Here is a 144,179-nt window from a genome sequence, read left to right on the forward strand (position 1 = left end):
AATTCCTTGTCTCAATTAAAGGTGTTGAAAACTCCATTTGTTCAACTTTTAAAGAAGCTCAAGTGCATTAAGAAAGTCTACTATGAGCTTTGATTTCTTTCATTGCAGTTATATTAAAATAGAACAGCAGAGAATGATATGCTTTTCTTTAGGTTCCTCTACTTTTATTCAGTGTAGATAATCATCTGGGATTTATAAGTAATCATCTCCATAAAAGACAACTTTGTATTTCAGTTTTCAAATGTTACCGTGGCTCTGTTTTGTGGTCTTTGAAAAAACAGCATAAATGTAATGTGCACTTAGGGCTTTCAACCACGAGATGGCAGCTAATTACCCCTAATGAAAGAAAAGTTGCTGCTGGAGTCCTGCATTGTAACACAATCAAAAAAATCTTGGCACAGTCAAATGAACTTTCATAATGTATCAGCTAATATGAGAACTGAATGTTCTGGAAGACACGATAGCACATGGAGAACCAAAATAATGACTGCCAACCACCGAAAGAGATTTCCAAGCGTCATATCCTGTACAACCAACCTGATTATTTTCTGTGACAGGATTATTGGCTGTAAGGACAAAGGGAAGGCAACAGTTGTTATTTGTCTTAAGTCTAGCAAGGTGTCTGATGTGGTATCCCTTAGCATCCTTAAAGTCAAACTGGTGATTTAAGTGCTAATTGAGCTAATTTAGGTGGAAAATTGGCTGGCATGCAGGTGGTACCAAAGCCAAGCTGATGGCGAGTTACTAGTGAACTCTCAGGGATGATACTGAAGCTCATATTGTTTAGTGCCTTTGAAAGTTAATTTAATTATGGGACAGAGCACGCTGTGACTCTGATGGTATCAAACTGGAGGGGGGTGATGTACCAAAGAGCATGGCTGCTGGACAGGCTTGAGAATAGATTTAGAGAAACCTCAAGAAATTCAACATAAGCAAATACTAAGTCCTGCAAGGATGGAATGATCATGTATGACAGTACATGTTAGTGGCCAGCTTGCTATATGCCAGGTTTACAGAGAAGGACTTGCCTTGAACGTGAGCCAATAATGCACCTTGCAGCAAAGGTGCCACAGGCTGGGTTGAAACAGCCAACAGGTTGATAGAGCAAGTTTGGCAGTGTGTCATGACCAGGATACGGGAGTATATGATATATGAGAAGATGTTGAGAGAACTGGCTTTGTTCTGCACTAGGAAAAAAGGAGTAAGGGAGATTGTATTCCCGTCTACCTTTAAAGGCAGAGTGCAGACACAGCTGGGCTTTTAATGAACATGCAAGGTAATATGAGTCAACAAGATGTAAGCTGAAATAGAGGAAATTCCAGTTAGATGTATGAGAATGGTCTTCATGTTGGATGGTCAGATACCACTGGAGAAATTGTAAAATCTCCATCCTTGGATCTATTCAAAACTCAACTGCATGCTTGTCTCGGCTACCCCTCTCTAATTGTACTTTTGTTGTGTAGGAGACTGGATTATATACAAATATCCTAATGTTTTTTTGTTTGTTTGTTTGTTTCTTTAAGGTAGCTGCTATGACCTTACATCATTTTATGAAAATCTCTACTTTCTTAGGTTCTTCTTTGAGAGATGTTTTTCTTGGGATAACTTCTCTTGATGCAAGTTCAGACTGTTGGGCTGATTTTTTTACATTAGAAATCACACGCAAAATAAAATAATTCTTCAGTAATCTCAAATATATCCAGGAATCAATTCACTGTGTAATATTTAGTAACATCTTTAATATTAAGAGAGACCATAAAGAGTTTAGAGAATGAATGTTTAATTTTACACAAAGTGCATTTCTTTTAGATCTTTCTCTTTCAAATATGTCTATGTATCTATCAATATATAAATCTGATTTGACTGTAGTAGATGAGGAAAATTGCAAAGAAATTCAGGTAATGCAAGGAAAATGGCTTTTATTCGTGAAAATGTTATCAATAAGGAGGCTGTTGAACGATTGTAAATGTGATTCACACTGATATCAGTAGGGGGAAAAATATTTAGAAGCGTTTTAAGCCTGAAATAGCTGTTAGAAAAAAAAAAAAAAAAAAAAAAAAAGAAAGGGCCTTCTTGTTTCTCATATTGGATGATTATCTTGTTTTGCTTGGAATTTTCACGACATCAGATTTGGATTCTGTCACTGAAGTGGAAAAAATTGAAGTGATTTTGAGAAGAAAAAAGCCAATATTCATTGCTGAAGAAAAATATTTTCATTAAGCACCCACTGTGCAACTGAAAAATAATTGAGACTGAGTGTGCTTGTATAAAAACTATGAATAAAGATTTGGTAGTTTAGTAGTCTGTAGGTAATAGCTATTTGAAAGCTGCTTGACTGCTGTTGCTATATATTTAAACAATCGCCTGTGACAAGGAAACAGAGATGTCTGTTGACATGAGGATTACTTAAGAAGCCTAAACACAAATCAGATATTGACTTTTGCAAATGGTTATGTTGCCCTTGAGCATGATGAATTGTATTAAGTGGTGTTTATATACAAACAATATCACCTTAACAACGCTAGGTTGGTAGCAGTGGTTTTCAACTGCAGATCCGCAGGCAGTATATTCTCTAGTTTCTCAGTTCAGTCTTTTAAATGCATGTTAGAACTAAATTGAGGGGAAAAAAAAGAAAGATGCAGTGCTAATCTTAGTAATTGTTAACCTTTTAGGTCTACTGTATTTTCTAGGTGTTTTTTGGTGTTCCTACAGAACAGGAATGAAAGAAATATGAACAAAAGGCTGGGGGGAGAGTGCAAAATGATGAATGAAGAATCTTGTATCATAGTTTAAGGCTTATGTTGAAAATAGATGTTTATATCAGATAGTACAATGTTTAGAGCTGGAAGAAAGCAACTTTGGAAGCAGAGCATTGGCAGAGTTATAAAGGTAAGGAAAACAGAACTGTGGATTAGGTCCAGACTAGTAACCATGCAGCTTGAGTAAATGCTTAAATTGGGGTAGAAGGTCTGTTTTAATGTCTGTTTTAAAATAGTGTAAGTGGATGGTATTAATTTCATAAAACACTCTAATTAGACTTTGTTTTTTAAAGCAAGATATAGCATTTGGGATAGGTGTATGTCAAAGATAGGTGTTCTCTTGTTTGTCTAGTCTTGTAAATGGATCAGCCAGTCTGATAATTTAATTGGTAGGATATCAACCAAGGCTTAGTTGCACAGTTTGTTTGGAAAGGCAAGTTTGTGCTCAGGTATTTGTACATTGATTGCTTCAAAAGTAATGCTTGCTATTTATTTCCTTTGAAGCTACAACAGATACAGAGAGCACAATAACAGTGTTTGAAACACTGTTTGATAAAGCAAATTCTTAGCTGCAAAACCCTATTTTTCAACATAGTTACAACCGTTAGCTATGCTTTTTCATCAACCATGAACAGAAACCTGCGTGCCACACTCACAAAAATCTGCTCCAGGAGAAGTGATCCACTGTTGCTGTTGCCACTGCTGAAATGCACCACCCACAGCCTCAGTGCTCTTGCATCCATTGTTTGGCTCCATAAATGTTCATTGGCGCTACTTTTTTTGCATGGAGGAATTCAGTGACATGCCTTTGCTCCATCTGCACTTCCATGTCATATGCCATTCTGTCAGACTGTCCCTCTACTGCCGTTTGTCCTGATAACAAAATGTAATGGAATACTGGTGGGAAGGTTCAGTCTCTTCTGCCTTACCACCAATATCTGCCTCTGACATTGTGGGCCAACATCGTAATATAGTAGGCATTAATTTCAGAACACCCTTTCATGTGTTTGTAGTATTGATACCTAAATCTTGTCCTGATTGTTTCAGTGCTATAAAATCACCAGTGTTTTAGTACACTATAGTACAATAAACATTTTCTTGCTGCATTTGACAACAAAGCAAGTGTGGGCTCTGCAACCGAGGGAATTTGATGGTGAGCATCAAGATATGGAAGCATGACAGACAGACTGTGTGTTCTTGAACTGTATTGTAGAAAATTATCAGGGAAAAAAATTTATCAGGGAAAAAATGCATGTAACTAACATTAAGTAGAGAGATATCCACCAGAACAATGCAAATGCCTTACAAAAGTGGCACATGATAAGTGCAAGTTTGTCTTAGTCTATTGAGAACTGTAGCTTTACTATCTTGTTCGTAATTGCCTGTGTTCTCTAGGGAAGGTTAATTGGTCTTTTAGAGATTTATGATATATTAGAAAATTATCAGACATCATATATTGTTTAATTCTATGTGAACTCCTATATACAACAGTTAAAAGAAATGCTGTAGGACTTGGGAGACTGCAATTATAGGACTGAATTAGAAAATGTTGAAAGAACTGAAATTAATACCAAGACATGATTTTCTAGTTTGAGAAGATGCTCATGATTTTAGCTCATAAACAGCAGCTTGGAGGAGGAGTGGAGGCTGTGAGCATATGAAAGTTTATGCCTATGGGGGAACTGATAACCTGTGTATGATGAATTCTATTTGCTGCAGTGTATCTGGAACTCTGTACTGAAAACATTGCAGAGTACAAAAATTAATCTGACTGTATTTTGAGCAAAATACAAATAAGTTTTTGTGAATTAAAGAGAAACTAATTGGCTTAGTGCTTATATTTTTCCATGCTCAAGGTGCACAGCCAGTTGTGCTGAAGCTGTTGAAATAGCAAAGCTCTTGTGAACAGATTTGGCCAAAAAAGGTTGCTTTTTGTATCTAATTAGCAGAAAAATTTCATTCCTTCTCTGAGATATAGGCAAGGCCTACATCTAAAACACAGCTAAAAAAACATAAAATATGTATACAAATTAATGTACTACGCATTCTTCAGGCATATCTGTGTGAGAAATGCTATTTGTATATTTGTCATTAACCTGGAGAAACATTTCCAGTACGTTTAGTGTTTATGCAGATATCCTAGCAGTTATGAGTTTAGCAAATATCTGAAAATTCCTTCAGGAAGTAACAAAGAAATTTACTTAATGGTATAAAGTGTGCTATGCAGGTCCTATTAACTCTGCAGAAGCCTGTAGATAAGTCACTTGTGCATACTCCTTACAGTTACTAGATTTTTGACAGTCATCAAGGAAATAAAGATTGAACTTAATACCAATGGAACTTAATTCTAAATTTTTTTTGGAAAATGAAATTATATTAAATCTTGTAATCCACAAGCACAATAGTAGCAGTAACTATTCCAGAAGGCTATTTTGTCTGCAATATAATGAGGTGTCTTACATATGGGAATTCAATTTAATTAGAAGAGTAGGTATACTGCCTGAAGTATGGTATAATAGCAATAGTTAAGCACATTTATAAACACTTGAGTACCTTGAGGCTAGTTGCTTGTTCTACTTCTAATTATATTAAGAGATAATGCATGAAATCTTAGCTTCCTCCAGCAGCGTTTATCTTTGTTGGTAAACACTTATGATATCTTCCACAAGTAACAAATACGGGTCACAATCCTGTGTTGATTTGGTGGTGCTATGTCAATAGACAGAAAAGCCAAAAGCTTGAATTGTATTGAAGATGACTAGCAGGGTAATGGAGCTGTACTTATAAAATACCATTTTTTTTCCCCCCTAGAGAGGCTTTCAACAAATAAGTAATACTGTATAAAAGGCCAGTGATAAAAATGTTATGATAAATATGATAATAGAACTCAGGAAATCATATGCAAAATTGCAACAGTCTGCTTCTAAAAATTTAAGTGCCTAAAATTTTAAACCACAAGTATGGAAGATGCAATACTGTTCATTTTTAAAATAAATTCCAAGATTTTCCTTATATTTGTCTTCAAAATCGTGATTTTTGAGTAATTCAAAACACTTTGTGTTTTATAACAGCAAAAGCTGAAGGAGGAAAGGGAGGCTAAGCGTGCTCGACTGGATGACAGGCATGATTACTTACTGGATATTGTTGCCACTTGTGTGAATCTCGACAAAGCAGAAATAGAAGAAGCTATTCTTGATGGTAATCAGGTAATCTGATTAATTTGCTAAGTGAAGATCAGAGGGTGCTTTAAAATTGATGCCACCATTGAATACTTAGTGAGATAGTTGCCAGACTGTGGTTTCACAGATGCAGGAGAGTGCTGTCTGTGCTAGGCTGCATATTAATGTTGTTTTCACTAGACTGCTACCAGCATTTGTGAGACTATACTGTGAACTAGTTTAGGGAATTAAATCAGTGGAAAACTACTTGACAAAATAGGCTGGCTAGCGATCCCACTAAAGACATAAGTGTTTGTGTTGTTACTAGGTAAGTATTATATGCATTGGAGATGCATATATTTTGTGATTTGAAAATAAATCACTTTGTTTTTAAACTTAAGTTTTAAAATGTAGATATTCTCATTTCAGTATGAATATACTGAAAGATCCAGTGGAAGACTACGAAGATGGTCAGGGACATAAAGCGTGTGAAGTATGAGAAGAGCAAGAACAAGTGATTGAAGGGCTGTCAAGTGGTTGCCTGCAATTGTTTGAAGAGTAGTTACAGATGGAGCTGAACTGTTCTCAGCAGTGGCAGAACATGTAACTAGGGGCAATAGCCACAAATTGCAGGTTGTGCAACTTAGAGATCCTTCTTCACCAGGAATGTAAATTGGCATGGTAGTAGGTTACCCAAGTAGTTCTGTCCTTGGAGACTTTTGAGACTCAGCTTCGGCAAGGCTTTGGATGAGCAGAGCTATTATTGGCAAAAAACGAGCTTAACCTAATAACGTCCTTTCCAACAATTCTGTGATTCTGTATGAGACAGGATAATGAGCTGTGCTGAACACTGTCTCAAGTTAAAGCACAGAACTTGTTTCAACCTTTTGGCATTTTATCTCTGGGTGGATTTCCTGAAAAATTTTATTGCCTGAGAATAATTATCAATGAAGAAAATATTTCCAGCTATTATACTTGGAAAATATTCTTGAGTAAAGCTATTACACTTTGTTTAACAATTTTATTAGTTGTTCTGACCTTCCTGGAGGGTTCAGCCAAAATTTCCTGAACATAGAGCAATTAACTTTCTTCCAAGTCCTGTGTAGCCTATACATGAGATTCCTGGACTGCACTACCAATGTATAGCTCAAGGAAGACTGATGACAGCCTGAGGTTGATGGAGAACTGCAAAATTTGCATGATGCTTAAAGTATAAATAAACATGGGCTTTCTCTGTTGCTATGTTATGGAATGTATGCTCTCTGTTTTCAGCTGTTTAGCTGAATGATGGCAAGAATAAAATGGGGGAAGGACTTCAGTGAGTTGCTGCTGCACTTTGACAAATGGAGAAATGCCCTCTGAGAGATGGTGTGCAGTATGTGCATAAGTGGTTTCAATAAATAGGAGTGTGGCCTGACTATACTGAACCATGTTCAGCAAAGAAAAAAAAAATCAAAATACTTAAGTAGTGTGTGCTACTGAAGGAAAAAACTTGCTCCTTTTTTTTTTTTCTTCGAAAAGGCAGTAACTGATCCTGATGTAATATTAGTACTAGGCATTGGTAATGTGATATGTATTTATAAGCACTTTTTGTTAAAAATTTGATCATGTAAAATTTTTGTAGTGGATATGCCAGGCATAAATACTTTCACATCATCTCAAACAGATAGAGCGCATTGACAAATTCTTGGACCCAGGAGGTCTGCGCCATCTGATTTTCTACTATCAAGATGTGGAGGCAACTGATACGGGTAAAGCTACATAGGGTTTACTGAAACATGTTGTGTTTCTTCTGAGCAGGTGTGCAAATTAAAAAAAAAAAGCTGATGTTTTTATTTATTGGGGCTTAAAGCGAGTCAAGTTTGGTCACTCAGGAATACCTGTCCTTGCTCATGAAATAAGGACTGATGAATTACTGGAGCTTATTAGTGCACTTCTATGTGGGTCTTTAGAGCCTCGCTTGTTTACCCTGGATGTACAAGAAAAGACATAGCTGACGTTAACACTGTTGCAGGAAAAGAGTTCAGATACCTAACTGTGCCCATTCCTTGCTATGAGAAGGAAGGGTAGTTCTGGCTATACAATAACCAAACACAGAGTAATCTGGAACAGACTTCTCTCAGTGCTGGTCTGTGCTGGAGCTAGTTCTGCTTAAATTTGGCACATCTTTGGGAACAGCTATGAATGAAACCCATCTCAGGGAAAGCCCACTGTACTTCCGAAGAGTTGAGGAGAGTCAGCTTTTCCAGGGTGTGAAGTATCTATTTTTTATTTTAGAGATCTGTCTTTGAATATATGGAAGCCATCCTGATTGCTGAAGTTCTCAGTATGTCTGTGTTTGCCTGAGAAACGCACCTGATCACATTTTTGCAATGTTTTGAGTGTGACTTTTAGTTTGTGGCTCAACGGCTTCTAACACAGTTTTCAGTAACAGCGCATCTCTTCTGAAGACATCACAGATTATCTACTGTATCTTTATACATCACGGAGATGTCCTGAAAATGAATTACTGTTGATGGTCTGGCCTTTGAAATTACTGAAGTGCAAGGATTGTGAAAGTTTGTGTTAATTAACAATAAATCAAATTTGTAAAAATCTCCAAGTCAAAACTATTTAGGCGATGTACTTGCAAAGTAAAGAAGAAACTTCTTCAGGAGAAGGGAAAGAGGAAGATTATATGAACAGAAGTGAGGGGACAGATGTATGGGCATGTGATCCAAAATGGGGGATCTCTGCCACTCAGATCATATGACTGAACAAGAAAGGTGGAGTGGCACTGTTACATTTTGCCTTGGTTGACTATTTTCCTTTAATTACAGATACCAACAACTGTTTTTAAAAATCTTTTTATTATTACAGTGGTTCACTGAAAAATATATGCATGTGTGTGCACATGTGAATTTTTCTCTGAGGCAATGCTGGAAAACCATTAACAAACAAATAATGTGGTCAAAACCCAGACAATTTAAGAAAAGACACTGCTACTTCTTGGTGATTCTTTACAATTGTTACCAACAGTGTAAACCTGTGAGCAGCATATTCATGTTTGGGGAATAAGAAAGGTCAGGAAAGCCCTTTGTAGCTCCCTCATTTATTTTTTCCCCCAAGAATATTCTGTGGCATGACACTCCTTGTTTCCAGAAATGCTCCTATTTTTTTCTGCATTAGACTTAGGTCTGCATTTTCGTAAGGATAGACTGTTGATAACAGCTTATTTGAGGTAAACAATATTTGCTGATTCATTTTATTTTATTTTATTTTAAGCAATAGAGCATTATCTTCAACTACATGATAGAGAGGGATTGCTATGCAAGAGCACCTTGACCCTGAACATTTTATTAGAGTGAGCAGAAAACTAATAAATGAATAGGAAGAAAAGGCTTTTGATACGAAAATGACAAAATGAGATGAAATAATTCTAATGGTGCTCTGAGACTCTCGGTGCTGTGTGCATTCACTGGGAAGTTGTGGTGAAGCACCAAGGAACTGGGACTCATAGATACATAATTTAGAAAGTTTTTCTTTGAATAAATGATAAGTGTTTATTAAATATTTGTTTTATTTCAACCTACAGAGCATTTTAGCTTTCCAGGAATTAATTCTCACTTGACAAAGAAGAAGAAACCTAAAGTATTTGTGACAGAGGGGAAGGAAGTTGCTTTAACTGGTGTATGTGTTTTCTTCATTAGATCTAGTGTTCTGAAAGCCATCACAGCTGAGAATATCTATCAGGTGAGAGTTAGTGACTACTGTTCTTTGTATGTAATCTTGTTGAAAATTATTTTTCATCTTGGGGTATTTACTCTCAGCACATAAGTTGACAGCCTTTTACATGGTGAAATGAGCAAAAGGACAGTTTGGCTACATGAAATGCAGGGCAAAATGGAGGGGAATGGAAAAGCTGACACAGTGCAGTGGCAGCAATTTGAAGTATATCATTGTGATGAAATAATGCTATGACAATTTGTGATCATGCAAGGTGACGAAAAGTAACTGGTCACCTAAGTATCAAGTTTTTAAAGCAGTACTGGATTCTACATTAAGCAAACAAAAATGCTTTTATTTTTATGAGTGTATAAATAAGTTGTACACAAACAACTTTTTATCGGTGAGAGAGGTCTCATAAAATTATATTTTGGAAGTTTTTATGACAAACTGTGACCCTCTGCAAATCTCACAGGCCATGCTAAGAAGAATTCTTGTTATTGCATGAAATAGTAGTGCACTCACACATACTTGTAATTTTTGAGATGCTTAGGCTGTAGGACTGGGAAAAAAAAACAAAATGTTGTTTTCCATTTTAATATTTATTTTATGTCTTTTACAGGAAGTAAATTTTAATATGATGGATGTAGGCCGAGATGGCTTACTAAAAAGTGTTGAGCAGCTGATATTAGAAATCTTCGTTCCAGCCTTACGAATTACAGATTATGGCTGGGTTGGACTTGGTGAACATCAACAAAATGACAATATTAAGAAAGAGTTCCTCACTTCCATTGAATCGTTTGTTAGTGTGCTCTCAGGAACTCAGCAAAGTCTGCTGGAGAAGGTAATATATTCAAGCAGCAGCTGGGAAACAAGCTAGCTGTGAAATGTCTTGGTCTGTAGTTCTTAAATTTACTGTTTTTGTAGAATACTTGTAAAATTGCTTTTGTTAAGCTGGTGAAAAGAAACAGTGTTTCTAAATATTGCTTGTTGTCATCAACAACTTGATATACGTGGATCTGTGGCTTTAGCATCTGTGAAAGTTTATGGTTTTAACAATTCTGCAGCTGCTTCTGTTTTTTTTTTCATTCTGGTGCCAGTTCCTTTGAGCTATTCAGTTCTTTGGTGGCCTTTCTTATACCAAGACAATTAACGTAAAACAAACAGTTACTTCAACTGTTAAGTCTTTTTGAAGGAAATGACAAGGAAGCACAGCTGCTGCGTTGGTGAGTTGTTCAGATTCTGGAGTTCAGTTCTAGGCTCAAAACAGTTTGCTTTAAATTGAAGTGGGAAGATGAAACGAGATACCCCAAGTAAGAAAATCAGTCTTTGTGTAAAGTTCCTGGATTATTTGTCACAAATATTTCAGCATTTTGGAGTTCCTTAACTTGTGTTGTAGATCAGTCTGAAGAAATGTGAAACTTATGATCTGAAGAATCTGAAAGGACCTGCAGATTATCTGATGGTTGCTAACAGCACAGAAGATCTTGAGAGAATAGAAGTCTGCATGAAAGGATGGTCCAAACAGATTCAGCAGGTAAATAATACACTGGACAGAGGTGAAATATGACTGATATGCATATTAGCAGATGTTGAAGTTAATCCTTTTGGCATATAGCTACCTACCTTTCTATAAAGATAAATGTGATTGATACCTTTATCTTAAGTTATTTTTGGCGTATTTTGTGTGCTTTCTTTTCTAAATCATAATATTACAAAGAGCTTTTTCCATCCATTTTTATATGGAAAGTACAGTTTTATTTGGAGGCTTATTTCCCTGTTATTACTAATTGCTTCATCCATGCATTGATGAAACCTCTTCACATGGTTTAAAATACTGTAAGGTCAGTGTACTTTTTACAAGTGCTGATAAAATTAATTAGTAGAAGTTAGAGTTATTTGTATATACATATATAAAAGTCCTAGTTATTTTCTGATTTTTTGGGGAAAGGTAAGCCTTTTCTACAATGAGAGATATGTGCAAGCAGAGCCTTATTTATACTTAAGCTTATAATAACTTATTAATATAGACATGTTCTCATGTTGTCTTGTTTTCAAAGGGACTTGAATTTGCATTTCCTCTTACGACTGTGGCTTCATCATTTTTACAAACAAATTATTGTAAGAACTACTATTATTGAGTCAAACTAAAGGTCCTTTTAAACCAATGCCATCTCTCTGGAAATGGGAAACAGTTGATGGTGGAGAAAAGTAGAAAAGCAGAGTAATGATAGTGGTACCCACTAGATAAGGATCACAGTAATTATGCTCCTTCCTATTAATACTTCAGCATTTACTGTAATTTCCGTCTGTCCATACTGCATTAGAGAAAATATTCTGACTGTGGTTATATTATGGTTACTGAGGTTCCTCTCTACTTTGTAATATACTCTTGGAACAAATGGACTACTAGAAAGATTCACCTTAGCCAAGAAATAGGTTTTTAATTCCTAGTAGATTTAATGGTCAAAATCATACTATAAAACCAGCTTTGTAGATTATTTGCAGAAAATTTCTGTACCAGCATTCTTGAAATACTTGAAACTCAAAACTCAAAACTCAAAACAAAAGAAGGCTAGACAAAATTAAAGGCCTGAGTATATTAGGTGGTGGCTAGGCTAGGTGATTTATCACAGGAGTTAATACTGGGAATTAAATCATGAATTAAGCCACACTTACAGATACACACATACAGATAAAAGTATTAGTGTCAATCACTAATAATACTGTATGATAAAAGATTCTTGCAGAAAATGACCAGTTGAGGAAGGAAGCTGACAACCTTGGACCACGAGCAGAGCTTGATTACTGGAAAAAAAGATTGTCTAAATTCAACTACCTTATGGACCAGCTGAAGAGCTCAGATGTGAAAGCAGTGCTTGGGGTGCTCACTGCTGCTAAATCCAAGCTGCTGAAGGTTTCTGTTTTGAATTATGACAGATGTAAAGACTAGAAATTTTCTGTGTAACCTACTTCAATTTGGTAATGTATATAATATTGCTGGTGAACAAAATACTGAAGTATCTTTGACTTTTGTTTTCCTCTGTCTTACATATTCCTCACTTTAAATATACAAAGTATAGATCTAGTTTAATTTCTTGCAAACGACTGGAAAGCCCCTTTGTCTAAAGTGCAAGATCTGTGCTTTTGAACTAATTTAAAGGTTATTGACGAAAAAGGATAATCTCAAAATTTCATGGTCAAAATAGTATTTGAAATATGTCATTTAAAATTATTATTCTTCAAACTTTCTGTTCTTAGAATTGGAGAGTGCTGGACATTCGCATCACAGATGCAGTAAATGAAGCTAAAGATAATGTGAGATATCTCTATTCCCTGGAAAAACATTGTGACCCATTGTACAACATGGACCCTGTAAGCAAAACATTTAGAATCTCATCATTAATCTCTGGAGCCAACTGAAATGAACAGTCTGTCATTTATAGAATCAGTCTATAAATTGCATAGTTAGCAGTTTAGTTATGCATGTTCAGTTTGAGACTGTTCAGATATGCTGAAAGTTGGCTGAAATGATTATAAAAGATTTCAGTCTAATGGTGAAACTGGATTCTGTGCTATGGGATCAAGTAAAATATTTGACAATTAAAAAAAAAAAACAAACAACAAAACACTTTGTAGAAGATGATGGTTGTGTTTTTCTCTTTGTGTTGGTGTACAGGTTATGCTTAGGCTAACATTTATAGGGCAGTTTATGGCTTATTGGTACAGACTCACAATGCAGTCTGTTTATTTCCCATTGTGGCATAATGATAAAACTATTTTGCATTGGTGATTCCGAGTCCAGCATTGGAGGTTCACTAATGAAAGATTGGTGTGTTAAAGATACAGAACAAAGCACAAGTAGACATGCTTGCTACTGGCACTGAGCAGGGCCTGTTGAATTTTATCTCCACTGTCCTCCCCATTGCAGATTTTGTTATAAATACCAGTACTGTAAGGAAATTGTTCAGTCGTTGAGAGGCCGTGAGGCTTAATGCAATGTTGCAAATTTGAAATAGGCCCTTGTCACTATCACGTTTATCTCACTGGCTGGAGTTCTTCCAGCCAAGCTGACGTCAAAATTATTTTCCCCAAATTGGACTTGTAGAGGTGGTGAGGGTAGGACAGGATTCACTGCAGGAGAAGCCCAGGGAAACAAGAGTCAGACACATTAGAAATACTGTGTTTATAACTATCCTGGACTCTCTAAATAGATGCTGAGCTAATGTATGGTAACAGAAATATTTTGCTAAGTTCAGATACTGTGTGTGTCTTTGCAGGTGTCCATGGTGGATGCTATTCCAGGACTTATAAATGCAATTAAAATGATTCAGAGTGTCTCACTGTATTACAATACCTCTGAAAAGATCTCCTCATTGTTTGTGAAGGTAGGTGCAGACAGTGTGAAAATTGTCAATTTTTTTTTTTTTTGTTGTTGTTGTTGGTTGAATGAGAGAGAGAATACAAAGGGAAAAAGCGATTAAAGAGCTCTTCTATTGGTCAGTATAATGCTATTTTTTGAATGTAGAGAGATTTGGGAATAATGATAAACTTTCTTTGAAGTTAGAACTTATTTCACTAGGAATAATATGGAATTGTAAGAATCATCTCATGCTACTTGAAAATCAGGGCTAATATCAACCCTGACATGAGTAGATTTGAGGAACTTTTTTATTAAAATGATTTTTCCTACAACAAACAATGCTTTGCAAAAGTGCTTATGTTAACATAACCTTTATATTCCCACCTCCTTTAGATTGCTTGCAGAATAAACTAGAGTTGGAGAGACAACTTGTTATTTTCATGGTCCCATGGACCCTTGGTTTATCTTTTGTTTCAGAAATGTCAAAATCTTAAAAAGTTTTACTCTCAATGCCATTTTAAGGTTGTTACAAGGTATTCAGGTTTAGGATGGATGGATGTAGCTAACCAATGACACTGTGGAAGCGCAGTAATCTACGGGCAGAATCCTGCAAGGAAGGCATGTGGTTTGTGTTGATGGTGTTTGGCGTTGCTAATTTGCAGGTCTTAGGCCAGTGGAGTAAGAGGTGTAGAATGAGACTGAAAGAAGGGTAAGAAGAGGGTAAGAAGTGCTTTGTCTTGAAGTGATTTTTCACAAGGTTAAAACTGCTTTTAGGTCACCACTCAGATGATCACAGCATGTAAATCTTATATCACTAACAATGATACTGCCACCATCTGGAATCAACCTCCAGACAGAGTTATGGAAAAACTACGTGCAGCCATTCGGCTTAAACAGGTAGGTACGGCAGGAGAAAAGCAGAATATTGACTGAGATCTAAGTGTGCATGATTAGCAAAACTGTTAATTTTATACAAGGAAGGAATGTTATCATGAAGGAAAACGAAGCAACTGAAAAATGTCCTTTGACACTGGGTTGTTTTTGTTAGAGCTAATGGAAAAGTTAGTCCAGTATCTGATTATTTTCTGGAAACACAGATTTCCATACTTAAGCTAACTTAACTATGCTTCTTAAATGATGTCTACTTGTTTTTTTTATATCTGAGTTTCTCTAGAAAGCTTATTCTCATATATGTAATAGAAATGAAAATAGAGAGCCTCGCTGTGCTAAATGTTTTCTGAAGACAAATCAACAGGCTATATCTTTAGAAAGGATGATGTAACAAACAAAAATCTGGCTGTTTGCGTTGACTAGACTTATTGGGAATATAGGCTACACTTTTTTTTAAAAACAATTCCATGATCATTTGGGGATTTTTTTTTTTACCCTTTAGAATTTAGCTAATTCAGGTTGAAAGGGTCCTCAGCAGTTTTCTAATCTGATCTCTTACTCTAAGCCGATCTCTTACTCTAAGCCAAGGCAGAAACAAGTATGAGTTCAAATGTGGTTGTCTAGGACTTTCTTCAGTCCTGTCTTTGAAATTTTCCAAGGCTGGAATCTGCATAGCCTTTCTGGGCAACATCTTCCACTGCTTGACTCTCCTTTGAGTGAAGGATTTTCTCCTTAACAACCAGTCAGAACACCTCTTCTGCTTCAGTTTACACACTGTCTCGTGGCCACTGTCTGTACTCTACTGGAAAGAGACTAGCTTTGTCTTTTCAATAGCCTCCCTATAGGTATCAGAAGGCTCACAACAGGTTTTCTCTATTGTTACTTTTTCATTTCTTGATAATAACATGCGTTTATGAATACAAAATTTTATCCTGACACCTTTCTGAAGCAACAGGTCTTTCATAGTTATTGCAAAAATTAATATAAATTTATGATTTCTTACCATCAGAACAAACTGTAAACGTGTATATTTCTATTAAGATGTAACAGATTTTTCATCTGGGGATTAAAATATGTTGAGGGATTAGGTTTTGATAATTACCAAGTCCAAAAGCTTTCATAAAATCAATAAAAATCTGAATCCTTTGTATTAATACCTGTCAGTTGTGATTATTGATACGTATATTTCATGGAATATAATGGAGCTTGTATTTGAAGTACTACTCTTGAAAGAACCATTTCCAGCAAGTTTGTTGCCTATTTAATTTGAGAATAATTTAATTTTAACAAGTTTGGAGTTAAGTTTGTGCTCAGCTAATGAAGCACAATGGAAAATTTAAGTTGCAGTGGAATAGCATTTTAGCTTCAGAAGAGATTTATTCTGAAAAGTGATGTTGGAAATACATTTACTTAGTAAAAGTGCTGAATACACAATCATAATTTTTAGTCTCTGAAAAATGAAATCTGGTTTGTCATGTTAGATGGTCAGTAGATGCATGTCCTGTTTTAAAAGGAAGGGAAGAAAATACCACACTAAGGATGGAGTGCACAAATACATCTATGCAGTTTATTGATTTGTGTGACCCCAAAATAGTACTGTTGCAATGTTTGTTTATGGATCAAAATTCTACTTATTGTTGAATTAGAGGAGATCATATCTGTCTGCATAAATTTTATTCTACCTGATGTTTTTTACATGCTTGAAATTCTTCTTTGAACTTCTTCATTTTTAGGAGTATCAAAACTGCTTTCGTAACATGAAGAAGACTCTGGAGCAAAATTCAGCTGAAAGACAGTTTGATTTCAGTGAGGTGTATATCTTTGGAAAATTTGAAACCTTTAACCGACGTCTGGTAAAGATAATAGATATTTTCAATACTATGAAAACCTACTCAGTTCTACAAGAGTCTAAGATAGAAGGTTTGGAAGAAATGATCACAAAATATGAGGTACATAGTAACTTTTGGATATCATGTCAATCTGACTTGAAATTGAAACGTTAAATAATTTTGAAAATCAGCATTTATCAAGAGAGAAAATAATTCTGCAAGCAGTGCTAAAATTGCTAGGAAATAGTTAATATTGTAATGTGAATTACAATATTACTGGGATGTGAAAAAGGGCAGGTGGCCCTGTGAAGGAGCTGTTTTAAAATCAAAGTTGATTGAAAAATCAATGAAATAGGAAGAATTTATAAGAAGAGTAATTGGTGCCCTAGTTTTGTGTTATGGTCAGACAAAAAAGTGAGATATACAACATTTTTCTCTTTAACAGTGTTTTGTTGGCTATGAACGTGTACTGTGACCACTTCATCTCTGGCCCATTGCTCGTGGGACACCTGGTCATTGCCTGCCATAGAGGCCAGTTCTGTTACTCTGGAGGCTGTTGCTGCAGTCAGATTTTCCTTACAGCTTGAAGTGAAATGACATCCAGTCCAGTTTCAATGATGCATTCCTGCAAACAAATTTTGATTTCTTGAAATAAGTTATTTTTAACAAACAGAAAGCAAAACAACTTGGATTCTCAGATTTACTCCATTTCATTAAAGAAATAGCTTTATTTCAGCAAAGCAGATCATTAAATTTATGTAAAATTCTACTCATCTAGAGCATTGCCAATAGCTTTGTGTTTCATGAAAGAAACGAAGTGTTAAGTCATAGATTTTTTAGGGTGAGGGAGGGGAAGAAATGATATAGCTTGTTTGCTCTGGAAAGTTATCCAAGTTTAGGCTTTTTCTTTTGTAAGTTACTTATCTTATTACCCCCTTTTTTTAAAACAAAACAAAACAAAACAAAACTTTTTTCCTGGGATATTTCTTTACAGCAAAGTAATAAAATTGAGGCTCAGTTGGCTTATGGTAAAGTGGTAGAAGTCTGCTGTGCTGAACATGTGTTGAACTTTATAGTTGCTAGTAAACTACTAGCAACCTGAACAGTGATTCATTATCAGAAATCTTTAAATGTGTGTACAGCTCATGGGAGATGCTGATTAAGATGTGCTTTCATTAGAGCGAACAGCAGCTATGTGAAGGAAGGAATGATAAGACATGGGCTATTAGCATGCTGCACCTTACTGTGATTTTTAAATAGTCTGTTTTTCTATTAAATGAGTTAGAGACATAGAAAATACTATTATGAAAATAAACTGTTAATTTTGAAATAAATCTAATGATCTCCTGCATGAGAAAATGTTTAATGGGAAGCAGTGGGTAACAAATGCCTTTTATGGAGTGGAAGTCTGAATATCCTGCCAATTCTAATTGACTTAAAGCAAAAGTAAATTAAAAAAAAACTAGAATTCATATGGCTGTTGCTCTAGATTGTTTCCTGCAAGTATGTCATTTATGTCTTTTGCTTATATTGCTCATCAAATAAAGATAACTAATGACTAAGTTAAAATGTAAGTATGCACAACTCATAAACATTCATAAATATTTCGATGTGTTTCTTGGGACGATTTTATGGTGATAATTCTGTTTTTCTGTAAAACTATTTAGAATATTGTTGACATCATGAAGAAAAAGGATTACAATTTCTTGGATCAACGGAAGGCTGATTTTGACCGAGACTATGAAGAGTTTTGCAAAGAGATAAATGATCTACATGTAGGTTTTATCAATCAAAAAATTGAATTTACTAACAATTCCTGAAAAAAATAGTACCTCTGAGTTACCACAGAAAAATTATGGAAATCTGAAGATTTCTATTCTGAAATTGAGAAATAACTTGAATGCTGGTTATTATCCAGCATTTAAACCAGGGAATAGGCAAGGATTTCTTGTTATTCTATTTGAATGTAATAGTGGGAAGACTGACATAAAAATGCTTGATTTAGTTGGTTGAATGGAAATACACAGTACAAATGGCTTAGACAATTAACTTTCCCTTTGTTCTGATTTCACAAAGTGATGGAAGAAATGTGTAGGGGTTTAAGTGCAAATTTAAATGAAACACTTCACTGGCTTTGTCTGCCCAAGAGTTAAGCCAGCATTCTTTTAGGGTCCCAGTATGGTGGAACCTTTGATGGTTCAAAAGCCTTTTCTGGTTGCATAGCTACAGAGGGAACAGTGGAAGGAAATGCCTTGAAAGTTGACTGTATTTTGTTTGAAATGGATGGGAAAGAATGAAAATTGATACTCACTGAGTAACTTTCACTTAAACTTTGTTCTAATGTAATACATTATAAATCATGTAAAATCACACCTGGTATATTTGAGGTACGTGCCTTATGTCTACTATAGAATTATTTGCTCTCCTTCAGGATCAGTTAAAGACTTTTATGGACAACACCTTTGAAAATATTCTGAACACTGAAAGAGCGCTGTGTATGTTGAAGAAATTTGAAAGGTACTATGTCCTATTTACTTTGTTGGAATTCTGCCAGAAAATGGAAATGATACTTTGAGAATGGTGAGAAAGCAGGAAATAGAACAGGTATCTCCTTAAATACAAAGCAAAATCAATTTAATCTCCACTCCATCTACTGCTCAGCTCTGGTAAGGGATGTCTGTTCAGTTATGTAGATTAATAAAAAAAAAACCCATATATTTTTAGTTATCAGAAATGTAATGAATGGACTTCATGTTTTAAAACTATCATATGTATGGGAAAACTTTGTTCTGTTAGCATATTTACCTTAGTTTTCTTCTTGAATAACGAAACTAATCTGTTAGAATGCTTATGTTAGGAAATGTTAAAATTTGTCTTGATAAATTCAGATTATTTCAAAGCAGTCTCAATTTTTCTTGCACCAATTTTTTTTTTTTTTTTTTTTTTTTAACAGTATTCTGCTTAGTAGAATAGACAGCTAGTGGCAGATTGGTTACAGTTTGCACATAGTTTTAGTTCAGTGTTTGAAAACAGTGGCAAAATGGAAAATGTGTAGGCTTACTTGGGAACTTCTATCATCTGGCCTAAATCTTGGTTGCTTGGAATCACGTTGTGACAGTATTTGTTCAAGCTTTAGTGGAAAATCTGCTACTAAAGTAGTTATTTTCAAATGAATGCAAGGTTGTCTGGGAAAAAGTTCCAACAACGCATGAGAAGAATTTCTGAATTTTTCAATGATTGTTCTAATTATTATTTTTCTAATCAGATTACAAATCCCTAATCTTGGCATTAATGAAAAGTATCAGAAAATCCTTCAAAACTATGGATATGACATAGAAGCAGTCTGTAAACTCTACAGTAAGCAGAAGCAAGATCCTCCACTGGCTCGTAATCTGCCTCCAATAGCTGGTAAGATCTTGTGGGCACGCCACCTATTCCATAGGATCCAGCAGCCCATGGATTCTTTCCAGCAGCAGCCAGCTGTTCTGCAAACGCCGGATGGCAAGCGCATAATCCACAACTACAACAAAGTAGCAAGAGTTCTTATGGAATTTGAGGTGATCTATCACAGGGGATGGCTTCAGCAGGTAAAATAGCTGATCTTGATTAAAATTTTTCTCTTTAAAAATATGCTAGGTTTTTGTTGATGGTACAATCTAGGTTTGCAGACCAGACTGGATTCTGATTGTGCTAGGCATCACTAAAACACTGGGTAGCAGCAGTTCGAAGAAATCTCTGGTTAATAGTCAAGTATGCTTAGCTGGCTTTAAAAGTATGATTCTTATGTTTTAAAGTGATAATCCACATTTGCCCTCAGTGTGGGGATGTGTATAAAAAGCATCCAGTCTCAACTAATAGAGCATCTCATAGAATTAATAAGATATTAAGTATGCAAATGTATTTTGTACCAATTTGCTTCCTGTCAAACATCTGTTCAAGTAGAACACTGTAGTATAATATTCTTCAGAAAACACGGTTTGCCTTAACTTCTAAATCTCATTTGACCAATTCGATTTCTTGGTTTTTGTATGTAGAACCTCTGACTGCCTTCGTATTATCAGGTGGCTTCTTCAGACACTACTTTCTAGCTTTGAAATTTCTGCAAGTTTCTACTGTGCTATACACACGTTTTTCTCCTGCAGTTTCTCTGTTGCCTTGGCAAAATCACACTGTAGAAAAATTGGCCTCAGACTCTTAAATATCAAAAGAAAGGAATCGAAATCTCCTAAAAACTCTCTTGAAGGTTCTTGTAGCTGAACTCCATCTTCTGTAAAATATGAAGAACTCTGAGGCTGATAAATATCAGTTTTCTCAAAATTAGTCTTAGACTAGAAGATCTGAGGCCAGAAGCTTCTGCTGTCTCTTGTCCAATCTAACACCAATGCATGGGGCTTTCTCCTGAAATAGTGCTTGCCTACTCAGTAGTCTCTTTTTGAGGCTTTGAAGTACAGACTGATGTAGACATAAATATCAGAGAACACAAGGTGGAGCTCATGCTCTGCTCCTGAACAAAAGTAAAATGGGAGATGGGCAACTGTCATACGTAGAATACAAATGCAGTAGAAATAGGGCTGTGGCATACTCATTTTTATCCTTCTATTCAGTGGAAATAGGTTTAGTGGCTCTTTCTTTTTCTCTTTTTATTTTTTAACCTTTTGTGAGTACCAACCATTTTGTTTATCTGCTTCTTTTTACTGCATAAGTTTTAAAGCCATAATTTTCATACTATGCATAATTCTACTCGGACATATTAAACTAACAGAAGATGTGAAATTTACTATAGTACTATGACAGTGTAAGATTCTTGCATTTAACATACCCCTGATTTTTGATAACAGTGTGTAACATCTTAGTAGTGAGAACTGCCTAAAAAAAACCCCACATTTACAAACATAAATGGGAGAGGAAGAAAGTGAAAGTAAGATTAGTGAGTTTCCAAAGCCCAGAGAAGAATTGAGTAAGATCTGGTGATGAACATTTTGAGAAAAAAGTCAGTTGCCATTTAAGGCAGTTGTACAGAGTAACTGGCTGTCAGTGGGTAGAACATGACAACTTTGTTTACAACATTTGATGTTAACTTGAAAATTGTGTAAAATTGCATTGTAACATATGAAACTGTTGAATCAAGGAGTATTGTCAACTGTATTTTAGACATGGAAAGAGGATGCAAAGTTTCAGGGAATTACATAGAGAAGGATGAAGTGCATGGAAAAAAGCAATGGGTTCTGAAACTGTTACTTAAAAACAATCTCCAACTAAAAGTAAAGTGATGCATGGCATTTGAGAAGTGAATAATGAGCTGAAGTTATGTCAGCAAAAGGACAACTTGAAAACAGGCATAACAGGAAGAAATGACTGATGTCAGCCAAATTTTCCATGAGTGATCTTCTTAAGAATCTTCTCCCCTCTAGTTACCTGGACGGCAAATGATATTGTTGTATCCAAATGAAACAGCTAAATCTATAGTGTGACTAGATTTCCCTTTTAAGAATAAAAGAATTATGACGAATGTGAATTTTAATCTTTTTTTTTTTTTGGTCACAAATTGCCCAGAAAGTTTGATATAATTAGGGATTATAAAGCTGTTAAGATTGCAGAGTTATATAACTGTTAGATAATGGAAAAGGAGCTAAAGGAGAAACCAGGAATCAGTTATAAAAGAAGTCTAAAGAAATTATCCAAGTCTAAGTTCAATTCGTCAGGGAGGTGCGCAGCTTTCAAAATGTGCATTAAGTTTTATGAAAATGAGACTTAGGAGAACTGAAGTCAAAATCTCTATGGTTTTGAATCTAATGTTTCCTTATGGAATGGGACTTAGGATATCCAGGAACCCAACAGAAAAAATGTCTGTCAGATGATGAAAGTTCATTTCATTGTTAGGTTTTTGAGTGCATACAGATTGCATCAACAGTTTTATTTTTGATTCACCGTATCAATCTTGATTGTCAGCAATACCTGATTTTATGATCTCTTTGTACCAAATTGATATTTACCTCCAAATCGAAGTGTTTTGTTGTATTAGCTTGTCTTATCAGGAATGATGACTTTGTTTCCTGCAGATTGAATTAACTAAAACAAGACTTCAGGCAGCTCTCTTGGTAAAATCTCCAGAAACAGAAGAGTTATTTGTGAATTTTGACCCTCAAATATTAACTTTAATTAGAGAAACAGATTGCATGGCTCACATGTGCCTTGATATCCCGCCATTTGCAAGTGCTATTCAACAGAAGAGAGACTGGTATAAGAATATTGTCCACAATTTGCAGGTGGGTTCATTTTAGTTGTTTTATGTATGTATGGCATATGTTAAAATGACTTGGCTCTACACACATGAGAATTAAAAAAAAATCAATATTAAGACAATATTGACAAGTTGGGTTTTTTTCTTTTCTTTCTTAAGACATTTTTAAAATGAATTTCCAGGCTTTGCATGTTCTGTGAAGTTGCTTAAAAGTTGCACAGGTTTAGGAAAGTATTGCAGAATTTGGGAAAGAGGTGAAGAGGGGGAGGGAAAGGAACTTACAAGATGCCTCACTCCATTGCTAGCTTTCTAAATGATAATCAGTTTATCTCTCATCCAACAATGGAGTCAATTATCGTTGACTCCAAGTCAAACAATACACTTGGTTTTAAGAGGATAGTTAGCAGATGGCATGCTTTTAAAAAGTTCAAAAGATCCGGCAGACATCGTGTAACAATATAGTTCCTGCATCAGCGTTAGAGGTAAATGTCTGTAGAGGAGATTAAAATAGAGCAGCTAAAGCTTCCTCTTCTCTCATTCTGTAATTCTTTTGGGTCATTTTGTCTCCCTGTGAACAGACAAAGTTCTAGATGAGTGAAGACAAAGATTCAAAGATAAAGCATGTCTGGAAAAATAGAGTTTCAAAGGGCTTCTTGATTCTGAAATGAGATAAAAGTGTCATGTTACATCATAAAGCTATTACAAGGGTATTTTCTTCCAAAATGTGAAAATAGATCAGTGGGTTAAAGAGGCCTTTAAAACTAAACACCATATTGAAGCTCTTTTAAGACAGCTCTAATAAAACCGCTGAAAAGTTAACTTAGATGATTTTTTTCTTGGGATTTTTTTTCTCTGGGAACGTCCATTTAGGGAGTAAGATATTTACAAAAAAATCCTTCTTTATATCAGAAAAGGTGAATTTCCCTATGAATTAGTAATTCCACTATTGTAAAAAGCAGCAAACCTTGAACTTTTGCCAAAAATAATGGAAAAAATCCGAAGAATTTTATTATTTCTCACTAATTTCAGTAATGTGGAATAATTTTGTCTTAAGTCACGATGAATGTATGTATTTGAAGAGGTTTAGAACAGTGTGTATTAAAATGCTTTAATACTCTGTTTCTTTCAGATGATGCTAGCAGAGTATAAAAGAATCAAACTAAAAATAAAACACCCTGTTGAACGATTGATGATCCCTTGGTTAGCAAATATAGATGATGCTATCCAGCCAGGTCTGATGTTACTGACCTGGACATCATTGAATATTGAGAAATATATTGATACAATTTTTAGCAAGCTAGGTAAGTCATTTGCCTCGTTCAGTAATTTCTGATTGTTTCTGTACAAATGCAGATTTCATTATTAAGCCTACTGCCATTTATATGATTTTTGCTTAATTGTAATTAGAATATTCACCTGTCTCCTTTACTTCATGTAAACTCTGCTTCTAAAAAAAATCTTTATTTTTTTATTTTCTGACATCTGTTTGAAATTTTTTACTAATGTGAATGAGATGGCAGTAGGGTTTAACCAAGCATAAGGTAGTATGCAGAAGTTCCTGTATATTCTTACATCAGAGAAAGATACCTCTTTTTTTTTTTAATAATATCAAGGTTTCAGACTTTTTGTAGTCTATCCTTGTGTTTCTTCAATAAAAATTCTCAAGAAATAATATCTTCCCTGAGTTGTCACTGTTACTGCTCAATAGCTTTTCCTATTACATTTTCTTTTTTTTTTAAGTGAGTCTCTTTAACACTGATGTTGTTTCCCCAAAAGATGTGCATGCTTTAGAAAACAGATGAGCTTTTATTCTGTTAGTAAGATTGCACTGATATGTATTGTTTCTGAAGCTGCTAAATTCCTTTTGCTTAATCTCTATTATTACATCAACTTAGATTGTTTTTTAAAATGATGTAAGTCATAGCGGAAGTTTTCTTTAGTTGAAATGGCAAATTAAAATGCATTTCAGATGCTAGCCTGACATTATACTCAATTTAATTTTGAATAACATAAGTCGTTTGAGTCTGGTAGAGGCACCTTGCTGTTATTTCAATTTCAGCATTGAAAGCGAATTGGTATAAAACTGAAAATTCTAGTTATTGGTGTCCTTTAACTATTATTTGGTTTCTAACATTTTTTGAAGGATGGTCATTTTATTTATCAAAAATTTCTGTTGCTATTGGGTTCTATAAGTGGTAATTTATTCATGCTATAGGAGTAGTATTCCTGGAATGCCTCAGTTGAGTTTTGATGTCTTTATTTTTTTCCGTTTGTGTTTGAAATGCATATATTTCAAGTTAATCTTACATATTTGTGTGCAATTTTTGCCTACTGTCTTTTAGGATATGTACAGAATATACTAGATGAGCATATATTGTGCAAAACACTAGTTATGTGTCCACTGGTGAACCTTGCCATGTAAGTTTAGGTGTTTGAAATAAAATGGATAAGATGTAAAATTAATATGAAATTGAATATGTTATCTTGTTTGAGTATGAATTTAATCAGGGCTCTGCAAAACTGTTATTTCAAACTTTTAAGCTTGTTTTGAATCTTCTCTTTGCCTCAAAAGCTGAACTGGAGTTATTGCTTGATAGAGTGAATGACTTGATTGAATTTCGTATTGATGCTGTCCTTCAAGAAATGAGTAGTGTGCCGCTCTGTAAATTGCCAGAAGATGAACCACTGAGCTGTGAGGAATTTCTCCAAAAGACTAAGGTTATAGATAAGATTTTCGTAAAGAAGTGTTTAATATTTCAAATTAACATATTTTCCTTTTTTAAATGAGATATAATAATTGCAGCATTGGTGAGAAAATGGAGAAAGGACATCTGCAGTTGTTTTTTTCACTGGAACATTAAATAGGAACAAAAATACAAAATGCTATGATATCTGAGCTGAGGCATTCTTTCCTGGATTTATTAATGTCAAACCAACTTCTGCATGATATTTCGTCTATGCTTTTATGCCACTCAAGTTCTTTTCTTTTGTGATAGTATTTTTTTGGTCATTTTTGCTTGTTAGTGCCCTTACATAACAGAATTGCCTGTCTGATGCTTGAGAATAGCTCCATAATAAGTGCACTTGGTTTCCTGGGAGAGTAAATACTATGGAAATGATTGTGTACTGAATATCTTTCAAACTCTGAAGCTGTCTTGAGTTTGTATATGCAAAATATGCTCAGAAGTACCAGGGTGAAAGTATTCTGGGAAATGCCACTTCATTTGCACCATCAAAAAAAATATTTCTGAATTTTGTTAAATCTCACTTTTTTTTCCCTTCACACAGTTAATAATTTTTGTGCTTATTCCATTCATGAATTCAACCTTGGATGGATTTTATCTCCTATCTGAGTGTAAAAGGAAAATACAGTTGGCTAGTACTCCCTGTGGCACAGCCAAATATTGCAAAATAGAAATGATCAAATGAAAGGTTAATGTCTCCCATGCCTACCTTGGAAAAATAAGAAAATTAAGCAGTACTTGCTTTTGAGAGCCCTTTAACGCAGTTACATATTGTAAACATTAATTCATAATAGCAACTCTGGATTAGTTGTGTGATTTAGGAGACAAGTCACAGCAATTTTATAATACGTTTATGATGTTTTATTTGGGACAACAAAAAATCAACAACTAAATAGAAATAGGAAATAAAAATCAGAACAAACAGATTTTAAAATAACGTTGTACACTGATTGTGTTTTTCACAAATGTGAAGCCTTGAAATTTGTGTTAATAAAGGATGCTATGATTGTGAAGTAGAAATAAAACCAGGAACCATAAGAATATATGTTTGTTTTGATCTGATAAATAGGAGCTCTGTATGAAAGGTTCCCAGACTTTACATTTTAAAAGCTCACTGGTGGAAGAAGCGGCTAATGAGCTGATTAACATGTTACTGGACACGGAGGTACAGGTCAAAAAAGATGAGAAGTCAGTTGTTTCCACTGGTGAAAGAAGGGGAAAAAGCACAGGTAAGATTGTACTGCTCCTCTGTGCTTATTCTTGTGTGTGGTCGATATTGTTGGTAATGTAGAGGGGGGGGAATGCTGTATCTCAGCTGGCTGTAGTATCCATCAATATATGATGTCTAAAGACTTCTGCTTTATGGATCATCTAATGATGGATCATCTAACAATCATCTGCGAAACAGGACAGTGTTGTCAGTCTAACTTTCATGTTCAAATATTGATAAATTGGAAACAGCTACTTACAGGCCTTGATTAAGTGCTGGACTTCCTAGAGAAAGCAAGAAAGATTGTTACTCCAGTTTGAACTGAGTAGAGAAGGTAGTTAGAAATAAAAGGACCAGCACATATAGGTACAGATGACAAATGAGTATTATTTGCACTTCTGTAAGACTTACCTATGTTTCACACACCTATGGAAGTGTTGCTTTATTGTGTCTTCAGTTCTCCTACATAGATTTAACTAACTTGATTTATGATGTTTTAGCAACAGAGGAGGAAAGAAGATCAAAAAGCCTGACTTCCTCCAACAATTCAATTGAGATATGGGCTGGACTCTCTCCATCGGCAAAGAAGAAGAGACAAGATACAGAAATATTAGAGGAAGAAGCCAATGAACTACTTTCTTACTTCAATGGTTGTAATGTTGATGCCCTTCTGAAACTCACTCGAAATACTCTGGAGAACATACGGAAGCGTGTCCATGCGTCTTCCGTGATCAGCCTCCCAGGTAGCCATATTGCAGTACTTTGCCTGCTTATTTAGCCTATGGAAAGATATATGTAAATGTAGTATTGCAGAACTATATCATAAAAAGAGCCAGATAAGTAAAAGAAGGGAAGACAAGCCTAAGCGAGCTGTCTTGTTAAATCACAGTTGATAACACAGTATTTCTCCAGAGGATATTTTTTTCCCCTGTAAACACAGAAAAGTATCATTTTGATAAAGTTTCTTTTAGGACAGACCCTATGTTCTGGAACTGGTTAGTATATTTGGAGCTGGACTTGACATTTAAGTTTACCTGTTTGACCTTGACTTTTACATAAAACTATGAAAAAAAAACAAGAGAGTGTTTTGTCTTTCTCTTACTAACTGCTTTCAGATCTTTCTATAGATTATGATGATGTACTCTTTTGAAGTATTTTTTTGTTACTTATAAGAAATAAAAATAAGGGCATTTGGTTTTGGTCTCTATGGAACATAAACCAAACAATATGAAGAGTGGAGTTTTCTTGCCCAATTTAATATGCTGTCTGTGAGTACAGGCCAGGTAACAAGGTTTTCTGTTGAATTGAGCTTAACTGCAGAGAACAAGTTAACAAGGAGTTTCATGAACAAAAATAAGACGGCACTTAGTTTTTGCTTGTGCTACTATGGACTTAACCAATACATCTTGTAAACTACTCATGACTTTTTTCTTTAAGAAATTACACTCATTACTCAATATTGTGCTGTAGGAAATGGTTTATATAATCATAAACCCTAGATGGAGGTCTTGAAATAAATGTGAACAACTTTTTTTGTTGCTGTTATTTTCTTTCATTTAGAAAATCACGATGCCTCTAAGAAGAAAACAAGTGCTCATCCTATCATTAAGACTAGCATTAACCTGTCTATCCCTAATATTGTCATGAAACCTTCTTTGGATGAGGTACAGCAGACGCTTAACAAAGCTGTAGACAGTATTGTGAAAGTAATGAAAGGAGTTGGGCAGTGGAGTAAGGAGAGAATATCCAAGGTTTGTCTTTATAACTGTCCTTAATACAAAATTAAGGTTTAAAAACTACTGCAAATGGAAAATGAACTTTTATTTCTTCCACAGAAAGAACTATTAGAGAGAAAATTAGCTATGTTGCAGTGTGAGAGTGGAGACAGTGATTCTGAAGATGGAATGAAAGAGATTGGAATGAAAAACACGCATGGTAATGATAAGCTCTGATATCGCTCAATTTGAGTTTTAGGTAAATGTGATTTATACAGTATTGTAAAAGGATTTAGACCTAAAATACATCAAAAGCAAGGGAATAAAGACTTCACAGATTTTAATCCACCTTGGAGAAGAACTAGGATGCAACAATGCCAGAGCTTTTCCTACGTATAGCAATTAAGGTGGCATGAAGGTATTTTCTTGTGGGAATTTGAGTAAGGAGATTTTGTTGTAAAATTCAGAGTTGTCCTGCTTTGGATTCTACTTGGAGTGTGTGGGAAACTGTTAGTTTGCCAGCTTTGGCGGCACAGCAGAAATTTTGAGTGAATTTGGAAAACAATTGTAGTCACTGCCATTGCACAAAATCTTTTGTGATTTGCCAGTGTGGTTTGTGACTTGGCATCTCAAGATGATCTTTAAAATTGTGTTAACATTCTTTTAAGAAGGATAAATTAGACTTAAACAAAAACTGTTGTTGAGTAGAGATATCTAGATAAATCTCAGTATTGGCGGAGAGGTTTGTGTGAAGGATTGAATAGACTAAAATTGCTAAAACTAATTAATATGTTTTGGGATCAGACTTGAAATTAAGTTATCAAAGACATTCATTTAAGCAAATTTAAGATACTTTTGTCTTAGGTTTCTGTTTTTTTTTTCCTATCTGATTTTTTAGAATCAAACCAAATTAATTTTTCTACTTAGTACTTCAGGTAATTGGAAAGTATATAGAATGTTTTTAGGGTAACATCCTCCAGTATATCTAAGAAGTAGGTAAGTAATCTTTGAACTGCATGAGGAATTAAATTAGTTTTTCAAAACCAAGATTTTCTCTTGCTTGAGATGCAATATGAATTTCTGAAAACTTCAATCCTGTGGGTATTTCCTAGCTAAAGGACATTCTGCTTATCTTTTATTATATATCTGTTATTCTTTTATTTTCAGGCCTAACCCTTTCAAAATAATCTGCTAGGATTTAATGTTAATTTCTATTTAAAATGATCAATTAACCAGAGTGTTTAGAGAAAAATGAGTTAGTTTTGTTAGAAAAACGTTTTGGGTGGAAAAGAGGAAGATTACACTTGAAAAATTAGGGAGGAACTTGTTCCAAATTTCACAAAGAGCCTGGATGAAGCAAATTTACCAACAGTGGAAAAGTTTGTGAATGTGTGGTAAATACATTGGCCTCCTAGATTTCTAGTTGTCTTTTCGATTAGTAAACACAATTTTAAAATGTATGCTTATTGAAAAAGTCTTTATTTTTGCTGGTAGCAATTTGTACTAAACCTGCTTTTGTATTTGACTTTGCCTTTGGAGATGGGGCGTCAGATACAGCATCTCTCAGTTTGTCTGAATCAGTGCAGAGCAAGAACTACTTCAAGAGTGTTTCAAATAACAAAGAAATTATTAAACTGGTATCTTTACTCACCACTGCTATTAATTCTACAAAAAAGGTAAGACAATAGGGATGTTAATTTAAGTTACTGTCTAAAGCATATAAATGTACTGATTTTAATATCTTTGGGGGAAAAAGGATAGGCATTGAAAGCCCTGGTTAAGCGTATGAATGAGAAAGTGTAGAGTGGTGGATGGCAGATGTGTTGCAAATTTACAGTTCTGCTTTGAAAGTAATGTGGGGTAAGTGTTTTCAGTGTTCAAAGATGCATGAGATTTTGCATATTATTTAATGTTTAAGTCTGTCTGAAAACATATCTACAATTACTAAAACAGCATGAAATATATCTTAACTGTAGTTGGGTCTGCATATTTAATATAGTAATTGCACGAATGTGTTAAATACAGTTTTATTCATATAGAAGTTGTTAGTGACTGAAGAATCACTTTAATGTAAAATACTTTAACTGATTAGACAAATTGACTGTGGCTAGCAAACAGTGCTAAGGATTATGATTGCTAATGAGCCTACTTTAGCGTAAGTTTACCAGCAGCCTTCTGTTTTACTAGGATGAGGCAAACCTGCTCCTCTTATGAATGGATGCTTAATACACTAAGAAATTATGTGTGATGTGTGGTTTGCTAATCTTTTTGTGAACTTGTAATGTGTTTCAGGAAGTTCTTACAGCTATGGAGAGTTTTAGTTGTTACCACCATATATGGCAGAGGGACAAGGAGAAGACCATTGAAAAATTCATGATGGGAAACCCATTACTCTCTGAATTGGAATCTCAAATTCTACTTGTCAAAGACTTGGAGATGAAAGTCAGTTCTGAGCCTGAATACATCTGTGTGGGAGCTATTGCACTGTACACTGGTAAAGTTCAGCTTTCCACTTCTTTCTAGAGTATTATACTTTCTGATTCCTATAGGGAGGAGAAATGATGTTTAGTTGTGGATGAGTGAGCTAGGTTAAAGATGTGAAGCAGAAATGTGGAGTGGCTGTATTGTTTGGATGTAAATGCATACAAAAATACATTAAGCAGGGTATTGCGAGGATCATTTGATGTTTCTTCCCCTACCTGGACATTTCTGTTCACTTATGGAGTGGATAGTAGAGTTTATTCATTCTTATGTCATTGGCTTCAATAAGTATATATATTTTGAGAGGAGTATACTATGCTTATGTTGCTTTTCTCCTTGCCTGGCTGCACATGATGAGAAGATTTCAAACACTGATTTCAAATGAAAAGTTGTCTATTTAATACAGTTAATTAAGCGATGCATACATGTTGTTACTGATTCCCTTTTTTCTGTGGAAGCCCAGCATTTTCACTTTTCTCTAGCTCAGTTTCCATATCACATAAGCATTTCATATTGCTATAACATACGACAGGAACTATGATGGAATGTAAGAAATATATGCAGCTGATTTACAGTGAATGACAAATCTGAGAGAGCAAAATGGCTTCTTCATTAGGAGGAAGTATCAAACAAATGTCTTTTGTTACATGTAAAACTTGACTATTAAAACTCGATGGAGATAGGGTGAGTCTGATATTTTATAGATTGAAAATACCATCAAGTATAAGAGATAAGCATGGAAAGAGATACTGTGTAAAAAGGAGGAAGCACTAGTGAAATATGCACAGTGAATGAACATCTAGCTCTAACAGAGTTGAATTTATATCCAGCTAAAATGTTATATAGTGCTTGTACTGGTTTGGATTTTTGACTTCTCTTGAGAACAATGAGAAAGAAATCTGAACTGAAGGGCAGAGCTATAGGGAATGGGCTGGATTGCTGCAAATTGGGTAGGAACTCAGCAAGATTTCAAGTTTCTCTACATTTTGGTCCTTGGTTCCACTGATGCAATGGAATCTTTAAAAAAGTATCCATTTGGTGGATATAACGGTTTCATTAAATATCAGCTTCAGCTTCTATAGTCAGACTTTTTGATTCTACCCTGCATTCGCCCCTGATTTTTTTAAAGTTTATTTTTGAAAAGTTTTAGACATTGATAAGACTATTAATGAATTTATTAGTAGTTTTTGGGACAAAAATGTATGTAATGCTATATCAACAAAATGAGAGAAATGTGAAGTCCAGCTTCCTACTGGAAAGATGATGTATTTTGAGAAGGTTATGAGGAAAACAATCCTGAATTGCAGGTAATCCTATAAATTACTCAAAGGTGTCAAAATAATTTCATCTTCTGTTTGCATGGAAAATTAGACTGAAAAAAAAAAGCAAAAACAGAACAAGGAGTGAAAAGAATACACGTTGAAATAAGATTAAAAGTACATCTTAAAAAATATCTACAATATTGAAATAACTATAAATGTTCACTGTTTTCAGCTGATCTGAAACTAGCACTGAGAGCAGAAATCAAAGACTGGATGAGTGTTTTGTGTCATCATTGGAATAAGAAGTACAGAACAGAGATGGAAACAATTTTCACTTTTATAGAGGAAACTGACAGGAAGTTAAATCGTTGCATTGAGGATCTGGATGACATAAGAACAGCCATGTCTGCACTAAAAGACATCAGAGAATTACAGATTTCCATAGACTCTCAAGTTGGGCCCATTGAGGTAGTTAAAAAGAATGTTGCATTTCTGGGTAATGTTTCTGCACAGTATTTGTTTTCTGCGTTGGTACTTAGCGCGCATTGAAAACATATGATTTCAGGTGGGTTAATGCTGGGTTGCAGACTTGCTATGTTCTGTAAGATACTGTAGTTTGGCAAAATGCAGGATTAACTAGATATTCAGAGGAACTTTTTTTGCTAAGACACGTGATAGTTCCTGGTTACTCATATTTATATTGTGTTGATTATTATTATTATTATTTTTAATTAAAGTAGATCAACACAAAATTCTGCTTTGGAAATGCAAAACTGACATCTTGCTCCCAGACAAATTTCTCACAGCTGTTTCTTCACCTGATTTTCTCTGACCTGAGGAAATTTATGAAATGTTCTATGTGCAAAGAATTAAAAATCAGCTTAGAGCCCTTCTGTATTTCATTACAAAGAAGTAGTGAATCACTCAGCCTTGTGAAGGTCTCCATAGTTCCATGAAGGAGCAAAGTAGGGGACTAGTAGGTAAAAGGAGAAGCACATCCACAGCTAGAACTATCAATGGAATTGTTAATGGAATCTCTTGGGAGCTAACGTTTTAGAAGTTCTGAGAACTGTCGTGGTTTGCTCTTACCATGAGCCTAGGCAATGAGCTTTGGTAGTCAAGGATTCCTAAACTTCCAATTCTGCAGACAGCTTCTTGGATTCTGTAGGCACAAGAAGTCATGGGTCAGATTTTTGGAACAGTTTAACCATTTTCCACACAGAGATGGGCAGATAGTTCTGATTTCATGTTGATAATTTGTTTGCAAGTTGATCAAACTGAAAAATGTAAACATATTAAACATAAACATATAAAGAAATAATTCTTTTCAGAAAAAAATTCAAATGAAACTGCTAGCCCACAAAATTCAATTGCTGAACTAATTCATAATAAGTGAAGGGAACATTAAATAAATTTATAGTAATGAGAATTACTTTTACTGGGTCTTGTAATGCCAGGACAAGGAGCAATGGTTTTGAACTGAAAGAGACATTTGGATTGGGAATAAGGAAAAAATCTTCAGTGATAACAATGGTGAGACATTGGAACAGGTTGTCTGTAGAATTTCTGGATGCTCCATCATTTGATGTGGTTTGGACAGGGCTTTGATCAATCTGACTTAGAGAAAAATGTCTGTGCCTATGGCAGGGGGTTGGAACTAGATGATTTTTAATGCACCAATCCAACTCAAACCATTCTGTGATTCTGTGTTTCTATGAATGAAGAACAGTTTTAATGTTTGAATCTGTTGCTACATATTAGTTTTTGTAACTTTTGAAATGATTTATTGATGCTTTGTTGTTGAAAACAAAAAGTGAGGCTTCAGTATCCATATGGACAGGTGCTTGTTTTCTTTGCTAATTTGCAGGCCTCTGGTTAGTTGTTTTCTCATGGCTTACATCATGTAATAAATATCCAGATTGGGTCATGATGTACAATGGAAGACATGGATCTGAATAATATTCCTATTAAAATAAAACTAAAACCTCTAAAATTGAGAAGTACTTTAACTGGAAATTGTTTTTGGGGAGATGTAGGACACTGGAGCAAAGATAAAAAAGCAAAATCGTAGAATCACAAAATCATTAAGGTTGGAAAAGACCTCTAAGATTATCTAGTTAACCATCCACCTACCACCAATATTACCCTCTAAACTGTGTTCCTTAGTACCACATCCACGCATTTCCTGAACACCTCCAGGCACACCCTGGGCAGCCTGTTCCTATGCCTGACCACTCTTTTGAAGAAATTTTTCCTAATATCCATCCTGAACCTCCCATGATGCAACTTGAGGCTATTCCCTCTTGTCCTATTGCTAGTTACATGGGAGAAGAAGCCAACCTTCACAGAGTCTGTGGGAAGGTTAGAAGTGAAGGAGAGGTAGGTATTTTTTTTCTTTTTATATTTCTTCAAGTTGGGTATTGGCTTGCCAGATTGTGCCAATACTATAATAAAAAGAACAAATTTTCTTTCTAGCAAATATTTTTCTGTACTCTTAAGTATTTAAAATGTTAGCACTTAAATGTGTACAATTAGCATCTGCAACTGTTTTGTTTATCTTGATCCAACCTTCTGACAGGAATCCTATGCTATATTAAACAAGTATGATCTACTTGTGACTAAGGAAGAGTCAGAGAAGGTGGATACTTTGCACTATACTTGGGAAAAGCTGCTGCTCCGAGCAAATGAAGTGCAGAATGAGCTCATTGCTTTGCAGCCAAAGTTCAGAGGAGAGCTTATTAGCTCTCTGAAGACTTTTACTGAAGACTGTGCACAGTTCTATTCAGATTATGAACAGGTAAGAGTTTGCGATATTGGATTAGAGGAGCTTTTGAAGAGCAGTGGAAGCTTGGAAAGATTGTGGAGTTGACTAAATAGCATGATGATTCTCTACTATCTGAAAACTATGCTTATTCTTGCTAATGTGGTAGCTGAGTTTCAATGCAGGACAAGATTATGTTATTTTTTGTGTGTGACTGAAATTTATGCTGGTAATCAGCTCTAAAAGGTTGGAGACATATAAAGTTCCTAATACATAGCTTGTTACCATGTGCAAATATAAAAGTTGGAATTTAAGAGAAATTAAATTAGAATGTAAGAAGAGATTTCTGGCAGGGAATGTTAATACAAGTGACTTCAACTCTTATGTTCCTTCTCAGCAGAATATGTCAAGCCAAACCAGTCTTTTAACTAATATTTATTCTTGAAAAAGGAGCTACTACTGCCTACCTTTTCTAGTACTGCCTACCTTTACTAGTATTAATAAAACTTCTATATTAAAAGAAAGCAAATTGCTTTTATTTAATGAAAATAAAATGGTTGTTTTAGTAATTCTGTCATCTGTCAGATCAGTTGTTACCTGATGTAAGTATGAGGTCTTGCAACACCAAAAATGTTTGCATTTCAAATCAGCATTGTTGTTTAATTTGATGTCCTTCCCTCTCCCCCTCCTCTAAACTCGCTCTAATTTCATATATATCCATTCTTTTCAGAGTGGGCCGCTGGTGGTTGGTTTAGAGCCTCAGGAAGCCAGTGACAGGCTTACCATGTTTCAGGTACTATTAATTCTAAGATTTTTCTTATTGCTTAATGCAAATAAACTAACAACTGAAGGCTCTGAGAATGAACTGGGAATTAGTTGAACTAATTTTTGTTGGTACATAGGGTTACTGATCGGTCAAAACTATTTTAATGTAATGAAAGCTAAGGTAACATTTTTTCCATGCATTTTCAAGCTGATTAAAACTATGTTTTTAAGACCTGAGTAACAGTAACTACATACAGATGTCCGGAGCTGAGCCTATTCTCAAATTTAGTGTATTTGGTTATAAGCTGTTCTTGTGTTTATTATTGTGTCTTTTTCACATCTGCATTTTTGCCCATTTCTGTTTGTTCTTCTTCCCTTAAAACAAAATACTGTCTGGTTCTCCTGTTCAAATATTTATTTATACTGGGCTAATTTATGTTCCTGTAATGATGACTTCTAGTTGTTCTCCTTTTTCCACAATGCACCTCTAAGCATAATGCCAGATTTTGAATATTTAGATACTTAAATACATTTCATTTCTCTCTCTCTCTTTAGAATCGATTTGATAATCTCTTTCGGAAATACATTACTTACACTGATGGAGAAGATCTTTTTGGTTTGCCTGCTACACAATATCCTCAGCTACTTGAAATAAAGAAGCAACTGAATCTGTTACAGAAACTCTATAATCTATATAATAGTGTTCTTGACACAGTCAGTGGGTACTATGATATTCTTTGGTCAGAATTGGATGTTGGAAAAATTAGTGGTGAACTTACGGAATTTCAGAACAGGTGAGAAACTGGTTCTGTGAAAAGATGGCTAAACTTTTTTTTTTACTTCTTAAATGTAATAGTTAGCACTATTAATTTTAATTGAAAAAATATATTCATTACTAATTTCCTAAATTAAGGAAGCTAGAATATGCTCTAAATAATGAGGATTATTTGATTATTGCTCCTTAGCGAGCTTTGGATATATATTTTTTCTTCTCTTCATTTGAACATACGTTAAAGTTTATGCAGTTTATTCTGTTCATAAAGGAAATTTACCTTGTTTCTTTTAACATTATTAATCATGAGAGGTAGAGATTTACCTGAGATGCCTGAAGTAGCTAGAATATATTTGCTACAAAACTAGAGGAACAGAGTTTTTGCAAGAGACTAGAGCAGTCCTTATCATGAACCTCACCAAAAGATGAAATCAATATATAAAATGATTCAATTGTATCTGGTGGTTCACTTGGACCTTCAATAGAATTATGCAATACACTCCTTAGATCGAGCCTGTGAGTATTCAGTTATTGGTCAGTGAAATAATTTGGTAGCAGATTTAGTTACATACAAAATCCTTAAAATACAGGGAACCTGATATGTCATCTACTGTTAAAACAGTATGATGGTTAAGTGGGAAGTGGGGTATCTGAATATATGTGAAAAAGCTTGGATTATTTTTATGTAGATGTCATAAGCTTCCTCGTGGTGTAAAGGAGTGGCCGGCCTTTTTTGGCCTAAAGAAGACTATTGAAGACTTCTGTGAATGTTGCCCGTTGCTGGAACGCATGTCAAGTAAGGCAATGATGCCTCGGCACTGGAAGCAGATAACAGAACTCACTGAACATAACTTTGTTGTAGAAGGTGAAACACTGAGACTGAAGAATTTTATGGAGGCTCCTCTACTCAAATATAAGGAGGAAATAGAGGTATTTAGAAGGAAGAGAAATGGATGCATGAAACTAAACAGTGTGGTCAGAAAGATATCTGAGTAGCAGTATTAAGAGGGAAAACACTGCAAAGAAAGAGCATAGAAATATGCAGTCAGTAAAGTTTTCTGTGTAAAATAATGACGTATATTGTAGTGTAAACCCTGTATAAAACATGTAGTGTGGCTCACAGTTAATTCATTAATGAGGATGTTTTACAATATTAGAGGTATGAAAATAATCATTGTATCATTCTAGTAACTACACTAACTTTACCATATTGTGAATTGATACATGGATTATTAGCTATGGTGTTCTCATGTCTTTAGATCTTCCCACTTAGAATCATAGAATGGCTTGGGTTGGAAGGGGTCTCCGCTTAAATAGTTGCTCTTCAGCCTAACTAGGGTTAAAGGAAATAACAGTTGGATTCGGATGCCAAAGAACTGAATAGTTTATAACTTGTTTTGACATTCTTTTTATTTAAAAGGATATCTGCATAAGTGCTGTGAAGGAAAGAGACATTGAACAGAAGTTAAAACAAGTGATAGCTGAATGGGACAACAGAACATTTGTCTTTGCAAACTTTAAAACCCGTGGGGAACTTCTTTTAAGAGGAGACAGCATATCAGAAACAATTGCTACCATGGAGGACAGCTTGATGATTCTTGGCTCTCTCATGAGTAACAGGTAACAAGAAGAGCAGAGTCTACTTGTATGTGTGAGTTATAAATACAAGCAAGAGGCTTTATTTCACAAAGGGGAAGGAAAGTAAACATCTAGATAAAAACTAAAAGCTTTCTTGTCCTTGAGCTGTTCATGGGCTACTTCTCATTGTCGATATTCCTGCATTAAAATATTTTGAAATGATTATTCAGATTTCCTCACTAATTAGTTGAACAGTTTCCATGGATGCAAGAGTGGAAACAGACATAAAAGGGAGCACTGTCCTGTTGTGGCAGGGGTCCTGTTGGGATTACAGGCATTGCTATTTTGCCCCATTGAGGCCACCTCCTCTTTTACAAAGATTTTTTTCTGAGGGTACTGAAAATCCCTATTAAAATGATCTACATATTACCTTGTGCAGAAAGTCAAAGCCCCTTGATAAAACAAGGAACACAGATCCTGACAAAAATAAAAATGGCAAGAATATTCCTCCTTGTCATGTTTGAGGACTGTGCTGGCTTCTAAGAGACTTGTTTCCTTCTTAAATTAAAACAAATTGCTTTTGTTTATTTTAGATACAACACACCCTTCAAGACACAGATTCAGAAATGGGTGCACTATCTTTCCAACACAACAGATATCATTGAGAACTGGATAACTGTGCAGAACTTGTGGATTTATTTAGAAGCTGTTTTTGTTGGCGGTGACATAGCAAAGCAGCTTCCAAAGGTTTTCAGATCTGCATTTTTTCAGTTTGAGCTTCTATATCTTAAGAATAAAACGTAACTATGATGTCATAATGAATGAAGTAACTTATGCTTCACTGTCTTAATGGTTAGCAAAATTAGACTTAGTAAGACATTAGGTAACAAATTCCTACCAAAATATTGCCTTAGAAAGAATAATAAAAGGTCCTCAGGTTGATCTCTTTATTTCTAGACTGTTAAATTATTAACCAGTACTTGTGTAAGTGTTGTGCCTAGTACTAGTATTAGGTTAATCTAGTAATATTTGTCCCTAGCCCAGTACTACTTGCAGTTTTGCTAGGAATCTTAAACTTTTCTACATTGCTTTTTGAATTAAAATTAATGTAGTTTTTAGAAAAAGTCTTCAAATTTGGAGCGTGCATTCTCCAGAATAAGACATTTTCTGTGTTTTTCTCTAAGAATGTTTGAAAGTGGATATCAGGTTTGTCAGTGAACTATAAAATAAATTCTATTATGCAAGCAGATTTGTTTTTCTAAGCTGAAAAATCTTTGGGACTGGACTCTTGTGATTACTTGTGAGAGGATTACTGGTGCCAATTCTTCCAGAAGGTTCATTTTTCCTTTTCTTTTTTTTTTTTTTCCTTCCTCCATTTCTTCACCTCTCTATATTTAAACAGGAAGCAAAGCGTTTCTCTAACATTGATAAATCCTGGGTAAGGATCATGACTAGAGCTCATGAAGCACCTAATGTTGTTCAGTGCTGCATTGGAGATGAAATCATGGGACAGTTACTACCACATTTACTAGAACAGCTTGAAATCTGTCAGAAATCACTCACAGGGTAAGATTAATACAATACCAGTCTCAAGGGAATGTTTGTAAATTGTGTAACTAGCAAAAGATCAAGTCCCATGGACTTCATAAAGATCCTGTTTTTATTTCACTATGAATTCAGTTGAACTGAGTAAACAAGGTAGCAGTCTGATGCAAGTCTTCCAAAGATGCTGCCAGTAACTTACTGCTAAGTATTTGATTAGTGACTAAGCTGTCACTGTCTTTCTCTGATGACATCAAAGCTGTTTGTGTCTGGTTTCAATCCAGCAGGCAGTCTAAGTTTGAATATCTTTCCAGCTCCTTCACAGGTCTAGGAGAAATTCAGAATAAGACAACTAAGCAGCAAGTAACTGACCTAAATTAAAAACACTAGCTTCGTAATAATTTCTTTTCATTTTAGTAGTGTTTACATTATAGAAAGCAGCAAAGGTTTCAATGAAATTATTTCTGGTACTAAAAGAGTAGTCTTCAAGCAAGTGCTTAAAGTGGAGGTATGATGGATAAGAATTGTTATTGCTACCACAAATTAAAAAAATAAAAGCAATAATGCACAGTGAGAAATACCACATTTAAAAAGAAAAAGATGTATAAAGTAACCTAGTTCATTTTCTGTCTACTCCTTCTCCTCCTAACAAATATTTTTAAATGCAGGTACCTGGAGAAGAAGCGCCTCCTATTTCCACGATTCTTCTTTGTATCAGATCCTGCGCTATTAGAAATTCTTGGCCAGGCATCAGATTCTCACACTATACAAGCACATCTGCTGAATGTCTTTGACAACATTAAAACTGTCAAGTTCCACGAAAGGGTGTGTACTCCCCAAACCTTGAAGTTGCATTCTTTCAGATTGTTAAACAATGCATGATATCTGTTAAATAGCAAGCTGAATTGTCTTCTGTGGCTTAATATAGGCTAGAATAAGAAGCTCACCAGAGGGGATGTTTTATAAGCATATTTGTATGCTTAGATTGCCTGGAAAAATTTTGTTTGAAGAACAATTTTCTTACGCTGTATGAAAAGAATAGATTGCAACACAGGTTTTCTTTTACCTGTGTATATACGTATTTCCTTAGACATTTGCTACCTCCCCATGCATGAAATTCTTTTGGTTGTCTATGTTCCTTAACTTCCATGTTTCCATTGTTTTTTATTTTAAGTCTGCATCTTTTGTTAGGATATGCACTAATAGGGAGAGGTTTCCTTCTCTTCTTACTGGAAAATGAGTGTCTTCATTGAAATGAAGTGAAATTTGAGTGTTAGCAGTGTACTGAGGTTTGTCTCCTTTAGATGGCAATGTTTTGTTTAAAGCCTTTATTCATACTTAAAGCAATGGTTTTATTGTGTTCACATTTTGCTTAATAGATTGGTATAATTTTGTATGTATCTAAATAAATTTAATGAAATGCTAGCACGAAAACCAGTTGTAATAGACGTAATAACCAGTCTATTAATCACAAATTGTTTTTTTCTTGCTTTTATTAGATATATGATCGTATATTGTCAATTAGTTCACGAGAGGGTGAGACTGTTGAGCTGAGTAGACCTGTAATGGCTGAAGGAAATGTGGAAGTTTGGCTCAATTCTCTGTTGAAGGAGTCCCAGCTGTCACTGCACCATGTTATTCGCCAGGCAGCTATGCATATCCAGGAAACTAGTTTCCAACTGATTGAATTTCTTTCTACCTACCCAGCCCAGGTAAAATCACTGTTATATCAATGAAAAATTGCTCATATATAGATTTGTACACTGGTGGGATTTTCTTCTCTCTGAAATTAAGATTGCAACTGGATGCAAAGCTGGCATATAAATTAATCAGTGCAATCTTTTGAATTCCAATTTAGATACCTGAAAACAAAAGATTAAAACTTATGCTGAAGCTCCTGATTAAAAAAAAAAAAAAAAAAGCTGAGTACAGTAAATTAATGCAATAGAGCTAATGCTACTTCTTTTCACACTTAATAACTACTAAGGGACAAGTGGTAGGGTTGTATGATTGTTTATATATTCAGGAAAAGCTTCTTCACTTGTGATCAGGAACGTGATTAGAGAAGGAACTAAAAGTTACTGAATTACTAAAGAAATATTTTAAATTGAAACATTAATTGTTCTGATAACCTATTGGCAATTATACATTATGATGTAAATTATATTGAACAGTTGTATTACCGTTGCTTGATAGGCTGTATCTCTGAGTCTGAACTGCAGGCTTGTATAGATGTTTATAAATGGAGTTGGAACTTTTAAATGCGTGGATTCTGTGACTTCTAAAAGGAAGCATAGAAAAATAATTTTATACAAATAGAACGATTTCTTCTTATTACTATCTGTGTCTGTGAATGTTCATTTAAGAGGAAAGTGAAAAGATGAAGCATACCATTTTATATTTCCTAAGGTTGGGTTGTTGGGGATCCAAATGATTTGGACAAGAGACTCAGAAGAAGCTTTGACTAATGCCAGATATGATAAAAAAATTATGCGAAAGACAAACCAGTTTTTCCTGGATCTTCTAAACACATTGATAGATATGACAACAAAAGACCTTAACCCAGTCGAACGAATTAAATATGAGACATTGATCACTATTCACGTGCATCAGAGGGACATCTTCGATGGTCTGGTAAGCACTGAAAAATGTACTGGGTTATGAGGTGGTAGCCATGTAAAACAGTATGAAATGTCAAGTAGACAGCACAGCTGTGACAAATGAATGCCTGCCTGTTAAGCCAAATAATTTCTGTAAGGACTGTAATGATGTTGTGACTTGAGTCTTACAGAAATGTTGGAGTTTATTCAATCCGTGTCACAGCTTCTCTATAGGAAATTTTGTGTTGTGGTCTGCCCCAGCAATAGAAGAATTTTATGATGTTCTGTGTTGGCCAATCTAAGTTAGATGCTGCTGTTGTGTGGTCAGTTAAAAAAAATTTCTTGTATACTGTGTTGAAAGTAATCATTCTTTATGTGGGCTACATCGTGATTCTGAAGGAATAAACAGAATAGGTAGTGTTATAATAACAGAAGAAAGCTTGAAGTTGGTTGAAGCTGCTGTCATCTCTGTTCTAGTTTCAATAGAATATCTTATTACTTAGGGATTTATTTATTCACTTCACACCTTTTCATGCTGCCACAGGATACTAAAATTAGGAAAATGAAGGCATTTACTCCTTAAACATTCAAAATCTAGACTGGCATGCCTTTTCTCTATAAGAAGCTCTGGATTTGACTGAAATTATGTTGTCTGAGGAAGGGATTACTGATTTTTTTTACCCACTGCTGATAGGTAGGTGCCAAAATAGGATCAGTTGTTTCGACTTCAAATCATCTTAACAGCAATCTTATGAAAAGTGTCACTTTTAGTTACTTTACAGTTGGTCAATTTTGAACACCTTCCAGCTCTGTTGAATTTCTTGACTAATGTCTTCACAGTATCACATTGTCTTGAAATACCATTTTCTTCCATTTTGCATACAGAATGACTTTTGTGTTTTTACATAAAGCAGCAAGTCATATTATATTTCCTCAGATGTAAAAATAAAATGATAGAGTTGAAGATTGATTGTGTGAGTTGAACTGTAGATTTGTACATTGCTATTTCCTTTGCTTTTAGCATAGTTTCAGAGACAGCAGTAACACTTCAAGAATGTTTGTGGTAATAATCAAAGTAAGGTCTCCACAATTCTTGTGTTACTAGGATATACTTTGCCTTCCAATGTGCTTGTAGTGCTACCATTACAGTACTACTTAGATAACACAAATGCAAGAGTAAATGTTGCACCAGTCTTGTCTTTTTCCTCTTTTTCTTTTTTAAGGTTTGCATGCATATTAAGAGTCCTACAGACTTTGAGTGGCTGAAACAGTGTAGATTTTATTTTAATGAAGATGATGATAAAATGATGATTAATATCACTGATGTGGGTTTCACATACCAGAATGAATTCTTGGGCTGTACTGACAGGCTTGTCATCACACCTCTTACAGACAGGTGACAAAGACTGATTTTATTCCTTTTTTCTTTGACTCCAAATCTGGTCTTTTACATGAGCGACTCAGTCATACTTTCTGGATGCAAAATGGATATCTGCAGAGTTTATCCATCACAGTCTTACTGAAGCCAATAAATTTGCATTAATATTTTTGTTTCTGTGTTGTATAATAAGGAATATTTCTGTTTATATGTATAATAAGATTTATTTCTGCCACAAGCTTATGTTTCCCATGCATATGATGCATGAGACTATGATCCTCATGTATACTAATAAAACTATGTGTCAGATACATCCGACAGATACAATATGCAGATAGAGGACAAAGGTGTGTGTTTACAAGCAAGCTAATGGTAATAGCTAAGTAAGAATAAACAGGCAAATTAATTTCATTCAGCTGCAGTATATTGCAGGTTTTTGATCTAGAAGGATGTAGCAGTAATTGCAAGACTATTAAAGGAAAGATCCACTCATCTAACTAATAACACAAAATGATTTATAAATAAACAGTAACAAAATAAGAGATTTGAAGAAAATATTTTTAAACGACATAGCAAATTCTAGAGCTTCTATTTATATATAATTGATAGAACATGTTTTATTACTTCGCATAGGTTTTGTTTGTGAAAATGAGATGCATTGTATGATAAAATTTTAAAGATGGATAGCAAAACAAAAATAGCTCTCTTTCATTATTGTACTCCACAGTGTAACATAGTTAAGAGCTGCATCAGCTTGAGTAACCTAGGAACTAAGCTATCCAAATGGATTATGGAGATTTTCTGTAATTTTTTCTTTCATTCTGCATATTCCACTTTATATTTGAGGAGACTAATCGTAATACTACTCACATCATGGTTTTTCTTCTGATTGATTTAAATCATATTCACATGCATTTTTGCACTTCCTCATCTCCATCAACAAAGCCTTCCTCATATGACACACTTGAGTAAGAGCCTCTGGCACTGCACAGAAAACCATATGTTTCAGTCCTTTAGGTAATAATTGCTTGTTTCCTTCTAGATGTTACATCACTCTGGCTCAAGCTTTAGGCATGAATATGGGTGGAGCACCTGTGGGGCCTGCAGGAACTGGAAAAACTGAAACCATCAAAGATATGGGACGGTGCCTTGGTAAATATGTAGTTGTCTTCAACTGTTCAGATCAGATGGATTTCCGAGGACTTGGGAGGATCTTCAAAGGTAAGATGTGGACTATATGAGTTACAAATGCTCAGAGAATGGCTTTATAAATCAAGATCAACATGTAATCAGCAGTTGATTCTCTGCCTTTTAATAACTGCAAGTAATGAATACCTTGTTAATGTAAAATACCATTGCAACACTCCAAGAAATAGAAAAGTCTGAAAAGATTAGATAGCTTATGAAAGGATATATAAATATCTTTAAAATAATCAAGGAGGACTATCAATACAAAAAGAAAAAGCTGTGTACTAATAGAATGTGTTGGTTTCTTATTTCAGTTTTTTTTTCTCCTTACAAATGTCAAAGTTCTTGTCATTTGAAAGAAATGAATGAGTAGCAGTATATATGTTTAAACCAAGTCTTGGCATACCTTACTGATGGTAGATAGATACAAGAAGGCACCAGAAGGTGATCTGCAGTGATTGCAGATGACATGTTAGAGATCATGTGGAGGTCCTTGACTGTTTTCTTGTTGCGATTTTGATGATGATTCCCCCCTCCTGATAATACCCGAGGAAGAATGGAACATTGGCATAGAATGACCCTCAGCTTTTTTTCTGAATGAAACTGACTTTGCTGTTTATTTTAATCTGAAAAATAAGCTATTGATATCCTGTCATACTTTCAAAGATTTATTACAGGGATTTTCTTTGGGTACAGAGGAACAGGAAAATGTTGAAGATACTGATAGAAGAAGCAGAGATCTAATCATGTTGTGTCCAAGAAGGGCTTATAGATTTTTGAAAATTTGTATATTCTTGCTTTTCCTTTTCCCAATGTCTCAACAGAATTTTTTTTTTTTTTTCCTGAGCAGAGGAGCTCAGGAAAAAAGGATTACCAACATTCTGGACAAATACTTAGTTGCTCTTTTCTTTGAAGGTCTTGCTCAATCTGGCTCCTGGGGTTGCTTTGATGAATTCAATCGTATTGATTTACCAGTACTATCAGTAGCTGCACAGCAAATTGCAATTGTGTTGACATGCAGGAAAGAGCGTAAGAAAAGCTTTGTTTTTACTGATGGAGATAATGTGGAAATGAACCCGGAATTTGGCATCTTTCTTACTATGGTATGTATTCAGTAGGTTTGTAAACACCAGTGATAATTGTATGATTGTCTCTAAACTGGTATGTTACCTGCACTTTCTAACTCTGTCAGTCAGCTCTTTGTACTCAGTGACAATTTGAGGAGTAAGTATTACAACAAAGACGGTTTACTCAGTCTTTTCTCACTGACATCAAACATCTTCAGTTAAGAAATTGATTTGCTACAGTAGCCATTCTTATAAAGGCAAGTTATCTAAGTGTCCCATAACTTCTGAATGCTACATTTGTGTTCCCGAAATATGCATTTTATTACAAATATAGAAAAATGACCGTAGAGATTTAGTTGGAAATAGCCAGTCAAAACAGGACTTGTAAGACATGTGAAATCTAGATTTGGAGTGTTTGGGTATAACATCTTTCATACCTTGTGGATATAAAGTGACTAAAATGCTGTAGGGATATGATGGTCAATCTGCCTGATAATTCACTTTTTCCATGTAATTTAAAGCCTAAAAGTGACTTTTGTTTAATCTAAGTGTGTCCAACCCATAGCCCACTGGCTGCCTCCTGTGGCCCTGGGCAACCAGTAATGTGACCCCGCAAGATTGTAAACTTCTTCTGTGATATTTTTCATGACTTTGACAAATAAAACACAGTGGTTAGCAGTAATAATATTTCAATAACATCTACACTTGTGCAGACACGTGTTTTTTGTTGTTAAGCAGATGTGTGAGTTTTTTTATTTAATTGTTAAACTTGGGCTTCTGTCATTTCTTAATGTAATTTAATAAGTTAACACATTCACTGTGGAAGAAACATCCAGAGTACTCTTACATCTTCAAAAGCTCAGAGGAAGTATAAAATATGATTTTAAATAGTTTTGCAATGTGTATTGGATTAACATTTCTGCAAATTGTCATCAAATCTGTGAATTTCATGAAGTCCAAGGGGTTGAATCACTGCCTATTTCAGGAGATCCTTAAAAGTTTGGAAGCAGATCATGGGGACATCCTTTACTTTTCTGAAGTAAGGTGACTAAGTAAAGGTAAAAGAAAAGAAAAAAAAAAAAAAAGATTTTGTGATTTGCAAAATGAAATCAAGTCATTTATGGAATCGAAAGGAAAATTTATCCCAGAACATGAAAATCGAAGACTGTCCTTTGTACAGTAGAAAATATGTAGCTGTGCTTTCTGTTTTGGTAAACAAATATGAATAAAAAAAAAAAAATCATCAATTTTTTGGTATATTTGCAACTCCAGTTTCAGTTAACATAAATGCATTACCTTCAAATTTTCAAATGAAATGTATAAAGTTGCAATCAGACATTCAACTCAAAGAAAAATTTGATCATGTCTCTTTACCAGACTTCTGTAAGGCCTCTCTTACCAGAGAAAAATACCCCTCACTTCAATCATATCTTATTCATGTAATCACTTTTTGGCAGCACATCCATTTATGAACTGTTTTCAAAGATGAAGCACAAAAATGTTAGATCAAAAATCTCTGATGAGAACCTTGAGAATTTACTGATAATTGCAACCACTTCCATCAAACCAGACACTGATGCATTAGTTTTGCAAAAACAAGGTCAAGTATTCCACTAGTTTTATATTTTTTCTTTCCTTCTTTTAAAATAAAATGTTTTTGTAAAAATATAAAAAAATGAAATAAGTTTCATTATTTATATACATTAACTTTTATATATTTTATATGCGGACCAGGACAATTACTCTTCTCTCAATGCAGCCCAGGTAAGCCAAAATGTTGGACACCCATTGTCTAATCAGATAATACGTTCCTTTGTTGTTTCTTCAACTTGTGCAAGATGCAATTAACTTCAAAAATTGTTATTTTCTCCAGAATCCAGGATATGCTGGACGGCAAGAACTTCCTGAAAACTTGAAGATCAACTTCCGTTCAGTGGCCATGATGGTTCCTGATCGTCAAATTATAATTCGTGTCAAGTTGGCTAGTTGTGGTTTTATTGCTAATGTTGTGTTGGCAAGGAAATTCTTTACGTTGTACAAGCTCTGTGAAGAGCAGCTATCAAAGCAGGTGATTTTCATTTGAGGAAAGAATTATCTTTAGGAAAAATTATAAATAGTGACACAAATTATTAGTATTAATTTGTGTATTTACCTATTAATATGCTTTTATCTCAACCTTAAAATTTTCTCACTTTTAGCATTCCAGTTCTTTTTGACATCCCCCTAAAGGAGTGACTGTGAGGTGCTGAGAATCTGTTGTGAGTAACCCACAGCAGATGTTAGGAGACATTTGTGCTGCATGTATCACTTGTTATACCTTAAATAATAAAAAAAGAATTGTTTCATCCCTACAAACTAGGAGAAAATTTTCCCAAACTTTCTGTATCTTCTAGGTGCATTATGATTTTGGCTTACGGAATATATTGTCAGTGCTACGCACATTAGGAGCTGCAAAAAGAGCAAATCCTTCAGATACTGAATCTACCATAGTTATGCGTGTGCTGAGAGACATGAACCTGTCTAAACTGGTAAGCTCTGAGGATCTGGTAAATTAACTAGCCTGTACTTCAGAGCCATTTATTTTTGGGAAACACAGTTTAAATCTGTTCAGGTGTTCACTGGAATATTGCCTATGGCCTTTTACTCTGATGCTATCTTGGAAATGTTGCATTCCCTGTATAACTTGGCCTGTTCAGATTTTTTGTAATAAACGTATTTCCACTGCACCTACAGAAATACATTACCAAATAGGAGTGTATAAGAGCCTCTATGGAAGTTTTGGCCTAATGTTTTCTGCTTCTTGTATTTAATCATTCTTTTAAAACAATGTTATTTGTACTAATGAGTACCATTTCATCTGATTTAAATTGTTAATGAAATCTCTTTTCAATAACTTTTGATTATTGGAAGCGTCATGATCTCACTCTATTGTGTTCTGCTAGTACGTCTACCACTTGGAGGGTTACCATAAGTGGTTCCTTACATTTAGAAATATTTCTTCAACCCACAGGGGTTAAGGGTTGTCTTCCAGGATGCTTGGAAAAGTAAAATAGGTTTTAATTTTTTTTTTTTTTCTTTTGACTTTCACTAGATTGATGAAGATGAACCTTTATTCCTGAGTTTAATTGAAGATCTATTTCCAGATATCCATCTTGATAAAGAAAGCTATCCTGAACTGGAAGCTGCCATTGACAAACAGGTAATATTTCTGTTGATTTATACTTTTGTGGTGTTGCTAGCATGATGACTTGTCTAAGAACATAACTGGTTTTGAATCTATCCAGTAATAGTAAGCTTTTCTGTTAATCTTTACCATTGGCATGTGTTGTGTGAAAAGGCAAAGAAGTTTGGCAGAAAATAAACCCCCTTGCTTTCCAGCTCATCCTCAGATATCAGAGTGGCAGCTTAGTTTAGATTCTGAGCGCTGTCCAATTCAGTAGTATAAATCTGATCTAATTCAATATATGAGTTACTGCTGTTAAGGATTCACAAATAATGCACTGCCAATTATTCTAAATGGGCTCTCACAACTGCTTTTAAGGCATTTAGCCACACCAAATGAGAACTCTCCTGCTAGATTAGTTATTAGTCCAGTTTGTTAAATCACCAGATTATAAATTCTTTTGGATTGGCAATGACAAACACATTGCCTGCAAAACATGTGAGATTAACCAAGATCATGAATAATACAGCTGACTGCAATTGTGCTAAATTATTGAATAACTCTATAGAGACCTCTAAGTTTCCCACAGAAGCACTTGATGTTGCTGAGTGTGCAGATCTCATCCAGTAGAAATCCCTACGAGGGGAGAGGCCCAGCCTGTCAGCTGGTCCCAAAAATCAACTGTGGTCTTGCTGACTTATCAGTGACGGTATCTTCCCCCGAAATCCTTCTCTCTTAAGTCATCTTTATACTATTTTCTTACTTTAAGGTGGAGCTTGAGTGACTCTAGTCAAACATACCTTTGTTTTACAAAATTAACTCAGAGAACCTGTTTTTGACCAAAGGGTGGAAAACTGCTGGCTTGGGGCTGGCTGAGAGAAATAAGATAATTGGTCAGCTCCATCAGTATCATCAAGTCTCCATCCCTGCAGAATGATCACATTTGGCCACGGGACCTCCACTCTGCTTCACACTCCATGCTATTTTTTCCTTAGAGTTGGCATACCAGGCTCTCCTGGTGTTTGCTAACAGCTAAGGTCACAGGTCATGCCACTTAGGGGACTATCATGGAATGGATTTCCCAGGGCAAACTCCACCAGGACTATTTGCCTTCTCTCACTCAAGAGGTGTGGACGTTTCAATAAGCCGCATCTAATAAATATTTCTTGGCATGTAATTATTAGTCTTATTCTAACAGATGTCACTGAATTGTGATTGTGACAGCTTGTGTTTTCTGTGTGAATCATTTGTGGTGATCAGTTTGGAAAACATGTCTGTGTACATTTGCCTTTATGTGAATCTGGATTTAATGGTTGTATGAAGTCTAACAGAGAACATGAGCTTAAGGAAAATGGCATTTCTTCTATTTTGGTTTTCATTAGATCTTTTGAAACACTAATAGGATTAGCATAAGAACATCAGTGGGAATAGAAAAGGTTAATGAAGTATGAACACTTACACAATCAGATTTATTGAACATTCCTCCGGAATTTGAAGAATTCCTCAGATAATTATGTAACAGTAAAGAAGAGAAATAAAAAAACTCAAAAAAACCCCACCCAACTCTTAATAAAAGGTTACTGCTTTTTTTACTGATAACATTTTCTGAAATTGGAACATATTTGGAGCATATTTTAAACACAGAAATTATTTTTAAAATAAAATAAAATAAATTATGATTGTTATTTTGGTAATTTCAATTGTATGATATGATCGTGAGTTTTAAGAATTTTTTTTTTTACTTGGTCTAAGACATATGCAGTGGTCTGAATCCTTTAGAAATTGTTCCAATTTTTCTCTTACTCATTTCCAGCTAAGTCACTTTCACAAGTAATAGTAATGTCATTGTAGTGAGATAACTTATTTAAGCTTGTAACTAGTAAAAAATGGGAAAACATCACATCTTTTCTCAGAAGGATCATGTGAAGAAGTTTCTCAAAGGTCTCTCTGTACACTGATAAATATCTAACAAATTTTTTTGTAGAAGAACTTTTGGGTGTTGTAGACACTTAAAGAACTTTATAATTAGAAATGTCAACAATAATAAAAAAAAACCTTTCTGAGAGGTAAGTGAATGACACTAAGTAGCTATGAAAGACATTGCTAGCAAGAGCGTCTCTAAAGTTCCTGCCTTTTCTTAAAACGATAGAATAACTCTCATAGAGCTAAAAAAAAATAATACTTTATCAGAGCTTACTGTACTGAATACAGATTTGAACACCAAATAATTTCTTTTTCCAAATAGCTGTTATATATGCAAACACTTTACAGAGTCTTCTTTGATGAAATATTTATAAAATATCAAGATATCCTGTGGACTGAAATAGCGGTGTTTTGTATTTCTGATGCTATCTGTAGGTGGAGGATGCTGGACTTGTTTGTCATCCTCCTTGGAAACTGAAAGTTATCCAACTTTTTGAAACTCAGAGAGTAAGACATGGATTGATGACTTTAGGGCCCAGTGGTTCAGGAAAAACTGCTTGTATCCACACTTTGATGAAAGCCATGACAGGTATGCGAGCATTTTTACTATAAAATATTGTAACATTTTGCTTTGATTCTTTATAGAAAGCCTATATTATATCACTGTGAGGATAAGTTAATGGAAAAATTAATTTCAGTGTATTGTGAATCTAAATAGTATTGTGGTGGTATCTTTTAAAAACACCTCACTGACATTCAAAGTCATATAACATACAGATCCAGTTTTGCACGCATCAGAAATTTTTATTCTAGTGACACTGAGAGCAGTGCTGTCTGGGTAGGCAGCTGGAACAAGTGGTTGAAGTGTCTCACAGATTCAGCTGAGGTAATGCTCAAAGCTTCTCATCATCATAAGTACTTAGCCCTTTTCCTTTTTGAACACAATTAGCAAGACATTGTCTTCGTCTGCATTATAAAATAGCTGCTACTTCTATCAGTTTTTTCCAGCTACGAACTTTACCAAATAAGTACACCATTTCTTATAATGCTGAATACTTATTAAACTATCCATTTGGATGTAAAGCTTTTGAATTTTTAAAAGTTCTCTGCCTACTGAGTATAAATACCAAAACTAACTGGTGATGTGCTTGCCTAGATTGTGGACAGCCACATCGTGAAATGAGAATGAATCCTAAAGCTATAACGGCACCGCAGATGTTTGGTCGTCTTGATGTAGCAACAAATGATTGGACAGATGGAATATTTTCCTCTCTCTGGAGGAAAACATTAAGAGCCAAGAAAGGTATGACAAAAAGTGTAATTGTACTTGAAAATTCTCCATTCTAAATGCTTTATGTTCAAACTGTGGAGAGCAAATACTGTTTCGCAGAATTTGCTGATCCCTTTCTTTGACATGATAGGCTCTTTCACAAAAGAAAAGTGAAAGATCAGAATCTTCTCCCCCAGCAATGAATTGTGACAAAATTTTGGTGTTGTCAGCATTTTTACCTGGTCTCAAACTGCCGTAACAGAAGGGTGTGAATTTCCTTTGGTAGTGTCATATCTGGTAGCCCTGCACATATCATAGAACTCCCAAACATCTCATGCCTGAGAAACCTGCACTGTAGTTATGAAAAACTACAAATGCAAAGGTATTTGGCTCAGAGGTGAGGAGGTTACTTAGCCTGAACCATCTTAGTTTGTGCCTAGCAATACAGCACCTAGGCTTAGGAAGTAAGGACTCTGAGGCAGATGAGATTGGAATGATCTCTGACTGCAGAGCCATCTGGAAATGCCCAGCAGGGCTGGAAACCTAAGAGGTGGGGAGCTGGAAGCCAAGGGAGCTGCCAGGGCAAGAGTGTTGCCCAGTATTAAAGTCATGCAAGCAGGGCCTTGTTTCCTCCTAGGAGACACATGCAGATGCTGAGATACATTTCCAGTACTAAATGGAAACTTCTGAGAAACTTCGAAGAGAACAGGGTCATGTTCATAAGCATAGGTATAAAAAACAAGGATCTTGATTGACCTCCATTAGATATGAAATGAAGCATGCTACTTGAGAGAGTGGCTTTTCAAGTGTTTCTTTCATTTAATCTCACTAGCATGTTGGAAACAGATGAATGTTGGTTTAAAATAGGTCTATTGTTTCTATCTTTATGTTGCTTTCTGTAAGTTGAAATAAACTCAGTTTATTATTAAACTGAAGATTGAATCCATAAAACTGTGTTTCAGGCTATTACAGACTGATGAATTATGCTTATGATGCTTTATATACTGAGCAAAGGATAATTATTATGGTAAGGTGACAAAAATGAAGCACTTAATTGAAAGTGAGTAATGCAAATGGAAATTGTATTTAAAGATGAGATTGTGGCTGTGTTCATGAATTCAGAATTAGTGCAAAATATATTTAAAGACAGAAGAAACTTATCCTTGAAAGAAACTGAAACTTCTTTCATAGGCATTTTTGTCAATCATTTTGGACTGCAGGTGACCACATCTGGATAGTTCTTGATGGTCCAGTTGATGCTATTTGGATTGAGAACCTTAATTCTGTCCTGGATGACAACAGGACTCTAACACTTGCAAACGGAGATCGTATACCTATGGCACCAAATTGTAAAATAGTCTTTGAACCTCACAGTATTGATAATGCTTCTCCAGCAACAGTCTCAAGGAATGGGATGGTATTCATGAGCTCATCAGTTCTCAACTGGAGCCCTATCCTTGAGGTACAGTAGCAAATAATTATATTTGCTTATGTATGGAAAGCTTTATTTTTAGCATTCAGCAGTTCACTGCTGTTACTTTAGGACTTAATTTTGTGGTTAGATATGAAACAGCTTTTGTACTGTATAAATTTATATCTGAGAATTTAAAATAGCAGAGTTTATGGTTGTACAAAAGATGGATTTTTTTTTCAGAACGTAGTCAACATACTACACTTTTAAAAACTTGCACGTTTCACATCTCAACAGATTTGCAGTTCAAGGTATTCTATGCAGTTGAAGAGCAACTCCAGCGTCAAAATATCAAATTTGTAGCAGCTCCTGCTGTAATTTCAGAGCAAGGAAAAATAAAGAGCCAATAGGCTAGTTCAGGAATCTTGCAGTCCTCAATAAAATAGAGGTTCTCTTGATATTTCATAATCTTGACTGCAGTTGGCATTTAGAACCATAAACAAAGTCAACACAGGATTTACAAATTTTGATTTTTAAATATGTATTCTTACCTTTTAAATTGTCAGTTTAATATTCCTGGAAGCAAAATGTTTAAGAAAAAAAAAAAGCAAGCAGTGATTATGCTCTCTCTCTGCAGTTTTGTGTCCAATGGTACTGTTAGGAAAACAGAACATGTTACAGATGTGTTTTAGAGGGAAGAACAGTGTATAACATATTCAAATTTCAATCTGATTTATAAAGGTTTTTTCTTGTTCATGTTGTCTTCCACACGGCCAAAGCTCATAAAAAAAAAAAAAAAAGAAAAAAAATCCTCATCTTGACTGACCACTAGTAATGATATCAATATAGTGAATGACACATTTAGAGACTTGAGCATAAATGTCTTGGTTAAGATGAAATACAAGAGTTGACAAGAATCAACATAATGTTGTCCAGTAGTATATCTCAACGGAACTCATCAACCTCATTTTGACCTCATTGCAGCCTATCAATACCTGAAGGGAACCTACACCCAGGAGGGGAGTAAACTCTTCAAAAGGGCTGATAACAGCAGGACTAGGGGAAATGGATCCAAGTTGAAGGAGGGAAGATTTAGGTTGGATGTTAGGGGGAAGTTCTTTACAAGGAGAGTGGTTAGGCCCTGGAACAGGCTGCCCAGGGAGGTTGTGGATGCCCAGTCCTTGGACGTGTTTAAGGCCAGGTTGGACGGGGTCCTGGGCAACCTGATCTGAATGTGTATGTTTGGTGGCCCTGCTAGGCAGGGGGGTTGGAACTACATGATCCTTGGGGTCCCTTCCAACCCGGGTGATTCTGTGATTCTGTGATTCAACATTAAACTCCAGTTTTCTGAAATGGTGGAGACAGTAGGAGTAAAGAAAAAAAAAAGTTTTCAAGTTACTTTTATTTTTATTATAAAGCCATTTATTGTCTTAGAAATTTATCCATAAACTAAGCTTCTCAGGATTAACACTTTTTGCTTCTTTCATTAAATTAAAATAAATATTTATTTACCTTCATTTTTTGTCATATTTAGGCAGTCTTATTGATGGTATTTTTGTTGCAATAAAAAAAAATGAATTTCCCAAAATTTTAGGTGATTTGTGCTTTGATAAAACATGAAATGTTTCATGAATATCAGAAAATGAAACTTTCTTTCTTCTTTCTAAGACTAATTCCTATTCTCATAATGAGAGCTACTTAATTAGCTTCTTTTGAAAACCAAGTTAATGTACTTCTCTTCTGTATAATCCTAAATTAACATTTCTTCATCCTGGACTTTCAACTTTAATTTTAAGCTAGGAATAATGTAGTCTTCCTGTTTAAGAAAATAGAATATAATTTACTCCCTGTTTGCAGATTCAAAACAACAAACCTTAATGGGTTACTGTGAGTTCAGGGACTGAATTTTGCTATTCTCATTTTTAAGAAGTTGTTTATCACTTTTAAAATGAGTTTTACAATCTCCTTCACTCTTTTGTTTTCCAATTCAAGTAGAGAATACCTGTGGAAAATTTAACTGAGGCTCATCTAAGCAATGCTACTTAGCTGGTCAGAAACAAATACAGTTGGCTTTGTATTAATTTTCAGATATTTCAAATTTTAGAGGTCCTACTCTACATTCTCAGATTTCTTGTCCTTTTAACCCATAAAACTTCTTATGCACGTAAGTCTTACTAGCTGTCTTTGACAGGGTTCCTTGCTTATAACTTCCTGATTTGTCTGGCAATCAAGGAAAAGTTGATGTGCCCCAGGAGATTGTCTCTGGTACTGCCTGGATCAGCTGTTCTTAACATATAGAAGGTTTCAGTGCAAACAGAAACCAAGAGAGGGTGTATCTATCAGTTCAGGTCCTGAGCAGCAGACAAAGCCTGGTGCTCTTCAGGAAGTAGGAGATGGTGAAGCCCCTGGGGAAGGTGTGTCCTGAGCATGAGTCTGGTGAAGTTCTGGGAAGAGTTGAGAAGGCTTGATAATTCAGTAAGGTTCACACCAACCTGTAATACAAACTCTAGCTAAAAACTGCAAATGAATATTATAGCTAGGCAATTACAATCCTGTTCACCTAGTGAAATTCAACCAGAAGCAGAAGAAAGAATGTCTGGATCTTTTTCTTGATTTTTTTTTTTTTCCCTTGTGAGATTAGTGATGCAATCAAATATTCGTTCCTAGTTATTTTAATACATTATTTTTTTCTACCTGAGTAAAATACCTCTAGCGTTCTGACCTAAAATTTTGGGGTATTCATTTTTTTTATTGCAACAACAACAAAAAGACAGAAGAAACTGTTCTTTTGTTAGTAAAACTAAGGCGAGAGCAGATTTCTACAAAATTTTCACCATGGTTTCAGAAATATATTTGCTTTGCAGTGCTCAAAGATTGGGAACAACAGGAAATATTCATTTTTTCTGCTTTCCAGCCTGTTTATGATCTCCACCATTCTGTCTGGTAGTGTCTAGGAGCTGTTCTCCTTTCTCTTCATATGAAGTCATAAGAATCTAGCTGTTAAGTTGTTGCAACACTTGACAATCATCAATAATTTTTTTATATATATATATATATATATATATAAATATATATATTTTTTATATATATATATATATATTTATTTACCAAGGCCAAAATGTTTGCATTGTTATTGGGGAAAAAAAAAAATACTTTTTGGTAAGTTTTCTAATAATTTGACTGTTCCTCAATTTTTACCAAGGCAAACAAATGCGGAGAACACAAGTGCCTTATGTATATTACTGCAACACTGTGCTTTTTAATTGTTTTATTTTTTTTTAAATTCATATGGCTATTTGGAAAAGTGTAAGTGAAAATTATGCATCTAGGACAGGGGTTCCCGTGAGATTCCAGTTTCTCTATACTTACAACACTGCCTAAAGCGTATTGGTGTTAGGATTGCACAGCTCTGCTTCCATACATTGGTATTCTCTCCTGTTTATTTGCACACAACACTCATAGAATGTTTCAGTTTAAACTGAGCTGTGGATTCATCAGAAAATACAGCAAAAACAAAGAAAATGAGCATTATATTCTGCTTTATCAGACCTGGTTTACCTCATCATTTCAGAGTGGTACGGAAACTAAATGAAGTTGTGTTGGACTAAGTGTTGAACAAAGGAAGTTTCACTAATTCAATCTTTTGTTTCAATGGCAGCAACGAACAAAGGGAAACATGAAGCTGTTTTCTTTCTTTCTCTCTTTCTTTTTAATAAAGGATTTACTGATTTTTCCAACAGAATTAAATGGAATTTTCTTTCTTTAGTTCCTATTTTTCAGATGCAGAAGGAAACGCAGTATTGGTTGAAGAACAGAAGAACTTTGAAAATTAATTAAAAAAAAATACGGGTAGCTCAAGAAAGCATTGTATATATTTAGATTTTCTGTCATAATTTATAAATACCTAAATATAAATACATAAACAACTGCTGAAAGAGATCTAAAACATTTTACATTGGTAGTTGTACAACCAAGATGTTATAATCACAATATAATTGAGTATAATCAATAGATATCAAGATGTTATAATTGCAATATAATCAAGAGAGTAAGGTAAAGCAAACAAGGATCACAAGAGAGAATAAGTGGAAGAGCTTACCCTTGGGTTGAGCTCACCAGAAGATACCAGAAGAGGGGATCTCCAGAAGAGATCCTTTCCCTCTGGTAGCCAGCTCTTAAATAGGTCCAGGAGGGGTGGAGCCTGGCTCCATCCCTTCCGGCAGCACAGGTGAATTGCCTTCACCTGTGCTCCTCTGGCTGACTCAAGGCTCACCTCAGGTGATTAATCAGAGGTTCAGGCCGTGACTCAGCAGTTCCCATACAGTAGTCTTGTCTAATATACTTTAAAGCAGATTTTACAAATTGATCAAAGTCATCTACCTCTTCAAAAAACAATATTTTATCAGCTTTTGTGTTTTAGTATGTTCTGAGCAACTGGTCAAGTTCCAGTTACCTGTTTTAAAAAGTGCTGCTATTTAATCTTTAGTTCGTTTTCAATCTACCTGTTTCCAGAAAGCTTTTTCATGCATCTACCTATTTGTAATAAGTTATTTACTTTGGGCAGTGAAAAATTGAGTTTCAGAAAATAATGAAAGTAGACGTGTGAAAGAGAATCACAGAAGTGCATAAATAGGTGAGGTTGGAAAGGGTCACTGGAGACCATGTAGTTGAGCCTACTTCAAAAAAGATCAGCTGAAGTGGATTGCAAAGGATATCCAGCTGAGTTTTGAGAATCTCAATACGCTAAATCTCCAGAAGTGCCCTAGAACCCTGTTCCAGTGTAACACCATAGGCGCACCAAAAAAGCCATGTTGAAATAGCATTTCCTCTATTTCAATTTGTTCCAACATTTAGTATGAATTTTGGAGAAGCACCTGCAAGTGTTTTTAAAAATGTGTATTCTATGTAGGAAATAAACTGATGGGAAATAAGAAAGAATTCTACCACCCAGGTGAGGGAAGACTTCAGAGTAACTCTAAGAAGCAGGTCGTGACTTTAAGCTAAAGGCATTAAAGCACAGATACCATTCTGTGACCTTATAAAGCAGTTTTAATTATATTTTGTTTACCCACTTTAACATATATGGGGATGCACAATAAAAATACTATTAATAGTCAAGCACACAGCATAAGTTTATGGACACTCAGCAGACATCCTTCCTGAAATGCAACCTTTTTCTTTCCAACTTCCAGATGCTTCTGAGGCTCTCTCTATCACAGCTAAAAGCTAATATTGTGCAGAAAAAATGAAACTTCTGTTAAATGCATATTCTTTCTTTGCGGAGTTTAATCACAGCTGTTGTGATTTAAAAATATATATATTTGAAAGAATTATTTTTTTTGCTGTTTAAAACAGTGAATACTTTTTATGCTTCTCTATCCACATCCAGTAGGAGTTATTTATTTCCACATCCACCTTCTGCTTGCCAAACTCTGCCCAAAAGGCAGGGAATCTGAGCCCTACAACAAGAGAAATCAACTTTCCCCAAGAGATATCAATTTCCCATGTCTGTAGGACTTTTTGAATTAGTAGAGATTGACTTTATCTTGCGTTTGAAATAACATTTATTTTCTTGCTATGCAGGGGTTTTTGAAAAGGCGTTCTTTTCAAGAAGCTGAAATTCTACGTGGGCTGTACTCTTCATCATTCCCAGACTTATATCGCTTTAGCACTCAGTCTCTGCAAAGCAAGACTGAGATGCTGGAAGCCTTTGTGATTATGCAGAGCATTAATATGATGCAGGGCCTTATCCCACCTAAGGTAAAGTAGTGCAGATTTTTTATATTTTCGTAATCTAACGGAAAAAAATTTAAGTCATGGAGTTATATAGAAAGGAGATTTTTTTGGATTCTTGGAGTATTAATGAAAGTACAGGTTGTTAGGAATATTTTCTTTCATTTTAAAGCAAGAGTAAGCCTGTGCCTGCTTTTCACATTTCAATTTGGTTTTCACACAAAGCATGCATCAGCAGCTTTCCTTTGGGGTGTTTTTTATTTTCCAAAGAGATGTTACTGGATTATAAACTAGAATTTAAACAGATCAAACAGTGTAATGGGTCGTTAAAAGGGATATTTGCTGGATCGTTTTCTCTATTTTGTAGTCCACTAGATAATTATTCAGTCTATTTGTTGATGAAGACATCATTAAATTTAAACATGACTGAAGGCTTCTAACCTACTGTTTCTAGTGATTATCAAGCAGAATTTTCAGGCTATTGATAATAAAAAATTAACTTAATCCTTCAGGAGCAAGGTACGGAACTGACTGCAAAATACTTGGAAAGGCTGTATATCTTCTCTCTTATGTGGAGCATAGGAGCATTACTAGAACTGGAAGACAGATGCAAAATGGAGCACTGGCTTCGAAACTGTGCAACAGTAAAGCTTGATCTTCCCTGTATTCCAGAAGGCAGTGAAAATACCATATTTGATTATTATGTGGCATCTGATGGTTAGTTACCCACTTGAGTACTTCGGGGTAGAACTTAGAATTTCTTTTTTAAATTTTGCTTTTCAATTATTAATTTAGATATATTTTTTGTAAGTTACCTTGTTTTTTGTTTTACAGTTGCACTTTATGTTGGTGATATTGTATAAAGCTTTTTTTCTATTCCCTTTGACAAATCATAATGTGGAAATATTGCTACAGAAAGCTACATGGGCTGCGTGAATGAATTATCAAGTGAATAAATAGTCAAGCTGGAAAATCATGTTCTTGTCATAATTTTAGGAAACAGCTGGAACAGTGGATCTTGTTGCTTCTCTCAGGGGTCTGAGAGTAGTGAGACAGATAATTTGTATTTATGGAGTGAGAATATTCTACTTAGGAGGAACTGACAGAGAAATCAAATTGATAGAAAATAAGTGAAAATATCTAGTTTTTATAAACATTAACTTTAGTTCTTTCCTATTAGGTAATTGGATGCACTGGAATACACGTGTTGAAGAGTATGTATATCCTAGTAGCAGCACGCCAGAGTATAGCTCCATTCTTGTGCCAAATGTTGACAACGTGAGAATGGATTTCCTTATTGAAACCATTGCTAAACAGGGCAAGGTATTTCATCTGCATTTCACATCTAAATACTGCTAATAGTATGCATGGTGGAGTTTTTGAATCAGGAGAGAAATAGGAAATTACTGAACAGGAAGAACATCATTTTTGTGATAAAAAACCATAATCGTGATTCTGGAGCTGTATTCATGTGAATATACTTGAATTCTATTACTCTCACTGCTCTCAGCCTTTTGTAGCTTCTCACTACCCATCCCTCCAACCATCCATCCCTCCTATTCCAGAAATAATGGGAATGCAGTGTAGCCATGGTGGAACAGAAGTGGTTCAGAAGAGAGCACAGAATAGCAGAGCACCAGGCTCAATTGCTAGGAACTCTGTCCAGACGGGTCAATGACAGAATTCATAGACGTTTTTTTAAAGAATAAAACTCTTTCATTACTGAAACTGTCAAATAAGGAGGATATGGTAAATAACACCAGTGACTGAAGTGGTTCAAATAATGAGGCTCTAGACAGTACATCATTTTTTTTTAATCTCCTTCTTTGTTCTTTAAATTGTAGTGAGTGACAAGACCATTTGCTGCCAAAGGTGAACAATTGAGGCCTGCAAAGGCCTATGAAATGTTAGCTATTTTGCTTCCACATGTTCTTTGTTGAGAAGATATGTGGAATTAGTGAGGCTTTGCCAAAATACACCGCTCTTATGTGTTATCTTACTTCCTTGTTGTCTTTGTCTAGGCTGTTCTACTAATTGGTGAGCAAGGAACTGCAAAGACTGTTATCATAAAATGTTTTATGTCGAAATATAACCCCGAAAGCCACATGGCTAAGAGTTTGAATTTTTCTTCTGCAACTACTCCATTAATTTTCCAGGTATAGTAGTCATTCACTCTCCAGTAGTATGTGACTGGATTCAGAGATTAATGGAGGTATTGAGAATTTTTTGGCAAGATACTTCTGAAAGTGGTCTATTTAGCTGCAAATGAGCACAGAAACAAAAAATTACCTACTCAGATGGACAAGGCGCTTGATTTGAAAGACTTCTGTAAACCGTCTCGCTAGTTGTTGAGCTATTCTTAGACTATTACATGCCTATTATTTGCTTCACCATACTTAATGATTTTAAGTCAGATGTAGTGGTTCTCACTAATTGGGTAGAGCTGTCAGCGACTTTCCTTAGATTTCACTAAAACCCATGTGTAAAGTAAGTGCTACCCGCAACAATCTGTCATAAAGTCTGTGCTGTCTGCAATTTGAAGTAAATTACGTTACTCATTAAAAAGTAACACATGCAGCACAGCTGCTCTAAACACAGCCGTGAATACTTAAATCCTGAATTGTACTGCCTCTCCAAATTTCTGCTGAGCTACTTAGATTTATTTCAAGATTCCTTAACCTACTATCTGCATATATCTAGTGAATGTTTATTATATAGTTCTGTTTGCCTAGCTTAATCACTGTCTGTGCTGTAAGCATAAGTCCTGTCCCTGAGCCTGAGGTGTCATCTGTAAGCTGGCTTCATGGTGAGAAGCTGAAAAAAATAATGGTGGCAAGCATGCTTCTAAAAAAAATAAAATTATTTCATTAAGTCTATTCAGTTTACATGTATGAATATAATTATCACCTTATGATTTTATGTAGTGTATTGATGTCTACTGGAAAGGTCATTAAGAATCGCTTCTGTCAGACCTGACAGATTATTAGTTTGATCTTGCAATATTAACAGATATTTAATTTGTTATTCTCAGTATTTACAGATGCTAGCTAGCAGGTGGTTGAACTGACAGAGGATAGATAAAATGAATATGTATCACAATAAAAGATTCTTAAAATTCATTAAAAGTTTTATATTTTGCATTATTCAGTCGAATAAGTCAAAAAGTAGTGCTAAAATCTTTGGTGGAGCTCATACTGCCCAACTAGCATTAAAAAAACTGAATTTCATAATTGGAAGCTTTGGCATGACATCTCAAACAGATGAGCATGACTGCCCTTCTACGCTTTTCCTCTCCACTTCTCCTCCTTTGCTTTCCCCTCCATCTCAAGATGAATACTCTTCTCTTAAACCTCAAGTGGATGCAATGATTATCTAAGGTCTTCCTCAACTACATGGACTATAAAATAGTTCAGTAGAATACAAATGTAGATGAAGATATTGCATACACTTTATGATCCTCATTAGCATCACTGAAATTGAAACATCTCTCAGTGCATTTCACTGTTTGTATACACAAAATTAAGCCTCATGGATTCTCATTTATTTGCATTAGTCTCAAAGAAGTGTGTTAATTATGTGTTAAAGTACCATTCTAAAATTGAGAGGCTCAGCAAACTGACAAGTTTGAAACTGGAAAATAATTTGAGGTGGTTTCAAAATTACGAAACTGAGGCACAGTTGTCTAAACTTAATATTTGGAATATTTTATACCAACCTCATGGTATAGCATGATATTTCAGGTGTACCAGTTGGATTACTGCTATTACCAACAGCACTTAGTGCTGTCTAAATTTTCCTTTGTAAAACTCTGTGTAACAACAGTTATGCATACTATATAATTACCTGTAATGTGGTTAAATGAGTGACTCATATGAAAAAGTGTGGCTCTTTGTAATTTTTCTGATAATTGTTTCTTAACAGCACACAATAGAAAGTTACATGGACAAGCGCATGGGCACAACATATGGTCCACCTGCAGGCAAAAAGATGACAGTCTTCATTGATGATGTGAATATGCCCATAATAAATGAATGGGGAGATCAGGTTAGTTTTGTGAAAGAGAAGATAAGATGGGAAAGGCTATTTTCTTCCTTTCTTTGTTTCACTGCAAAATGCCTTTTCAGTCAGCCAATGGGGTGTAAACTAGGTACGTACACTTGATTTTTAAATGGTATTTTTAAAGAACACATGCAGCTCTATGTTTTCATAAACTAAAATAGAATAAATATACTGACTAAATAAGCAGCTAAAATAAAATGGAACGGTTCAATTGGAAGGGACCTTCAAAGATCACTTAGACCAACTGCTTGATATCATCAGGGCTCACTGAAAGTTAAAGCATATTACTGAGAGCATTATCCAAATACCTCTTGAGCACTGACAGACACCTCTCTAGGAAGCCTGTTTGAGCATTTGACCACCCTCTTGATTAAAAAAAAATGTTTCTAGTGCACAGTCTGAATCTTGTCTCTAGCAGCCCTGTGCCCTTCCCTTTTTGCCATCATTGACCAGGAGCAGAGCCTGGTACCTCCCTCTGCTTCCCCTCCTCAGGGAGCTGCAAGGAGCAGTGAGGTCACCTCTGAGCCTCCTGTCCTCCAGACTGGATAGCGTAATGTCCTCAGGGTCTCCTCACAGATGATGCCTTCAGCCTCATTACCAGCTCTGGTGTCCTCCTCTGGGCACTTTAAAGGATCTTAACATCCTGTTTATATTGTGGTGGCCACAACTACACACAATATTCAATACCATTGTCAAGGCTACACCAACAGTAAATACAGTGGGAGAATCATCTCTTCTGGCTGGCTGCTTTTGCTCTTATTTATGCACACTGGAATGCAGCTTGCCCCTTGGCTGCCAGGGCACACTGCTGGCTCATGCTGAGCTGCTGTCACCAGCACCTCCTGATTTCTTCCTGCTGAGCTGCCTTCCAGCCACTCATCTCCTGTCTGTGCCTGAATCTGGCATTACTCTGTCCCAGGTGTAAAACTTGTCATTTTCCATTATTGTAGTTCATGCTGTTGCTAGTCACCCAGTGTTCCAACCTGTCTAGGTCTCTCTGCAAGGCCTCTGGTTACCCCGGAGAGTTAATAGCACCTCCCAGTTTAATATCAGCAAATTTGTTGAGGATTTGCTCTAATCCTGCATCCAGATCACTGATAAAAACTGGAACTAGAACTGAGCCCTGGGGAGGCTTACTTAGATGGTTGGGTATTCCTTGAAATATGGCTGTATGATTTTAGAATTGTTTTTAATGATATTCATTTATTGCTCACAAAATTGAAAACCTTCAGTTCGACAAAAAAACCTCTTGGCACACAAATCGTGACTGTGTAGGTGATAATTAAAATATTGTGACACACAACCATCTGCTTTTGAAAAAAATTGAAGTAATCATTGTCTGCATTGATAAGGTACTTCTGAAGTATAATGCATTGGAAACTAATGTTAGAATTTCTAGAGAAAAATACTCCCATAGTAAACTCTCTATAGGATTAAGAAGGGGGCCTCATCTATATCTGATAAAAAGAATCTTGCATTGCTTTTTATGGAAGTAATCCAACGTTTGCAGCTTGAAAAACCATATTTGCTGTTGTTGCACATGGAAGTTTCGTCAAAATACTTGGTATCAGACACAACATGTAAAGATACATGAGGTTGAGCTTGTGAAAACTGGAAATTTTATGTTAAAAGGGAGAAGTATTGAAACTGTTTTCAATACTGTTACGTTGGAAATCATGCAGTGTTCCAGTGAGACTGAACTGAGATATGAAGGATTAATTTTAAATCAGGAATTCTTTTCTTCCACCAGGATTATTCTTCATAGGTATTATCAGTGAGAAGTACTGTCTAAATTATTTGTAGCAGTGCATTTTTCTACAGAAACAAACAAACACAAAAGTGGGAGCTTTAGAGAGAAAATAATATTTATATTCTATATTGGGACATTCAAGCACAGAAGTATGTTTTCTATTCCGTTTTTTTGTGTTCTGTTACATACTGCCTGCTTATTTTACAGGTCACTAATGAGATAGTTAGGCAGCTCATGGAACAAAATGGACTGTATAATCTGGAAAAGCCTGGAGAATTTACCAACATTGTGGACATTCAGTTTTTGGCTGCCATGATCCATCCTGGGGGAGGTCGCAATGACATTCCACAGAGACTCAAGAGACAGTTTTCTGTGTTCAACTGTACTTTGCCTTCTAATTCTTCTATTGACAAAATTTTTGGTAAAGAAAAATTAGCTTTGTATCCATATGATTTTTGAAAATATTAGTTTTTTTTTTTTTCCACTCCTCAATGTATAAACATTATTATTAACACTAAAACTTAATCCCTCTCTAATTTGCTTACCAGCACATTTTTCCTTCAGTAATCCCTCTGCACCTGCAACTTAATTATCTGTAAATTGTTAGACCTCAGAATCTATTTGTATGCCAGAGTTAAGAAGAAATGGCATGAAGGCTGCTCTTTGTTTTGGTGACAATGCTGGAGAATTGCAAAGGTGCTATTGGTGTTAAGAGCAAGGTGCTAATGACCAGACTTTCAGAAAAAGACAGGATCACAGTGCTCTCAGTGAAGTGATTCACTATACAAATGCTTTGTAAGAGCTAAATATCTGGTGTGTTTGTGGCACAAGATTCTGCAACACCAACTGAATCAAGATGAGAGAAAGAAAGGGGTTAAAAAAAAAGAAAAAGAAAAAGAAAAAAAGGAAGTAAAAAGGAACAGATATGCTTGAAAAGATCATAGCCCTTGATGCTGCGGTAATGAATTTTAGAAAACCTGTCATTTGGCAATTTTCTTTTCCAAAGGTGTAATTGGAGAAGGGCACTATTGTAGTGAGCGAGGATTTTCAGAAGATGTAAAAGAAACAGTATCCAAGCTAGTACCGCTGACCCGCAGGCTGTGGCAGGTTACCAAGCTGAAAATGCTGCCCACACCTGCCAAGTTCCATTATGTCTTCAACCTTCGAGATCTCTCAAGAATTTGGCAGGGAATGCTGAACGCTACATCAGAAGTGATCAATGAACCAAAGGTAAGTGCAGCACATCAGTGATTTTGTCATAGTTAGTGCATAATGAGGTAGTGTATAATTAGATGGCATTAAAATTACATTAGAAAAAAATTATTTTTGATTGAAAAACATTTTTCAGCTTTTTTGGAGGGAATATTTTTGTCTGGCTTTTACAGTGCCACCTAAAATGAAAACTTCATTTCCTGACTATAAGTTAAACTTTTTTGACAGAAGAGGTTTAGCTTCTGTCTGCTTGTATTGTTGCTGACTAATGCTTATTTAAAATGAATAATGCTTATTTAAAAGCAGGGAGCAAAGAAAATTATGACAAACAACTCACTTTTGTTTTAATTCATTGAAAAGGCATATATCTTCATTAAAAAAATAAACATTTATCCTCTCCCTCACTAGTATCCTATGGCTGGCAATCACTGCCTAATACTTGTCTAACAACTAGCTTCTGGCTTTCAACTTAAAAACAAGAGGAAATAACAAGTCATAGTGATTTTTTTTTTTTTTCTTCATAACTCACCTTTCCTTCAGAAAAATTAAATACTTTATGCATCATTTCTTCTTCAAGTATTTTAAGGAAAATTAATTCAGTTTTTTGAGCAGTGAAACATGAAATTCTGGAAAAGCAATAGTTATGGTAATCACTGAAAAAATGTTTTATATCTGGGCTATACGGTCCCTTAATATTTAGTGTAATTTCCTAGTTGTTGAATAAGCAAGCTCCTGCCTCCTACTGTATCTACAATTTGATTGTTAGAATTGATTTTAATTTCCAAAATCAAAAATAAGCAGCCCAAATGTGATTTTACATGTGAGTATTGTCCAAAATCTCATTATATGAATTTAAATATCAGATCTGACTTGACATTGTATGCATCAGTTATACAAAGCATTGTAGGCTCAAATGAATTCTTCAAGAAGTACTTGGAATCTTTTCTACTACTGCGCAGTAGTTGTGTAGGATTAAAACCAGGTCTGTTACGTTTTATTCTACAGCCTCTGACCAAATAGAAGGATTTGAAAAGCATAGTGAATTTGGTGAAATAATACATAGCACAATTTGCTCTGGTTTGGATTTGTTACTGATGACATCTGTGTTTCTGAATTTGGTGTTCATGATATGATGCCATTATTTTCACGCAACTTCCACTTAGACAGTAATCAGTTACGGAAATGGTTTATTGATGTATAAACCCTTGTTCCCATGTATAGAGCATGTCTTAGGGCTACAGAAATAAAATCTTATATAGTTATATATGTTGTGGTTTGGAATACTAGATAAAGGCTTTTTGTACAGTTAACTGAGTATAAAACTGAAATGTTATTGGGTTGAATGAGATGTTTAAGATCTCTCTGCTGATTGAAACCAAACATACCACTGTTTCTTTTCCTATTTTATTATGATTTAAAAATATTTTAGAAACATTTTTTCATCAACATAATTTTACTGGCAAGCCTTACCTGATTGAAATCATGGAGATTGTTTTTGTTTGTTTGCTTTCTAAAAAGGTATTAATAAAATTGTGGAAGCATGAATGTAAGAGTGTTATTGCTGATCGTTTCACAACCTTGGAAGATGTAAAGTGGTTTGACGCAGCTGTGGCAAAACTCATTGAGGAGGAATTCGAAGGAAAGACAACTTTGTTGAATCCTGAAATTGATGCATTCTTTGTTGACTTCCTAAGGGATGTACCTCAAAGAACTGGTAAGATGGGCTCTGGTAGTCATTGTGGTGGCCGGAGTGGGGAAAAGGATAGAATTTAAAAAATGCACAAGTAAGGTTATACTTCGAGTGTGGCTGTCTTGTCTGGTGACTTTGAAGATAGATATTACATTTATTACTGGATATTACCAATTTTTGGAACATGCTTATGGGATTTTAAGTCCATATTTATATTCAGATAATCTGTATAGAAGGGTCTTGTTTCCATTTCCATCAAGGTGAGTAAAACTGGCAAATAACAAATATGAATTGTTTATTCTAAAATGGTGAAAGAAGTGTTGCATGATTTGAGTTGAGTTGCAGTATTAGATAAAACATAGCACTATAGCTAACACAGAGATGTGGTGTATGAATAGTAGCACTGAGCTTACCCAGTACTTTTTTAAAAGTACACAATATATTATTTTGTAATGAATTAGTATTATTTCAGAATCTCCAGAATACTAGTAAAAGCTCTTGGATTAGGCGTCTGGTTTATAACAATGTTCTCGTTTATTTTAAATAAAAATTTTGCAGCAGACCCAGCTAGCTAAATAACCCAGGAATACTTCTCAGTAGATAAAAAAAGAACAGAAAACAGATTCTGGGGGGATTTGGTGAAAGTCATTATTAAACTGTTGGATGATTCAGTTATCTGTTCATGTCATTGTATTGATGGGTAGTGGAAGCTGCAAAAGGTTGGCATAGCTGGTGAGGTTGGAAAATACCTACAACATCATCCTGTCCAACCATCCACCTATCACCTATCACGTTCCTTGAACACCTTCAGGATTGGTGACTCCACCACCTCCCTGGGCAGCCCATTCCAGTGCCTGACCACTCTTTCAGAAAAGCAGTATTTCCTAACATCCAGCCTAAATCTCCCCTGGTGCAGCTTGAAGCCATTCCCTCTAGTTCTATCGCTAGTTACACGAGAGAAGAGGCTGACCCCCTGCTCACTACAACCTCCTTTCAGGTAGTTATAGAGAGCAATAAGGTCTCTCCTGAGCTTCCTCTTCTCCAGACTGAACAATCCCAGCTCCTTCAGCCGCTCTTCATAAGGCCTGTGCTCCAGACCCCTCACCAGCTTTGTTGCCCTTCTTTGAACCCACTCCAGGGCCTCAATGTTTTTCTTTCAGTGGGGGGCCCAAAACTAGTAGAAATCGATCTGGTGTGAGAAAGCTAAATATGTCTTTAAATTATGTGGAAACTGAGAATGCAAAGAAGACTGAAATGTAAATCAGAATACATACTGAGTGACTGAAGAGTGACTTTTAATATGGAAATTTAAACTAGAAAGTGTTACATTAATCTGAAAAATGAATGTGAAAAGAAGTATGTATTTCTCAGACTAGCTTTTGTTACTATTTAACTGTACCTGCCTGAGTAATGCTCCATCTGGAATGAAATTTCATGAAAATACAAAGTAGAGGGCCTCTGTTTAGAAAGGGTGTGTTTTGTCTTCAATATGTTTGGCAGTCTAGAGTACCTCTCCCTGTTTTGACTCTATGAGATAAGCATAAAAATGGTTATTTTGTTTTAATTGTCCCTGTAATGGAATTTAGTATTGCTCATTATTATGAAATATAACATCAAGAATCAGGTTTCTGAGCTCTAAAATGCATAGAATATTCATCTAACATCAACTTTGAATTATGTGCTCAGACTGGAGGTAAGTTGACATACATGCCCTGTGTTTATTTAGTTTGTACTACTGCAACATATTAATCCCTGAGAGACCTGAGATGAAGTAATCCAAACATCAACCTTCAGACCTTTGCTTCACAAAAGTCATTAGAGGTACTAGAGTTCTACCAACCCTCAAGCTGTTCAAATGTGTTTTTTATCAATAAGTTTTGATGTTGCAATTTAGTAGTTATAATTCTGAATCTTTGAGCTAGAGAAGAGTTTAAAACAATATATTTCCGTTGCTACCTCTGTAAATAATTTAAATGTCTGCCCTTTCTTAGGTCTGGTACTTGACCATGCTGTCTTTTGTCATCAATAATAAAACTGCAGGATCAGGATTAAACTGGCATCATTCTCTTAAATGGTTCAAAAATGTAAAAACATCACTACTGTTTAACTCCTTGCTGTATTCCCTATTAGTTCCTTATCAAATATCTGAGTAAGTTGTTTAAAAGTCTCATTCAGCTTTTAAGAAATTTATTTACATCTGGATTATTCTAATATTCAGATGCTGAAAAGCTGTCTAGACATGCCTCCTGGGTTTGAAGTGGCCCTAACTGAGCTAGGTTTTTCACCAGATGGCCTTCAGAAGTCACTCAGCCATTCTGTGATCCTATTTGCTGTAACAATTTTGTTTAGTGAAAAGCTGGTCTCCTATAGGCATGATTGATGCTTATGAATGGATATGGGAGATACTGCAATTTCCTCCTTTTCTCTGGACTGGGAAGTGTCGAAAGCACTATGTGGTTTTCAGATCCCTTGCTGAAGCAAGCATATGCTTTTTCACAGTGAACGTACATTTCTTTGAGTGCTTAAATGATTCATTTTATTAGTAAATTTTTTTAACCACTGAAATGATTTTATCGGCTTAGAATATATTTCTTTTACAAAAAAAAAATATATATTTGCAATTTTTAACTGCAATATTTATTTACCTTTATTCTCCATTGCGACTGTTGCTTCTAGCATTGATGTTATTTTCAGATTTTCACTATTCAGGTTTTGGAGGCAGAGAAAGAAGGACTGCTGTTCTGTACAGGAAAGTATATGCAGTACTGTCATAAGTATATCTAATATGAAATATTATGTATAGTAAAACTAGTTTTGAATACTCAGAGTCCTTCAGTTAACTTCCCTTGCTCATTGTAGCTACACTGTAACTCCGTCAGTCATTTGAACTGCTGAGGTTTCATTACGCGCTTTTTGTTCTAGGAGAAAAATCAGAAGTTGATGTAAGGATTCCCAAAATTTATGAGCCAGTTTACTGCTTTCGTCAGCTACGGAATCGTTTAAATACGTTTTTACAAACATACAATGAGAATGTCCGTGGCACTGGAATGGACATGGTTTTCTTTGAGGATGCCATGGTTCATTTAGTAAAGGTACAATCTTGCTTTGCAATTCATTATTGCTGTTGCTGTTTTTCACTTGTCTTCAGCACAAATGAATTCAATTGTGTTTCAAAATGAATGAAGGTATGCACAAATCAAGGTAAATTACTTGTATTATTGAAGCAGGTCATTTTTTGCTATTTTGTGTTTCACCTTCTGACCAAATATTAAAAACTCAGCTCTTCCTCAAATGGAAAAATTCCGTCTTTCATGTCTAGTGAGGTCATGTTCCAAAGTATCCTAACTATTTTTCAATGTTTCTTCTTATTAATTCTTCTGAGAGCCTTTCCTCTCTTTGGAATGAGTGAAATAAAAATCAAATTAGGACATAATTGGCCACTGATGAAGGAGTATGAGTAGGAATAAATGTATTCCAAACTTCCTTTGTAGATCCCCGATACGCTCACTTCTTTTAAAATTCCTTTGAGGATAGACTAAACTTGACCATAATTTTTAGTACAGTTCAGCTTGAGAGGATTGTTCACATAGAATAAACTTCTTACAATAGAGAAGCATCTTTTTTTCTTCTTTTTTCTTCTTTTTTTCTTCTTTTTTTCTTCTTTTTTTCTTCTTTTTTTCTTCTTTTTTTCTTCTTTTTTTCTTCTTCTCTTCTCTTCTCTTCTCTTCTCTTCTCTTCTTCTCTTTTTTTCTTTTTCTTTTTTTCGGAAGAAAGAAAGAAAGAGAGGGGGATCTATTTGTGGAATTTTCCATGGTTAACAAATATTTATGCTGATAAGAAGCTTGATTGTAAAGGCCATATTTTTACTTACTGCAAAGTGTGCATTTCTTCCTGAGTTTACTAGTCGTGGTACAACTTATCTGTCTGGCTACAACAAAGAAGGCTGGAGTCTTACAGACCACTTACTTGTAGTGGTCCAGGGGTACTGTATGAGGGAAACTATAATTTAGTTTCCAATTTTAATGATCTTTCATACTATTGTAGCCTGTCACTGCTGAGGTTTGTTTGTGCTTTTTGGAAGTATGAAGTGCAGTTCTGTTGATAACTGAAAGTTTGCAGTGATGGAATAAAGTGGTTGTTGTTGGAAGGTTTACAAAAAATATTTCAAAGTGAAAATGCTCATAGGTATATTGATAGTAGTATAGAATCCCTTAATGCAAACTTAAAATTTTGGTTTGTTCTGCATTTCTAGTATAATTCTATTATTGCAGTAGCACTAGATTTTTGGGTGTGTAACCATTACACATTTCAGCAATAAATGACTGTATACAGATTAATGATATGATGATTAATGAATTTAATAAATGACTTATACAGATTTCTCGAGTGATTCATACTCCTCGTGGAAATGCTCTTTTAGTTGGAGTTGGTGGCTCTGGAAAGCAGAGCTTGACAAGACTAGCATCATTCATAGCCGGCTACGATACATTCCAGATCATGTTAACTCGGTAAGTGTAAACTAAAATTTAAGCAACTAAGTACTTACTCACTGAAGTTCTCCTATAAATAAAATGTGCTCCCAGTCTCTGCAGTGGAAGAAAGAATAAGCACAACATAGGGCAAGTGCTATTGCCTAGAGCATGGTTGTCCAACGTTTTGGCTTGCCTGGGCTACACTGAGCAAACAGGAATTGCCTTGGGCCACATGTAAAATATATAATAAATTTAATGTAAATAAGTAACAGAGTTTATTTTTTAATGGTTTTTTTATTAGAATGTTAAAAAAAAAAAACAAAAACCAGCAACAAAAAGCATAAAACTATGCTTGTGTGATGTTTCTGGCAATGATTCACCCTTTGGACTTTACATAATTCACAATTTTGGTGACGATTGGCATGACATTATCTATTTTTGAAGTTTTTGCATGTAGATCTTCTTGATGTCTGATTCAGTGATATTTCATGAAATGTGAGGTATTGGTAGTAATTGTGTCATAAGTCTTTCTTTTTTTTTTTTATCAACCATCACTGGGGCACCATCGGTAGCTATACCAGATATGATGACAAAGGTTAAAGAAAATTGCTTTAAATTATTTTTTTACTGCTTTTTACAAATCAGGAGATTTAGTTATGTCTTTCAGTGGCGCCAAAGAAGCCATTTCGACAGTGTCGTATTTGTTATCAATGCCTCTAATAAAAATGTCAAGTTGAGCCGTATTGCTTAATAAACTCACCATCAGGAAATGGTGACTGATTTGATTTTTTTTTTGCAATCAGATTTGCCATCACCTAACTAGCTTTTATAACAGTCCTTTTGAGTTTTAACTTATTTTATAAAATATTTTGTTGAGATTATGCACTTTTATCAGCTCTGCTATTTTGTCTTTATGAACCATTCCTTGATATGCATCGGATTTGGTGGCATATTTCTGCACATAATGTCTTTTAAAATTGTAGTATTTGAAAACTGACTCGATTTCCTTCCACTGCCATATTATTTGTCAGCACTGCACTGTGACTTCCTTGTGTCCTGTGTCCAGGTTGGGCTACTTGGCAGGGCAGAACCACCACCATGATGATGCGGCAGAAGGGGGTGAGGGCCACATTGTAAACTGAGCTGGGTATGTGGCCCGTGGGCTGCGGGTTAGACATGCCTGGCCTGAAGTGTAAAGTCATGAAAATCTTTCATACTGGCTAAATTCGATTGATTTTCTGTGAATTTTTATTTTCTATGGTGGCCAGTAATATTGACAGTGTAAAGTTATCTTTACACTCTGTTTTTATACAGTACCTTGCACTGTACTGTATCTGTAGGTGGTATCTATCCACCAGTGTTCCAAGAAATTATTTCTTGTTTAAGTTTTCTAGTTATTTTTGTTTTACCCAGAAACCTGTTTTAAAGGGAGTGAAGATTAACATGACTCTTCTTCTGTAGATCTTACAATACTTCAAACTTGATGGAAGATCTGAAACTTCTTTACAGAACTTCAGGATTGCAGGGAAGGGGCATATGTTTTCTCTTTACAGACAATGAGGTCAAAGATGAGTCTTTCTTGGAATACTTGAATAATGTTCTATCATCAGGAGAGGTAGGATACATTCTTATGATCTTTCTCATTGCTTTTTAAATTTTATAATTCTGAAGCAAAATAACAGAATCTATTTTAATGAATGCACGTCATCATACCATACAAAGAAATTGTCTTGTCAGACCCTCCTAAGTGTTGATAAACTGCAGAACATGATAACAATTTTAAAAAAAATATTACAACTTAGGGAACATCACTGATGCTTATCAAAACTATATGAGATTAAAAATCTCATTAATTTGCAGTTAATTTTTATATGGAAAATGTGTTTAGAATGGGTAGGATGGCTTTTTTTGTTTGTATTTTATTTTATTTTTATTTTTGCTTTATTTTCACATGGAAGAACAGATTTTACTTTACAGCAAGTTTGATTTCAGTGTTTTTAACAGAATCACTTCAGAAAAAAGTTCTTGTGTAAAAAAAAAAAAAGTGGGTTGGGTCCTAAGAACTTCTGTATCTGAAATGAGTGTTCTTTCCTGAAAGGCTATGTATTAAATCAATCATATGTTTATATATTCTCCTTTGGGTCATCTTCTACAACGTGAAAAAAACCTTCTCTTTTCTCAAAGGTGTCAAACTTATTTGCTCGTGATGAAATAGATGAAATCCTGAGTGACCTCATAACAACCTTCAAGAAGGAACATCCACGTAGACCTCCAACCAGTGAAATTTTGTATGACTACTTCATGACTCGAGTTTGTCAGAACCTTCATGTAGTTCTTTGCTTTTCACCAGTAGGTGAAAAGTTCCGAAACAGGGCCTTAAAGTTCCCTGCCCTCATTTCTGGATGCACTATAGATTGGTTCAGCCGATGGCCTAAGGATGCTCTAGTGGCTGGTAGGTGTAGGTTTTTTCTTTGCAGTTATTTAATTCTGAGATTCCTGGTCATTAAGTTCTTCTAAATGCTTTGAATGCAAACAAAGCTTGTTTTGCCAGCACACTGGCAGAATAAACTAGATATTGGTGTTTTCTTCTTGCTGTATTATGCTGCTGAAATGCTTTTGACAGAAAAAAGGATATGAAGAAGAAAAATTCTCCTTAAAAATGACTGAAAGCATTATTAAAGAAAGCAAAATACCACCAAAGACACTTGGTGACAATGCCTATGATGAGACACAGAGAGAGGCTGTGGTTACCCAATTTGTGGTAGCTAGCAATTGGGCAGGTTCACAGAGAAGTAGATGCACATTTTGGAAATTAAATCCTTGGCCATACATTTTTTGCAGATATGTATGGAATAATTTAAGAATCTGCTGGTGCAGATTGAGGAAGACTAGAGTTTCAGAAGCTATGTGAGCTTGGCATTGTATCTCACTCATGCCGTGTAAAAGCATTTCCCATGTCATAGCTATCAATAAATTGACTGGTAATTCTTCCTTATGTTCAAAATTAAATTTATAGAAGACAATGATAAGATGAATCTTATATCCTCAATAACTGTAGTATGAAGACTTTATTTCCAGAGGTATTCTCTTCTCTGGAGCTATTACTTGGTGTAATCAATACTATCGTATAAATGACAAAATATTGGATGGAGAAGTGTTAAAAATGTAATGCTGTTTAAAGTTTAGACACATATTGAGCTAAATATGCATAAGTGGTGAACAGATCAATTACTTAGAGCAAATGAAGATTTAAGTTAGGTGAAACACTTCTGCTTGTCATGATAGGTAGTGTGCATATTGATTGCTTAGTTTATAAACTAAACGTACTTCCTGAAGATTTACTTACATTTATGCTTTTCTTCTTTTTCTAAGTATCTGAACATTTCCTGTCCTCATATGATATGGACTGCACCGCTGAGACAAAGAGAGAAATTGTGCAGTGTATGGGCTCATTCCAGGATGGAGTGGCAGAGAAGTGTTCTGATTACTTTCAAAGATATAGACGTTCTACACATGTGACTCCCAAATCCTATCTGTCTTTTATTCAAGGTTATAAAACTACATATGAAGAAAAACGTGCAGAACTGCAGATATTTGCCAACAGGTATATACTACTCAGTTTACTGCTGTCTTTTTGTTGTTTTCTCCCTCAGATAGATACATTCTGGTGTATTTATTTCAATGCCTGCCTGGTCTCGTTGCATAGAAAAAGTTTTCTTTGAAGTTTCCTAAAATAGTATAAAGATGTTACTTGAACAAATATTAGAGATGCTCTTGACGCGTAGCTTGAAGACTCAAGGGTAGTGATGCACTGAAGAACATGGTGGTGGAAAGATATGAATATAAATTATTAACGTATATTTTTAATGAATAAAAGAAGATATTTGTATGTTATTTGATAACAAATTCACAATAAAATTCAGTTTACCTGAGAACAACTTCTGTTTTCCTGCTGAACAGTTGTATTTTTCTGATATGAACAGGTAAAAAAGAACCCTGGCATTTTCGGTTTTGTCATCGCATAGTGTAACTATGTGATTATTGAACCTTTGCTTATGGATTTTTAGGCGTTTTTGATATATTAATTATGCTTTTCAAACACTTTATTAAGCTACAGTCTATTTGCAGATTTAATGATATATGAGAAATACTCAAATAGAATGTGAAATTGTATCAGTTGGCATCACCCTTAAGAAAACCTATCTTCTTGATTGTGAAAGACCAGCACAAAATTCTAAAAGCCTTAAAGAAATACTCAGACTAATTTATTTCACTTTGAAACACTGTTTTAGAAGTCAGATTGAGTTCATAATCTTCATGGTATCAATGAAGACTTATAAAATGGGAGATATCTAATCCACCCTTACACATTCTGAAGTGCACCAGATTATTCCATACTCATAAATTTGTTTCACTTCACCTTAATTGCATAAACTGAAGGGCTTTAGCATATGTTATTCTTTATCTGTTATGTATTTTTAACCTGTTCCTGTCCTGCTTAGACTTTGAAGTTGCTACATTCGTCATTCTTTCTGACCCTGCAGTTCGAAATGTGTGTTTCCCTAGATTACAGATAAACTTCTTTGAAGAGCCTGTATACGAGTACTTAGATTTTGATAGAAAAAAAAAACAAACAAACACTTTTTGAAGGCATGTTAATGAGAGAAGTTAATGAGAGAAGTGTTAACTTAGTGCTATTTTCCTGTTAATCTCTCTTGTTTGGTCTTGATTTTGATGTTTTGATTTTATTAACTTTTTTAATATCCTCTTCAAACAAGAAATAGTGATTTGAGAAATCTCAGGATTTCTCAAAAATTCTTAGGATTCTAGTGATCCCAAAATGCTTTCTGCTGTGAATCAGTCCTATGAGAGTATCAGGTTGGAGCTCAGCAGGGTCATTGACATAAATGGAGCCAAAATTTAGGATTTGAATGTAATAATGAATGCATTCACTTTAAGTTAAAGTGTGGAATATTTCTTGTCATATGTTCTTTTTTTTTGAGAGAATTGTTTATTGTTTACTTTCTTGATTCTGAAAACAACAGAAATGTATGTGGAAGTTTCTGAAGAATTTTTTTTTTTTTTTTTTTTTTTTGTGTAGGACAGATTTTGGTATTAAATACATCTGATTCATTCTACCAATGAAATGTTTTGGAAAGGAAAATGTAAATTCTAAAAGGAATTATGTACTACTATTTTTATTTTTTCTTTTTTAACTCCAGAGTTAATACTGGGCTGGAAAAGTTGAAAGAGGCCTCTGTGTCAGTGGCTGCTCTAAGCAAAGAGCTGGAGATAAAAGAAAAAGAACTTCAGATTGCTAATGAAAAAGCTGACATGGTATGTACAAACATTAAAGTATATTGCACTTAATTTTGTGTGTGTGTGTAAGAGGAGGTTAGGCTGTGGGAAAAGAAGCGATAATAGAAGCTTAAAAAGGTGACAGCAAAACCATCTTCTTTAAAAAACATTCTGGTTCTGAAAATTGAATTCAACAGATCAAATATTACAATGAAAATATAAATTCTTTCAGTGAAATATTTTCTTTAATATGTTGTTTGTGAATTTTCTCCGTAGGTATTGAAGGAAGTTACTGTAAAAGCACAGGCTGCTGAGAAGGTGAAGGCTGAAGTTCAGAAAGTGAAAGACAAAGCCCAGGCTATTGTGGACAGCATCTCAGTTGACAAAGCCATTGCTGAAGAAAAGTTAGAAGCTGCTAAGCCTGCTTTGGAAGAGGCAGAAGCAGCCTTACAGGTTGGTACTAAAACTTCGGACTGAGTATAACATTTTTTCCACCGAAGAAAATGTGCTCCTTTGAAACATGTAAGGTTTCAGATGTTCTGTGTAACTCCTTGATTGGCAGAAGATGTATACAAATAGATACATCTATCTGGAGTTTGTTTAGGTTTAGTTTTGTTTATCTTTTTCCACCCAAATGCCAAATCCAAAATGGGCAGTTGTTCAGCAAATGGACAATTTTAATTTTCAATTGAAACTCCGGTTGATATATTTTGTGCTGTTGGTTGGTAATGTGCCAATAACCAAATGTACAAGTTATGGTGTTAGATTTGCACCCTTGACTGACTTTGCCATATATAATAAGACTAAGGTTTCATACACTATTATGATTTATTTAATTTTCTCAAAGGCTCACTTCCACATCAGCAATTTGTCCAGAACAATAAAGTAGAAGTTGCAGAGATACACTTACCAATTATCAACAGAATGCATTTTCTTTTCTAGACTGAGTTTCCTGTGTGAATAGGTTTGCATTAAAATAGAAAAAGAATATAAAATTTCAGAATATTTCTGTCTTCCTAGGTTGGAGTCATTTTAAGAATTTAGGTGCTGCTGTGAGGTGGCTGAGCTGCTGTTTCCTAGCAGGTGCTATGAGGTAGTAGTCAAATTATAGTTGAAGGATCTGTACAGTTTCATGCTTCTGAGAGATAAAATTATTTTAAATCAGGAAGAGTAAGTTTCTTCTTCTGAAGTGGATTAATGCTGTTGGTGACCTTTTTCCATGTTTAATAAATAATAACAGTATTTTCTTTTGTTTTAATTTTGTAGACTATAAAGCCTGCAGATATTGCCACAGTCCGAACACTTGGTCGACCTCCTCACCTTATTATGCGTATCATGGACTGTGTGTTACTGCTTTTCCAACGAAAATTGAACAGTGTAAAAATTGATCAGGAAAAGAGCTGTGCCACCCCGTCATGGCAAGAATCTTTGAAACTGATGACAGCAGGGAACTTTTTACAGAACCTACAGGTATTTGTATAACCTGTTTTGTGTCATTTTAACCTTAAGACAGTAGGGAAATGTATTTTCTTTAGTGTTCCTAGGAGAAGAATTTGGAAGAGAAATCAGGTACGCAAGAAATCTGAAATGTCAAGGGCTTAAATGTATGATATAATGAAATAAAACTCAAATCCATGTGGGAAAATCAGGTCATAAGTCAGTTATAGCTTCTCCTAAGTAAGGAAATGAAATTAACTACAGTGACAAATGATTCAAAGCTTTAAGCATTTGAACAGCTATTACTTGCCTTTGTTTAGAGCTAATCAAGATTTTTTTTTTCCTACCTGTTGAGCATTGTAACATGTTTAGTGGCATACACAAAATCAGTGATTATTAGGATAGATAAAATCAGAATTTTTTGAAATTTGAGATTTTCAGCTTTGTATCATGTCTGTAGAAATGAAATGAGTATTTGGTGAGTAAATCTACACTGGTCCATGTTTTAAACTACTAATATTAGTATTAATCTACTCTGAGAATTTCTTATGTTGTACTGTACCAGTGAACATAATAACCTGATTTCTTCATTTGGAGAAATGATGTTCTCATCTTGAAGTGTATATTTTGGTTAAAACATCTCTATAAAATAGCAGTACATTTCTACATTTATGATCACACTGTTTCTGGTCTAGTGGAAAATCACAGATGAATGGCCTGACCATACAAACTTGTTTGGTTCATAGTACCATGGATACTATTTATACGATGTTCATTGTTTCATGTCAGGATCTTTGTTTACTGAAAGTCTTCAAGGTTTTATTGTTTATGCACAGAGAACAGCTATTTTTCAGTTTCAAGGATATACTTTTATTATACTTTGTAAATAAATCTTTGAAAATAGATAATTGAGTAGAATATCGGTTGGTCAAAATTTCTAGTATAAAGTTGGAAGCTATGGGGATGAACATAGAAAAGGCATTGTTTAAAAAAAAATAAACTGTCAAAACAATTAAAATTGAAACACATTGTACTACTAATGAGATAAGGTAATTTAAGGGGAAGCTGGCTACTCTTTGAAAGGACTATCTCATAGAATGTTTGCCCGTTAATCCTCTCTTTTAGAAGATTTTTATTTATTCAGTATTAAGGAAATGGAATTTCAAAGAGAATCTCAGTGATATTTCATACTTGACTGCTAGTTTGTGTAATATTAACAGATAAGATAAAGACAATCAGAAATGAACTCTTTCAATTTTATGGGAAAACAGAATAGAGTAGAATGTCTTTGGAAATCTCCCAGATATGCACAAGATAGACAACTTTATATTAGCTGTTTTTAATTAACATTTCTGATTCTGGTAGTGTTTTGTTTGCACTAAAATACATATTTGTGTAGTTTGCTTGTATTACTTGTATATTGCATACGTTTTTTTTAGCAATTTCCAAAGGACACCATTAACGAGGAAGTGGTAGAGCTTTTGAGCCCTTATTTTGAAATGATGGACTACAACATTGAGACAGCTAAGAGAGTATGTGGGAATGTTGCTGGGCTTTGCTCGTGGACCAAAGCTATGGCTGTATTTTTTTCCATCAACAAAGAAGTATTACCCTTAAAGGTAAAAAGCGACATACACACTTTTTCTCATTCTCCTCCCTACGCAAGTGCAACTGAGGATTTAATCTACTGGAAACATCAGTTGTCTTATTCAAATTGGTGCATGCCTCTATAGGAATTTATTATGTTGAAAATAGTAACTCTACAGTGAAATATGCATCAAATGTACTATGTACTACTTTTCGTAGGCTGTAAAGATCGTTAAATAGATTATGCAGTTTTATGCCTCTGGGCTCCTGAACTGAAGGGCTGAAGTCGCCATCTAGTTTAATTCACAGTTGCAATTGCTTTATCTTAAGAAAAAAACTCAGGATCTAGTTCTTTTAATGTTCAGCATTTAAATTCATAAAGAGACTGTACAGAGACTTTACTCATCAGTGTTATTTAGGGGAAAACAGGCCTAAATAGTCATTGGAAGGTAAGAATGAAAGTCAGAAAGAACGTGGTCAGGCATGATTTTGAATGTATGTCAAAATGGGGGTGTAATGGAGGTGACCTAGAGTGAAGGAACAATTGTTGCTAGTGCTAGTATCTTTCATTAGACTAAGCATAAGCTTTTGGTGACACTGGTCTTTCTAAAGGCCAGTTCAGACCAAACTTTGTTGGGAAATGGCTGGTTTGCCCTGAAATTTTTTTATTTGTTTTTCTAATTTACATTAGAGCAATTAACTGCAGCTCCCTGCAAGGAGTTAGTTTATTATAGAAATGAAATAAAAGGTTTTAATGAATCATGAAATCTCTATTGATTTTGAAATACAGTGCAGTGAAACTCTCTTTGGCAAATGCTTTGAGATGTTTTATGTGGGAATGTATTTATTTTATTTATTTGCTTCACAGGCTAATTTAGCAATCCAGGAGAACCGCCTAACCACTGCTATGTTGGATCTGCAGAATGCTCAAGAAGAACTGAGTGCAAAGCAAGAAGAATTAGATATTGTACAGGCAGAGTATGAAAAAGCCATGAGAGAAAAACAGGTGAACGTATCGTTGCAGAAAAGAGACTGTTACAGATGGCTGCCACCCATGCTTTGAGCAATACATAATGTATTCCCTCATAACTTTTCATTATTCCTTGGAAAAAGCATTGATAGACAGTGGAAAAGAGTGGTTGGGTACTTCCTCTCTGGATCCCTCTCTTCCCTCCTCCTCCTCTTCCTGTCTCCCACCCCTTCAAGAAGTATTTTATTTGTGCTATTTTAGTGTCCAGTACTTTAACATCAAGTTTCATTAATATATGATGTAAACTTATAATGTATTTGAAATGCAGGGCAGATTTTCCCATAACTAGTAGGTAATAGGCTTTATCACCCATGCTTTAATATATGTCCCAACATGAAAGTTATGAGAGGATATACTAAAAGGTTGAACCATATTTATGGCAGGTATTTCTAGTGGGTTTTGATGTTCTTTTTCCCTGTCACTTTCCCTCCAAATCTATAAAGTGATATGATATGTAATTAAAAATAAATTGTTGCACTGTTGTTATACTGGATTCATTAGATTTAGAGATTTTTCTGGCCTATCAGATACATAGCTGTAAAACGTATTTCTTGGTTTATGGTTTTTTATAGGCTTTGCTTGAAGATGCTGATCGTTGCCGGCATAAAATGCAAACAGCTTCAAGTCTAATAAGTGGTCTAGCAGGTGAAAAAGATAGATGGACAAAACAGAGTAAAGAATTTGCCTTGCAAACCAAGAGGCTAGTGGGTAAGCATTTGTTCATGTCCTTGATCTTGGAAGTAAATTAGTTGATTTACTTGTAATGTATAGTGAAACTAAAAACATTTGGAATTTCAAATGTTTCCTTTGTAGTTCAAATTTCTCATTGCAAAAAATTGAGGCAATTGTTATTAATTTTCTTGTTTAAACACAGCTAGGAGAAGTCTGTAATCAGGCTGAAGTTTGTTTAAATCCTACAATACAATAGTCTATTTATGCTATGCAGAAGATGTTACTTGCATAAGATGCAGTACATACTTGTGACACTGGTATTTTAACTTGACTGATGTTTGTAGTTAGTAGTCCATAGAGTGATGTGTTAGGAAGCACCAGTAAAATCTGTGTAAGAGGATATACGTGGAGAAAATGGACACTAATGTTAAGTCATACTGACTTCTAACTATAGAAGTCAGTAATTTTAAATGCAGTTATTAATGTTAATGAAACTTCTATTTCGTGGAAGTAATTTTTAATTTTATAAATAAACACTTGGAAATGCAGTGGCAATGGAGCTGTTGGAGCCAGTTTAACTGTCTGTTTCTGGGTATGTGGCTGTCCCTGCAACTCCCTGCTATCAAAACCTTGTCACATAAAAACAATATAATACGTTGTATTAACATATTCTTCTCTTGATTCCTAGAGTTGCACTGAAAAGGTGCATGTAAATAAAAATGTAAATATGTTATCTAGTGGAATGTATCATTGCTTTATTATATAACGATCCTGGGGAAAGAAGCTCATGTGTCATCTGCATGAGCCAAAGTACATTCCTCCACTTACCATCAAAAACATTAAAAACTTGAGAAGGAAGAATCTCCATCAAGAATAGAATTTGAAAATTTATATTTATTTCTTCTTTATTTATTTCCTTTTCTTTTTTCCCTTTCTTTTTGCTTCACTTTCTTTTCTTTTTTCAGGTGATGTTCTGTTGGCTACAGCATTTCTATCCTACTCTGGTCCTTTTAATGAAGAGTTCCGCAATCTGCTATTAAATGACTGGCAAAAGGAAATGAAAACCCGGAGAATTCCCTTTGGTAACAACCTGAACCTCATAGAAATGTTGACTGATGCTCCTACTATTAGTGAATGGAGCCTGCAAGGATTACCAAATGATGACTTATCCATACAGAACGGAATCATTGTCACTAAAGCATCTCGTTATCCTTTATTAATTGATCCACAGGCACAGGGTAAAATTTGGCTTAAGAACAAGGAAGGCAAAAATGAACTTCAGGTAATAGGAATGCTTGTGATTTCATAGCCTCTAGAAACTCTCAGCAAAATGTGGCAAATCTGTGATTCAAATAATAATTAAAAAGCAGTTTTTATGTGAGAAAGGACATCTTGAGAAATATCATAGAATCATAAAATGGCCTGGGTTGATAAGGACCACAATGATCATCTAGTTTCAACCACCTTGCTAGAGGTGCCAACCACCAGACCAGGCTGCCCAGAGCCACATCCAGCCTGGCCTTGAAAGCCTTCAGGGATGGGGCATCCACAGCCTCCTTGGGCAACCTGTTCCAGTGCATCATCACCCTCTGTGTGAGGAACTTCCTCCTAATACCTAACCTAAACCTCCCCTGTCTGAGATTAGAACTATTCCCCCTTATCCTTTCACTATCCACCCTAGTAAACAACCGTTTCCCCTCCTGTTTATATGCTTCCTCAAGCTTTCCTCAGAGGAGAGGTGCTCCAGCCCTCTGATCATCTTAGTGGCCCTCCTCTGGATCCATTCCAAAAGATCCACATCCTTCTTGTGCGGGGGGCCTCAGGCCTGGACACAGTACTCCAGATGGGGCCTCACAGAAGCTGAGTAGAGAAGGACAATCACCCCCCTCTCCCTGCTGGCCACTCCTTTTTTAATGCAGCCCAGGATATAGTTGGCAACCAACTAAGGCTGTGGCTAACAGGAGATGCTGTGAATTTCTGGTCTCATTGCACTTGTAGGATATCGAAACTTTACATACTGAGTGTTGTTTTACTCCTGCAGTTGAAAATTAATAGTTTGCATTCAGCGGCATTTGAAAATATAATACATTTAAACTTATCTTCTCTCAGAGTCACAGTCTTTGCCTTGATTAAGCTATAGGACTCTTGTTGTCAGTAATTTATCTGAATAAAATTAAATAATCTTTAAATGTAAAACAGGCTAAATGTTTGGCTTCTGGACAAAACTTACCATATAGCTCCACGATTCTATTTTTAGATCACTTCTTTGAATCACAAGTATTTTAGAAATCATTTAGAAGACAGCCTTTCTCTTGGAAGACCTCTTTTGATAGAAGATGTTGGTGAAGAGCTTGACCCAGCATTAGATAATATTTTGGAAAGAAATTTCATTAAATCCGGTTCCACCAATAAGGTAAAAACAAAACAAATGATCAAACTGGAAGCAGTGTCCTCTCTGTCCTCCACAAAATAACAGCTGTTAAAGATATGCATCTAAAATGTTAAAAGTCATTAACGCTTGATTAACAGTGATGCAAAGTAGAGTTTAAGTTAACATATAATTAAGACATTTAACCTATACTGCTTCTTATCCCTTTGTTTATGGTAACTTTTAAGTGGAGAAAGTACCAACATTCCCATTTGCTTGCTTTTGTGCTCTCAATTTGGGATGTCTCAATCAGAATTGACAGAATATGTTAACCTATCAGTTAAAGTGTTTAATGGATATTTTCAACAAATTCATTGCATCAGACCTGTAATTTTAAGCTGTATGTTTGTGCTTTTGAATAGAAAAATACATTTGTTTCTACACGTGGTGACTGAAAGAATGTGTACTGGCCCTTGATGTCTCAAGACTTCTTTTTCGTACTTTTCTTAAGGTGAAAGTTGGTGACAAAGAAGTAGATGTGATGAATGGCTTCAGACTTTACATTACTACAAAACTGCCAAATCCAGGTTACTCTCCTGAAATTAGTGCTCGAACTTCCATCATTGACTTTACTGTGACCATGAAAGGTCTTGAAAATCAACTCTTGGGTAGAGTCATTCTGACTGAGAAACAGGTAAAAGAAATAATTACTTTCTCCTTACTTTATGTGTTTACCTCTGGAAGAATTCACTTTCATTTTAGTTTGTTCCTCTTCCCAGTTTGTAGAGTAACTTTCTATCTCTCTCTGTTGTGATGTTAATATAGCCTATTTAGAATGGTTTAAAAGTTGGGTTGGAAAAAAATGACCTTTTTGTTGTTGTTGTTGTTGTTGTTGTTGTTGTTGTTGTTGTTGTTGTTGTTGCAATTATACTTTATTTTATTTTTCCTGCCTTGCTGACATATAACATGATGAGCATGATCTGTGAAAAGGAAAAGGAAAATGATCCGGAACAGAAACTCTTATCTATCCATCTAAATACTGTGGAGCTCATGACAACATAAACTGTTGCAAGGGACATAGTTTACTTCCTTATTTTGAGAAGAAATGAGCTCAGTAGTTAATTTGAAAATGCAGCTATAATAATCAAACAATTCCAAGTTCAGAATGGCAGTACCAATAAACGTACCACCAGTGGCTCTGAATGCTGGTTGGTATCTTTAAAATTACTGGACACTTAATCTCTCAGACTATAAAGTCAACTGGTGTTAGATCAAAAGAGATATTATGCATCTATAACACTACGAATCTATGACCACATTTACTAAAATTTTGGCAGTGGTTCCAGTTTACTTTCTCTGGAGAGGAATGCATTCCTGCACTTCGGAAGCTATTGGGGTCTTATGGTTGTTTATTTTATTTTATTTTATTTTATTTTATTTTATTTTATTTTATTTTATTTTATTATTTGATAGAAGACTTTCCTACTTAATGGCTTGAGTTTCCTTGTTAATGTGAAGTAGTTACATTTCCTCCCTGATCAGTCCATATTGCTCATAAGAGAAACAATATTTATTCTATGAAAGCTAGCATTTTGTCAGACAGCTTCATTGCTCTATTACATTCACTTCAACCAGCGACAGATTGTCAACTCACTATGTAATGGCATTATCACCATCTGAAGCATCCCATGATGTGTATGTACACAAATACTTAGGCCAAACTTTACTTCTGAGTCCTGCAACACAATATACTCCTCAGAATGACAGTTGTTTTATTAGCAGATTCCTTCAGTTATCACAGTTTCTTTTTGATCACTCAGGCAAATGCACATCAGAAGGCATATGTTTTTTCATCTTTTTCTGCCAATAAAAATAATCACTGAAAATGAATCAGTGAGCCCATTCTAGTGGTCTGTTCTACAAGCTGAGAGCTCTGAAATGAAAATATCTTTGTTTTTATAGAGTGGTTAAGAGTCACTGCCTACTGTACTGTCAGAATTGTTGTTGAGTTGTTGGCATTTTGTTTTCCCCACAGTATTTTCATTGTGTTTAATTTGGCAGTCTGAATGCTGAATAATTCCATTATATACTCTACTTGTTCTTCTCCAACACACTAAAGCAAGCATAGCAGAAGGCCAGCACAGCTGAACATAAGAACTCTTGACTGAGCTCAGACATAAAAAAGAAGTACTGTGAAGATGAAATCAGTGGCATTACCTGTACATGTAGGAATGAAGTTAGGAAAGCTAAAATTCAGCAGGACCTTAAACTAATGAGTGAGGTGAAGAACAAGAAAAGTCTCTGTAAGTACATCAGCATCAGAACACAGACTTAAAAATTTGGTGCCATTCTTCCATGGGGCAGCGAACCCAGTGGCAGGGGCTGTAGAGAAAGCTGAGGAACTCAGTGTCTTTTTTGCCTCAGTTTCCACAGGTAAGATTTGCCAGCAGGCCTCTTAGGTCCCCAAATCTATTAGCAGTCTCTTAAGAATCGAGCAGTATTCACTGTCGAAGATAGCTTTAAGGATCTCTTAAGCTCATTAGACATACCCAAGTCTGTGGGATCAGATGAGGTGTTACTTAGGGTGCTGTAAGATCTGGCTAATGCCATTGGATTCTGGTCTCTATCATTTTTGAAAGGCTGCAACTTCAGGAGCAATTCTTAGTGACTCCAGCTATCTGCAAGAAGAGCAAGGTATATCCTAATAACCACATGCTGGTCAGCCTCACTTCAGTACTTGGGTAAGTTATGGAACAAATACCCCTAGAAGCTTCTTCTAAGTACATGAGGGACATCAAGCAGAAAGGCAGCCACCAGTTATCGAAGGCAGATTATGCCTAACCCAGACCTATTGCATTATTCAGTGAGAATGACTCTGTGTAGGAGGGGAAAGCAATGAATGTTTTGTTCACCGTGACTTTAGCACAGCCAGCAAAATGGAGGAGAGTTACTGTTCTTCGGCATGCGTATGTAGATCTTTTTCTTCCCATTACACTGTCTCTATTACTGATCTGCCCTGAGAACAAATGACCTGTAGATGTGAGGAATAGAGGGTTTCTGCCAAGTGTGATTTTTAATTTATTTGCTTTCTGGCATGCCCATTGGTAGAATCTGTGTGTCATACATTTAAAAGAATATTGATTACCAGGAAGAATACTGATGCTGATTTCTTCTTTTCCTTCAGAGTGTTAAACCAATCTGTAAGATATGAGCTAAGCTTGTCAATGGGTAGCTGGTATTTCTGTGAAGTTACTTAAATTAATTTTAGTTAATCTTCATTTCTTAGAACATTTGGCTTTGAGAGACTTGATACATGTCTGAATGATATGTGACTTATACTGTTTTAGTTATATGATTGTTTTCTTTACTACATTGGTCGCTATGTAACTTGCAAAAGAAATTTCTTATTTTGCATGCTAGAAATAGTTATGACAGGTTAGTAATAGAGTTATAATAGTTATAATAGAGTTAGAAATATTTGAAGCTGTGTACATTTTTACACTGATATTTCTACATTTGTGGGGGGGAAGGGCACACAGTTGATGAAAATTTTTGCACTTGTGAATAGTTTGGTGACAGCCATGAAAGCTATTTAGCAGCTTTTGATACATAATTTTAAGAACTAGCATTCCTTGGTGAAGCTTGTGAAGTGACATCAACATCTGAAAGCACTTAGACAACACTGGATTTGAAATAGCTTCTTTGGTGCAAGTTCCTTCAGTTTAGCAACATGGCTTGCTTTTTTGCATTCCAGATACTACAACTAGAAATATCTGAAGATCTGCAGAAAACTTTCTCATGTGTATTCTTTCTGATCTGCACAAAGTATTTTGAAAGCTTAATGAATGGATTTTCACTTCAAAATCCAGTATTGCTTCACTTGCTTTATTTTGATCATTTTGTATCAAATATGTTTCTTGGGCTCTTCTTGCAAGGAAAACAGCTTTCTTTTGTTTAAATATGTTGCACTCTAAAATATATTTAACCTTTCCAGTTGCACTCAGTGCAACATGAAATTCAATTTGTCTGGTTTTTCAGCATAATTATTTAATTGAATGCTAATCTTCTTTTAATGCTATACTTTAAAAAACTGTTTCTGCTTCATGAAGCTGAAATAATTCTTCTCTTGCTTGTAATTGCTACCTGCTTTTTTTTTTTTTTTCATTTCCATTAGACATCAGATGATTGAAACTGAGTTAATAGCAGTTTTTTTTGTCTTTTATTTTATCTGCTTTTGTCAGAATCATTGAATTTATTTCTACATCTGTTACACTGTTTGATATTTACATTACTCTATGACAACAGTCCCAGTAAATCTTTTCTACCTGGTGGTGATATGTTTCATTGGACCTTTTGCACAGTGACAAGAAAAAGAACTACATATGATAATGAGATTAATATTTATTTATTTTTAGAATATATATTTTTTAATTTCCTTTTTAAGATTAAAGAATTTACTTTCAAAAAACAAAATCCTTCAAATATTTAGGAATGTTAAGCAGAACGTAGGAGTGAGAAGACTGTAAGTTCAGGAAGCAGAAAAAAGTATGTAGCAGTTGTGTTTAAATGAAGGCTATTGGAATGGTAGAGTCAAAAATTGTTTGTAAGCCTTGCTAAGGTCTCAGGTTCATGATGCCTCTGGCATAAGGTAGGATTTCATATCCTGGTTTTATACCTGCTTGGAAGAAGCAGCAGCCTAAATGCAGTGCTTGGATGGACTTGGCAAAGGTGGAGTGAACACGGTCTCCAACTTTGAAAACATCCACCAGCCCTTTGTAAATAGTGCTGGAGACTTATTCTTTAGACGTAGCTAATATCTCTATCATCTTTCTCAGTAATTATTGATAACTGGGCAGAGATTCATATTTATTTCTGAAAGGCCCTTACCCTTCCTTTCACATTTTTCATCCTTCTTACCTCATTGTATTGAAACATATATATTGTTTCAATGGAGTATTTTTCTTTCTGAGGAATTTATATTTAAAAAGTTTTTTTTTTTTTTTAAATTTTATTTTAAGAGAGACAGAAGAATAATCTAAAAGTCATTGCATCTCTGAACATTTTTTTTGAATGTTTTAAGCAGCTTTTCTTTTTGCCTTTATGTAAAGCTGTTGGTCAACATATATATTTAACTTTTAAATATGACTACTGGAAAACAAAGTATACACATGACTTTACTTGTGTTTACTAAAAGCAACAAGCTAAATAAATGTAGCAAAAAATTCAATTTGAGCTTTATATTCTTTCTTTTCTTAAATAGTAAAGCATTTTATTGAGAGACTAATGTTATTCGTGTCTGATGGAGAAGGATTTCAGATGTGCTGGAAAGCTTTGATGCTTGATTAGTTGATAAGAAAGATCCTTGTTGAACAGACTATATTTACAATATAGTAATTGAAAAACAGGGCATAAATGAAGACAGCATTAGATTGAATGAATTCAAAGGATGGTTTTTGAAAGATGTTTGCACCTATCTTCATTAGAAATAGAAGAAGAAAAGCAATTAATTTCTTGGACTCATAGATCTGTTAGGACATCAGCATTCTCCATCCTGCTTGTTGGAATGATCTGTTAATGTGTATCTACATAGAAAGTTTGGAAAGGTGGCAATAGACCTACTGTCAGAAATACAACTGGAATTCTTTCGATGTTAGTGCAGTTATTCTAGACATCCACTATTTCAGTTGGAGTAGTGCTTTTAGAACTAAGTACCTTGTCATATTTTGCTTTTGACTTCTTTTCTGTTTTCCAATTATTACCATGTATTTCAACAGGAATTAGAGAAAGAAAGAACAGATCTTATGGAAGACGTGACTTTAAACAGAAGGAGGATGAAAGATCTGGAAGATAACCTTCTGTTCCGACTTACAAGCACTAAGGGTTCTCTGGCAGATGATGACAGTTTAATAATTGTACTGAATAATACTAAAAAGACAGCTGAGGAGGTAACACAGAAACTGCAAAATTCTGCTGAAACAGAGGTACAGATAAATTCAGCTCGTGAAGAATATAGACCTGGTGAGTGCAAGGTTGCCAACTATAGTTGCAACTATATCCTGGGCTGCATTAAAAAGTGGTCACCAGCAGGGAGAGGGGGGTGATTGTCCTTCTCTACTCGGCTTCTGTAAGGCCCCATCTGGAGTACTGCGTCCATGCCTGGGGCCCCCAGCACAAGAAAGATGTGGATCTTTTGAAATGGGTCCAGAGGAGGGCCGCTAAGATGATCAGAGGGCTGGAGCACCTCTCCTCTGAGGAAAGGTTGAGGGAACTGGGCTTCTTTAGCTTGGAGAAGAGAATGCTCTGGGGAGACCTGCTGTGGTCTTCCAATACTTGAAGGGAGCATATAAACAGGAGGGGGAATGGCTGTTTATGAGGGTGGATAGTGAAAGGACAAGGGGAAATGGTTCTAATCTCAGACAGGGGAGATTCAGATTAAGTATTAGGAAGAAGTTCCTCACACAAAGGGTGGTGATGCATTGGAACAGGTTGCCCAGGGGGGTTGTGGATGCATTCCACAAGGAATCCAAAGATCCCAGCATGCACTGAAGACCAGGCTGGATGTGGCTCTGGGCAGCCTGGTCTGGTGGTTGGCAACCCTGCCCATGGCAGGAGGCTTGAAACTAGATGATCTTTGCCATCCTGTTCAACCCAGGCTATTCTATGATTCTGTGATTCTATGAAGGTAGTGATAGAAGGGAAATGGCTGGAGCATATGATTAAAAGAGCAATACCTAGAGTAAGAGAAATGACCGGGTGAAATCAGGATGACCATAATGGATGGGAAGCACTTGTGTTTTCCTGTAAGCAAAATGTATCTAGGAAATGGTGTATTGAGTTATGGTGGACAAAATAATCAATGTTATACTTCATGTCAAATTTTTATGAATTTGAATCATCTATTCTCTCCCCAAACTTCCTGCTGCTCCTTATAGGAAGGTACCTGTTTTTCTAATCTACTGCAGAAGAAACTTGGATGGCTTGATTGTTCTCTCTCAACTGTGAAAATGTTGACACTTTTTATGGACTGTCAGTGAAAGTAGTCTTTAGGGTATTTGAATAACTGTACGGTTGAGTTCAAAACAGCACTGTTTTAGGGAGCAGTATAAAGGTAAATGCTTTGTGTCTGTTTTGTTGATATATTTTTTTAGACCCTTAAGGAATTATTGTCAACACATTTCATCAGTCTTTTGGCTTTTAACTGGCAGGTGAAAACATGAAACAAGGTGCTATCTGGAATGTTATACTTGGATTTTAGGAAATGTATAAAATGGTACAGTTAATGTAGCAGAAATCATTGTGGTTTTTATAAAATCTTTGTATTTAAAACCAAATGGCTTCTAAAAGTAATTTAAATCAGTGCTGAGTAAGTTAAATCAATTTAATCCATTTGGCTTTTTTATGGTTCTTATAAAATTCTGTAAGAGAAACTGGTTTGAATGCTCAAGCAGTTCTTGAAACTATCATACTTTTTATAATCAAACGTTTAACGGAATATCCCAACAACTAGTTTTTCTCTAAATATGCTCATATTTGTAAACTGAACTTTATATGGTATGCATTAATTACAGTAAAGATTTTGTTTTGTGCATGCATAAATGAAGATTAACTTAATATAGTGTTTTTCTGGCCAGTAAAGAGCGGAGCAACTCAAAGACCTTCAGATTACATGTATTCTTAAACTCAGTGTTTTTGTTGTAGAGTTTAAAGCTTTCTACATTGAAAACGTGTTTTCTATTCTTCAGTTGCAACTCGAGGTAGCATCTTGTACTTCCTAATTACTGAGATGAGCATGGTCAATGTGATGTATCAGACTTCACTTCGACAGTTTTTGGGGCTTTTTGACAGCTCCCTAGCCAGGTAATTTTGCTAACAAGTATTGTTCATACTTATCCATTCTTGGAGGTGTAGTAGATTAGCTATTAAATTATTAGGAAACATTATACTGTGTTGATTTTCAGTTATGTGGAATGACTTCATAGGAACTGAAATCTTTTTTTTGTTGTTCCTTCAGTCTGAAAGTTGTTGCTAATTTGCTGTCTGATATTTCAGAATTTTGAGCTATGCCTTTTTCTCTTCTACATAGCATTCTCTTTAGTAAGGTCTATCCAAATTGACATTCAACCACAGATCTTTTTTCCAACAGGTCTGCCAGAAGCCCTATAACTAGCAAGAGGATTACTAATATTATCGAACATATGACATATGAAGTGTTCAAATATGCAGCCCGAGGACTCTATGAGGAGCACAAATTTCTTTTCACATTATTACTTACTTTGAAGATTGATATACAAAGAAACAGAGTGAAGCATGAAGAATTTCTGACGCTTATTAAAGGTTGAAACTACAGAACAGTTTTAAGTGGAGTATATATATTATTGCAGAAAATTTATGAGCTGTGATTGTGTCTCCTAGCCTAGTGCTTCCTTTTTGAACGTGAGAAGTCAGTCAAGCAAAGGAATACGTGCTTATCATTCTGTACTAGTGGCAGACAGTTTCATATGGTAGTTCTAATTTATAGGGGCACGTAAAATTTTGATGTTTAGCTATGAGAATCATGGAAATTTAAAAGGAAAATTGATAACTATCATTCAGCTGATACTTATGTCTGCTGTTCAAATACCACCATGTATGTGATTTTACTTTGAAAAATAATTATACTAACCTTTTATTTATTTGGTAACTGTGGGCTGACAAGCAAGCAAAAAAGAAACAAAAGCAAAACTAACAGTTTAAAAGAATATCTGACTTCTCGCTGAACATGACACATTCATGGCATTAGTCTTCATGGCATGCAAACAGGGTACCTGCAGTGAAAATTGTGGAGTGGCTTCATACTTTTTTTCCATGGGTTTCTAATATGCTCCTAATTTTCTAGGCAACATTTATTTATGGATTAGAACTGTTACTTTTTTCATGTTGAATCTTCAGAAAATCTTAATTTCTCAAATATGTATTTCTCAAATAATGTTTATTTTCAAGCACATTGTACAAGGACATGTCTAAGTAAATCTTAATGAAAGAAACAAAGATTAAGGTACAAAGAAAACCAAATTTGTGTAAGTTAACCATACTGCAGACTGTATTTCACCAAAGTTGGCTTGACTTACTGATGGTTAATCCCTGTAACCTCATTTTTATTTGTGTTGCTTTCTTTTAATTTGACTGGAATTCTAAGGAACGCAAATACACATACTGAATAAATCATCACGTTTTCTACAGCAATAAATGTTTGAAGAAAAGTATTAGAAAAAGAGCTTTTTCCTCTATAAACTCAAGCTTACTCAGAAATTTATTGATGACTATCCTATATTATAGAGTATATCTCCAGACTGGAGGACAGGAAGTCATGTGAAATTGTCTTGTGGTATCTACCTTATGTGTTCCAGATTTTCCGCTCCTTTTTCTTTTTTTTTCTTTCAGGTGGTGCTTCCCTGGACCTTAAAGCTTGTCCTCCCAAACCAGCTAAATGGATCCTGGATATAACTTGGCTGAATTTAGTGGAGCTTAGTAAACTTAGCCAATTTTCAGATATTCTTGACCGAGTAAGCAAAAGCTTTTTAAAATAATCTGTTGTTTGGGGATGATTATTTGATAATGATCAAGACATAGAGAGAGAAACTGGTTTATTTTGTAAACAGAATGAAAACGATGGCTTCAGTGTAATTAGTTTTGGCCCTGACTGCTAAGCAAACAGTATAAAAAGACTTAAAAATAAGAAAATGAGAAGTAGCACAAAAAAAAAAAGCCACCACTGAACAATTCCCTCCCCCAAAACCAAAGCTATAACAACAGGCAAAAAACAGTCCCAAAACAAAACCAACACAGGAAAATTGAAAAAAAAAAAAGAAACTTTCACACACTATAGTTATACATCTTTACAACTTGCCATTATCCAATTCACATTTGAATTTGACTCTTCTTCCTCAAGAGTATTAGAATTTCTTGCATCCCTGTCTTGCTTTCTTAAACTATGCTTTATGTTTGTTCCAGTATTTTACTGGTTATATGCACCTTGAAGAGCCTTGATGATACTAAGTGTAGTAGTAAAGTACTATTCTTGTAGTACTGTAGTCCTATTCACATATAATACTTGCAATTTACTTGTTCCACATAATAAAGTGGAGTAAGTAAATTGCAAGTATTACATGTGAGTAATACCTTCTGTACTGTGGGGAGTAGATATGTATCTAGTGTTCTCAAAGCTACCAATCAAGCTATCTGCTTTCTGATCTTTCTATGTAGTTATTTCATTAGAGGAAAGTACTTAGCAGTAGCCCTTCTTTTCAGAATATGAATGCTTAGAAAGATACTGTTGCGTTGTGAAGTTTTGTACTGAAAAGCTGAAAGCTTGTCCTCTCTTTACTTAATAACCATACTAGATCTGTGAATAACGCTGATAAATACTTTGTGTGTGAATTAAGCATCTTTGATCCTCACTAAAAGCTTGCGAGCTTGCAGTGTTATATGACTTGTACATGACATTTACTCCTATGTTGGTATAACTACAGATTTCTAGAGCAGAGAAAGAGTGGAAAATCTGGTTTGATAAAGAGAATCCTGAAGAAGAACCAGTTCCTTGTGGCTATGGTCAAACCCTGGATTGCTTCAGACATCTTCTTCTTATTAGATCTTTATGCCCTGACAGGACCATTGCTCAGGTACACTTATATGGCCAGCATAATCTATCCAGGTGTTGTTAGATGATAGTTAAAGAATTTAAATTCAGTACCTTTTTATTTAATACTTAAAAGGAATTTTTCTAATGGACCTTTGCACTGAATTTTCTGAAAATCTTATCAGACAGATAGCCTATGCATTTTTTACAAGTTCTCCAAAATGATTCTGATATAGTTTAGTATGGATATGGGATTTCATCTGGAAGCTGATGTGTTTATCACTTATCAATTCAGGCTTTATTCTTAACTGTTCTTGCTAATATTACTCACTGGTATTGTAGAAGTGTCCTCTTATTAGGCTGAAATAAAATCTTTCATTACTTTATTGACTGAGGAAAAACATAACATGAAAATAATTGAACTGAGGAATCAGTTCTTGCATGGAACAATTGTAAGACCAACCTTAAAAAAATCCATGTTAGTGTCTGTTCAAAATTTTTAATTTCAAATAATCTATTTAGAAAAGAGATAAATGTAAAATTAAATCTTAAAAAAATAATAAAACTTTTTTTTTTTTAAGTCAGGTTCTAGGAGACTATTCTAGGAGTCTTTGTGTTGCTCCAGTGCAGAAGAATAAAAATTATGCAACTGCTGATAATTTCAGAGTGATGACTGGTAATTTACTGAAGTCAGAATACATCACTAATAATGTGGTATTCATTTTATGGATGCAAGCCTTTAGACATTGCAACTGAATTAAAAGAAAGGCTCATCATTTATTGGGATAGTCAATGAAAGGCTAAGCGATGCTGTGTAATGAATGTCTTAGATGCGTGCAGTGAATCTGAAACTAGTCAAGCAAAATTAGCTCTTCCTCAGTTCTGCTAATAGGGGCAAGATATCTTTTCATCTTACAATTGTTTTATGAAAACTAATAAATTATCAAATGCTAAATATGTTTTTCTGAGAAGTAACACAGAAGTCTTACATTAGACTTGATATCAAAAAGACACTTTTTGCAGTAAGGGTGTTGAGACACTGGAACAGGTTGCCCAGTAAGGTTGTGTGCTGTGAGTGCCCCCTCCCTGGAAGCATTGAAGGCCAGGATGGATGGGGCTTTGAGCAACCTGGTCTAGTGAGTGGTGTCCCTGCCCATAGCAGGGGGTTGGAACTACAGGATCTTAAAGATCCCTTCCAACCCAAACCGTTCTATGAATCTAAGTATTAATTGGAAGATTACTCTAAGAGACAAGCAATGTACTGGGAAAGCATACAAGAAAGATTATCTGAAGCTGTTTGAGAAAGAGCCTTTTACATTTTGTAAAGGAAGAATAATGTGTTTTTTTGCAGTAAATAAATAGGGTATAACAGAGATGATCTTCTTACTTACTTCTTGATTTTTTCACCATTATTACCATTTATTTATAATTTGTTTAAGCATAAAGGTGGGAAAGACCTAATGACTTTGAGGCTTAGCTTTTTTATTTTTTATTATGTTTTTTATCTGTTCCCTAAAATAGGATCTTCAAATATTTAAACCCTATTTGTCAAGGTTATTTTTTTATTAGTCTGTAATATATGTAGGTATTATATGTGATATATTATATATATAACAGTGCATGGAGATATACGCAATAGAATATTTATTTAGTAAGTTTTAAGTGATTTTATAAAGCTGCAAGAACTTTCGAAGACAGCGTGGAATGTTAACAAATAAAACAGATTAGTTGCGTGTTTTTTTTTCTGCTATTAAAATGTATACAGTATAGCATTCTATATTTTATACTTTTTTATGTAGAGTAAGGCCTATAAAATTTTACATCATTTGTTCTTCAGCACACATAGCAGTTGTATTTGCACTGGGAAGAAAAGGATATTAAGTGATTATGTAGTATGGTAAATTTACCCTTTTTAATATAGGCAAGAAAATATGTTGTTGACACTATGGGGGAGAAATATGCAGAAGGAGTCATCTTGGACTTGGAGAAGACATGGGAAGAGTCAGATCCACGTGTTCCTCTCATATGCTTTCTTTCCATGGGCTCTGATCCAACAGACTCCATCATTGCTTTGGGAAAAAGACTGAAGACAGAGACACGTTATGTTTCCATGGGCCAGGGGCAAGAAATCCATGCTCGTAAACTTCTGCAGCAGACAATGGCTCATGTAAGAGACAAATATGACAAATATCTGAATGCTTTTTTGGAAACTTATCAACTGAAACTCTTGCCATAAAACAAAGATTTTTGTTGTGTAGTTAATACTGGTTTAAGAAACTGTATTTATTTGCATCAATACACATCCTCAGCAATTGAACTTTCTTTTCACATTCACTTAATTGAACATAATAAACTTCTTGATTTTGTGCAGACATGATTGTTTTATACAAAATGGAATTTTTGTTGCCAGTTCTTGACTGATGAGCATATTTGAATTGTTCATGAATTCATGAACTGCATGAGTTTTACATTTTTGTCATCAGGCAAAATTGGCTGTGGAGAATTTCTTCCTTTAATTTCTTTCATAAACACGTAGAGTGCTTATACTCTGTTCTGATTTGATTAAGATACATTGTCTTTGTTCTTAACCTACTTCATAAACCAAGATTGATTTCAGTGCTTTTAGTGTGCAAACACTGTTGATAATATATTGATTCTGCCATTTTAAACTAGGGAGGTTGGGCACTTTTGCAGAACTGCCACCTTGGACTTGACTTTTTGGACGAGTTGATGGACACAATAATAGAGGCAGAGACTGTCCACGAAGGCTTTCGACTATGGATGACAACTGAAATCCACAAACAGTTCCCCATCAGCCTGCTCCAAATGTGTATTAAATTTACCAATGAACCACCACAAGGGCTGAGAGCTGGACTAAAGAGAACATACAGTGGTGAGTGCTGGAGTGATTCAGAATTAAATTTTGGTTATTTTTGGACTCTTCACAGTTAGTATGTGGTCACTCAATAGCCACTGGTAGTGCCTGGAAACAACTATGAGGAACTGATCACAACAATGTCAGGACATGTCTTGATTCTTTGAGCTAGAAATTGTGAAAATTAGAAGGAAGAGAGGATCTACTGAAGTTCTGATACCAGAACTATATAGATAGCAAAGCATGGAATTACTTTTTCTGTTCTCAAATATTGGCTGCTACACAGTTCTGAATGTTTAAATTTTTAATCTCCTTGTGTATTTTGGCAGAAAAGCAACACGATTTCTTTGCTGGCAATTAAGTTCTCTTTACTGCATTCAATAAAGGTCTGTATTTAAAGAGTCTTTGGAGAAAGCAACTTAATGTGGATTCAACTATTAGTAAATTGTTTGTTTTCTTAAGCTTACTCTTTTTGTCTGGACTAATTTATAGTACTGTTTTAATTTGTGCTATTGGAATGAAAAATCTCCAGCATAGAACAATATGTAGGACAGTAATTTTCTCCTGGGTGATGCAGATAGCCAACTAAATATCTCTAGGATTGATGTTTTAGTACTGATTTGAAGTACTTTTTAAAATACTATTCCTTCTTATAAAACTCATTTATAACCAATAGGTGTCAGCCAAGATTTGCTAGATGTCAGTGACATGGTACAGTGGAAAGCGATGCTGTATGCTGTAGCTTTTCTACACTCCACTATTCAAGAAAGACGTAAATTTGGATCTCTGGGTTGGAATATACCCTATGAGTTTAACCAAGCTGATTTCAATGCCACTGTGCAGTTCATTCAAAACCACTTGGATGGCACAGATTCCAAGAAGGTAATTAACATTTCTGGCAAAGATAGATTAATGCCATGAATATTTTCAATAGTAGAATGTATTACATAGTTTCCAATAACTGAAACTCAAGCACAATTTTAAATTATTATTTAATTTCCACAAATATTCAGTATTTCAAATATACATGCTTGCAGCACAGGAGGTTTAAATTAGACTTTTAAATCCGTGCATGTACAATTCGCAATACTGTATATTTAAACAAAACAGAAACAAAAAACAACGCTCCAAGCCTTCTCTTTCTAAAACTTCACAAGTATAATATAAAAATAAAAATATAGATCTCCTTTTCAATGCTGTCTATATCAGATAGTTAAAAACAATCCACTTTTATACTTTTTTTGTCTGAGCCACTGTTTTTACTCAAACTGATTCGACTTCTCCAAGCTATTTTGGCAGCATAATGAAGCAGACGGTTGCCTTTACTGGTAGCATAGAACTTCTTACTTTCCTCACTTTCATATTGTCAGTTATATAGAGAGAGATATATGGCAGATCACTTTGCAATTAACCTTTCAAAAGAACCTGAAAGCATGATGGGAGTGTAGTTATATCCCTCTTTCTCAGGTGCCACAAGAGCATTTGAGTTAGTTGTCAAGGTATTCCATTTTGAGAAATCTGGTCTAGTACTAGATATGGGGATTGGTGGCTCAGCCTGCACCAGAGGGGTTGGAGCTTCATGATCCTTGAGGTCCCTTCCAACCCAAGCCATTCCATGATTCTATGAAATCCTTGAGGGTGTTCTGCAGACACAGTGTTATAATAACACAGTACTAGTAAGAAAATACTTATCTTCCATAAGGGACAGAAATGCAAGATTTACTGTATCAGATGATCATACTAAGGGAGATGTAAACAAGAGAGAAGAGGATTAGCTGAAGTCAATTCTTTCTGTCTGGTTGTAGGGGATTTCCTGGAGTACTGTTTGTTACATGATAGGTGAGATCCAGTATGGTGGCCGTGTGACAGATGACTATGACAAAAGGCTGATGAACACCTTTGTTAAGGTCTGGTTCAATGAAAAAATGTTCAGTCAAGAATTCTGCTTCTACAAAGGATATGGCATACCCAAATGTACTATGGTGGATCAATACCTTCAATATATACAGGTTGGTAAATGAAAGCTGCTTAACAGGAAGAAAAAGTTTCCCTTAAGTTTCTTGCAAGTTCCTGAGTTCTGGAATTTTGTCTTCTGAGTTTATGTATTCTGTCTCCACAGACTCTTTATTTCCTTCTAACTGTTTGCTTATCTGTTTGTGTGAGCAGTAGTTATTGCTATCATTGCATCAGTACTCTTTTCTGTGATTTGCTGGAGGGATGTACTGAAAACGATACAGTTATTAAAGAGAGTATAGAATGGAGTTCAGACATTGAGTACATCCTCACAGAAACAATGTTGAGATATGGCAGAACAAGGTGACTATTAAAATACTGTATGGAGGTAAAACCTGAATTTATTGTTAACTTTAGTGTGACTTGAACATAACAAATAGCTCAAAGCAAGATATTTGCAGTAAGTCTATTTGAAGAAATCTATTCTCTTAATTGACCTTTTTTTTTTTTTTTTTTTTTTTTTTTTTAGAATATAATTAGTATATAAATCTATCTCTAGTTGTGCTCTTTTTATTTTTCACTTTATAGAGTCTTCCTGCTTATGACACACCAGAGGTATTTGGTTTGCACCCCAATGCTGATATCACTTATGAAAGTAAACTTTCCAAAGATATATTGGACATCATCCTCAGTATTCAGCCAAAGGACAGCTCTGGTGGAGGAGGTGAAACCCGAGAGGCAGTTGTAGCCAGACTAGCTGACGATATGCTGGGAAAGCTTCCTGCTGATTATGTACCGTTTGAAGTGAGTTATTGAAATTCTGTCAAAGACATTTGCTATATCTTACTTTGTATGAATTAAAAAAAAAAAAAAAAGTTATATTGGATGTTCTAAAAATGTGTTTATACTCATTCATCCAGACTATACTTTAAAAACATATTTCATAGTGGTCTGACCAGATACTTAACATCTATAATGAAGTCACTAAGTATGGACTGAAGACTTTTTTTAAGGAGCTTTTCAAAAATATGAAACCACTTAATGCTCAAGTTGTCATTTGCACTAGGGAGGGCAGAATGAGTCATTAGTGTTTCAGGTAAGGTTGTTGACATTGTAGTAGGTTACAAGTGTACTTATGCTTCTAGAAGTGTTACGACATTAATACATGTATTACTCTGGGATTCTGCTTACAACATGTAGGTAGTTTTAGGTTGTTTCACTTTTCAGCAAAAGGATTTGATTTTGTTGTTGTTGTTTTCTTTGAAGAAGGAGCAAGGAGACCTGTACAATCTGACAGCTTTCTTTCTTTTTTTTTTCATAGTAATAACTTTTCAGATACTCTCTTTAGGTACCCACACTGCTATATATTTTCTGTAGCCCATTATTAGTTACGTAGTCTCCCTTCACTCAAATGATATAATTATGTTAATGTACTTTGTCTGAGAAGATGATTTATCTGAATTTTGAATAACTATTTAGCAGTTTCTCAAAGGTTTGTACTTGCTGAGGGTTCTGAACTATAGTCTTCCTAGAAGTCTGAATTTTGTGATTTTCCGAAAGGCCATAGTTACTGAACCAGAAGTCTGAGATCTGCAGAAGACTGTAAGCTTCTCAGAATTGTAATGCTATAATGATGGGCTAAATTTCCTGGTAGCTGTTAGCCCATCTCTCTTCAGCTTCTTTTTATCATCTCCAGATATGACAGTTAATAAAGGTGTATTTTATACGTTGTCATTATATAAGTAAACTTAGCCTTAGAAAAATCTTTTGGGGAGGATCAGCTCTGATCCTGATTCTGTTGTAAACTAGGGTTAAAGTGACAAATTCAAATGTAATTTATAGTAATCAAAGTGAATGTGAAATACAAAAATATTTCATTTGTCAATAACTATATGAATTCCTTTTTTTGTTGTTGTTTTGGAATATATGTGTAGCAAAATCTGAATAAACTGGTATGTAATTTTTTTTTACCTACTTCACAAATATAATCATATAGTCAAAGAATAACTGTAGTTCAAGAGACCTAAAAGATGATTTAGTTCCAACCTCTTGCATGGGCATTGTTGCCACCAGCTATATCAGGCAACTCAGGGCCCTGTCCAATCTGGTTTTGAATGCTCATTCCATGGGCCCATTCCAACAGCTCTGCGTCTTTCTTGTCTTGGGGGCTCTGGGCCTGAACTCCAAATGGAACCGCACAAGTGCAGAGTAGAAGGCCATATAAATTAAAAAATATCTATTGTTATTGTTATCTGTTGTTATTAAATTGTTAAATTTTCACTTTTGATAAAATTATATCAGCACTTTTTATTAGAATACAAGATTGCCTGCCTTTGTAATAGTTCCCAGACACTGCTGATAAATAGTGCTGATATTCTGATGCACAGTGGCTGGGGTAATCACTCTTGATTGGTTTGTACAGAGTGAACCATGGAAATTACCTGTTGGCATTAAAGTTGAAGTTCTTGAGATGAAATATGGCCTAAATGCTGCTTAAATTACCTTAGCTTATAGAATTATATAGAGACTGAATCATAATTCAAACTAAAACTACGGCCAGTCTCAGTATCATAGATTTTACTTAGAACAAATGCTGTATTTCTGTCTTGCAGAGCACTTGAGAAATATACCAAGCTGACTGTTTAACTTCTTTAGTATTATATTTTAAAAATTGTTTCGATGCCTGACCTGGACATATATACACCCTTGGCTTTTATTTCTGTTGAAGAGTCTTTGGTTTACTACTTATAGGTAAAAGAGAAACTGAAGAACATGGGACCTTTTCAGCCTGTGAACATATTTTTGCGACAGGAGATTGACCAAATGCAGAGAGTTATTTCATTAGTAAGAAGCACTCTGACTGATCTAAAACTTGCCATTGATGGGACAATTGTTATGAGTGAAAATCTGAGGGATGCTTTAGACTGCATGTATGATGGGAGGATTCCTGCAAGCTGGAAAAAAGTAAGTGCACATCTTTTTTTTTTTTTTTTTTTGTTAGAGGAAATTATTATAACCTTCTAGACATATAACTACTTGTTTTAAACACAAGTGTACATGTTAATTAGGATATTGTGCAACTGCTGGGATAGAATTTGGGCAAAAATAAACATAGTCAAAGCAAGTCCTCTTTAATTTATAAAACCAGAAATGCGTGTGGGAGATACAGGCATTTCCCATTTTGACAAACTATTGCTTGTTGGTGGTTAGAAGGCTAGAGAGAAGAGAATAACATTAAATGTAATGATAGATTTTCAAAAATAGCACCCACACTGATGGAGTACAGTGTTGCTATTCTTTGAGATTAGGACAGACTAGTAGAAGTTGGAAAGGACCTCTGGAGATAGTCTAGTCCAATCACACTACTTTAAGCAGGACTAGAGAACGTATCATAGGATTCTCCAAGAATGAAATCTACAGCCTTTCTATCCATTTTGTATTCTGGTGTTCAATCACCCTCACTGAGGAAAAAAAGATTTCTTAAATCTAAAAGGAAATTTTTCATGTTTTGTATTGTGCCTATTGTCCTTTCACTGTGAAGAGTCTGAACTCTGTAACCTTCATTCTCTCTTCATGAGCATTGACAGTATCTCCCCTGAGCCTTCTCCTCTGCATGTTATACAGTCCCAGCTCTCTCAGCCTTTCTCATATGATAGATGCTCCAGTCCCTTAGCCATTGTCATGGCCCTTCTGAAGACTTGCAAAGTCTTGATCATGTCATTTTGCTTGGTTTGATATGGTTGATATTGAAGTGATGTTTACTGCAACATCAATTAAGATCAATTAAATTGATTTTCATATTCTAGCATTGTGCTAGGCTAGCTGTCCTGGTACCTTGAAACTGAGGTAAAATTAAATATTCTGTAATAATTATACACTGATACAGAATAAAATGAAATGCTATCTGTCTCAGAGGAAAGAGTGTCTGATGGATACAAGTGGCATTGGGTTTTATTAAGCTGCTTACTGTAATTTTTCTATATATTGAGAAATTCATACTCACTAGACAGCTCAATAGACTTGTTTAATGGACATAAATGTGCTCCCCTAACTTCAGATAGAATTGGGCTTCCTTTGAATTAGTTAACTGCTAGAATAATGGAAGAATCCTTCCACTTGTGTATTTTAGCGTGAATATTTGATTATATTTGAAAACATTAACCAGCCATCCAGCTAATTTTTCTTTAAAAGCAATTAAGTTTTTTTATTTAAAAGATTTCATTGTATTACATTTGTCTTCAGCCCATGGGTTGAATTCTGACAGCTCTCTTTGATTTAAAGAATGTAATTAGATTATTCCACTCTCTCACTTACAAATCGGAAATATAAATTGTTTTCAAGGAGAACGAGAGCTGTTAATAGCAACTGATGGAAATAAACGTAGAGAGGTTTGTTTTGCTTTGTTTTTATTAACTAAGTGTTGTCATGGTACAAAACATAGAGCATAATAGATGCTTCACAGCACAAGTACAATAGGACTACTCAAAGAGAGAAATAATCACAAATCTTTCCATAGTATAAGCTCAATTTTCCTTACCTTTTTTTTTTTTTTTTCAGAAAAAAAAACAAATAGGTTCAGCAGAAATCCTAATAACTTAAGGCACTGACTCTGACTTTAGAAAGACACGTAGGCAATGATTCTTTCTAGTTCTCACAGTTATCTAATTTTGCAAAACTGTCTTAAAATAGACAATTATCTCTGGGAGCATTAAGCATATCTAAATGGGATACTAGCCATGAATTTGAGCAGAACAAGAATTTTCTTCAGGTTTCTGTATGAGGCAACTATCAGACTAAAAGTTAACTTATGAGAAATGAACTTTAAATAATCTTTACTAATATCAAGTTGTTTACTACCTTGTGAAGAGTTGCATTCTATTGACTTGAGTATGATGTTTTAAAACTGCTGAACGAGATTAGAAAATGAACATGTTGTTTATTATTTTTTAGGCATCTTGGGCTTCCAGTACACTTGGTTTCTGGTTTACTGAACTTCTAGAAAGAAACAACCAGTTTTACAGTTGGATTTTTGAAGGCCGACCAAACTGCTTCTGGATAACAGGTTTTTTTAATCCTCAAGGATTTTTAACTGCAATGAGACAGGTAAACAGTGTTTAAAGTCTCACTCTGTGTGTTATTAGATATACTTTTTATTTTTTATATATATACGGCTGTGTTGAATGCTGAGTTATGCACATGACTCTATCTTATCAACCAGGAAGACATAAGAATGCTTGACTGTTTAAGACTTTCTGAGTGTTATTCTGCCACATGCTTTTTCATTATCTACAGCTTGTATGTTAATTTATTTTTCCTACCTTGAGTCTGGCCTTATGTATGTAGACACTGCCTCACAATATTATTAAGTTAGAGTGGATAATTAATGTCTCATATCTCATGAAATTCTTTTCCTCTTTTATTTTTTTTACACTTCTGCAATTCAATAGCTGAATTTTATTTATTTATACTTGTCAAGTATGAACTTTGAAGCATTTATTACTGTACGTGTTTCTGTGGATTTAGTGATTGTGTTTTGTCAGCACAGTTTAGCAAGTGAGCCACTTTTTGCTTTAAAAGAGAACAGTAAGTATCTATGTTCATCAGCATAGATCATAGTTCTATCTGTTTTGGGCAGGAAATAACAAGGGCTAACAAAGGATGGGCTCTGGACAGTGTAGTGCTGTGCAATGAGGTTACTAAATGGATGAAGGATGATATCACAAGCCCTCCTGTGGAAGGTGTCTACGTGTATGGGCTGTATTTGGAAGGAGCTAGCTGGGACAGAAAAAACATGAGACTGACTGAATCTAAGCCCAAGGTGCTCTTCGAGATGATGCCAGTTATAAGGATATATGCAGAGAATAACAGTAAGTAGCTGTATCGCAGAAGACATTAATTTGATAGACTTCATTGTCACCCTTTTATTTCAATGGCATGAAAGACTCTTGGGCTTTAGGAATTTCGTCAGGCTGTATCCCATTCATGTAAACATCTTGAGTCTTTTTGAACAAGGGAGACTTCTTAGTCTTCCACAAAAAGCAAGCTATTGACTTTCTTGATAATAAATAATGAGTACTTCTTGCCCTAATATTTAGATAGATTAATTGCATTAAGAACTTCTAAAACATATTGCAGATCAACTGTTCTTTGCCTCATGACAAACATGCTTGCTTTCAGTCTTCCATTGTGACTAAAGGTCTTAATTCCCAGTAGAAATTAATAATTTTAACATTAATGTACATGCTAGTGGTGCTATTAATATACAACTTTGGAGATACTGTTGCTTACTTTTCTCAGATTATTTGGGTATTGTGTGGCACTGGAGTGAGTTAGTCTATTTTCTCACTGATATTTTGAAGTAATTGGTAAACAGTTTATATGATAGCTTAAAGATCAGAAATCTGGATATTTGCAGAATGCAGCTCCTAGATTGAGAAGATGTTTGAATCAAAGTTTATGTGTACAAACTCTTTAGCCTCTGTAACCCCAACACAAGTAACCTTTCCCATACACTAAAAGCCAATGTAATACACAAGTTTTTCATATATATCAATATATGTATAAATATATGTATACACAACATAGATGTATGTATATATAACGTGTATCACACATTTAAAGTATTTCTAAATAATGTCTTATATGTGTACTGTTTATATATAAAATTATACTTTTTTTTTTTCCTGGACTGAGCTATGCTGAGTTAAGACAGGTAAGGAAGCAGTGGAGGGACGTGATGGAATATCACACATTTTGGCATTTGAGGCAGAAAAGGGCTGTAGGAACTGAAAGGAAATTAGGAGACCAAAGGACAACAAAAAAATTGTTTTGTGGATATGTATGATTTAGATTAATGTTTGCTTTTGTGGCATATGTGTGTAAAATAGAAAAGGCCATTGAAGAGAAACATGCAATAGGTCGGGAATACCCAATATTGAGTCTAAAATTGGAAGCTTCTGTTGAAAAGTGTTCCATCTCCAGAAGCAGAGCTTGCTTACATGATATTTTGCCAGGGTTTTGTGTAGGTAATATTTTATAAGAGACATAATCACTGTGAAAGCAGCCAATGTACCAAGTAATGAGCTCTGAGATACTAAGCAAGACTAGACTATTGTTCTGATTCCTAAGTGAAGAAGACAGTGATGCATACTCTGAAATACTAAATGCATTTCAAAACAAATTGTTCACTGTTTTTTTTTTTTTTTTTTTTTTTTTACACAATAATAATATATTATTAATACCTAATATTCAGTGGACAGGTTGAACTAGTAATTGTGCTAATCAGGCTAGAGTGTCCATATACATTTCTTGCTATATCCTGTTACTGGTGGCTGACATTAAATCCTAAATCTCCCAGAATTTCAAGTAGTATGTAGCCTTCATTGGCAATAGCATGGTGGTGAACAATGTGAGAATCAAGTAAAATTTTTTTCTTTGGTGTTTTTTTTTTTTTTTATTTCCTTGTGCCCAGTCTGCTAAGATCCTGTTTTTATAACCCAGTTTGATTTTCTTCTACATCTTTTCTGTCATCTCAGCTTCAAAAGATCCACGTCTATATTCATGTCCAGTCTACAAGAAGGCTATTCGAACAGATGTGAATTACATTGCTGCTGTGGATCTTAGGACGCTTCAGCCTCCAGAGCACTGGGTACTGCGTGGGGTAGCACTTCTCTGTGATGTCAAATAGTGTTCAAAAAAAGGTTTCTGAGTATTTTTTTCTGATTTTAAATGTTTGTATCAATTAGATATAGGATGGATCACTTTATTAAAATGTATTTACTAAGTTGTAGACTCCATTATGGTAATTTTAGTTAATCATTCTCAGTGAACTTGTGCAACAGGCTTACATAGGCTAATACTTAGAGTAATAATAATTTATTAAACTGATTCAAGCACCTCTTTGATATCTGTCTTTTAATGATAAATATCTCACTACTGTGTGCTTTATTTCACCTTGAATAAAGATTGACTTGAACATAGTTATCTTTTGGTGCTTAATTATGGTTGTATCAAGGCTTACCTTTAAGCAACTAAATGCATTATTTGTCAATTTATTCCACTCTGAAAAACTAAGTTGAGTTGATCACTTGTACTAGTTAATATTCTTCATGATGACATTCCATGATTGACTTGTGGCTGATTGTTTATAGTTTGCTTGCTGTCTAAATACGGAAAGTAAAAATGAAATAATGTTGCATCTGTTCCACTAATTTTGGAGAACAAATGCATGGTATGACATTTGACAGCTGCTGGAATTCCTCATTACCTGGTTCTTGACTTATAAGTATGTGCTGGAGGGGAAGAAGTTTTTATGTGTCTGCTGCAGACTTTTTGCATTTCATCTAGATAGGTCCACATAGAAATCTATTTTCAAAGAGAAATGTTATTACCTCTACTTAGTTTCCAGGAAGTCCTCTGACTGCTCATCAGTGTTCTAACTTACCATAAACTCATGTCTTTCACCAAGTCCTTCTTCTCCTTCAAAGATACACAATATTCTTGTGCAGATCATCTACATTAAGAATATTCAAGTCATTTCTATTTCAAATGACACTTCTCAGATCATGATTTTTTTGTACCATTTAGTAATGTAAAGAAGATAAGAAATACTTTGTGATGATGTCAAACCACAAAGTAATTGTCAGTGAATGAACTTCACGTGCTTTTTTTTTTTTTTTTTTTTTTTTTGTGGTATTTTCTATGACGCTTACATGGGGATTAGGGAAGTTCCCCAGATGAATATGTGTTGGTGATACTAGTTATGCTGAAGGCTGACAGATCAGTGAAGCAGTTACTGTTATTTCTATTCTCCTACCTCCATTTCTTATAAGGTTTGGCATCAACTTTTTAGGTACCTGCAAACAAACAAAAAAAAAAGATAAGGATGGAAAGGTTTTATGAGAAGCTCTTTTGAAATGCAGGATCATGTCTGGGCTCTGAGTGCATACTCCTGCTCTCTGAGGGGCTTTGTGGCCTGGGCTTGTGTACAATTTGGTACAACTGAAGATCTGGTAGGAAGTCTCACTGAAGGCTGCCTCTCCTTGCAAGTGAAGCTGTTAAAGTGAAGTTCTTGCCCTTGGTCTATACCAAGGACTTAGTTTGTGTACTTGGTCCACATCAAGGAGCTAAATTGCAGCTACACTGCAGCTGTGCCTGTGCCCATGTCGGTGGTCCAGACCTTGCCCCTCACCTACTCTTTTGGCTTTCTGACTTGACCTTGGATCTGCCTCAATGCAATGGGCTTGCTTGGCAATCACTGACCTGTGCGTATACTGGTTGTCTTCAACAGATTACTCTGCCTTGTAAATCCATCTTTTTGGCATGACATCAGATCTACTGTATTGCTATGGACTCATCTATTAGATTGGTTTGGGAAAGGTGCTGTAAGAAATCATAGAATCACTAAGGTTGGAAAAAGATCTCCACTATCACCCAGACCAACTATTCACCCCCCACCAATATTTCCAAACCAAATCTGTCAGTTTCCTTGCTAATCTGATCAATATTTACTAGGAAAGTAAATAATGAGAAATGGTGAAACCTGTTAGCTCTTGTATAAGATTATAAAAAGAGTGTCTAAGAAATGCTTTGTGAAATAAAACGTGTTCAAAAATTCTCCCCTTCCTAAGTCATCATACATAAAAATCAATTTCTTTTTTATTAACTTACATAAATCAATATTGTTTCGATTGAGATGTTTTGCAGAAAACGTGCAGACAATAAAAAATTATTGCAGTCAAAATTGAAATGACTTTGTGCCTTCAAAGAAAAAAATGTTTACTTCATTTCACACATAAAATAAGTTGGTTCACATTTCTTCTTGACACTCTATTGAGGAATAATCAAGCTCAAAAATATGTATCAAAGTAGACAGAAACATGTTGAGTTTTACTTTTAAATATTTTTAAGTTATTCTATCATTTTGGAAAAAAGTTACCCAACAAAGAAACAATTCTTATGAAGAATAAGAAATCACTTCATGCTTATTTTTCTCATTTAGTTCTCCAAATTCTGCGTTGTAATCTTTACTTGGGAAAGACCAATAAAGATATTGCTTGAATGAAATTAGGAGAATTTTTAGAAGAGAAGGGTCTATGACAAAATGCAATAGAAAATAAATCCTTATGAAAGGAAAAAAAAAAAAAAAAAGGTAGAGCTTCATGAGCTAGTTGTTTGCTCTGGATATGCAGTTGTTTCTGTTCTCTATAACACACAAATGACCAGATGGAAAATCAGGCCATGGAAATATCATCCAACCCTTGTATTTGGTGTTTGCAATCCAGTGAGGCTGTCTCAAAATAGTACTTTATGTGCAGGGCAGTACATTTTCATGGGACTGAATGAATTCTTGTAATGAGGAAGGAAAAAAAGTCTGAGAAGAAGGGATCAAAATCACCACAATATTTTACTGTACATTCTATTTATTCTATTAGTTTTATTTTCAGAAATATTTTCTCTAGATCTATTACTTCTAACTATGGTTGGTAGCTGTGGATATAGCGAGTATGCAGATCTGGATATTAGACATGTATAGAGTACTTCTGTTTTTCTCAAAAAATATATCAGAAACTTTAAGATACACATTGTTTCCAGTGATTGTACCAAACCTTCAAGAGCTCTATTACCATTCTAAATTGTCTTGATGACTTGATTGGATGGTAGAGTCACAGTGGTGATGGCTGTACAGAAAGTAGCAGGATTTCACATTGTATATCCTAGAGTGGGGGCATTTGGATTTTGGATGCAGTTCTCACTCTACTAAAACACACTGATTTTGTTTCTTTTTCTCGCACCTGTCCATTGGGAATATGGAAATCAGATATGTTCCATGCATTTTTGATGTTGGTATTAGCAAAAGCTCTGACAGTGAAAAACATAGGAACAGCACTAATATTTTTATAATTAGTTCGGGGATATGGTCCACGTTATCACATCTTGTGGGTTTTGCTATGCAAGCTGTGGCACTGGGGCAGTCAATAAAAACCATCTCTGTACTTTTTCTCAAGAAGAGAATGTTCTTTGTGTGAAGGGGAGATAGGGGCTGAGGAGGGATCAAGACAATCGAAATAGGTACTGAGTAGAGAGAAGTTTCAGCCATTCAGTTAAATAAGGTTAATGCTCAGAGGTGGAAGCTTTTGGGAAAAAAAAAAAAAAAAAAAAAAAAAAAAAAAAAAAAAAAAACATATGCCTGAAATTATTTAAAAAAAAAATTTTTTTTGCCCTCTGCTCTCTTGCTTTATTTGGTTTTTTTTTTTTTTTTTTTTTCCCCAATGGGGATATTTTATTTCCTTGATTATAGTATTTAAACTGTAATTATTGTGGTGAAGGGTGAAAGCAGAAGTGACTAACAATTTTGGATGGATTGATTACTGTTAATAGAAAGTTCAGTGAATGACGTATTAAATGGTCCTTTTTTTTTCAATAACCTTTTGTGGCTCAGGCTGTGAAAGTGATGTATGAAAAATAATAATGTGTGAAAGAAAAATTCTGAATGTGATTCAGTTTGTCTAATGGAGGTGTTCATCTGATTTGATATTTGCCTGTGTTCAATCTCAGCATTAACCAACATTACTGAATATATGTGATTATAAGATGGCATTAAGGTATTTACATTCATACAAACCTGAATGAGTTTCCCTTAATAGCAATTAAAAGTTATTTGTCTTTGTAATCATCTACAGGCACTGTTTTCATGTTTATTGTTGGAAGGAAAAAACTATTAAAGAAGAGTGTGATTACTACAGGAGAAGTGCTGAGAATTAATTTATCCAGAGCTGTGTCTTATGCATGATAGAAACCAGCCAAAGAGATTCTCTGCAGGTTTCTTTAATTACAAAAAGTCATGTGTGACTGCCCCAAGTAGAATATTTTATTGAATTTAAACCATTCAAATATGAAGTAAGTAGAGGAAAATTTGTTTTCCATAACAAATTTCTGAATAAAGGAATATTTTTAATTAAAAGAAAAATATATACCCGTGTAAAAATTGAGTGTTTTTAAATTGGCTTTTGATGATAGTGATTTTGTTGAGTTGTGCAGTGGATTATGAGCCTGAATGTTATCACAAATAAAGGTGAAATATATCATTGTGCCTTGGAGATAGAAGCAAAATGTCTGTGCTTCCCATTTATATGCAGGATTCATTCTGACTGGCTGAAGCACTGTGGCCAATACCAAGCTGTTGAGGAAGGACTTCAGCAGTGCTGATGTAGGTAGTTTCAGCTGTGTCTGAGAAGTACATCCACTCCCTCCATGGGCAGCTTCTCATGTGTGTTCTCTGTTGTGTTGTACTCATATTTGGCCTGTGCAGTCCTTAGGATACTTGCTGTTGATGAAACTGTGAAAGATGTAATGCTGTTTTGGAGATGTCTTTTACTTGTCTATCTATTTGAGAGTTCAGGCTCGTTTACCCTGACTTGTTATCCTTGAAAGTTTAGAGCAGGTGTTTCTAAGCACCCAGAAAAGTGTGAGTCTTGTAATATGGTTGTCACTCACTTGAGCCATTTTCTGAAAAGTGAGATGCCCTCTTATTCATCACTGCTATCCCAGATCATTAGCACTTTGATTAAGTTCATCAATTTCTACTTAAAACAGGAGCGCTGTATTTAAAAATGTTAGTTTGTGTGTTTGTGGTGAGCTGGATTCCTCAGCCCCGGGAAATACTGTGACATCCAACTCGTGCCATCCCCCAGGAATATTAAGCAGCTTCAATGAAGCGGACAAACTTGCTTTTCTTTCAAGCTAAGCCAAGGATCAAATGTCATGCTTATACTATTATAATGATAGGATTAGAGTGGAAATATCTTTGAAACATTAATAAGCAGTTGCTTATAGTTCATATTTTACATACACAAAAACATACAACAAAGGAGCTAATAACCAAAAGTTACGGGCAATAAAATATCCTAGTTAAATACGTGAGGCAGGAAAAGACCCAAGTCCCAACCAGCGATGGGTTTCCTTGGGTCAGTCATCCTTGTAAAAGGCATTTAGGCTGCAAGGAGAGAACTTCTACTGTTACTTATTTTCAGTGTGCTTCTTTTCTCTTTCTCCTCTTTAACACACTTCCATATTTTTCATCTCTTATCAACATAATCAGCATTGCAGTCTTCTGCAGTGAGTTGATGCGTGACTCAGCACATTGCTGAATCTCAGTTGGGGCCGTTTAAATACATTTCACTGCAAGGAGAATGCAAAGAGAGGCTGTTCTGTCACCATCTCTTTTTGGGGGGCTCATGTGCCCAGAGCTGTTGGAGCAGAGGCTCACTCACTAGGTGTCAGCAAAGCAGTGTAGAAAAAAAGCTTCTTTTCCCTGAGAAATAAAAAAGTACGTAGTACTCACAGCTTCATGCAGGTAACTGGAAATGTAAAGCCTATTAAGTTGTTGGTTAAGATCAGAGTAACCTAACCTACAAAACTGGTGTTTTCCATGCCATTAACTTGGTTTTATTTCATAGACAAATGGCTTTCTGTATTTGTCATTGGTGCCTAGGGAAGAGTGTCAAAGTGCTGCATTAAAAGCAGCAAATGTGAAAGACTACTGTTAGAAAAATTATCACTTTCTAAAACATGCTGTCTTCTGAGTTCAAAGGTTTGTAGTCCAACCTGAATAACTTTCTCTTCCATTTCTCTCTGCTATCGAGTTCTACTGTTTCTTCTACTGCTTGGATTTGGGTTCCACTGATTGATAAAAGCTTTTTGTTTTCTCTGGCTTTCAGCAAGCTTCTGCCACAGATGATTGCATCTGCCCCTATGCTTGAGGCAACTGTGCTTGCCAGCCATGCAGATGTCATCTTCCATGAGTACTCTTAATTCTGGCTAACACTGGGCTCAACAGTGAGTTTTTCTTTTATTCCATGACAAATATCATCTGACAGATCAGTCCCCCTCAGAACTTTTCCTTTCTTTCCCAACACCTTTTTAACATTTCGGTCTTTGCTTAGGGATGCTTGTGAATGCTTGTCTTGCTATTCAGTAGAACCAGACAGTTCAGAAAAGCCTGTCTGTATTCATCACAAAATCAGCTTTGCCTGGAATTACCATAGCACCAGCAACAGCTTGCATCTGGAGAACAAGATGCTTGTACTTCGTGGTACACAACAATATGGAACTGATACTATCCAAGTGTAGGGTGCACAGCTGCATAAATATCAGAATATATGTATACAAATTGTATGTTTTAAAAAGATTGAAATGCTAGGTAGATGACCTTCTCTCAAATGGCTTTTTTTTCTTTACTTATTTTTTAAACTGAACTCTTGGTATTCATGTAGAAGCGATTGCTGGGTAGCTTAGGGAATTGTCTGTGGAAAGTGGAGCTTATTGCTGTATTTATTTATGGAACAGATTCAACCTCCGTCTGATCAGGAAAACATATATATTGGCTTATTGAGGAGGCTGAAAAGTTCATCCTCTGTGTCTGATGAAATTTGTTGAGTTAGAGATGTGTGATGCTATAAGGCAAGAATTAATGACCTCTGAGGCTTAAGATAGGGTCCCAGTAAAAATTAGTTGGCCAAATCTAAGGTGATGCAATATTAAATATGGTCTGTGAAACTGCTGTTTAATGTTAGGTTATTGCAAATATTTGTGAAGGTGCATTCTCTAAAGAAGTAAAACACCAAGTTTAATTACTACTGCCTGGTATTTAAGGTTTCAAATTTACTTTTGAAGATACAGCTTTGAAGACTGTGCTTCACAAGACTAGTGCAGTGTTTAACTTCTGTTGCGTTGGAGGGAGCAGCCTTACTTAAAAGATACCAGTAATGCAAGCATTGTTGTTATTACTGAATTACTGCACACACAACAGAGGGTAAATGTTATCTTTTGCTTTTCCCCTGCCTGGAACATTTTTTTCTGAACACTGAGGAAGTCCACGATGCTATAATTCCTTTGATGGTGATTCAGAAAAGGAACATATGGAATTTCTGTGTTCATAAGGTTATGATGTTTTAAACTTTTTTTTTTTTTAATGTGAGAAAAGGTGTATATTATTTATTTTTGACAAAATAATATCTGTGCTTAAAAATAAGCAACTACATACTAAAGATCTGGTGATCTAAGATTTGAGAGTGTGGAAGTGATGTGAGAGTCAGTGTCAATAATACAAAAGAAGAATCCTGTAAGTCTCAAACTGTGACCAAATACGTAGATAAGTGTAGCTCACAAGAAAGAATTCCTCAAAACTGTGGTTTTAAGTATGCACAGAAATACAGGAATCAAATGAAAGATCTGTATTATTTTTCAAAAATCACTTTAAATAACCCTGAACACCACCACAACTGACTGCATGCTTGCTTGTTTAGAAACGTAATGTCAAGAGGCGCATTTCAGTGTATGTTCTCTTTTGATCAAAATTAATTCCCAGGCTTGATGTTTCTGTATGGGCACTTTCTGCTTAAAACATAATAAATAAGGTTGAATGGTTATGTGTACCATATTATATTGAGAGGAGTGGTTTCTTCACTCTGTAAAAGTCATGTGCACCCATGTTCAAATCCCCTCAAGTTAATCTCGACCAAGTTTAAGGGAGCTGTGTTTGTGATAAAAATCATTAACTATTTTGTTTGTGTATCTCTCAAATGCTGTGTAGAAAATCATTTCTTGTGGCCCAAGTTGGGGTTTTGTTACATGAGGCTGATTTCAAATCACGTTGGCATTATTCATAATACAGCAAGAGATTTATTTTTAATCTAACATTGATGAAAGTGTCCTGAATAACAGGGCACTGAATAATCACTGACAATGTAGTTGCTTTATCTTTCCATAGTTAAGTTTGGAACACCACATACAATTTTTAATATTGTAAGAAATATCGTAGGGATTATTGTCTGAAATCAATTTTGCTGGCAAATGGAAAATAGGAACAACAGACGAGACAAGCGTAGTGTGATTGCAACATGATGTCTTCAGCTTTTGATGTGTATAAATACACTGGTGTCAGAGATAATGTCATTAATTACAGAGTAAGTACCAGAGTACCCAAGCGAGAGAATAGCTATCCTTTAGAGCAGGCATATCTAGCTGGTGATGTTTCTCAGGGCTGAGTCAATAAGGGGCTCAAGTGTTCAGTTTGTTGCAGTGCATATTCTGTGAAACAGTCTTTAGTTTCAAGAATATGATGAAGAGGGATATTCCGTATAAAATGTGTTTTATTCTTGGAAGTGAGCAGCTTTCCATCATCTCAGGGATTTTATGCTATCAGAACACTCCAACTTGGTCTCTGGTGTGTAATTTTATAGAACGAAGGCTTTGGAGAGAGGGTAAAAACAAAAAAATGTCACTTGCTGACCAATAGGTGGCAATACTAAGCTATAAGGCATGGATGTCCAACATTTTGGCTTGCCCAGGTTGCATTGAGTAAAGAATTGTCTTGGGCTGCATTTAAAATATATAATATAGTTAATGTATACAAACAACAAAACTTATTTTTTTATACTTTTTTAAATTAAAACATAAAAAGAGAGCAACAAAAGCATAAAACTAGCAGAATATTTGACCTTGTTTTTGAAACTAATGCATCAGTGTCTGGTTTGATGGAAGTGGTTACAATTCTTAGTGAGCTCTCAAGGTATTCATCAGAGATGTTTGATGAAATTTTACTCTTCCTGTAGTTCATCCTTGAAAATAGTTATTCACAAATGTTGCCAAAAGCAATGACATGAGTAAGGAGTGACTGTGAAGAGAGAGAGACATGTTTCTCTGATAAGAGAGGTCTTATAAAAATCTGGTAAAGTGACATGATACTTTTTTTTCTTTGAGTTCAATGTCTGATTGCAGCTCTGTATATTCCATCTGAAAATATACAGGTAACTTATTTATGTTGAATAAAATGGAGTTGCAAATATACAAAAAACGTGATGATTTTTTACCTGCCAAGTAGCATAAGGGCATATAATGTGTGGCACACGCAGGTTTTGATTCAACTGATGTGTGTGGCAGTGTGAGAAGTGGGGTTAGCACTGCACTCTGCCCTCCACTCCGCAGTGTTCTTTTGTCATCTGCACACTTCATGTTTGTGCTACGTGCAGCTGACTCATGAGAAATATCACAAAAAATCACATAATAATGTTTAAAGCTTTTAGGGCTATGTTACTGGCTGTCCAGGGCCATGGGTTGGACGTCTGATTTAATGGTAGACTTGGCAGTTCTAGGTTTTTGACTGAGCTTGATGACCTTAGTACCAACCCAAATGGTATCACTGAGAGTGAGGCTATCACATCACCAGGAGATAGATTGTGATTGCATGGCCCTCACTGCTTTTATTGGGTCACTGACAGAGCCTGGCTCACTCTGACTTGTTTCTGCATCCTGCTGAGTGACTCTGTGAGGCTTGGAGGCCCATAGATAATGTCTTCTTCTTACCCAAAATGGAGCTGGTGCTGCCATGTGCACACTGCTGCTCCCTGGAGGTATTTAAAAGACACACACGTGGGTTGCTTCGAGGCATGATTTAATAGTAACCTGGCAGTGCTTGGTTAGCGGTCGGACTTGATAACCTTAGAGGTGTTTTCCAAAGGATATAATTCTGTATAGCAATGTAGCACACAGATCTGTCTTTTAATGTAATGCCTCCTATTTATTTCCATGGAAACTACAGCATATACAAAGAGCATAACAACACTATTTGGTAGAGCAAATTCTCAGGTACGAAGCACTATTTTTCAACATAGTCAGCACCATGCCAGCAGTGAACAAACTTGTGTGCGTGCTCTTTAAAATCTGTGCCAACTGAGGTGACTTGCTGTCACTGTTGCCACTGCTGAAATGCACCACCCACATTCAACAAGTGTTAATAAATTAATGAATATAGTGGGTATCATTATTTCATAGTGGAGGAATTCAGTGACCTTTGCTTCATAAGCACTTTCATATTAGATGCCATTCTATCAGACTGCTCCTCTGCTGCCATCCATCACATGGCAACAAAATGGAATGGAATATTGGTGGGAAGATTCAGTCCCAACTGCCATACCACCATACCACCAACATCCAGCTCTGATATTGTGGACAAATATCATAAAAAAAATGGGGGGCGTTACTTTTGGAGCAACCCTCTGAAAGGTCACAGGATGTGGCCACAGGGTCAGGCCAGGCTGTAGGTTGGACATGGCTTCTGTAACACCTTGTCTGGCTATTAATAACTTTCATTATTAATTTGTTCAGGAGAACTTGTCTGCACAAAGATTTGTCTATAATGCTACACCTTTTGACTTCTGGAATTTGCTGTTTTAGCTGAACAATAACAATAAAAAATGAGAAAAAAAGAATAAAATCTTAGGGTTTGTGTTCCATGAGCACCTCTGCTCACAGAACTTTTACTGAGTGAATTAAACACATGGTTCAGGCCTCTGCTGTTGTTTCTTTGAATTATATGTAAATTTTTGTGAAGCTAACTAATTAGGGCAGAACTGTGTTATAAACACAGATTTATTCCTTATCTAACAAAATTCATTAACTGAGTTTTTATAAAACCACCACCCTCCAAAATTAAAAAGAACTTGAAAATATTGTGCATTCCTTCAAATACTAGAACAAAACATTCTGGAGAAAAATATTGAAGCGGAAATAACCCCTCTGTTTTTGTAGATAGTAGCCTGAGAGGCTAAAAGCTTGAATTATTGTTCTTCTAAACCTCTGGGTAATGTTGTTTTCCATACAGCATGGTTAGTATGAAATCTCATTTTTAAAGCAAAATGTCAGGATTACACATTCCTGCCATTCCCCTTTCTTTACTGACATGATTTGGCAGTGTGAAAGGAAATGAAGTAACACTTTAAATGAAGAGAGGTTGAGGATTCTTAATGACTTTATGCCCTCATGCTACTATTTAAAAAACAAAAACAGGTGGCAAAACCCTTGATGTAACCATCTCCTGAATGAGTACTTGAAAAGGCATATGGCAGTGTTTGTTAAAACAGAAATTTCCTGATCATAACATCCATGAAAACAGGTAATACGTTCAGTAAGGCCGTACACAAACATGCATCTTCTGTTTTCTGGGAACATATAAACAGAAACCCAGCCAAGGGATATCCATTTGCATCAATAAAAAAATATACCATATGATTTTCAAATCAGCACAGTATGGCTGAGTTTTAGCTTATCTTTGAAGGGGCATAACAAATGAGCAATTTGTTTATCAGAAATTCTTCAAGACAAATTTACTCTTTAACTATCTATATGGGAACTGTTGAGTCACAGCCTGAACCACTGATTGATCACCTGAGGCAAGGACTGAATCAGCCACGGGAGCACAGGTGAAGGCAATTCAGCCAGAAGTGGTGGAGCCTGGCTGCACCTCTCCTAGACACCATTTAAGGGCTGACTGCCATGGGGGAAGGGTCTCTTTCTGGAGATTCCCTTCTCTTTAGAGTCCTTCCTGTGGATCTTGATCTTTGGGCACAGGTGAGCATTCCTTCCCTGTTTGTTTCTCTTCCCATTTTTGCCATGATAATCTGTCTAGCTGTAACACTATTTTTAATGAAAACTAAAGGCAGCAATAAAAAACGCAAAGCCCAATTTAGTGCAATGTACCTGCAAATGGTTCCATCTGGAATGGACACTAAGTAGAAGTAAAGAGATGCTGGTTTAAGCTGTACAGCCTCTTGAGCACTATGTGCTGAAACCCGCTACTAACATCAGAAAAGTTGCATTTTCTTAAAAGAAGACAGAAATTCCTGAAGAAGTGCCAGACTATAAGGAAATATGCATATTGAGTGCTGTTGTTCACAGAAGATAGGGAATGCCTGAGTGGGAATTGTGTATTTGATGAAATGTTGGATACACTGTCAGTCTTAAGCTTCACAGAAAATCTCTGAGCTGCTTTGCTTGAGAATGCAATTTGGCAATTAGCTACGTTTCTTTCCAACTGAAGCCAGTTTATCCACAATGATTTCTTCTTGCTCCTTGGGGCCTCTGTGACAACAGACTTCAGGACAGATGGTGACAATAATCTGTGGGGACCTGCACTCTTAAAGTTTACCTTGGCTTATGCGCAGGAGGGCAAAGGTATCAGCTGAGAGGAGGGCAGCTGAGTATATCAATAAAGAGAAAAATTTTGGGGGAGTAAAAGACTGGGGAGTAAAGCCATTACTGGCATACAGAGGAGGCAGAGAGCAACCTTAGGAAGATCCAGGGTACGGTTATAGGCAAGTGGGAGGAGGGGAAGAAGAGAAGGGATTGAAAACTTACTGGTGTAGGATATGGGAACAGAGAATAAGATATCTAACAGATGCAAAAGATACAAAAACAGATGTGGAAAGGAGGAAAAAATAGCAGCAAAGGGGATTAGAAGCAAGAAGAGTCTTTTCCAACAGCTGTAGGGTTCTATTGCAAAGTTTGGCTTTGTGCCAGTGACTCGTGTGCTAGTGTTAACAGAAAAGTAGAGATCTGACTTAACAGTATATAAATGTACTCCCTCATGTACTGGCATTAATAATAAAAAAAAAATCATTAAAGTTCATTTCCGGCTTATTAGCCACCCTGAAGGGTTGGCTGTTATTTTGCAGTTTCAATTCAGAACCAGTGATAAGCATTGCATCTCTTTGTTTCTTTTAGATAACCTGTCCCTGGGTGGTTTCCCAATTGACTATCATCTGGCTTTACAATTTTAACCTTTTCTTTCTTTTATTTTAAATACTTTTAATAAAATTAATGTGTCTATTGTTTCAGTAAAAACCTTTTTTTCCCCCTAGAATCTTTTTTTGCTGAAATGATAGAAGCCAAAGCAGTGAAATGGCCAAGTATAAGCATTCAAAATCTTTCTGTGCATTTTCCTTTTGTTCTACAGCTGTTGTTTCTATGGAGTAGTTACTGTTGCTATGTATTTTTTCCTCTGTCTTTGCTAGAACATGACTGGCTGGGTCAACCTGCTCATAGTGGTAGTATGGAATAACATAATTGCTGCTTGATTAGAAGAGGTATTTTAAATACAGTTTTCTGTGTTGGAGAAATCCCTATAATGTTTTCATTTTTCTAGCAGTGGCAAAATCATGAGTAATTAACCAAATGAGGCACAGTCAATTATGATGAAGTGCACTGGGAAGAAAGCAAGGGAAAGGGGTAAATCTGGGCAATATTCAATACTGCAGTGTCCTCAACTTTGCCACTACATGCTGTGAGCTTATGCATGTCAGTCTAAAACGTCTAAAGCAATGAAGCAGTGATCCTTTAACCATTTTAATTGATACTATGCAGTCAGGCAGGTTAAGTAGTAACCTGCCACAGCTGACTAGACTAAAGAACCTCTATCAGGCTATGTTCTCATAGGTGCACTCAAATGGATGCTTTCAGCTATAGGACATGCAGGTGCCCAACACCAAGCTTCTGAGAAATGTTTTGAGCCAAGCAAGTTTTAAGAGCTAAAGAGTTGTTTCTCACAGAACTGAGATGAAAGCAAACTAAGAATATATCATTGGTAGATGCTAGCATGTTGCATCCTCTTCCACTTCTTGTGTTGTATTCTATCACTGATGTTTGATCAAATGGTCTTTTATTATGAGAAATAGCTAATGCAACCTACAAATGAGAAAAAAGAAATATTGTGCTGATTGTTTTCTCACGAGTTTTTTGAGCACTGAATTTCTGAGTCAGCCAGATCCCACAGCATTTGCAGCTCAGAGCATGCTTGAGCAAAAAACTGAATTTTGTCATCTTGAATATCTTGCTGACAGAGAAAGTGCCTTAAGATATTCCAGATGGATCCAAAACAGAATGTGGTATAGAGATGAAGCAGCTCAGAGATGAGAGATGCTGATCTGCACTGTCAAGTGCTGATGTGGATGAGTTCTGACTGCTCTACAGAGACAGGCTCAGCAGAGATGGATTCAGCCCACAGAAAGTTTAAGGAGTCCAAGAACTTCCTATCAGCAGAAAAGATTTCATGCTTGCAACCTTCCTTTTAGTTAAGGCTTCTGTGAATACTGATTTACCTCTGAATTATTAGAGACCTCTTCATAAAGAGAGGATGTAAAATAAAAGAGTAGCAGCTTACAATAGGAAGTGGAGTCAGAATGCATAAGCGTGTCAGGGAGAACAGTGTTTTTAGCCCAGACCATTTTAAATATACAACAGGGCAAAGGCTCACCTGTTTGCACAATCTCAAAATTTTACAATAGAAATGCCAGTATAAAATTAGCTAGAAATAAGAGGGTATCAGCAAAGGAATTGAAACAAAGGCAGTGTCAGCTGTGCTAGTGTGCTGTCCTGTGCCAGATGTATAATGAACACATGGTGGTACAGTGATCACATTGGAAAAACACCATGGTCATCTGAGAATAGTTATTAAACAGTGAATATCTGATATCCACTGTTTGTTTCCTATTTGCTTTAGGCTTAGAAGTTCATTAAAATGGTACAATGTGACCTTTAGATTTGAGAGGTATAATTTGATATATAACTTCTACATTATAACAGTTTTTCTCAAATTAGGCCTAAGCTTAGAAGGAACCATAACAAGTGTGAGTCTGTTATCATGGTGCATGTGGAAAAAAAAAAATGGATTTAAACAGGTGGGTTTAAAAATGCACTCTTTTATGCACTCAGTAAATGCAAAGGTCCTGTAAACAAAGAGGTGACATTTCTTAGAAAATTGGAAAATGTGAAGATGCAACTTAACTTAAAGAGCTTACTTAGAATTCCAGTTGAAAAGAAATGACAATGGTATAGTCAGTGCTTGATAGGAAATGCTTACCAAAATTAACATCACTTGAGGCTCCCAGTACCTGGCTTTTATGGAGCTCATATTAAGACAGCTTAAGGCAAAGACTGTACAATGTTGTAGCCACTTCCTCCCCTCAGAAAAAAAGAAAATATTGTTTTCTCTATTGAGGATCAGACTAAGCCAAATAAATTTACAGGCTGGAAGAGCTGGGGCTGTTCAGCCTGAAGAAGAGAAGGCTCTGGGGAGACCTTATAGTGGTGTTTCAGTATCTAAAGGGGGGGCTATAAGAAAGAAGGGGACAGATTCTATAGCAGGATCTGTTGTGATAGCACAAGGGGAAATGGTTTCAAACAGAAAGAGAGGAGATTTAGGCTGGGTATGAGGAAGAAGTTTTTTTATAATGGTGAGACGCTGGAACAGGTTGTCCAGAGAGGTGGTAGAAGCCCCATCCTTGAAGACATTCAGTATCAGGCTGGATGGGGCTCTGGGAAACTTGATCTAGCTGTAGGTGTTCCTGTTCGCTGAAGCAGAGTTTGACTAGGTGATTTTTAAATGTCTTTTCCAATTCAAATATTCTATGCAGTTTTTTCGCAAAATCATTAGCAACTGAGGCAAGGTGAAGCTTTATTTGGACAAGAGTTCTGCTGCAAAGGTAGTGCTATTACTAAGTGTAACAGCATGATGGGAAGTAATACAATAAAGTCAGCTATTGAATGGATTTGAGACTGCATCCACTAATTTGAGCTGAGCTGCATTTATTCCTGACAGCTAGAAATAAAATAAACAGAAAATTAAGATTTCTGTTAAGTGATTCTGTAATTTTATGGATGTTCTCTTTATTATAACTTAACTCATTACAATATCAGATATTGCAAATAAATATTTGATGTTGCAAAGAGATGTGTATACAGTAAATCTGCTACCAAAATTATTTAGCCTGTGTAGCATAAAATTTTCCTTTATTTATATTTTAAAGACTTACTAGAAGGGATCTGTGTCTGAAGAATGAGAAGCACAATGCTGATCCCCTGATGTACCCTAAACCCTTTCCCTGTGGAGTACAGTTGGTAGTTTTGAGAAGTATGTTGCATATACAACACACTTCGCTCCCTTTACACCAGGAAGTGAAATGTATGGGAAAAGATTACATGCTGAGGTAGTGTGTTACAGTTATGCACTTTGAGATTAAACTATTAATTAATGGTATTCTCTCCTAATTCTCTTCAATTCTTTTGTAGTGTTTGAGAAATACAGCAGGTGGTTCCCTGGACATGTCTAGTTTTTGGGAAGCTGTTTTGTGAGAAAGTTTTGTGCAAAGAGATATAAATGCTTTCTTGCAATGCATATAAGTTTATGACAGCATTTTTTTTTTTTTTTTTTTTTTTACACTTGGCATTCTTTAGGACAGTTAACATTTTCTTTCCATAAGATGTGGTATAGTATTCTACAACAAGCACTAGAGATAATCCTAAAACTTCAACTTAGAATATGAATGGAAAACATCTGTTTCCCAACTATCCATCTTATAGTACTGCTTTGCAGTTAAGGGAGATCTCATCTCCTGGCACTGCTTCCCTCCACTATCCTTCTGGAAGACAGATAAAAATGGTTTAGCTGTCAAGCTGTGTCATGATAGTTGCACTGGTATCCAGAGGGGTTGCAGCTTTATAGAATTAATATTCCATCCAGAGGCCTTCCTTACAGAATCAGTGGAAGACTTCTTGTATTTTATTTCACCAGTGATTGTAGAGCCATTTGAAATCTCCTGGTAACAAGTTTGATCTGCTCTTATATGGTGACCCATTGTCCTGCAGTGTGGTAGTGGAAACTGAAATATTAGAAAGCTTCCTTTTGCAACAATGGAGAACCAGAATTTTTTTACGGTTGATTTTTCTTGGGACTTTACTCAATTTTTACATCAGGAAAAAGGAATTTCCTCTAGTTACCCTAGTACATTAGTGGTAGACAGAAACACTAATTACATTGCCGTAGTATGTAATAACACCAACAGGTACTAGTTTCCCCCTTTTTTTCTTTATTTTTATTTTTTTTTATTTTTAAAGGAACATGTGAAAGTGTTATAGGATTGTCCTGAACGGTGCTTTAGTTCTGGTACAATCATAACAATCACACAATATGTTGCTCCAGGGCTTTTTATTTCCCCGATCAGGTGGGAGACTTATTAGTCAGATATTCCTCTGTTGACTGTGAGACTAGGTTTTAAGGACAACATACAGAACGAAGTAGGAATATGAAGGAAGAAAGAAAAGGTCAATTCCTATTCCACTTGAATATATTTCATTTAACAAAACAAGAAAACCAGTGTGTTTTACTGAAGAAGCAGAGTTTAAATGTATGTGCACTTACTAACCAGTTTAAAAGTAAAAGACTTTTCTAAGTTTTTTTATTTTTATGGATAATGTAGTCTAAGTATTGTCCATTAGGGTTTTCATAAATACCTTGAAATATGAGTTACAGGATTGTTTTCTACCAGGATTTGTTTTGTTTTGCTTGATTCTAAGAAAAACAGAATCTGACCAAGAGCATTCATGAGGATCAATTCATATATCTCTGAGGTCAATTTTTGTTGTTTTTCAGTTATATTTTGCTGTACACTTTCCTTTATGCATTCAGAAGCTATGACTGTAAGCTTGAAATCCAGGTCTTTCCGAGAAAATCAGTGTATTGGGATTTACTTTCTAGAACTGTAATATTACATTTCTGTTAATACTGAACTGTTTTAGGAGATATGCTTAGCAATTTGTTTATTTTATGACTAACGTAGTGTCTGTTTGCTTGATCTGAAATGGTGCAATTGAAGGACAATCAGTATCATTTTTGTCTTTGTGTTAATCAGTGTCTGTCAGAGTTGCATTGTTAGACAAATCATCTGTATAAATTGATAATATTACAGTAAGACCACATTTGTTATTCCAAATTTGTGCAGATTTTCTATTAAATTTCCCACAGCAGAAGCTCTGTAAAAATTAAAATTTGGAATTTATATAGTAGGTGCTATCCACAGAAATCATTGCCTGAGTGATACTGAGCATGTTGCTTAATGGTTGGACTATTATTATGTCTAACTAGTACTGCTTACTGAGTGATACATTTCTCAGACTATTACATTTAATGTTAGCTGGTGAATGGAAAGAACACTGATAAATATATAATGTGGAGTGCATTCACTTGGTGCCAGACTGGCAGAAGCTTGTGTGAATGTTGGTTGCTTAATCAGGGAAGAAGTACAGTGCTCAAAATGGTGCTGCTCAGGCTGATGTGATCTGCCAACTTCCCTCAATGCTGAGCCAGAATTTTTTGTTATGGAAGTGAAAGGGGGTGTGAGTAAGGTCCCACTATCTGACAAATTTCTGTTCCTCTATGAGTCCTGCTGGTGATGATAGCTCATAGTATTGAAAATTGCTATAAAGTGAACAGGTGTCATAAATTCAGATCAATTTGGGATGTGCTTGTTTTTCATCAGACCAAAAAGCTTTGTTTATGACCTGTAGCTTAGACTTAGGGTAGTAAGCACTTTCACCAGTAGAGTGAAGATGATAAATCTGTTGCCAAATCACTATGTACTCAATACATTTAAATGTCTACAACATCTTTATTTGCAGTTGTTTTTTCAGTTTTTAATCCTTTTTGCACATATTAAACAAGTCCAATGTGATTTTTAAAGCACCTTCTTCAGTGTACTGCCTCAAGAAGTTCCTCTGTTGATAACCACGTTATAATGTTGAAACAATGTCTAAAGAGCTTGCTGGGAGAAGTGTGCTGTGTGGATGAAGAGGAATTATTTTAGGCAGCATATATGTAGGTTGCGGTGAAAGTAGTGCCTCCTCTTTATTTCCATGGAAACTGCAACAAATATAATGAGTACAATAATACTATTTGATAGGGCAATTTCTCAGCTACAAAACACTGTTTTTTCAGCAGTCATCACCATTAGCTATGCATTTTTTGCCAGCCGCAAACAAGATCCTGCATGCCATACTTGTCAAAATCTGCACCAGAGGTGATGACACACTGTTGCTGTCACCCCTGCTGAAACTTACCACCCATTGCCTCCCTGTGCTCACATCCACTGCCTGTTCTCTGTAATTGTTCATCAAGCATCAATGAATGTCAGTAGGTGAAAATTTTTCAGCATGGCGGAATTAAATTCTGCACCTTTGTCTCACGACCTTCCATATCAGATGCCATTTTTGTCAGACTGCCACTTGGCCGCCATCTGTCACATGGGGGAAAAAGAAAGGAATAGAATGTAAGTGTGAAGTTTTAACCATATCACCAATGGCCGCCTCTAACACTGTGGGGCAAGATAATGAAATATGAGGCACTACTTTCAGAGCAGCCCATGTAAAACATACAGTTAACATATGTAAGTAACAAGACTTACATTAACTGTTAATAAATATAAAAAAGAAAGCAACAAAAACATAAAATTAGTGAGATACTTGACCCTGTTTTTGTGAGACTAATGCAGTAGTCTAGCTCAGTTGTTGCCATTCTTAGTGAGCTGTCAAGATGTTTGTCAGAGATTTTTTTTATTAAAACTTTACTCTTCCTGTACTTTATCCTTAACAATATTCACAAATGTGAGTACTGCCAAAAAGTGATCACTTGAACAAGGCCTGTTGTGAAGTGAGATATATCTTTCTCTGTTAAGAGAGATCTTATAACAGCCTTGTAAAGAGACACGATCAAATTTTTAGTTGAACATCTGATTGCAGCTCCATACAATCTATTCGAAAATGTGTAGCTAATGTGTTTATTTCTGCTGAAATGGAGTCACAAATATAAATTAATTTTTTTTTCAGTAATCTTGAAACATTTCTCAAATTCCTTAATCTAAACAGCACAGTTGCATATTTTTCACTGTTCATAAGACTGTGTTTAGCCAATGTATCCAAATGCATACGATTATTTGACATAACTTGACTCAGGATTCCACAACGTCCTCCTCCTGCTTTGATTTCAGCTGAAACAGTTGTAATAGAGCATCAATGTTCAGTTGTTGCTGAGCAATGACTATGTGTCTGAGGCTGGGCTGGGCTGCTTGGCAGAGCAGATTGGTTGCCATGATGGGGTGGGCCACACTGAGCTATGCCAGGCTGCGTGCAGCCCATGGGCTTCAAGTTGGACATACCCTTTTTGCTCTGTTTCCAATGAGTGTGTTCTGGGCTTCCGCATCTTAATCCTCTGCTGAAGGGCATACCCTGTGCCAAAGGAATATAAAATGATGTAATGAAGTTGCACCCAAATGTGTGAGGCCAAGAGTCTGGAATGAGCCTTCTTAGATATTGCAGTTCTTCTATCCTTTGAGTGTTTCATGCTCAGTTTCCAGCGAGCATGAATACAGTTCAAGATCATAACTGTGTTTATGCTTGGTTTAGTAATAGGACAAAAGACCAACATTTTAGGAAGTAGGTATTCCTTCTCTGTATCTGTGGTAGAGTCTGTAAAAACTATGTTATGTATTAAAAGCTTTCCTTCAACAGCACAGTTTCTTGCTGGTGATTGTCTTTATCTTCCAAAACTAATATGAAGTAATAAGCATGAAATGCAGCAAGGAAAGCAGTGAGGAATGCTAAAGATAAATTACCTCTGTCTTTGCAGTAAAAGCATGATTAAGCTGATATGTGAGCCCAGATCTTCCGAGTTACAGTCCAACATATCTAGACTCTTAAGCAAATTAATGGCTACAATTTTGCAAAGCATAGTATTATACTACTGCTTATTTTTAAAAATCTATAATTGCTAGTGCATCTAACACAAAAAAATGCCTGTACTTGTCTGTCCTTCCACCTCTACTCTCCTGAAGTCTCAAAATCTTAAAAACTGCTGGGAACATATGAAAGAAAATGAAATTAGAAACGGGTAAAATATTCATTATTTGCATGTTAGTTATTTGTGGTTAAATATCACTACAGGATCGCTAATTCAAAAGCCTACAATCAAGTTGAACTGATAATTATTTGAAAGTGAAACATAACTTGTCATTCTTTTAATGTATGACACATTATTGGTCATAAGATTTTACAACAAATTAATTTATTTGTTCTAAGTAATACTAGGTGACATGTTAAGCAAAATATTTCAGCCATCTGAGTCAAATTAATGAGAGAACTCTTTTCTAATGACAGGCAGAAAAGAGTTCAACAAGGTGTGAAATGGACTGCAGCACGAATTAAATCAAGCTTGGCTATTTAGTGAGCATATAATTGATCTATTGTGCAGCTAAGTAACTGAGAAAACAAACCTTTCACCATTGTGTGAACTCTATCAGAAATATGATGAAAAGTTGAAGAGATGCAGCCTATTATTTAATATTCATTGACACCTTAATAATAACAGCCATAAGTAGTGGAGATGCAGGTTCAATGTCAGAACTGAACATTCAGCACTGCATATTGTGAGATAAGTTGGGATAGGAAAAAAATTGAATTCAAATGCCAACCAAAGAAGACCCCACAGTAAGCAGGGAAGAAGAAAGGCAGCTTGACAGGTTTACAGTCAATGTATTTGAGGTTCTGGAAGGGGGAAAGTGGTGGGGAAAGACAGGGTTTCAATTTTTGGGATGTGAATAACAGGCAAGTGATATCTGTTTAATTAAATAGCCAATCCGGAGTATTTTGTATTACAAAAGAACTGTATGTGGAAGAGATGGGAGAGGTTATAGCAAGTTTGGATGCTATGCAAGCTAAAGATCCTGCACAGACTGCATGAGTCCAGCTGCAGTGAGGGACTGATGAGAGGGCAAAGGAATAGAGCAGAGTAAATAAAGCCTTTAGGAAATGTCATCTTTACTTTAAAGAACTTTGACTGCTTTTTAATTACATTTGAAGAAGTAATCATCATCCTCTGTGGCAATAAAACAGAATGTCAAGCCTAAAGCTGGGAAAGTTTGTGTTCTAGAGACTTGATATAATTTCATTTATTGAAAGAAAATGCTTAATCTTCTGAGGATAAAAAAAAATATTCCTATTAAGTACTGATGGGAAACTTCATCAATCAATTTGTGTTAATATTTTCCTCTTTATTTAAAAAAAATAATAATTTCCTCTTTATTCAAACAATGGTTAAATCTAATTGTTCTTGAAAAAGATGTATTTCAGCAATGGCAGGAAAGATTTAAAGTATTTTATTAATATGAAAACTTTGACTAATTTGACTAATACTTCTCTGAAATGATAAATTCCAGACAAATGCTGATTATGTATTTTTTTTACTTCATTTCTATTTGTCCTTGAAAAACATGAAGTTGCTGTATTAATTTATCAATTTTGTACAGATTGGTTAGATAATAGCAAGTTTGGATTCTACAGGTGCATTATTTAGTGATTCTGTAAATGAGTAATTTTTCCCACTTGAGGACCTCTAATGGTTTACAAACTGACAGAATAAATATCTACTTATTTATTGGCTTATTTTAAAGCACGAGATTTTAATCAGCACTTCAGTGATGGTAGTATCTAGAAATTATTTAGTCTTAGTGTCCTGTGAGGATTTAGTTTTGGCTGCATGTCATGCAACAGAAGTGGCTCCTCAGAGAGTCATAACAGCAGTATGATTTATTTCACTAGGTCAAAGGAAGTTCAAAACTTTGCTGGTACTTGGTTTCACAGCTGTAAGTGTAGTAGTGTAATAAGTAGTAGACCGAAGATAGGGATTATTGCTCTGATGGGGTTGGATTTAAAAGCTTCTCTTACACAGGCACTCGTTACTGTCTCCAGACATCCTACTACTAGCCACATGTGCAATATAAACTGTTTATAGTGCTCACCATCTTGACTGTAGTCTTTTGACCTCAATTTTTTTTTTTTGGAGACTTACTCCAAAACTGGAAATTAAATTTAATGTTTTTTATAACATTATTTGGCTTGTGTAGCCTTGGTGTGGATGCCGAAAGCGAACTCTGCTCTAGAAATCAGGTCTGATCAGAGATATTAAATGATTGTATTGCATGGAAGGATTACTGTAGTTTTCTTTGTTCATATGTATTTTGATTCCATAATTCATTAATACAGTGATGCGCTTGATAGCAACAGGACACAGGCTCATTATTGTATATGTTACATCTCAAAAGTGAGGCTTTCTCTCTCTGGAGATGCCAGGCTTGCTCTGTTTGAACTTGTCTTGGTGTCCCTAGAATTTATTTTTTTTACTCGATTTAGCCAATAATTTCTCTCCATAGTTTATGGCTAACTGTGGCCAGTTATTTCAGTTATTTTACTGTCCTTATGTTTGTATGGAACAACCATAACTTTACAGAGACTGTAGTAGAAAGTTGTAACAACAATCTTAAAAGAAGCAAACAAAAAACAGTGAAATGAGTCCAAGTGGATTCTAATCAGTTCTAATCATCTTGTTCATATAAATCAACTGCCTGATATTACTACCAGCAAAGTATGCTGGCAGCTGACATCTTGTAACCCACTAACACACATCTGAGTGAAGTGTTCAAATTCTGGAGGCTGGGAAGTGAGGGAAATCTGAGCATTACAATACAAAAAAAAAGTTGAAATTATAAAGTGTGTGTGTGTAGCAATCTCAATCAAATGATTTCTGAAGTTACGATAACGTAGTATTGCACTTTCACTTCATGGCAGCACCGGTGAAACACAAGCCAGATTTGTACATCAGACTTCTGGAAAAAAAGAACTTGATGGAAAGGGTCAATTCTAAAATAGCTTTAGTTTGAGCACTCTATGTATGGGATTAAAACTTTTTTTGCTATTAATTTCAATAATATTTGAATTGGTGGCGTTTTAAGGGAATGAAGTAAGCATTGGTCCTAACTTCATAGTTGCTGCGTTTGATGTGAATATAATACATGTAACTTTTTCTTATAGGATTTCATTGTCATTGTACTCTTATTTCCTTGCTCTTAATATATGCATTAGCTTGCCCTATGAGTGGGCATTCCCACTTTTTCACATTCCTATGTGAAGTTTCAGTTATTTACAGAATTGCTTTCAAGTACAACTGACATATCAGTTCCATTTTTTTTTTCTATAGAAACACTGTTAATCCTTATTTGTATAGTAAAAACTTTCTTACTTAATTAGTGCTAAATAATTTGTAATATTTCATGTTTTTTTTTATTTTTAGATTAATCATTCTTCAGAATGATGTCCAGGAGTTTTCACTGGAGAAAAGTCTAGTTTATTGGTGAAGCATATACACATTTACAACTGTGCATAAAAGAAATGATGAAAGACAGAACAAGTCAAATAATGTGAACGTGTTGCAGAAGTTCTTATTAGACGACTAGAATTTTTTTAAGTGAGCAGCAAGTGAAAAACAAAGACTGTCACCTTCAAGAACACAGATAATGTTTTATTTAAAACAGTAAACTTTAAAGTGCTATCTGCAATCTATTCTTAATGTGTTACCAATATTTAAGTGTTAAGGCTGCACAATAATTTAGAGATAGCAGTTTTGATTTAGTTTAACTCATTGTATGTAACAGTGAGTAGTGTAAGTGACTAGCTGGTGTTGAGGGTTGCCGAATAAAGCTGAACTGATAACAAATGGCAATAAGTGTATGGTGGGAAAGGCAAGCTGGCAAATTTGAAGGCTTAGATGCAACTGCGACAAACTGAGTGAGTAATGGTGTGTGCAGTAATGAAAATTAAGTGCTGCTGCTATGTGCCTCTTGCTGTTTGTGTCACTGAACGATGATGCATATACTAAGTATTTATTTGCCATGGTGGCCTCAACTGACACAAGAATCAAAGGAAGGTTTGTGATAGTTATATTACCAGCTCTTTACAATATTTGCATTAAGCTATCATGAGCATCACTAATTATGAAATCAGGAACGAGACAGATTTTAAAAAACTGATGGTTAGTGCTGTGATTCAGTGACAAAAGCTGTGATTAGGTTCCATATGTGTGAGTAGCTGTTTGAGTGCTGATATTAAAAACTTGCAAAGTAGCTTTTGTTAGTTGGTAAATTGTTATTTCCTAGAAAATATTTAAATGAATTGTAGAGATTCTAAAGGAGAGAAGAAGAGGAGTATGAAAAGGTTTAGTGTACTAGGGTGTTAAATAAGGGACAATGTGTCTGAGTTCCACCAATGGCTGCTATTGCTACCTGAGAATATGGGTTGACTGAATTTCTGATGATTTTCACTACGCGGATTTAGAGTTAAAATGGAGATTTGTATCTCTAAAGCTGCACCATCATTTCAGATGGATAGATGTGTAATTTGTTGCAACAGAAATGAACAACCAATAGAGAAGAAATTGCCGGCTTTCATTCAGTACTAATAAAACATATTAAAATAGAAAAGATAGTTAAAAACTGAAGAAATTGCTTATGCAATTTTAATAGGTACAGTATTTTCTACTGACCCATGTGGAGTTTTGTATCAAAATTTAACCTCAAGGTTTATATATGTTTAGGTCAACAAACCAACCAAAATGAATGAAATCTCTCTATAAGCATTAAGCTCCCGGTTAAATATTTCTGCTCATTAAACAGGCACACGTTCACCTCTGGAACACCCAGACTAGCTGCTCTGAATGCTGTATTTTAGAGCCAGTAATTAAGAATATCTTTGTCGCGTTGCTGAAGCTAAAGAGGAACACTAATAGGTAGTAAGCATCATGCTTTCAGCTGATGGAGATTATCCCCTTGTATCAATGCTACACGCTAACGCAGAATAATAGGTTTGGGTGAGGCTTAAGCAGAAGTTGTTCATTCTCTAAAATAAGAGAGTACGTATTTAGCTAGATCTTTTGAAAACAACATATTGAAACTTTGCAATTTTCATGTAACAGAAGAAATGAGGAATATGTATTTTAAAGCAGAAACCTAACACTAGAGTAAGAAAAGAAAAAGATGTTATAATTCACTAACAGAATCATAGAATCACGAAGGTTGGAAGAGATCTGCAAGATCATCTAGTCACTGTCCATCTATCACCAGTAGTTCTCACTAAGCCGTGTCCTTCAACACAAGATCTAAACCTTCCTTGAACACTTCTATAAACATAAAATAAATCGTGGACAGTAATTATTTTTTTATTCTGTAGCTAACAACAAGCAGGAAAACGCAATGTGCATTGGATTATTTCTTAGAGTTATATTAGTTTTTTATTCGTATGCAGAGGATATGTTGATGACAAAGAAAGCATAGTAACTAGGTAAATATTATGGTACAGAGCAAAGTCTAGTGAAGCAATTTCCATTTGCTGTCAGCTGCATGCCATTGCTCAGATCTATGTAGTTCATTTCTGAGAATGAAGTACTTGAAATTTTTGAACAACACTGCTAATGATACCAAGAATGGGACAAATTGTTAAAAAAGCAAACAAAGCACGGATATAAACCGATGTTAGGTAACTGTAGGAAGGTGATGACACTTGCTTAATTTTCCAGGGGTAAAATTTGAGAAATCTGAATTATGATGTTTTGAAAGTGAGAAATGTGACTCCTGCTTATTACAAACCGAAGCTGTATTCACAGTCTTGAAGCTCATGGTTGAGTGCTGAGATGATATGAACTGGCACTGTGTATCACATATCTAGCTTTGGCATGTGAAAGTTTTTGGATCTGTTTTGAAGTTGTACTTAGTAGTGTAACGTTTTGGGAGTTTTCTTTTAATAGTTCCATACTTGAGAAAAGTAATCTCTATATTATGATCTTTTCAGTAAATTTGGGTAAAGTTTTCTAGAAACTGGGAGGCCTGGAGGAATACTGGGAGATCATTATTTAATCGTAATCATCTAAAATATGAGGATTATAATCCTATGTAAAAGAAGTGTGTTTTTTGCTTTCCATGAACATCAAAAGACTATCTGCAGTTTTGTGAAATAAATAGCATCTTCTTGTGAATAGGCAATAGATAAAGTTGGGATCCATTTACACTGTAGCAAATTCAGAATTTAGGGAAATTTCTGTACAGAAAGAAACTTACTATGGCATGCTTCTGAATAACTCTTACCCTGTGTTTCAAGTCCATCCTACTACTCTTCTCATGGATGATTTCCTGTGAATAAGGCAAGTAAAAACTTTGCTGCTGCTAGCAGTTGTGTTATATCCAATTTCCTATAAAATAGCTTAATGAGAAGATTGAAGAAAAAAAAAAAAAAGAAGAGAAAGCAGTTATATTGTGTTATGGTACTACCAGAAATGTGACTGGAAGGTGGAAATACATAAAGAATGCAAAACACCACAATGTGGCTTATTTATGGTGTCATCTGCAACATGCGGTTGAACTTAATGATTTATGTCTTGTGCAAAAGCCAGGAACTGTGAATGAATTTAACATATTTAAAAGTAAAGATAGATTTAAACAAGAGAATAAGGAATAGACAGAAAGTATATAGAAGGAATATGAGTAATTTGTAGTAATCAAAACAAATCTTTCTACAGTTTATACAAGAAAATAATGTATTTATTATGATATTTCTGACAAAGCCAAAGTTTATGATGGCATCACTTGCAATAAGGCATTAGAAAATTCATACACATACAATCATGGAAAAATTTTAAAGCTATCACTTAAAAGATAACATTACTATTTCAAAAGATAAAAGTGGATTTTTTTTCAGTAACTACCAGCCAGTAGAGATAAAACTTAACACCTTGAAAATGATAAATATTCGTGAGAATAAAGGAGAGACAGTAACAGGAAACTGCTGAAAAGGATTCTTGATTTTCTCAAGGTCTTGGAACTCTTCTGCTGAAGCCAGTAGCAATATGACTTCTTGCACTGTAGTGCTGCTTGTGTTTGCCAAAGAAGGAGAATGCTATAACTTGGGATGCCATGGCATCTAGGACTTTCCTTGTTGTGTCCAAAGAGGGTTGACCAAGATCTGCTGTGAAGAAAGCTGGATGAATTCCTCAGGGTGCTGCTTTTTGGACACAACTTTTGGTTCTCCTTGTAGCTGCTTTACAGCCCTTCCTGTGCCTGATGGGCTTTTTGACATGATGGGCCCCAATGGGACTCATGGGACTCGGACTCCGCATATGGGACTCCCACATGCATATGTTAACTGGCTGTGTTCAATTGCTTTAGTAGCATGAAGCCCTTTACCTGCTTTGAATTTGCCTTTTATTTGCAATGATAATTCCATAAGCCAGGTCACAATTCTCTCTTGAGATCTACTTGCATTAAATTTGAGGATGAGAAATCTCAAAGAATTGTATGTGCTTTTCATCACGTAACCATGAGTGAAAAAGGCACCATAGTCACATTGAGATATTTACTAATGATAGACTCTGGGTAATGGATCATAACTTGCAGTATAGTAGTATTATTAGCTATTTTGTGTGTGGGAGTTTTAAACTTCACAGTAATTTGTACTGAGAATTTACACCTTTTATTAGAGTTCGTGGATTTTGACACTATTTAAAAGAAAATGCCCTCGGGTTATGCGTAACATGACCGAAGAAGGCTGAATTCATATTATACTCTTCTGGGACTCTGTATTGAGAGAGCTTTGCTGAATGTGAAGAAAAGCCATTTCACATAGTAAAGTGGCACCAAGCCCAGTTTCTTTATGGAAGCAAGATATACTCAGAAATTGATCATGTAACTTTTTTCTCTTTCTTTTTGCTATATATCACCTACTAAATAAAATTATTAAAGATAATTCCAGTCCCTTTATTAAATCAGATTTTATTTGAGGGAAAAGTGGTCTGTGCTCTTGGGAACAATTTGATATTCTAAAATGGCTTTCTCTGAAGTGTTTATTGAAATGGAGAAATTATTCTCTATTTTCTCCCTGTTTAGAATAGAAAACTATTCTAACACAGTGAATGACCCAAGAAAATGGAGAGTACAGAGCAAATAGTTTCTGATGAATGTGTGGAAGATACAGGTACAGAAGATGAAAAGTAAAATCATTTGAGGAAATGGGAACATGAGGTGCAAATGTATGAAGAGATAAAACGGTCACATTTTTACATTGGTGGAATAATGACGATAATTTGGAAAGTTGTTTAGGCCAGTGACATCAAACACTTGTACGTTAGCCTTCTGTGGATTAGCTTCCTGGAGGGAGAGCCTGGCTCTGACTCCTTCACATATTGGGAAGCGTGGGGTGAGATCTGAGGGAGTTCAAGAGAACTTATAAACAGGGTAGTATTATTAACATGAACTGTGATATTTTCAGTTGTCATTCTATTTACTAAAACTAAAGCTTAATTGTACACCAAGTATGAGATTTCGTGGCTATATAGATTGAAGTTGGAGTTCAGGGCCATGACTAGGTGAGCAAGGTCTGTTAGAGATATTCATGTAGAGGATGTGCCGAGTTCCAGTGGAGATCTAACTTGATAGTGTGCTGTGCTCCTCTACTCTTCTTTTTTTTTTTTTTTTTTTTTTTTCCTCTGCCCACTTTATTCATTTTATTTTTGTCCGCAATATTTCTGGCTTGGCAAATGATTTGCAGCCTATGAAGTACGTAAAGAAAGTAGCTCCTTGTTCATTCAGGATCGTAATAATCTCAGGGAGTTCAAATACTGAGGGTCTCTAATAAATACTATTTTGCACTCCTACTGAGAAACCTGAAATAAATTGTGATACTGGTAGGATAATCATTCCCCATCACCACATCTAAGTGGAAAATCATATAGCTTGGCATAGTTCTTTCCTTTTTAACTTTCAATAGAATTAGCAGTGATGTTAACATGATAGTGAATAATAACTAAAAGCACTGTTCTCAAAATATGTCTATTGGGCATTGTCGTCTTGACCTGTTTTTCACCAGCATTTATTACTGAAAATGTAAGGGCTACAATAACTGTTTTTTTCTGACACAAAGTGATATGAAGTCTTGTATATATACTGCAGATAGCATGATGCAACAATGATTTCAGATAATAAGGTGGTTTTTTCATGTTTAGATTGTAGGCTTGTAACTCGTTTAATGCTTTCATTGATTTAAGCATTATCTGGAGAATAAATTACATTAGAAATGATTTCAGGAGTAGGAATATAATGTTATTGAAGTAGAATGGGAAAGATTTTTCTTAGAAATGCAGTATGAATTTCTTTTTCTTTTTCTTTTTTTTTAAATCTTGTCTTAGAATAGTAGAGGAAAGCATGGAAGACTTTGTTGTACCTGGGAAATAATGAAGACAAAATAAAAACTACTGTGATTAAAAAATTTATGTAGGCATATATTAATGAAACTGGGACTGTATCCATTGCTTTTATGCATGTCTGCAGCATCTGAGATACATTAATAGTTCTGAAAATATGAATAATCAATATGAGTATTGATAACCAATCAAGAAAATGCAGATAACCTACAGCGTTCAGTTGCTTGCATATCAGGGCTCACTGGAAGTTAGCTGAAGCCAGCTGTATTCTCATGTCCTCTTTTTCAGTCAGTGTTGTCTTGTTCACTGTCACTGTGACAAATGAAAGCATTTCATGGCAGCAACTGTCAAAAGCCCTCTTGTGAGCCCTGTATTTTCTTTCTATTTTTCAGTCTGCAGCCACCATGAAATATGACAGCATATCAGTAAGCTACAACCCTCTGATCAAATGGGCTAGTTTTTAGTTAGTGGCTGGTGGCCATTTAAATGGTGAATGATGAGCTTTAGTTGGACATTTTTCACTGAAAGAGGAAATAAATCTCTCTTCATAGACTGCCTCATACTACAAACACAGAATATTTATCTGTAACATAAGAGCCTATTCAAACAATGCAATGCCAAACTCACTATAAATTGATGTGCTGTCTGATACATAAAAAAGATGCTTGGACTTTATCCTACTCACTATGAAGTTTCCTGCAACTTTGTCTTTTCTGACAGCCATATGAAATAGAAAAGGAAAGTATGCACAACAGTTACTGTAGCTCCCTTACATCTTAGTATTTTTCCTCTTCCACTCACTCCTCCTCCTATTCCTACCTTGGTATGCAGAACCTTCATTTAATTGAAAAAAAGGCTGATGCATTTTCAGTTATAAGTAGGCAGTGCTACTGAGTGGCAAGTACAAGTCTGTACTAGGAGATTAAATTATTCAGGGAATGAAAGGTATGTGTCCTGCATTAGTGCTAGTGCTATTACGAAAAAAAAAGTCACAAAATGAAGTTTCCTGAAGGAATCTCATTACAGCAAAGTAGTCATAGCCATTTTGTGACAAATTCAAAATCTGTGAATTTCAAACTCTAACCTGTAAGAAAAATGGGCTCAATCAATTTTACTTTTGCCTTTGGTCAAGCCGTAATATAGATGGGTATAATTTCCACAAACCTGCATCATTCAGAGTATACATATTAAAGTTATTTCTAACGTAATGTTAAATGTGTGTCAGCACAGACCCTAAACTGACCAAAAAAGCCAGAATGGCAGCAGATGTGACTGTATCACATGGAGCTCTGCCATGCATCATCATTCTCTGTGATAGAGATGGTTATACCAGATTTGACTAAGTCATCAGAATCATAGCTGGTTATCAAGAGTCCCAGTGTCTTCACTGACACTCGGAATAGATCATAGAAAATCTTGCATATTTATGCAAATTAATGAAAATGGTGCTTAGTCATGTTGCCAGGTTGAGCCTAGTTAAGAGTGAAAGAAGTCCCTGGTGTATAAGTCATGATAATACTGTAGGATATAAAAACTTTCAGTGTTCTTTCAAGCTGGCAAAGGGATTTATGGAATAAAAAATGTAATGCTGACCTTGGTATTGCAGTAAAGGCACAAAAAACTTGAAATGTGGGCCCTGGAGTTATGTGAACTGCTTCTAAAGACTTTTTTATTACGTGTCAAAGAGGTAAACTCACTCATGTAGCTCAACTTTTCGTATATTGGGAGATGTAATTCTCAATGCAGCTTTGGCAGTTGCTGAAGGAGAGAGATATTTCCATTTGGTTTTTTTTTTTTAAAAAAAAAAAAAGAGTATGAAGCTTGGTAGCTTTGGCTACATTGTATGTACAAGTATGGAGAAGAGGGAGGATACAAACTGATCTTCACAACTGAGTGTCAAAATTATAAGTTCAGTAACACTTTGACATTCCTTCAAGGTTTTCTATGTCTTAACTAGAGTATGTTTTGGATCATGTATTCAACTACTTATATGCAATTTATAGAACGCACCAAATATTTATTCTGTACTGATGCCTCGACTGTCCTGGCAGAGTTTTTGTAAAGAGCTCTCATTTTTCAGAAGTTCTGGGAGGAAGGAATGTCTTGCATCTGTCTTGTAAGAAGCTCATCTGGCCGAACCACAGACATTTTGTTTATTAAGCCTGGGCTAAGCTACCTGTTTTGATCTTGCTTGTAACTAGATTGTTGATACATGACTAAGCTACGAGTAGCTAACTAAAATGGAATGAACATCTTTCTCAGATAAGCTAGTGTAAGACGCATGCTTGGAGTTACACTACCACATCATCATTAAATTTAACTTCTTTTTTTAAACCTGTCTTGCTAGCATGCTACACAAAGTAGTGGTTTTGACCTTTTGAGTAGTGTTTAGCCTTAGGCCTTAGTAGCACTGAAAAGCTTATAGATTATATGACTGAATAAGAAATGGTCACTCAGTTGCATGCTCTGGCTCTTTGCAGCGCTCAGTGTTGCCAATAAATTGACACTGAAATATTTCATTGAAATTGAAATATTCGTTCCTACCAGTTTTTATGTACGATATGAAGGGTTATATAACTTGGCATGAAATGCAATAAATGGATTTTGATCCATGAGGTAGATATACACGAGAAGCTTCTTCATTATTCCCACATGTGACGTGAGAAGATGTGTGTGTTATGAAGTCTTTCTAAGTCTTCAGCATATGCTAAACGCAGAAAGGTTCAATGTTTATGAGGAATAATTTATTTTCATTGGTTTGCAAAACAGGATGATAATCTGCCTTCTCAAAATTCTTGAATATTTATATTTGTTTCATTAATTCCTTGTAAAATTCCCAGACTTTAATTTGAAGTATGGCAATACTGGTGTCCAGCAGCAAATAACTTTTAAAAGCTTTTGCTAGACATTAAAATTTTTGTTGTTACTTAATGAATCACATTTTGAGCAGAAGTATTATTTACAAGCATATGAAATTATATTTCTTGTAGTAGCTACATTTAGATTCTGTCACGTGGTGGTGGATGAATGGAAAACAACAAATATAGTAACTATATATAACTACTATATATAACAACAAACATTGGCTTTATATAACTAATCATTATATCAGACTCATCCGTAATTTGCTGAAATATAACTCATTGTCTGGATGAAAAAAAAAGATCAGAATCAGTGAAATTTCAATGATTCATTTCATTTGAAAAAAAAAAATAGTAGTTCAAACTGGATGAAATTAAAACTATTATGTAACTTGTTTGGTGCCAGTGTAAAGACATGGTATCTGCTGAAGACAGAGTGTGGCAGATCTGCTCATGGTTTAGAATCATAGAATCATTACAATTAGAAGGGACTTCCAAGGTCATCCAGTCAGAAATCCTTAAGAACTGCAGGTCGACCATACTAGAGAATAAAAGATAAGTAGAAATAGATTAATCAGACTTTTTACCTAAAAATTTAGAGAACTCATGTATAAATAAAATAACTGAATTTTAGACATGATTAATTAAATGTTTTTAAGGAGTAGGTTACTAGAAATTAGATTGAACTGGCTAGTATGAAATCGAGGGTCATTCATGTGGTTACAAGGAAAATTTTACTAGGCTCAGTAAGTGTGTAATTTAGAAATAACTAAAGGTGTAAGAATGTGTGTGCTCTTATTCAATTACCTATCAATTCTAAATTGTCCATGTGATCTGTCTTTACAAAATGTACTTATGACCTTAGGTTACAGAAGGAAAGGTGTTTCCAGGTGAAATGGAAAAGTATTATTGACATTCCATCAAATGTTGTAATTCATTAAATTTGGATTTGATATCTGTTTTTGATGGCTGCAGAAGCTGAAGATACAGTTATTTTCAGCTTTCTGTCTTTCATGAACGTGACTTCTGTAGCTACATGCTAGTTCTTGCACATCCTAATAGTGTTAGAGGTGTCACTGAAGCATCTCAGCATTCAGAATAATAAAATAATGCAGCAGAAAATTTAGTTACACTTAAATTATTGAAAGGGGTAGGCAAATAAAGTGCTGAAAGAAGTACTGTTTTCTATGACAATGGATTCAGTGCATCTTTTGAAAGTTTATTACTGAAGGGAAAGTAAAACACACAAAACAACAAAAATGTTGTACTCTACTTTTTCACAAGGTAAGTTGTGTCTTTCATCTATTTTCTTGTCCCACTAACTTACACCTGGCTTAACTCACACTGTGAAATACATTTTCTCTCTTTTCTGTCACCTCTAGACTCACGGGTATTCCTCTTGCTTGTTCATCCTTGCCAGCTTTGCTAACCTCTTCAAAGAGGTTTAGCACTTTCTTTCTTCTTGAAGCGCCATCTGTGTTGTTTTGGTTTTAGCAATGCATCACTCAGCACAGGACAGGTGACCTGCTAAAATGTACCTTAGACATACATTTTGGAAAAGATTGTTTTCTAAAGTTCAGCGGGGTGTGCAAGTTTGCCAGATCTACAAGCAACTGCAGACTGGTGCCAGTCTTACTAATACCATATCCTAATTTTGATCAAAACATTAATTATGAGATTGTGCACACTGGAAGCGTTAAGATTATTTCAGGTTTAGTCTGTGTAAAATCCAGTGAATTGGATAGCTGAAAATTATTGACTAGCATATTATTCTCAAATACTTTCCTACGGGCTTTATTTCTCTTGATAAAAAAAAGCTTGCTGTTTTGTGTACGCTGGAAAAGTTCCTCCAGAGATCTCTGGAAAAAGATGCTGGAGATTTTCCATAGATGTTATCAGTCTTGGTCACTGAAGATGGGAACAATGAGCATGCAGACACATAATGGAGAGATCTGAGAGTAATTGTGGTTAGAGTATTTCTATTTTTCTAGAGAGGTTGGGTATTGTTACTGGTCTTTGCTGTACTGTCTGCAGCACTTCTGTTCTTCAGATGATATGTTAGTGACCAAGTGCATGTTTATGACTTATTAAATCAGTGACCTACAATGAGATAAGACTAACACTATATTTGTAAAGAAAGTTCACCCACTCTGTTACGAGGAGTTAGCTGAAATTAATAGCTTCCTTATTTATAAACATCTTGACCTTTCAGTTTTTCTTTCCATCAAAATATTTGCAAACAAAATGTGAGCCAGAGAGTATACAAATGCTGATCCTTCTTGTATGCAAATATTCTTAAGAAATGAAACATGGATAATTTTTAACATTAAATTTAGTTTTACCACTGAAAGAATTGAGGAGAGATTAAGACTCAAACTAGCCTGGGGATTATTAGAGAAGTAGCTGTCCTTTTCTGAGAGTTATTAGCATATCAGCCTTAAAACTGCGTTGTAACACTATGCTCGCCACTACTAATTCAGTTAGAAATTTTGTTCTAGTAATGTCTGTGATGCAAGAAACTCCTGGTTAGTTTTGTATTAGTTGTTTTCATTCTTAAGCACAGCCTGCTGTAAATCAGAGGTTGAGGTTTTTTTTCTACGAGAGCTGCTCTAGAATGAATGCCTCCTATTTTATGATGTTGGCCCTTGGTGGTATGGCAGTAGAGGTTGAACCTTCCTATCAACATTCCATTGCATTTTATTGCCTTGTGACAGAAGCAACAGAGGGACAGTCTGACAAAATAGTGTCTGACTTGAAAGTGTGGCATATCATTGAATTCCTCCTTGAGGAAAAAATGGCACCCACTGATATTCATTGATGCTTGCTGATGTAAGCACACTGAGGTGGTGGGTGGTGCGTTTCAGCAGTGGCAACAGCGGTGTGAATCACAAGCCACATTCTGGAGCATCATAAGATTTTGACGAGTGCGTTGTACACTCTTGTTCATGGCTGGTGAAGTGCATAGCTCCTGGTGCTGACTATATTGAAAAAGAGTGCTTTGTAGCTGAGAATGTGTTCTATCAAGTAGTGTTATTGTACTCTTCATATCCATTGTAGTT

General features: G+C 35.3%; 1 protein-coding gene and 1 long non-coding RNA gene across 2 annotated transcripts; both read left to right on the forward strand.

Moving 5' to 3' along the window:
• Positions 1 to 2,832: 2,832 nt before the first annotated feature.
• On the forward strand, positions 2,833 to 108,321 carry DNAH5 (dynein axonemal heavy chain 5). The gene is made up of 79 exons (XM_042869167.1): positions 2,833 to 2,889; positions 5,831 to 5,965; positions 7,584 to 7,673; positions 9,494 to 9,649; positions 10,245 to 10,466; positions 11,022 to 11,159; positions 12,363 to 12,539; positions 12,884 to 12,997; positions 13,903 to 14,010; positions 14,760 to 14,882; positions 16,610 to 16,825; positions 18,373 to 18,480; positions 19,137 to 19,222; positions 19,971 to 20,292; positions 22,765 to 22,971; positions 24,076 to 24,247; positions 25,519 to 25,664; positions 26,760 to 26,895; positions 27,371 to 27,643; positions 28,461 to 28,651; positions 28,736 to 28,835; positions 30,167 to 30,291; positions 30,908 to 31,109; positions 32,591 to 32,826; positions 34,937 to 35,155; positions 35,850 to 35,912; positions 36,440 to 36,678; positions 37,346 to 37,586; positions 38,077 to 38,276; positions 38,828 to 38,981; positions 39,637 to 39,800; positions 40,445 to 40,601; positions 41,276 to 41,488; positions 42,186 to 42,410; positions 43,600 to 43,772; positions 44,797 to 44,975; positions 45,858 to 46,045; positions 47,883 to 48,077; positions 48,403 to 48,537; positions 49,101 to 49,208; positions 51,531 to 51,684; positions 52,252 to 52,398; positions 53,586 to 53,827; positions 59,360 to 59,536; positions 60,022 to 60,226; positions 60,690 to 60,832; positions 61,531 to 61,665; positions 63,431 to 63,553; positions 65,526 to 65,739; positions 66,325 to 66,548; positions 68,049 to 68,259; positions 71,155 to 71,312; positions 72,598 to 72,728; positions 74,154 to 74,307; positions 74,877 to 75,144; positions 76,065 to 76,296; positions 77,915 to 78,029; positions 78,267 to 78,443; positions 79,257 to 79,460; positions 80,867 to 81,046; positions 81,883 to 82,020; positions 82,617 to 82,752; positions 83,682 to 83,998; positions 84,974 to 85,129; positions 85,596 to 85,778; positions 90,859 to 91,102; positions 92,827 to 92,941; positions 93,228 to 93,418; positions 94,505 to 94,626; positions 95,593 to 95,742; positions 97,621 to 97,866; positions 98,373 to 98,592; positions 99,251 to 99,456; positions 100,380 to 100,583; positions 101,116 to 101,331; positions 103,279 to 103,491; positions 105,478 to 105,630; positions 106,163 to 106,394; positions 108,063 to 108,321. The coding sequence occupies exons 1-79, from the start codon at positions 2,833 to 2,835 to the stop codon at positions 108,212 to 108,214; spliced, it is 13,881 nt and encodes a 4,626-aa protein (XP_042725101.1). The 3' UTR covers positions 108,215 to 108,321.
• Positions 108,322 to 119,887: 11,566 nt separating this feature from the next.
• LOC122179273 lies at positions 119,888 to 136,806 on the forward strand. The gene is made up of 2 exons (XR_006178621.1): positions 119,888 to 119,934; positions 135,877 to 136,806. It is a non-coding gene; the product is annotated as an uncharacterized LOC122179273 (long non-coding RNA).
• The last annotated feature ends 7,373 nt before the right edge of the window (positions 136,807 to 144,179 follow it).

Source organism: Lagopus leucura, unplaced genomic scaffold (assembly GCF_019238085.1).
Source record: "Lagopus leucura isolate 7727_CA_CO unplaced genomic scaffold, USGS_WTPT01 Super-Scaffold_100002, whole genome shotgun sequence".
Taxonomy (NCBI): domain Eukaryota; kingdom Metazoa; phylum Chordata; class Aves; order Galliformes; family Phasianidae; genus Lagopus; species Lagopus leucura.

Excerpts from the sequence above, each read along its gene's own strand:
- DNAH5 (XM_042869167.1), top strand. The coding sequence starts at position 2,833 with ATGTTTAGAGCTGGAAGAAAGCAACTTTGGAAGCAGAGCATTGGCAGA. Across the intron at positions 16,826-18,372 it reads AAATGATCACAAAATATGAG|AATATTGTTGACATCATGAA; the intron begins GTACATAGTAAC and ends AAAACTATTTAG. Across the intron at positions 35,156-35,849 it reads TCTATTCAGATTATGAACAG|AGTGGGCCGCTGGTGGTTGG; the intron begins GTAAGAGTTTGC and ends CATTCTTTTCAG.